This window comes from Strongyloides ratti, scaffold srae_chrx_scaffold0000002 (genome assembly GCF_001040885.1).
Source record: "Strongyloides ratti genome assembly S_ratti_ED321, scaffold srae_chrx_scaffold0000002".
Classification (NCBI taxonomy): Eukaryota; Metazoa; Nematoda; class Chromadorea; order Rhabditida; family Strongyloididae; genus Strongyloides; species Strongyloides ratti.
The window spans coordinates 3,062,537-3,206,715 of record NW_020171510.1 but is presented as its reverse complement, the minus strand read 5'-3'; the positions used below and the strand labels follow the sequence as shown (position 1 = coordinate 3,206,715).

Here is a 144,179-nt window from a genome sequence, read left to right as displayed (position 1 = left end):
AAATTAAAAATTAACATATTTTACACAAATAAATTATAATAATGAAAAAAATTAATTTTGTTATTATATTGTTTTAAAATTTATTTAATCTGTTTATTTTCTATAATGACAATTTATGTTTTTTTACCTTTATTAAAATAATTTTAACTTGATTTTTAAAAATGAATGCTTTATGAACCAAGTTACGTTTTTCATTTAATTATAATTTTAAATGTTTTTTATTAATTGATCTGATTTTTTTTACTAATAAAATTATCTTTTTATGTCAAATTAATAATTTAATATTTCAGTTTATGTGTTTGATTGCGTCGCATTTCTTTTACAAATGACTATTAAAAAGTAAAATTTTATTTACAACTTTTTACAGCAATCTTTTTTTTCTAAATGTTTTATTAATTAATTTTTTCACCATACTTATCATTATAGAAAAAGAAAAATATTTAGACCACTTAATAAAAAATTTTTTTTTGTCTTTATGTAAAACATTTTTAATGCTTTTAAATTCTAAAGTTTATGTTTTCTTTGTTTAATTCAAAAATCAAAAGTTATAATTCTAATATCTTTTTAGATAAAACAAATTTTATTTTTTTGTTAAAATCATTTAAATACATAAAAGCTAGTATTATTTTTTCATAAAAATTTTTTTTATAATAATACATTTAATTAATTAATTTTTTAATATGCATTATAATATATTAAATATTTTAAATACACTTGTTTTTAAGTCATTATATACTTTGCCAATATTTTAAACTAAATATTAAAATTTATTTATTCTTTAATCTAAAAAATACTTTTGATCATATTATCAACATGAAAAGTTTACAATGATATTTTTTAATAGCTTTAATTTTAAACAAATTAATCGAAGCTAAATTTGTATTCAAATTAGTTGAAGCTAAAAATAGAAAAGTTAAAACATCTAGTGAATTATTACTAGTACACAAATTTGATAGATTTCAAAAATTAAAATATGATAAGATTTTTGTATATACAAAAAAAATAAAATGTTTGATTACTTTATTCTAATATGATTTAAGCTTAAAACTTTTTTAACATTAATTTTTTTGATTATCTTTAATAATATTATTTTTTTTTATTAATACCAAACAATGCTTTTTTTTTAAATTACTTAAAAGCATTTTTTTAACTTTGAAGTAAAATTTTTTTACAAATTAAAAGACTATTAAACAATTATATAATTTTTAAATATCATAAATAGTTTTTTTCAATTTTATTTTAAGACCAAAAGTCTTTTTATTTTGAAACATTTTCGAAAGAGTAAAAAATAATGTTTTTTTTTTAATCACGATTATGTTGAAAAACTATATATACAATTACAAAATATTTTAGAAAAAATAGCAAAATTTTTATATGTTATAATATTTGAATATTTCAAATTTTATTTTTAAAATTATTTTTTATATAAATAAGGGTTTTCAACAAAATTAAATGGTTTGCTTTCCGTAGCATTAGACAGATTCTCTAATTAGAGAAATAATATTCCGACATTTTATAAACGATGAAAAAATGTATAAATGATATTTCTCAATAGATTTTTCTAAATTTTTTTTTTTAAAAAGATTTTTAAAAAATAATAATCAATTAAAACAATTTAAATATCATATATAATTTTAAAATTATTTTATAAAATAATTAACGTCATAATTTTTTTTCTTAGTCATTTTTTATTCTTGATTTAGTTTTACCTCAATATCACTATTTTATAGTAAATATTATTTTTACACTTTCACTCTAATGTTTATAAAAAAAACATATTTTTTGACAAATTTTATTTTACTTTTTGTTATCAGTGTTCTTTAATTTTTAAAAAACTTTTAAAATTTAAAAAATCGAAAAACAGTTAGTGCATAGTTCAAATTTTTTAACGTCTTTTGAAGTAAAAAAGATATCATAATTAAATTTTAAAAAAAATGTACATGAAATGGTTACAAATTATAAAAAAAAAAAGATTAATTTAATTTTTCTTATTATATATTTTATAATATTTTACTGACAATAATTTTAAAAAATCTTTTATTATTTAAAACAATGTACATATTAAGTTCATAAAAAATGTTACTATCATCAAACTTAGCCAAATTTTTTATTGAATTTACTTAACTATCTTTTTAAAAAAATTTTATATAAAAATTAAACAAAACTACTTAAAAAGGAAAAAAAACATAAAAAGACAACTATTTTTTAGATGTATTTAAAATTTTTTAATTTTAGACTTAATAAAAAAAAATTTGTATAAAATGTTTCTATATCACTTACAGATTATAACCAAAAATAGTTTTAATTAAGTAAATTAATATGTATAAAATTTTCAACTTTTTTTTATTTTTTATATTTATTTAATACATACAAAATAAAGTTCTATCATTTTGAAATTATATATTATACACTAAAATTAAACTGTGTTTAAAATATATGAAAAAAGTTCAATATAAAGTGCCATATTTATACAAAGTTTAACTAAATTTTTAAAATTTTAATGTATTATCAATAAAAAAGATATTATAAATACATAAGAACAACATTTTTTATTTTTTTATAATATTATTATTCAATTAAACAGTATTTTAAATATTTAATGATTTAACTTTATACTAATATAATACGTGAACCATAAAAGTATAGAAAATAAAAAATCAAATGTATTCAATATTAATTCAACAAAAATTATATTTCTTAATGCATATTTTTAATTACATTTTTATATTAACTAAATAAATATTTTTGTTTAATTATTTCATAAATTGAAAAAATTTTTCATATAAAAAATGAAATTAACAATAAAATTATCAATAAAATTAAAATGAAATTTCATCCAATTACTGTTATTACGATTATTACTTTATTCTTATTTTGTTCCTTAAATGGATTTCAATTAAAAGGAGTAAAAAAATTTGAAAATCATAATAATGTAAATTTTAATAAACTTTCAAACATTTTAAAATTAATTTTTATAGGATAATTTAATAAGATTAAAGAGAGAAAAGAAGAAAAAATCAAAGAATGGAAGCAAAAAAGATTCAAAAAAAACTACAAATGATACAAAAAAAAAGAGTAAATTTTTGAATCAGATTTTATAATACTTTTGTTCTTGTTTCAGGAACTACAAAAACAACAACTTTAACACCAGAAACTACAACAACATCATCAAGTGACGAAATAACAACTACAACACCATCAAGTGAGGAAATAACAACTTCAGTACCAATAATTGAAGAAGAAACAAATACAACATCAACAAATGAAGGAATAACAACTACAGTATCAATAATTAAAGAAGAAACGACTACGACATCAATAAGTGAAGAAATAACAACTACAGTACCAACAACTGAAGAACCAACAAAAACAGCTGAAGAAACAACATATGAAATACCAACTAATTCTTCAACAGGTAATTTTTATTATAGTTTACAAAAATTTATGTGATTACTATTTAGATTCTATAGCTGATGCAAGATCCAATGCAATTTTGGAATTATGCCGTTGTTTGCTTTCATTTATAGAAAAATTATTAGCAATGGTAAAAAGTTTATCAGCATCTTTATCGGAATTAGAAGAACAATCAACTACATTACTTCCATCAGAAAATAGTACATTAATATTTTAAAGGCATAGCTAAAAGTTTTTAAAAATATATTAGTGAAATATTGTTACAATAAATCTATTTAAAGTACTAACAGTTTTTTTTTTCATTTTATTTGGAATAAAAAAATAAAAATTTGTTAAAAAAAAATAAATCATTTTTTTTTTCTTAATAAAAATTATATTTTAAATTTAAATAGAAAAACACATTTCTGCATAGAAATAAAAATTCCATCTTCAAATTTAAAAGAATTTTTTCCTTCTAAAAAAGAATTTAAGTTTGAATTAAAATTTGTATATTTTGACTATTAAAATGTCAAAACTTAATTTTTAAGGCAATAAAAAAAGTAAATAATATAAGAATAATGTAGTTTGCTTATTATTATATAATACTTAAATATTTATATAGACAAATAAAAAGTTTACAGTTAGCATGCTTATTGTCATATTTTTTTTTAAATTATTAATTACTATAGTAAAATTCTAACATGAATTTATGCCCAAAAATTTTATCATTAATTTTTTATATCATTTTCTAAGTACTTTGGTATATAGATAATTATGTTTTTATATTGTTACACTAAATTTTAATCTTTAATTTCTAAATCTATTGTTAGATTTCTCTTCTAATAATATGTGACAAATTTAAGCGTTTTATTCGCTTTAGTAACTCTTCTAGAAAATTCATGTAATCGATTTCACCAGTATTTAATGAGTTGAAATCTCTGAGATAAATCATCTTATATAACTTTATTTAAGGTTATGTTTTATTATTAATTAATTGTATCGTTCTTATAGTTATTATTATTCTTTTTCTAATGCTACTACGATATTGTCTAATTTGTTTTAATTTAGGATTAAAATTGTATTATTAGTGTAAAACTCAACTCTATAGAGGCATCTTTATTTGATTCTTGGTAAAATTTATATTAATTGAAGAGTAAGTATAATTATTAATTTTTATTTTAATAAAAATATTTCTAATCTTCAGGTAGCGTACGACTTATTATTATTATAAGGGTGTTGAATAATTTAAATTAAAGAAATAAGATTTTTATATAAAATTCTTGTAGATATTTTAAAAGGAGAATTGTGATAAGTTGGTAGGATCTTTATCAGCCGCCACCTCCAGCAAAAACTTGTAATTAATTAAACTTTCTAAAAAGGAGTTTAATTATTTAATTTTCGATCAATTAAATACGTTATATTTTTATTTCGAAATGAATATTATTAAATAAATTTTAAAAATACAGTTTTTAAAAGTTTTTAGCACGTTGTTAAATTAATTTTAAAATTTTCTTTATTTAAAAATATGCTATTAACATTTATTTATAAAGTATTTATTTTAAAATGTTTAAATCAGATAAAATTTTTAAAAATAATTTTTAGTAAAAAATATTTTAGTAGCGCTCATACTTGATTATTTGTGAAGGTTAAGTCCGAGTCCCAAAACAATAAAACTTAGCTTTATATAAATTTTATTTTATTATAAATATAAAAATTACACAAAATAAAATAGAAACGTTTATATCTCTCTAGAATCTAGTTACAATAAAAGAATATAAATTATATAAAACTTACTATTTTCAACTGAAGTAGAATTTATCTTAGAACACAATATTCCTTTATTTGGGATAGACACAATAATAATAAACTCCTAAAATATATAAATTTAGAAACATAAATAATAGATTCATAATTTTTGAAAGATGAAACAAATAATAAATTTATTAAACTTTTTAGGCACTTTTCTAATTATTATAAAGATAAAGAACAAAGTATCTTAATTTAAAGAGAACATATATCTTAAACTTTTTAAATATTTAAATGGTAATAATATAACTGGGTTATATTACTATTTGTTTTTTTTTAAAATGACTTTTTCAATCACCACACACATTATTGTCAAACTTAAAGAGTTTTAAAAATTTTTCTTAGTTTTATTAAAGAAATTAAATCTTTTTAGACACTTTACTATTTTTTGTTTATATCATTTATTACAAAAGTTTTTCTATTACTTTCGTTATCAATCTTTATAAAATTTAAAATATTAATTTTGCGTTTTCTTTTAAATTTTTTTATAAAAAATTTCATACTTAAGATATATTAATAAAACTTTTATATAATACTTTTAAATATTTTTCTCATAACTCTGTGAAATTTGATTTTAATTACTTTTACTTTTCAAAATCATTATTTAAATTTTATACAATTAATTTTTATTTGCTTACCATTTCAATTTTCTTATGTTTATTATCTTTTTTCACAAAAATTAATGCTTTGAAATTTAGTATATATAATTCTATTTATTTCAAGTTTTGAAAACAAATTTTTAAAAATCTTTTTTATTATCATGAATTTTAAACGATGAAACAACATTTAAAAAACCATCAATATAAAAATTTTTATTTCTTAATAAAAACAACTTTTAATTTCAAAGTATAACATTTTTTAATATCAGAATGTTTATATATGATAAAAACTTAAAATTAAAGTAATATGATAAAATTTTATGTTTTAAAAAATGATTTACATTTTAATTTAGATTAAAAATAAAAGATTGACTTCTTTGTTTAATTTAAAAATTTTATTAATTGAAAAACTTTTATTTCAATTTTTTTTTAATAAAATTTTAAAATATATTTCTAACATCATAAATCTAAAATAATTTGCTATTAATAATTTTTAATGTATGAATATATATAGTAGTTCAAATATCACATACAAAAAAAATTCAATGCTATACTGCCTATTCTTAAACATAAAAATATTAAATTTGCAAAAATTATTATTTATTGATAACTTTAGAACAATTAAGAAGTAAAAAAATAAACTTTTTTATTGAACGTAATATTTTAAAGCGTTGTAGCTTTTAATTATACTAATTAAATCATAGTAACATTTTGACTAGTGTTAAAAAAAAAAGTAAAAAATTAAAAATTTCTATAAAAGTTATAACTGTATAGTTATTTATTAAAAATCCCATTATTTATTAATGTTTAAAATGGGTTTTGAATTATAAGAAAATTAATTATTTTCTTTTAAATTTGCGATCGTTTCCTTAAAAATCGCTTATAAGGTAAGTAATTTTTTCAATTTCACCATTTATTCTTTGGTATTCCCACATCATATCATAATGAGTGATATTATTTTTGACAAGTCTACAAAATAATTTGATACCATTTTCAAGTTGAATACATGTAAAACTATCCTTAATTTTAGAAGATTCTAATTCTTTTTTTAATTTATAAAGATCTTTTATGATCACAAATGTATCTTCATAGTGCAATTTATAATCAATATTTGCAATATTTCCAAATCTATAAACATAGGTATGTAATAAATTTGAATTGGATTTTAAAAGTGATAAGAAAATATTGTTTCTCCAATCATTGCTTTTAATTATAATATTGAGTAAATTATTATTAATATTTTTCTTATAAAATTCTGAATCACTATACTTTTTTACTAGTTCTTTGAAAGCAATAATAACATTTTTTCGGGCAATTTTTAATGATTTTATATCATTTCGTTTTCTTTCTAAAATATAAAAAAAGTATCCAACTTTTCTAATATCTATATTATAAACTTTTTTCAACATTTCAAGGATTATATTTACTCCACGATTCCTTATATCAGAATATTTAGATCTTAATGATTTAAATACTATATCAAAATAATTGTTAGGTATAAAGCAGTTATCACCATCAATTTTTTCTAGTATAACAATTGGTAATAAATATAAAGAATTTGTAGGTGAAAATATTTTAAGTACCATTTGTAAATTCTGATCATGGGTTAAAAATTCAATTCGTTGATTTATGCATGATCCATAAGTTGTAAGTATTAGTGAAACATGATAAATATTAGACATTTTATTGTTGATATCTCTAATTTCAATTTCATCGTCATTTAATCTCCAATAGTAAAATCCATCAATTTTAATCATACACAAATGTTGAATAATTTTTATAATATATATTAAATATATTGTTGGTGCTATTTCATTATTATGAGTTTTTAAATGTTTACATATTTTTTCATTGATTGAATAACAGTTTGGTCTATCATCTGAATATAAATGTCCATATTTTGATAGTAAAATTTTATTCAATATTTCATCAAGAAATTTAAAACAACCACGATTTGATTTTATAATTTCTACTACAAATTTTGCTTTATCTTCATAAAATATTTGCAAAAAATTAAAATATGCTTTGCAACCTATATTTGGATTATAATCTAAATAGTTTAATATTATTTTGTTAAAACAATTTTTAACATGATATTTATATGATTTTGAAAAATTTGTACAATCATTTACATTATCTGAGCATATTTTAGCAATCATTCCAATAACATAACTACTTATTAAACATCCAGGTTCATGAATTTTTTCTAAATTAAATAATTCAACAAATGAATCCATTTTTTTTGAAAAATATTTAATAACTTCCTTTTTTTTATCTTTTGTTTTTGTAAGAATTTTAAAAATAGTTAAAAATTTGTTTTGAAAAGACCATAAATGAATTTCTTGAACATAATCGTAGAAAAATATTCTTGGTATCATTATTACTTTATATAACAATTCACATACTTCAATTGTTGTACTACTTGAAATCATTCGATTTAATTCACAATATGCCATATTATATATTAATAATATGCATTCATATAATTCATCATATATTTTTTTCATATGTTTACGTGGTAAATGAATTTTATAATTTGAATTATTACCAAATGTTACCAATAATTTTATAGTATCTTCCAAATCTATCCAATATTTAATAAATTTGTTTATAGCATCAATATTTTGTTTATTTTTTATTCTCATTGATGTTAAAGAATGAAATATTTGTAATAATGGTTTATCAAATGATTCACAATTAGTCATTTTATCTTCTATAACACTAAAGAATAAATTGTTTTTTTCATTAATTATATAAAAATCATTTATAGTATCATCAACTTCAAATGATTCTTTACACATATTCATTATTTGTTTTAATCCATACGATAAATTATAAAAATTTTTTCCATAAATTTTTTCATAATTATTTCTATTATATTCATATAATTTTCTTTCATTAATATATTTACCATTTTTTAATATTATTTGAATTTCCTCAATAATATTAAATAATAATGAAGATATTGGATTATATAAATTTTTAATATCATCAACTTTAATGGTAAAATTTGATTGTCGATGTACAAAATTTTCATATTTATTTCCTAGTTTGAAACAAATACTTCTTATTCCTTCAAGATCATTTCTTGAAATATCATTAATGTAAATATAACGCTTTATATTTTTAACACATTCTATTAATATATATCCAATAATATTAGCTCTAATACTTTCATTTGATTTTCTAGACTCTTTAATAAAATTATTAAATTTTGGTTCATCTAATGAAAAGTCTGAAAGAAATGCATTACTATAACTTCTATTATAATATTTTAAGAATATAGAAAAAAGTTCTACAAAATGATTACTTAAAAAACATTGTGAAAGTAAATATACTGATCCATAGAAACCACATTCTTCATTTGAATAGGTTAATTCTTTTAACATTTCATAAAAATTTTGAACATCTTTTGAATAAATTGAAAAATAATTTAAATTTTCTAATTTAAAATGACTACTTATAAATTCTTCCATAACTGATACGTTAAAAAGCATTGATTTACTATCATTTAAATTATATAAAAAAATATTTAAAACATTAATTTCATTTATATATTCTACTATATTTTTAACATTTTTCTCAAAATACATTAACATTTCAGCAATTGTTTTGTTAGTTAATTTATTAAATGATTCAATATTTTTTTCTAAAAAATAATTTCTACAGCTTTTCATATTTATTTCTCTACAAAGTGGCATTGTCATTTCACTCCAATCAAATTCATTCAAAATAATATCATCTAATTCCATTTTTGTTTCTTTTAAATATACATCTAATCCATTAACATTAGGTAAGATAATATTTACCTTATTTGGATATAACATTTTTTCTAAACATGTTGCAATAATATGAGCACACATACTTCTTTTTTCACGATTACATGTACAAATTGATTTAAGAATACGACATTTGTCAATTTCTATACATGTTTTATATTTATTATTAATCAAACCATTTCTTAAACGATTAAGTTGATGCATATTTATATCAATAACATTACTCATTAACATATTACCACATTGTAAAATTTGAGTAATTTCATTTTGCCTACAATGGTCAACTGCTTTATTAAAAGTTTGTAATGATACTCCATTTAATATCCATAATTTATGAATATTACTGTAAATAAGTGGAAGATTATATTTCACTAAGTTTTCATTAATATCAACTAAAACATATAATATATCATTATAATAAATATAATTATATTATTACCAATCTCTTTATTATTAAATGATTCCTCCATTATATTATACATCTCATTAACAGTATAATGTTTAATTGCGACAGAAAAAGCACTATCAAAAAGTGAAGGAATCTCAATATTTGTTTTTGACTTTCTTTTATTGTCTTGTTTAATATGAGAAATATATGAAAAACTTTTAAAATCTTTCCATTTAATTTTTTCTAAAATAATTCTATCCATATTTTTATCTTTAAATTTTATTTTTATAATAAAGATAAAATTTGAAAATAAAAAATTTATAGTTTTAAAAATTTGATTATATTTAATAGTATAAAAATTAACCCTAAAATTAAATATTATATAAAATATTTAAGAAATGAAAAGAAAAGAAAAAAAAATAAAAATAAAAATTATTAAATTTTGTAAACAAAGAAAGGTGTAAAAATATTATTATTACAAGAAAATAATTTTCTTTAACAACATTTTATTTGTTATAGCACTTTAATAATAAAATATTTATCATAAAAGAAAAAATTAATATAGAAGCATACAATTATCTTTATTATACTTTGTTCTTTGAAATTTAATTTTTCAAAATAATAATCCCATAAGGATGACAATTATTAATTATAACTTTTTCAATAGAAAGACCTCGATAAGTCTTTACATATATAAAAAGAAAAATTAACTAAGTTTTAAATAGTGATATAATATGTTTATTAATAAAATAGCAAATTATGTAAAATTGTTAATTTTTAATAATATATTTTTAAAATAAAAATTTTTTCCTGTATTATAAAATTAATCATAATTAACAAATAATCAATGATTATTTAATATAAAAATTTATTAAAAAAAAATTATTAAAAAAAATACAACTATTTCTTTAAAAATGATAAATTTTTTTAAACATCAGTACTTAATTTAAATAAATTATATTTTATATTTTTAAAATAGAATTTTAAAGATTATAAAACTATTGTTTCAATATTTTCTCAATTTATTTTGTGAGAAAAGAATTTTAAATTACAAATTTTTCTCAATAAAATTATATACAAAAATAAATATTAAAAATTTATAACATCAATTGTGAAATTTAAATTTATACAAAATAATATGCTTTTAAAAAAAAGTTATATAATTATATTTCACTACAACTTACATAGTAATTTTATAAAATATATTTTAAGAAAATTTTGGGAATAAAAAAGAATAAAAAGTATTTTGGATGCTCGTTTACCAATATCTTATTTATAAAATAAAAATATATTATCATACATGTACTTATATAATATATCTTATCTGATATTTTACAATACAAATACTAGTTACAATTACTTATTTTATTACTCAAAATATTCACACAAAGTTAAGTTAACATATTATAGATATAATTTATACTTTTATAATTCATTAAAATTATTTATTAATTTACAAAGACTATAAAAAATGTTTGGTAAAAATAATAATGATATTGTATATTACAAATATTAAAAAAATAAACATTTTTATTAAAGAAAAGCAATTCAATTAATATATCATTAATGATATAAAAATATTTTAAAAGTATAAAAATTTACTAATAAAATGAATAGAATAATATATTAAAAGAAATTAAAATAATTATGAACTAATTAATTTGTAAATATTCAAATGGGGACAAATTAAAAAAAAAGTATCATGATAGATTAATATTATTTAAAATAAATCACAAAAATGTTTTATTTTTAATCACAGAAAAAAAATGACTTAAAAATATTATTTATTTTTATAAAATTCTTAATTTCATATATATAATTTATTTATAAATATAATAACAAATAAATTATTTTTTATTATATAAATTTATTTTCCAATTGAATAATTTTGTCATAACTAAACTTTATAGAAACATAAAAAGAAAATTAATAATATAATTAATCATTTGATTGATGAAATATAATTAGTCGATATTTTAAATGACTGATGTAGTAATCTTTTTTAAGTATAATATATTAATATTTATAAATAAGTAATTTAAAAGTTAAATTTAAAATAAATAAATATGATTTTAAAGTACTTTTAATATTAAGATAATAAACTATTTTATATTTGTTGTTAACATTATTATATTTATTTGGCAAACTTAAATAAAGAATAAAAAAATTTACCATTCTTTTCAATAAAATAACTATTATATAAAGTAAAATTTATAAATCTACTTTATATATTTAATATTAAAATATATAATAATAAAAAAATTGGATACATTAAATAACAACATAAATGAATATAATTATTACAATAATCATAAAGATATAATATCATTTTGTTAACATATAATAACAGTTACCTTTTTTAATACTAACTTTTTAATCATAGTTATAATCTATTGTAAATTAATATGTTATCTAATAATCATAAACATATGTTTTATAAAATTGAGGTTATTAAAAAAAATGTCTATTTTATATGACTATTCATTATATATTTTACAATATCTTTTTTTCTAACTAAAATTGTTTAAGAAAATTATCTAGCTTAATGTTAGAATGATTTAATTATTTTATAAAATTACTTCAAAAAATTATAAATAAAATAATTTTATTTATAAATCAAATAATATGTAATAAATTTGGATAATTATCAAATATTTTTTTTTCTTTATATTATTAAACTATTTTAAGAATGAAATTTTTTTTGATATTACGTAAAATTAAAATATTTATTACTTTATTAAAAAAAAAGAATAAAAAACTTAAAAATAATTTGAATTTTCTATACCATTATATATATATTATATATGATAAAAAGAAATAAAATATTGCAGGATATGAAAGTTGATGACTTGGCGAATAATAATTAATTTAAAATAACTTTTATATAAAATTTTAAAAAGTATTATTTGTCTATTATCACTTATATAAGTAAAAATTCTACTATATAATTTTGATATACAATTCAAATGATTGTTTAAAGTATAACATTAAGATACTTATATATGTATTATTCGTTTTCTTTTAAATTTATTACTCTAATAAAATAGAATTTTATATATAAAACTGTTGATATCATGAAGATAAATAAATTTAAAAAAAATGTTTTTTTTAAAGTTAGTATAAATGTAACAAATTATTAGAGAGAAAAAAAAATAATAATATGGTTAAGCTTTTTTTTTAAATTAATCTAAAAGTTATTAGTAAAATATAAAAAGTGTGGTTTAATATATTTTTAAAAAAGTAAAGCTTTTAAATAAAATGTATTAAAATTTTTAATAATTTAATGTACAAAAATTTATATAACATATGCTATATGGTTACATTAAATATTTTTATGTCAAAATTAAAAATATTCTTTAAAATTTAAAATTTATATGATGGAATTTTTCTAAAAAGAATATATAAAATAATATTATTGTTATACAAAAATTTTTTTTGTAAAAATTATCACAGTTAATAAGTATATATTATTATAATTAATTTTAACAATTAGTTAAAAAAATTCAAAGAATAATAATGATACTTTGAATAATTTACTACAATAACATTTTTATTTAGTTAAATGTAAGAAAAAAGTAATATATATGATATTATATTTTTGTATTAGAAATATTATCAATTAAAAATTTTATCTAACTTTTTAAACTACTAAATAAAATATATTCATTCTTTGATAACATAATATGATAATTAAAAATGTTATTAAAATAAGTTAAGGTAATGAAAAAGTAAATAATTCAATTTATTTTTTTCTGGCAAAATATATTTACATTAATAATTTACAATTTTTGACTTTTAAAAATTTAAATTAAAAATGTTGACTAATTATTTCTGTAAGATTATTATAAACTTTTAATAATGATTATTAAATAATCATTCGATTATTAATAATGCAAAGTTTTCTTATTAATATATGAAAATGTATATAAATAATTTATTAAAAAATGGTTGTCAAATTTTTAGTTAAAAATTATTTGCTTAAATTTAATATAAAAATTAATTAATAAATTTTAATATTTTATTTAATTAAAAATACATATTTTCTTTTGAAAAATTAAATATAAAAAAAAACTTAAAAAAAAAAAAAGTTATTAATCATTATGTTTTTTTGAAGATTTTATATTAAAGTAAAGTAAAATATGGTCAATATTTAATAATAATATTAACTTTTTAAAAAAAATAACAAACATTACTAAAAACAAGTATCATAACTAAAAAAAAAATATTAAAGTTAATAATATTTCAGTTTTACATAATCAAAAAGAAAAACATAATGTAACTTTTGAAAATTTTAAAAATGTCATTAATACTTTATTGTTTTCTTTCAAAAAGCACTTATAGAAATTATAATTAATTACATACTTGTTTATATAAGTAATTTTAATATCTATAAATTTGAAGTATAATATATATATATAAGATAAAACTAACATTTTCTATACATTATCTTTATTTATAATAGGAAGTGCATTATAGAATATTAATATATTTTTAATAGTGTAAAATGATAATTTTTATATTTACAACAATTTTTTTTACTGTATAATTAAAAAATTATTGTCTCAACATTAAAAACATTTTTATAAATTATTAAAATTAATTGTTTTCTATAAAAATAAATGATCAGTTATGATAGATCAAAAATTTTAAAAACTTTATTAGCTTTTTCTCATATTAAATATTATTTTTACATTAAAATATGATTTTTTTAATTGTTTCCTATTTTACAATATAATAAATTTTTAAAAATCTAATCATGATAACTAATAAAAATGACATATTAACATATTTTTTTGGATATATAATAAGCAGTTTTTTTATTTAGATTATATTTTAACTTCTAAATTTTGAAAAATGAAACTTTCTACCATTTTTATTACAACAATTGTCTTGTCATTAGACTTTGTTTTTGGATATCACCCATGTACAGATTTTGAATGCAACAAATGGTGCATTGGAAGAAACTATAACCGTGGAGTATGTGTACGTGATTACGTTCAAGGAAGATGTGAATGTATCAAATTTTAAGTAAAATTATTATTTATTTTTCTATAAAAAATTAAATTTTTTAATCTATAAAATAAATTTTTCTTAACTTAAATATATCTTATTTTTAAAATAATATATATCTACTAAAGATTATTGTTCAATTTAAAAAATGAATATTATTAATTAATAATCAAGCTTATTTTTTTAATAATTAGTAAAAAAAAAAAGTATTTCAAGCAAGTGTATAGACTTATCTAAACCCAAAAAAAATTTATATATTTAAAGTTTCATAAAACTTTGAAACATTAACTTGCTTACATTGACTATAATGATTTTTAGTCTTTTTTTTAATTTGATAATAGAAAGAGTTCAAGTTGTCTTTTTGCTTTGGTAAATCTTTAATAAATATCTTATGAAATGTTCTTAGCCATGCCTTATTGACATTATTAATGTTAAAAGTTAATAAATAAGATTCACCAATTTGAAATTCCTTCATTGACATTTGATTTATAATATTCTTATGTAAAGCCTGTAACTTATGACAAAAAAATGTAACTCCTAACAACTTCTCAAAATTGTTGATTATATATGGTTGGTGGATAATTAATTTTTTTTTTTTGATAAAAATTTCTTGAATAATCTACCACAAAGTTTACATAATACTTTCTTTTTTAAAAAAAACTCTATATCATTAATAATTATTTTTTGTTTGGAATTTACGTTCAATCTTCTTTTTTTAAGTTTTTCTTTTAGGGAATTAATGCTAGATAATTTTCATTTCATTTTCTTTATATCTTTACGAATAATATAATTAGGATTATGGGACATTATAAAACAAAGTAAAGAATTTATTTTTATTTAGATATCAATTTTTTATTCATCGTAATTTAAAGTAAATGAAAAATGGAAGTTTTCATTTTTATATCTACATTAAAATTATTACTTTTTAAACACTTTTTGATTTATAAACGATTAAATTATAAAAGTTATTTCCTAAGTATAAATAATATAATCAGATAAGTTTTATTAAATCTGGTATCATTTTGATAAATTAATCCAGTTTGAAAAACAAACAACTAAATAATTAACTAAGTTATAATTAAAGTTTATTTAAAAAATCTTTACAAAATGACAGTTTAAAACAAAAAGTATAATATAATCATAGATAAAAAGTTTTATATTACAAAAAACCAATATTAAAGAAATTATAATTTATAAAAATTTCGCATCTAAAAGTAATATCTTATATTTCAAGTTACAATTAGATAATAAAAATTATAGTAATTTTATTAAATAATATCATTGATAAAAAGTTTCATTTTAAAATATTTTATTTTAAACTACTAATTCACTACATTGTTTAATATCATAATAATTACTTTGACCATTTTATTACTTAAAATAATTATATTTAATTAACAATTATATAGGTTATAAATGGTCTAAATTTAAATTTATTTAAAAAATATGTAATTTTATTGGTTAGTTAAAAAAATTTTGTAGTTTGATGGAAAAGTTGTAAAATTAAGACTTTATTATTAAGGTTAGTTAACATTTAAAATAATTTAAAAGAAGAAGTATTATTTTTTGGTAGATAAGAATAATATATTTTATTAAAGAGTAATATTTAGAAAAAATTAAAATGTTTATAAAAAAAATATTTTATAAAAATTACTTGCATTCAGCTCTTAAACATTGTTTACAATATGTTGTAGTACTATAAATCAACATTAAAAAACTTTAATATATCAATAAATAGAGTACATATTTAAGTGTCAAAATAAAAATTTTAATTTTTTTTTAAATTTTCTTTATCTTATATAGATAAATTCAAATTTAGTATAAAAATTAAAATAAAAATCAACAAATATACATTAATAACTCAAATACTTTTATTTTATCATTTTCTAAAATTTTTAATTAAAAAATAAATTATTTTAGATATATTTTATAAAAAAAACTGTTTAATATATTTATAGATTTGTTTTAAAAAAAAACAATACATAATAATATTAAAACAAATTACAGATATATATTCTTATTATAATGTACTACATAATAAACAGAACACCAATGTTATAAAGTATATAAATTTGTTAAAATTTTTATTTTTCATTTGCGGGTTGTTAACTTCTATTCGTTTATATAAAATATACATACTAGAGTATTATAGTTATCTATCTTTTAATGGTAAGTTTTTATTTGTAACACTAAAACTTTTTATAATATTTGACATATTTTTTTTTAAATGACTTTAATTTAATATGTTAAATTACTAAAAGAGTAAAATTTCATTTAAAATCAAATTTTTTTATCAATTAAATTATTATTTTGCTTGATAATATTTAGTTATAAATAGATTAATATACAAATATAATACAAGATATACATTTTAATCCATTTGTTCAATAAGAATAGAGCAAAAAATTAATGTAAAAATAATTGTTCTTAAAGTAACTTTATACAATTTATTTCATTTAAAAATAGTATTTTTATATAAAAGAAAAAAATTCAATTTACTGGTGGCAAAAATTAATTAATACACAAAAAAATTTAAAATTAAATTTACATTTGTTATTCATCATTATTTTTGCTTAATGTTCTTTTAGATTAAAATTAAAAAAAGTTACGTTGTTTGTTGTAAAGAATTCCAAAATAAAATAAATAGTAAAAGGAAATATTATTATAATCAAAAAATGGGTAAACTATTATACATATAAATTTTTAATCCAATTAATATAACTAAGATTATTATTTTATAATACCAATATTGTTATCAATATTTATTAGTTTTTAAATTAGTTTTATGATTCACTAATATCAGTTAACAAAATTTTTTATTATTTTAGGTTAAAATTAAAATTTTAACTTTAATTTGGATTTACACAATTAAAAATCAGATATATTGTTTTATTTCTTTACTCTTTTAGCATATTTTTTAATTCTATTTTTTAAATTTTTTTTATAAGAAATTATTAAAAGTATTTTAATATACTTTGCAATTTAAAAATATATTTTTCTTCGTTTTATGGATTTTACAAGTTAAAAGTAGAAGTACTAATACATGTGTTTCTCTTATAAATTAATGTTTTATGAAAATTATATATAATCATATTGCTGACACCACAACAGAATGTTATAAAATTTATTAATAAATTTTTATAAATAAAAAATATTTATAAAATAATTTATATCTATAACAAGTGTTTTTTTTTATTTAATAAGTATCATTAATTCATTTTAAAATAACTTTTACTGTTCAAAAGTAGAAAAAAAAATTTTTTTAACTATAATTAATAAATAAGTTTAATAATATTAATAATATTAAAGTACAATATTAAGATCAAACAATTTATTGTATCAATAAATGTTTTTATAATTGAATAATAATAGTACAAAGATGCTTTAATGTTATTATAAATTTTGTGTTCCATATAATAAAATTTTTAAATAAAAAAACAAAACATTTTTTTACACTTATCACACAATATTTTAAAATTGGATTTGTTATAGGATAAAATAAAAATAAAAGATAAGTATATAATGAAATTACAAAGTTAAATTATAATAACTTTTAAAATTAAAAAAACGTCTACTTAGCAAAATGATTTTATGAAAAAAATATAATAATCTTCTTTTTGAATTATTTTTAAACGGTAATATTATCTTTTTTAATGGATACAATACATTTTGTTAAATTATAATTATTTTATAAAATTGCTTACTGCTTATAATTCAAAATATTTACATGTTTTCACCGTCACTAAGAGATGATTCTACAATTCCAGTTATTGAATCAATACAAAGTGATCTAATATTTTCACAAGTTGCTGGAGCATTCATATTGAAAAAATCAAAATTATTGTTATCTTTACGATATGATTTAATTGCTTCTTTGATAGCGAAAAAAACACTTGAACCTAAAAATAATGGTGGTTCACCAACGGCCTACAAAAATTTTATAAAATATAGAAAAAAAAACTTACTTTTGATGAAAATATTCCCTTCTTGTTAGAAGATCCTTTAAGTAATTTTACATTAAACTCTTTTGGTATATCATTAGACGTTGGTATTCTATATGTACTACAATTTTTAGACATTCTAATTCCATTATCATTAAATTTTACTTCTTCCATTGTAAAATAACCATAACCTTGTATAAATCCACCTTCAATTTGTCCAATATCAATTGCTGGATTTATTGAATCACCAATATCCATAACAATATCACTTCTTAATATTTTATGAGCACCAGTTAAACAATCAAGTTCAATCTCACTACATGCTGCACCATAAACACAATAACTATATGAATTTGCTATATTTTTATTGGTAAAATCAATGTCTTCTGTTTCAATAATACTATATCCAGTTGCACTAAGTGGAATCCTACTTTCATATGCTTTCTTTATCCAATCTTCCCATTTACCATTTTTATTATTTTCTTTTATTGGCTCTAATAACTTCATAATTTTTTCACAAGCATTTTTTACAGCACCACCATTTAAATCAATTCCTAAACTAGCAACAGTTGGTGTAGTATTAGGAACATTATCTGTTCTAGTTTCACGTATTGTAATTTTATCAATTGGTACCTCTAAACATCTTGAAACAATTTGAATAATTTTAGTATGTAATCCTTGTCCCATTTCCATACCACCATGACTAACAAGTATTGATCCATCACTATATATATTAATAAGAGAAGCTGCTTGACTAATTGTTTTTAAACCAAAACCAACTGGAAACATTGTTGGAACAATATAAATTCCTTTTTTTATAAATTTATTTAATTTATTAAAATTTTTTACATTTTGTAATCTTTCATTATAATTAGACATATCAAGACATTCTTTCCAACAACGTAAACCATTGCATTTTTCTAATTTCATTCCATAATTAGTTTTATTACCCTCAACATAAAAATTATTTTCTCTTAATTCATTTATATCAATCTTATGAACTTCAGCTAAATTCTCAAGAATTATTTCTCCACAAAACATTCCTTGTGGTGCACCAAAACCTCTAAATGCTCCATTACTTGATATATTAGTTTTACATAAATATCCATAAATATCTGTATTATCCCATTTATATATTGATGATATTGTTAACATTGTTCTGATAACTAATAAATTACTATATTCAAGATAACAACCAGCATTTGTAAAACATTTTACATCCATACTTTTTAATTTTTTATCTTTTGAAATAGCAGCTTTATAAATAAATTTAAATGAATGTCTATTTCCAGACATTATCATATCATCACATCTTTCTAGAACTAATTTTACTGGTCTCTTTAATTTATTTGCTGCTATTGAAGCAATTACAGCTAATAAGTATGACGGACTTTCTTTTCCACCAAATCCACCTCCAATTCTTTTAACTTTAACAGAAATTTTATTTCTTGGTATATTTAATACATTAGAAACTTCTTGTTGAACATTAGATGGACCTTGTGTTGATGAAATAATATCTAATTCATCATCCTCACCAGGAATAACAATAACTTGATTTGTTTCTAAATACATGTGTTCTTGTGAACCAACTGATACACTACCTTTAACTGTTAAATAATCATTGTTATTATAATTAAAATCAATTATTTTATCATTTTCAAGGTATGAACTATGAAATGTTAAATTATCTGAATTATGAAAACTTTCATATTTTATTGCATCATCTATTGTTATAATTGGTTTTTTTGGTTTTATATCAATTTCAACTTTTGATGCAGCTTTTCTGGCAATATCATGACTTTCACCAATTATTGCACCAATTACTTGTCCATGAGAATATATCTCATCCTCAGCAAATATCAATTCATCACCAAATCCAATACGTGTATTAGAAGGTATATCATTTTTATCAATATAACAAATGACACCTTTTTCTTTTAAAGCTTTACTTGGATCAACAAAATTTATCTTACCACAACTTACTTGAGATAAGACAAGAGCTATATGAAGACAATTTGAAATTGAATAATCATCAACATATTTTGCCTCACCAGTTGTATGTTTTTTACCACTTACATGTGGTATCGTTAAACCAACACTATCACTAGTTTTTTGACTATCTGGAGGAGAATAATATATTTGAGATGGGCTAAAATTTCTTAATTCTTTTTGCATATTAGTATCTGAAGTTGTCACATAAGTATTTTTAACTTCCATAAAAAATTTGTTAAATAAAGATACAATCAATGTTAATTTAAATTTTTTTGTTCTTGGAACATCATTAAGATAAACATTCATTTCTTTTACCAATGATCTAGAAGCATTATATAAACAATTATCATCAAAACATTTATCTTTAATCATCATCATTGTCTTACAAGCCATTACTATTTTTAGACCAACATTACCAAAACATATTTTAACATTTTTTATTATAAAATTTTCAATCACCAATGAGAATGCACAATTTATAATTGCATAATCATTATCTTTTCTTTGTGACATTTTGTAAGCTTGAAAATGTAAATTTTTTTCTGAAAATGGTATCCAAACACCTTTAATTATTGCTTTATTTTGAATAAAAAGTTTTTTGTACTGTTCAAAAAATGTTTCATCAATTTTTATAATTCTTATTTCATTGTTAAACATAATTTCTATTTTTGCTTCTGCAGCCAACAAGATAATATTTAAATCAGAAGATGGTGAACAGATAGCAATATTTCCTCCAATTGTTGCTGAATTTCTAATATGTTTTCCACCGATATTATGTATCATTTCTGAGATACTTTTTATTATTTTTGTTTTTTCAGAAGGTATCTCATTAATCCATTTTTTTAATGTTTCATCTATATCAGTTAATGTTAAATTTGACCCAATATAAAATGCTTCTTCTTTTTCATCAATATATGCTTTCATAAATGTATCAATCTGTTTAATATTAACTATTATAGGTAATTCAATAAATTGAAATCGTTTTTTTATGACTGTATCAGTACACCCACAAACAATTTGACAATTTGGAAATTTTTTTATTATCTCTTTTAACTGATTAATTGTTGTTGGTTGAAACCAAATAGAATTATCATTTTTCATTATAAAACTTTTTATATGATAGTTGTTAACATTTAAATCTGGTGGAAATATAGGTTCTTGATGATCGTTATACGGTAAAGAATTATTAAAATCAAAAAGTGTACATAAATCTTTTCTTTCAATAATTATTTCATTTTCATTCTTGTTATTTTTACAACAGTTTTCACCAAGTGGGCAATTTGTATTCGTATTATTATAATAATCAGTAGAAAAAGAATAAAATGTTTCAAGAATAGGTCTATATCCTGTACATCGACAAAGATTACCTTGAATAGTATCATTGATATCTTCAATTTTTGGATTTGGATTATTTCTTAATAATGTATACATTGCCATAATAAATCCTGGAGTACAAAATCCACATTGACTACCATGTGCTTGATAAAGACGTTCTTGAACTGCATGTAAACGTTTTTTACCAATATCTGTTATTCCTTCAATAGTTGTTATAGCTTTTCCAAAAAGTGAACAAATAAAAGTTGTACAAGCATTAATAGAATAATGTTTTATATTATTAGTTATAGGATGTATTTCAGATACCATTACTGTACAACTTCCACATTTACCTTCATTACAACCAATTTTTGTTCCTGTCAATTTTACTATAATTAAAATTTATATATATATTAAATTATTCTTACAATCATTTCTCAGAAAATCAGCTAGTGTCTTAGTAATATTAACATTAGTTAATTCTATTTTTTTTGAATTAACAAAAAATATTAAAGTATTGTATTCCATGTATATGTAAATATTAAATATTTGTATGATTTTTTTAAAAATAAGATAAATATATTATAAATTTTAGTTGATTAGATAGTTTTATAATTATCTTATCAATATAAACATATACAATTAGAATGTTATATACGTGTTTTTCTTATCTAGAGAAATACCTAAATAAACTATATTAAAAAAAATTTTTTTATTGTTATTTATAAAAATGTAACAAATTTAAAAATATTTTTACAAGTATAATAATATCACTCTTTAAAACTATTATCAATATTAGTAAAAACAAATATTGCTGTAATATATTGTTAATTTTATTGTATTACTTCATCATTATCAACAATTTATCTATACAAATTTTAAAAAATAATATGTGTTTTTTTATAATTTCACGAAACTGTAAAAAAAGTAGAAATGTTAATACACCATTTAATAATAAAAAATATATTAAAATATCTACTATTACTTAAAATAAAATCAAAAAGAATAAATTAATGCTAAAAAAATTAGTTGAATAATAATAAGATAATTGTTATTTGTATATCAACAATTTTTATCAATATATATTACATCTGATAATAGTAAATTATTTTTTAATTTTATTTACAAAAAATAGAAGTTGAAATAATATAGTTTTAAAATACAAGTTTAATCACTTTTTTAAAATTTTTCATTTTCATTTCAAAGGAGTAATATAACGCAACACAAAAAAGAAGCCGATGACTTCAATGACTTTAATTAGAGAAAAAACATAGAAATTAATCATTTTATTTAATTTAATGCCTAGTATTGACTACACTAATTTTAACTATAATTAATTATACAATATTTTAGGATTATATAAAAAAATTCAGGTTGAGAGTACACACAAAAAGCAGAAAACAATTGTATAATAGTAACAATAAGATTTAAAAATAAATTGTCTATTAATAATAATCGTAATTTCACATACTTGGCAAAAAATTTATTCATTAATCAAAGTTTAATTTATAATCCATAACTTTATTATTGTAATATTTTATTTACATTAAAGAATTGATTTAGAGTTTGTCAAAGCATTTTAAAATCTTCAATTTTTTTCCACCTAAAATAATACTTCATTATAGATTACTCTATAATACCTGTTTCTTAAATTCTAATTTTAATTATTTATATGATATTATAAATAAAATTTTTTAAAATATTAATTTTGATTATAATTATCTTTATTATTAAAAACTTAACAAATATATTGAAATAAAATTAAATATTCACTTTTAAATACTATTCATAATATGAATTTTTTTAATTTATTATTATCAAATTTAATTGTTACCAAAAAAAATTTGAATGTGGCCTATCATACGATAATTCATGAACTTTTTAGAAGTTTTATAAATATTTTATTTGCTAATATTTGTTTTAAAATGATAATTTTTATTTTACTTAATATTACCGTTTGTAGAACCTTTTTTCTTTAGTTGTTTTTCTTTAATATCTTATGATAATAACTAAAAAAATTTAATACTTAACAAAGTCATGTTTACTTTAAATGATGTAGACAATAAATTTACAAAACATCATAAAACAAAAACATTGATAAGAAAATAATTGGCTAAACTTTTAATTATCATATTATTTATTTTCTATAAACAGATTTTTCTAAAAAGATAAGATAATACTTTTTATTATTATCAAGGTAAAAAAATAACAAATGTATTCGATAAAAAAAAAATATTTATATTTAAAAATATATTTTTATTAACAATATCTTTTTATCTTTTTCATTTTACTGATGTATTAATTATCTTTTTTATGTAATTGCAGATTTACGTGCTTATTTATTTAAAACTAACAAAATGTTTTTTTCTAAAAAAATAAATTAATTTTAATTATGTCTAATAAGTATTTAAATTTTTTAATAATTTTTTATGAACTCACTTTGCACAATAATTATACTTAAAATTTTAATCAAATATAAAAAATAAAATTTATTGTCAGTACTAAAACATTTGCTTTTTTTTAGCTATCGTTGGTACTTCTTTTATAAAATTAAAAACATTTGAATCATATTAATTTGAATTGATAAGAACATCTCTTAATAATCTTTTTATAATTACTTTTTCAACATAGTGATACAATTATATATAGTAAATAGCACTTAAACGTTCTTTTCTTGATATTCCTACCTTCTTTTCAATATCATTAATTTTAATTCAAATAATTTTAATACAATTAAAAATTTCTTCAACAACTGTAAACGGTTTTTTTTTTTTGAACATTTTTAAGAGACAAAAAGTGATTAAATTGCAACTTTTTTGTTTTAGGAATAATTTAATAAACACATGACTGTAATTAATTTGGTAATAATAATTGCTCCAGATTCATATAAAAGATGGCTAAAAAAATGATTTTTAAAATTAAATTTATTATTTTTTTTAATAATTTAATTTTTTCAATAAATGAAATTTTTATTATGAAGATTAATATCACTTTTAAGCGTGCTATCTTGATATTTTTTAAGTGTTCTTTTTAAAAGATTTGTAACAGAATAGATTTTGAACATTTCAATTTCATTTTGATAATCAATTTGTAATTTAGATTTTTATGAAAATGATTTTTGAGAAAATGTTTTTATATAACATTAATATGTAAAAAATTATTAATTATTAAATTAGTTGTTCTTTTATTATCTATTCCTCTTACTCCAGCTTCTACTCTAAATTGATTAAATTTTTCACTATTATAAAATCATAATTCTTCACCATCAAATTTTTTAAACCAATAAATTTAACTGCAGCAATTAAGCAATTTAATCCAAAAGCAAGAATTTTGGTTGTATTGATACTTTTATATGTTTACTTTTAATAGAAGTTTTAATGAAATCTTTTAAAGCTTTCAATAATTCGCTATAGTGAACTATTATTCTTTTTAAAAATTTAGTTTAAATGCTTAAAATTTCTTGTTGCATGCTTTTACTAATTATATTTCTTTATAAATAAATAAATTATTCTTTTCATTTCTTGTATTTTTGTTTTATTCAACAAGTTTTTCTTGAAAACTTTTTTGAGAATGTTTAATAACTTATACGTCCATGAAAGTCGAAAAACACATGATAAAAGTTAGCTAAATATTTGTTTTTTAAATATTTAATTAAAATAAAATTTTTTACATTTATATTATCTAACATTAGATTTACTTTTTTTTAGATTGTGTCATTTGAGTTTTGTTAAGATAAAAACTGTCTTTTAAACGTGAATAAAGATAATAATCAAGAGGTACAAGAGGTATTTTAATTTCTATAAAATGACATGCTTATTTTTTAGACTTAATATTCGTGAAGCAAACTAATTTGAATTTTAAATAATACAAGTAATAAGCAAAAGGTTTGTTTGATGTAAACAATAAATAATAGCTTTTTTTTAATTATGATCTATTTTAAAATTTCTAATATAGTATATTTTATCAAATACTAAATAGTTTACATTTTTATTTTTTTCTCTTTTTCAAAACAATTTTTGTTGAAACTTAGGTAACCATAACAATTATTAGATTATCTGGATCTATTACATGATCATCATTTATCAATCCAATTGTTAATAAAAAAAAAAAGAATAATGATAAACATTTTCTTCTAAACTAACATTTGATAAAATTTTGCAAAACTCTATATATTTTTATTAAACATGTTTTTTTATTGTTTCTGTATAAAAACTTTTTTTTCCGCTATATCTAATTTAATTTAAAAAAAAATTGACAGTGCTTTTAATGATTCGGTGGGAGCAACAATTTTTTACATTTTTTTTATTATTAAAACATAATAAACAATATCTTCAAAAATTATCAATTTAATAAATATCCATTTTGTATTTTGGGATATCTTTAAAATAATTTCAATATTCCTTATTTTATTGCTTTAAAAAAATATTTGTTGCTTGATTTTGCAATTTTTATTATAATATAACTATAATTAGTAAAATTATCTAAAATATTAGGTTTTCCTACATGAAATACAGTTTATTTAATACCCAGCTTGTTAGTTAAATTTTTAAACGATTTATTGACAGTTATAAAAAGTTAAATATATTGTTTGATTCTTCAAAATCTGCTTTACAAAATGAGATATAATAAGTGATAAAGATGACAAAAAATAATTTATTTTCATTAATTTTTATTATGCCCTCTAAAACGAATTTTCGTATTATTTTTCTCTGAGTTCAAAAGAGAGATCAAAGCAACAAAAACGACCCGAAATATCAACAAAGCTTTCGCGTAGAATCTGGTGAATCTAACGACAGTACAACGTTGGTTAAAAAATTTCAGGAAGGAAAATGAAAATCTGGAGAATGAAGACCGATAAAGACCAACTCTAACTGTTTGTAATGACGAGCTGAAGAACGTTATTGAAGCTGATTATTGTCAAACAGTTAGAAAAGTGTCTAAAAAGTTGGGAGTATCTAAATCTAGCGTTTTTCGTCATTTGGAGCAGATTGGAAAGACAAAAAAACTAGATCAATAGATAACCCATAAACTGACCGAAAATCAAAAAATGCTCCGTCTTGAAACTTGTTCTTCTCTTCTTTTGAGGAAGAAGAATGACCCGTTTTTGGGTAGGATCGTGATCCGTGATAAAAAATGGATTTTCTATGACAACAGAAAACGTGTTGGTCAGTGGTAAATAAGAATGAAGATCCAAAACAGTTTCCAAAATCAAAGTTAACGGCAAAGAAATTATTGGTTACTGTTTAGTAGTCTTCTGAGAGACTTCTTCATTACGAATTTATGAAACCTGGTGAATCTATCAATTCTGAAGTTTACGGTAAATTATTGGATAAAGTTCATCAAAAAGTGTCCCAAAAAGGGCTATCTTTAGTCAATAAAAAAGGGCCAATTCTTCTTCATGACAACGCGCGCCCACATGTTTCAAGAATCACGCTTCAGAAGCTGAATGAATTAAAATTTGAAACTCTCCCTCATCCTCCTTATTCTCCTAATCTTTCTCCAACAGACTTTTATTTTTTCAAGCAATTGGACCAATTTCTGAAGAAGAAAGTCTTCAAAAACGAGGAAGCTATAAAATCTGCTTTTGAAGACTTTATTGGCTCCAGGGACGACAGTTTTTATTCAAATGGAAAAAGTAAATTACCATTGCGTTGGAAAAATTGTATAGATTCTAATGGTAGTTATTTTAAATAAAAATCTTTATTTATCTTCGAGTTATTCGCGTTTTAAAATTTTTTAGTATAAGTGGCTCATTTCATATGGGACAACCTATTATTTATTTATCACCAAATTTAAAACGTTTAAAATTTTAATAAAAAAACTGCATATTATGTGGGACAAGTTAATATATTTTTACAAGGATAAATAATAATTTTTTAAGTTATCTTAATTGGTTTTAAAAAGATCTATAATTATTTTTAACATTAAATATTATTTAAGAAATTATATCTGCATATAATAACAAATATTAATAAAAATATTTTTATTACAAAAATTTTTATTCTTTTAGTTATTTCATTATTATTCATTATAGATTAATGAAAAAAGTTTATTCTTAACAATTTTAATAATTTATTCATGCACATAACCTAACTTTTTTAAGTAAAATTGATGTGATAAATTTTATCACTTTGATTTAAATTTTTATAATAATAATAAAATTTAATTATATATTTATTAGATAATCATAATATACATAAAATAAAAAGTATAAAAAATGAATATTTTTGGAAACAAGTAAAATGATTCAATATCAATCACGGAATTATTAATTATTAATCATCATACATTTACAATATAAAAATATTTTTTTATCTTTATCGTAATTGATATAATTTTTTAAATTCATTATATTTATTTTCTAAAAACTATTGTTCTATTATTCGATTATTTTTTATTAATATAATATAAAAATAAATGTATTAATTAAAAACATTTTTATAAACATTAATTATTCAATTTTTTTTAGTTTGTAACCTTTTTATAAAATTGTCCTTCAATTAGAAAGCAATTTTTTTTAATTATAAAAAGGGGAAGAAAACTTTTTTTCAATCTACTTTTTTCATATAATTTTCGGAAACTTAAATTTATATATACAAATGTTATTTTTTAATTTAAAAATATACATTTTATTCAATTATTATTATTAACTATAACAAAATTAAACATATTTTTATTTTTAAATATTTAATTAATTTTACATTAAAAAAAATAATTTGTTACTATAAAAAAAACATTTAAATTTTTCGAAAAAAAAGTATTAATAATTATTTTTATCCGTTTTAATAAGCAAAAAATAATTGTACTTAAAAATGTATGCTTAAATTTTTACATTATTAAAATAAACTTTATTAAAATTATTATTATAATATAAATAATTTATAATATAATAAAAAAAGTTGTACTTAATAAATTTTTTTAAACAAGCTATTTAACACCATGATTATTTAAATTTAAAATCTTTTTATTATCTTATTTATATAAATAAAAATTAATAAACATTGGTTTTGGTTAATTATTCTTATTAGATGTTTTTATTAATTTAAGAAATTAATACAGACATTTTTTTTATATAATTTATTTTAATTATACAAAGATACTATTGTAACAAGGAATTGAAAGAAAGAATTATAAAATTTTTATTAATTGTTAATTTTGCAAAGACATATTTTAAAATTTGTTGGTAATGTTCGAAAAGTTTTTAATATACTTAAATTGAAGTAAAGTAAAAAAATATTAGATAGTCAATATTAAAATATTATATAAAAAAATATTTTTTAAGACAACTTTAAAGTTGATCGTAATTTTTATTTACTTTATAAAATATTCTACAGAAACAAAAAAAAAAAAATAAAAAAAATAGTAATAATATTTAACCAAGTTACCTTATTATTCTTAATAACAATATTATTACTTTAAAAGTTGTTTTCCTGTTAAATTTTTAGAGCAATTATGTTGAAATTTTAAATACAAATCATAAGTTATTTTTAATTACTAAAATAAGTATACTTATTATTTTATCTAAACTATTTTTATTCAAGTTATTTAAATTTATTTGTTTTGTAATGTTTTAATAAAACAAATTAATTATATTAGTTATGTATTTTGTTTTAGCAATAATATATAAATTTTTTTCTTTTTATATTATAAATTGATAAATTATTTTGCACTTAAATAAATCTTAGTAGTACTAAATGTTTTCTGAAAATTTGGTAAATAACAGTTAAACTAAAAAAGAGAAATTTTTATATTTTTTGAAAAATATATATAATTGTAAACAAAACAAACTTAACACTATTATATTAAATAAATTATGCAATATGATATATTTATTTATTATATATGCTATTATTTCTATTTAAAAAAAAATATTTAATAAATCATTTCGATAAAATATTATATCATTAATCAAAAAAAAAGCTAATCATCACCATTAAATATTCTTAACAGTCTTGTTATTTTAACAAAAATTACAAAAGCATTGGCCCATAAAATGATGTAATGATGAATAGATTTATCAAAGTTAATATATGTTTTGATTAAAAGAAAACTCTAAAACTATATATTTTAAAAATTATTTAAAAAAAACTTACTGCTAATCCAAGAGTGATTGATAACAATAATAATTCGTTGGTAAATGCAACTTTCATAATTTATATAATAAATAAATGTTATATGTACTAATAATGTTATAAGTTTCACTTCAAGCTAAAAATATTAATAAAAAAATATGAAACGATTTGTTTGATATTATATTTTTATTTTTAAAAACTATGTTATTCTCTTTATAAAAGAACTTTCTTTTAATTATAATTACTTTTATTTGTGATAATTTATATATATTTTTTATAACATCATTCTAATTTATTGATGAATATTTCTAAAATATTATATTTATTGATAAATGTTTTTAAACATTTATGCCTTTTGAAAAGTGTACTTTTTTTTAAAATCATTTTAATTATTACTAACTACAAGCTACAAACATTTATTTAAAAATTAAAAGATGTTTACAATTTTATGTTTTATAATGTCAACTTTTTAAAAAAAAATAACTTTAAAAGTTTTAAATATATTTGACATTTAATATTCATTCTTTTTTTTTTATAAAAACAACACAATGTTAATAAAATTTTAAAAGATAAGTCATTTATTGGGACTTACAAAACATCATGTAACATAGAAATGAATAAGTGTATAATGAAAAAAATAGATCGAGAAAAAAAAAAGTTTAAAAAAGAGTTCAATAAATTGTATGCAATTTAAAAAAAAAGCATTTAATTAATTATTTATTGTTGAATAGACAATTGCGGGAGTGGAGCTTCAACTGTCAAAACACCATCCGTGGAAAGGGTACTTGTAATAAGTTCAGGATTAGTTCCACGAGGAAGCATAAATTCCTAAAAAAAAATTTTATGAAATTTATTTAATATTGATATATAAACATACTTGATTATATTCTCTAAAGACAGTTCGTGTTGGTGTTTTTTCTTCATGTTTTGCATGAACAAGAAGGCGACTATCAACAGTTTTTACGGTTACCTCTTCTGGTTTATATTGAGCAACATCAAATCTATAAACAAAGAATAATTAGTATTGAATAAAATAAAATTTTTAATTTTAATTACCTTAATCTTAATGTTTTTCCATCACTTTCATCCTTGATAAGTGGACTTTTTAAATTATCAAGGTATGGATCATAAGTTGGTCTTATTGACATCATATCAGATGGATGATGTTTTATTAAATCTCCAGTTGGTTGTCCTAAATAAAATATATACATTAAGTATATTGAATCTTACCGTAAAAACGATCAGAAGGTGAAGAAAAGTTACGATCAAAAGTTGAGTTATGACTTTCAATTCTATTGTTATAGCTGTTAGTGGTAGAATGAGTTCCTCCTAGTGGAGAAGTTTTATTTGGTGTATAAACTAAAAATAATAAATTAAAGTGTAAAAAAATAAAGAAAAAAAAAATTTTTCTAAACTTTTATAGTTTATATTTTTAAATAAACATTTTTATTTCTAGAACAGAAAATATATGTGTCATGTGTGTTATTAAAGTGGAAAAATTTAAAAAGTGTTATATCGACTGACTATTTTATTGTTGAAACTTCTTTTTATAGTAAAAACTAATTATAAAATATAAGTAGTTAAATTATTTTAAAAAATAAAACATATTAAATATAATTAAATAAAAATATATAAAAAAATTTTTTTTATTAATAATAACTTACCTTCAAATTCACGACGAAGTCGTTGCATTTCATCTTCAACACGGCGCATTTCGTTTTCAAAACGTTCTCTCATACTTTCAAATTCATTATCAATAACAGAATAGTTAGATGGTTTAACGTCAATTTTACGTTCTTGATTTGACATTATTTTAACTTATATTTATTCTTTTGTTCAGCCTCTTTTACCTATAATTTCTTAAAATTTCATTTAATCAAGATAAAATAAAAGTTTATTATATATAAAATGTCCCATTTATGAAAGTCTTTTTTAATAGATCTTTATAAAGATATTAACATATTATTGTATAATAAAATAGGTAAATATCGTCATTTACAGTTAACGGTATAATAAAATTATATATAATGTTATGAAAACAAAACGATTTTTGTAATACATTAAAAATATAGGGTAAATGGTAGTTTAATCATATAACAATATATATACATCTTTTGTAATCGGTTATATTTCAATTCTATATTAAAATAAATCTACAAGAAAAATTTATTGTTATTTATGTCGTGAGTAATTGTATGAATAATTATTAAAAATATATAATATTATGGAATATACAGTGTTTTTAATAAATTAAATATTTATATATAATAAAGAATTAAAAAAGACGATTATCATAATAAAATTATTTAACTGGTACACGTAATATATATGTATATATATATATATATATATAATATTTCTAAAACTATATCATGTATCATTAGAAATAGGAATAGCTTTTTGTTATAAATAAATAAAATTGTCAACACTACACAAAATTTATTTCATCTTTAGCATTTATATTCTAATATAAGTTAGATATCTTAAATAATCAGATTTTAAAATATTATGAAAGCTTAAATAAACAGTTAAAACTCCATGTATTATTTACTCTTAACTTCAACTGTTATATATTATAAATTTATGAGGTACAAAAGTAAAAGAATTCTTTAAATTATTATTTTATTAATATTGTACAAACATTATTAATGTGAGTATCTTTCATATTATAGGTAAAAGAAAAATTTTAATTCTTAAATGAATAAACTTTGATTGATAAAAGTATTATCAATAGTAGTATTTGGTAATTTAGAAACAATAGTTTTTGATAAATAGAAAATGAATATTTTTTGTTAAATAAAAAGTATTTGAATGTATATTTTATCTTAGTAAATGAGTCATAGAAATATATTTTAAAAAAGATAAGAAAAATTTATATATTTTTTTTTCAAAAGAAATATCTTAAAAATATAGTAAATTTTTATGAACATTTACTTTAAAACAAAAATTAGTACTTTTAGTATTTTTATTAATAAAACATTAATATAACTTTATACATAAAGTTATAAATTATTTTTTTTTGTTTGGTAAAAAAAAATACTATTCAACTATATAGCTATATAATAAAAAATAAAATTATTTTACTTACATAAATAAAAAATCACCTAAATATAAAACATATATATATATATATATATTTTTAAAATATAAATAACACTTGAAATGAAATCTTAGGATAAATTTATTTAATTTATAATATGATTCATTAGAGATATTTTTTTTTATAACATATGATTATATTTATGTCAGTATTTGAAAAATATGTATATTAAAAAAAGTAAATACTTTCCAAAAATTCTCCACTGTCATTGTTGTATATTAAATATTAATATAAAGTATTTAAGTAAATTTATCCTTTGTTTGCTAACTTAAAAATATAAAAAAGAACTAAACAATTATTTTACAATAGTTAATATAGAGTATTTTTTAAAAAATCAAAGACAAATTATTAAAAATATGAGCAATGAACTAAATCAAAAAAAAAAAACTTTTTGTTTAATATTTTAAAAAATAACTATAATATAATATTTTTATGTTTCACTTTAAAATATTATAAAAATAAAAATTATAAAAAGAGAAAAAAAATAGGTAAATAATCTAACAGTTTCAATGTTTTTTTTCATTTATTAATACACCCACATTAATTAATTTGTGGAATTTATTACACTAAATCATTTGATCAATATAACATTTTAAATTTGTGTACACAAGATCTGGCGTAAATATGTAAGATAAGTACGATACTTGACTTTTTATTAATAACATAAAAAATATTCATATATATATATATATATTTCTTTAATTTTATATAATTTTAAAAATAATTTTACATAATATATTTAAAAATATTATATAAAAAGTTATACATAATAAAATATTTATAGATGTTTAATCTTAAATATAATATTCAGTAAGGTAAAATTATCATTTTTAGTATTTATATTAATGACTATAAATTTTTAAATAAATTTGTATATTATAAATACAATTTAAACATAAAACTACACCATATAACAATATTTATTTAAAGGTTTTATATTATATATATGCATATATAACAATACAAGGTACTTGTATAAGTATTAAAAAAATATTTTTTCTATAACAAAATTGCAAATGCATATATATATATATATTTTAAAATATAAAAAAAAACATCTACTTTTAGTTAGTTAGAACACACAAATAAAATAAATAAATATTTCTCATATTTAATATAACAATGTTAAAAAAATTAATATCAAAATCTAATTAAATTTTATGTATAATAAAACAATTTTTTAATTGATATAATGACAACATTTCCAATTACGTGCAATAAATATTAAAAAGGTAAAATTTTTATTGTCTTTTAACTTTAATGTTTAGTTTCTTTTTTTATCTATTCCGAACAAACAAAATCATGTAATTCTATTATTAACAATGACAATGAATGATTAAAAATACCATTTTCAAATGATCTAACATTAATATTATTGTGTAGGTGGATGAATAAAATTATAAAATTTTAAAATACCTCTTTTTTAAATCTCATTATTTTTGATATTTTTATGCAAAAAATAAAATAATATCTTTAATTTTATTTTGTCATAAAAGAATTTGTTTAATAGAGATTTTTAAATTTAAATATATATTATTAATATGATTTGTTATACTGATTGATTAATAAAAGATTATTATTCCTTGATTTTTTTTAATAATAAAACTTTTATATAAATAAAAATTTTTTGATTATTATTTTGTTGGTGTTATCTGATAAAGAAACAAAAATCAAGGAAAAATGAAATAATAATTTCTTTATAAAATTAGTTTTTTTTTTTTAATTTTAAAAATATATTTTTCCAAAATCTTTGGGAGATATAGTAGAATGATATTCATTGAGATCATTTTTGAATAAGTAGTGATTGTGATATATATTTTATGTAAATTAAATAAATATGTAAAGGTAACATCTTATAAATATTAAATATAAATCAATACAAAATAATGTTATAATTTAAAAAAAAAGATGAAATAAAAAAAAATACTAGTAAGAAAGTTTTATATAATTATAAAAAATTTATATCTAGGTCAAAATAAATTATGCAAAATAATTAAATCATCATTAAATTATTAATGATATATCTTTATTATTACTAAAACATTTAATTATTTTTTTTAACTTTTAAAAAAAAAATAACTTTTTAGTATAAATTAAGATATTTGAGTGTTAAAAGTTAGAAATTGTATAAAATTTTATTATAAAAATTAATAAAACTCTAGTAATTATTTAGTTTAAAAAGTAGTAAATGTTATAATTATGTGAGAAGTAAAGTTGTATTTTTATCAGTAGTAGCTAGTCATTGCAATTATAAAAAAGTTTATTGAAAAGAGAAACATCATTGATAGTATATTTATTCGAGATTATTTAAATTTTTCTCATACTTTATAAAATAATAGAAAAACTTGATGTTAAAGAGAAATGAAAAATGACAATATAGTGATTATTTAAAAAGTAATCTATCATACAATTATAAATGCTTTTGGATAAATCATTCAAAGAACAAATATAATAGTGTTTTAAGTAAAATTTCTTTTATTTATAAATTTTAAATGTCATAATTTAAAAATATTATGGTTATGAAATTTACGCAACAAAAATTTTTGTATTTATTTTGATAATATTTTACAAGAAAATATTTTAAAATTTTACATGTTATCATAGTATTATAGTTATACTTAAATTATTCTTAAAATTTAATGTATAAACAAGTTAATAGATAAAATATATTTTATATCAATGAAATATAATTTTTTTTTTATTTTATTATTTTTATTGATTTAAAAATATCAAAGCTATTTAAAATTAAATAATAAGATAAATTTAATTAAAATATAATTATTGAAATATAGTAGAATATAAGTTTATTAAAATTAAAAATTAAGGTATAATTTTCAAAAGTTTAAATATTATTTACAATTAAAACTAATAAAAAATATAATTCTAATTATCTTTTATAAATTAAATATTTAATTAAATATGTTTATTCATTAAAATTTTTTTTATCAATATAACAAATAATATGTCACTACACATATTTAATGATGTAATTTTTATAAAGACAAATAAGTTATATAATAAAAAGAAATATTTTTTATATTAAAATTGATAATAATATTATATAAAATTATTCAGATATTATAATTACTTTTATATAAAGCAAAATTTTTTGAAATATTAAAAACTTTTTACAAAATATTTATAATAATGGTAAAATATTTAAATCAAAAATTTTAATATAATAAAAATTTTTAAAAGCATTATATAATAATTAAATATGATTATTTGATTTTAAACATACTTTGTAAAATTAATGACTCTTAAATTTTGTCAAATTGTTTAATGTTATGTGAAAAAGCAATGTTTAGTAAAGTATGTTTAGTGGTTATTATATTTAACATTGTTTAATTTTATTTTATAATTTAATTTACTTATAAAATGGATAAATTATATACTCTTAAATATTAAAATGAAAAAAGATAATAAAGAAATTTTTAACCAATATGATAAGTATTATGTATATATTAACATTAAATTTTTATTATTTTAAAATTTAAATCAATTTCCCACTTTGTATATAATTATTGTTAAAAATATTTTTTTCTAATATAAGTGTTTTTTCTCTGTATATTATATATTAACGAAAAATTCTTTATTCTTTTGATAATAAAAACTATTATTAAGATATAACTACCATAGCAACTAAATATGAATATAAAAGTAAAAGAAAATTTTTATCTATTTATATTAGTTAAATTTTAAAATTGTAACTATTTATTTCTATATTTATACCAAAAATAAAAAAAAATTTTTTTTTTAATTAAAAAATGAGTGAATCAAATGAAATTGAAAAAAACCTTCAAAATTATGATGACGAAGATATAAAAAGTATTGATGAGGAAGAAAATGAGGAAGATAGTGAACCAATGATTAGTGAAGATGAATTAGAACTTTCTCCCAGAAGAAGAATTAGTTCTTCAAAAAAAAATATTAATGAATTAGTTTTGAATAATACAAATATTCAACAAGTTTTAAAACTTCCACATATATTTTCAAATAATCAAGAAATATATTTTTTAAATTGTGAGAAAAATACAAATAAATGTAAACAACTAATTGAGGTATAGTTTTTTTTTTCCTTTAATTATATAATTATTTTAAATAGCAATCTTTAAATGACTCAAAATATTATAATGAATATGCTGTTCAAATGTCTGGATATTTAAATTTTTGTAATTTAGAAATTTCAAAAGCAATATCATGTTATGAAATTGCTCATAAACTAAATAGACAAAACTCAAAATATATTTTAGATTTAGGTCGGATAAATTATTTGTTTGGAAATCATTCCCAAGCTTTAGTTTATTTTACAAATGCTATTAAAATGTTTCCAAACAATTGGAAAGCATATTGTTGGAAAGCTTTGACTATATATTATCAAAATAAAAAAACTTATGAAGCATGTAATAAAGCAATAGAAGTATTACTAACTTATTCATCAGCATCTAAAAATCCTGAAATACTTACTTTAATTGCATTTTTTTGTAGAAAAAAAGGTGATCTATTTTCATCATCTGAAGCATTAAAAAAAGCTAGTGATATGGATAATTCAAATATAGAATTGTTAAAACAATTAGGTTATGATTATCTTGATATTCAATCAGAAGAATTAGCTTTTGAATCTTTTGGAAAAGCATTAACATATAATAATTCACATATTCCTAGTATTGTAGGTGCAGCTTACATTATACAAAGTAATGGGGATTATGATGTTGCTTTAACAAAATACAGGTTATTTTTTTTACAATAATATTATTTATATATAAATATTATTTTTTAGGCATGCTATAAATATTTGTAATTACAGTGGAGCTATATGGAATAATATTGGAATGTGCTACTATGGTAAAGGAAAATATATTACAGCTATATCATGTCTTAAGAAAGCAGATTACTTAATTCCTCAAAATTGGGAAATATTATTTAATATTGGTTTAGCTTACAATGGATTAACACAGTATGCTTCTGCCTATCAATACATATCTTCCGCTCTTAATTTACAACCAAGAAATGCCTTTATTCTTGAAGCTCTTGGAGGTTTGTATATCTAATAAACTTTAATAAATTGATATTTAGTTGTTTTAAATCATTTAGGAGATATTGAAAATGCTAGAAAAGCATTTAAAAAAGCAATATCAATTGACAAGTCTAAAACTGCAGGTTTCTATTTAAATTTTGCCATTTTTGAATATAAAAATGGTGAAATTGAAGAAAGTAAAAATCTTATAAATAAATATTTTAATCTCATTGAAATTGGTACAAAAGTAGACATTGTAAGTATTAAAAAAAATAAATAAAAGAAAGATTTTAATTTATTTTTAGGAATCATCATATAATGCAAAACGTCTTCAAAAAGTATTAGAAAAATTAAATTAATATTTAAAGTAAAAGTTTTTCAAATAAAAATTTATAAATAAATAAATTATGGCAACAAAACTTGGCAAAAAAATTAAATAATGTACTTTTATTTGTGGTTAAAATTTTATCTTTTTAAGAAATTTCTAAATGATCAAAATATGACGTCAGAAATATATTTAATTAATAAAAATCTTTTAAATAAGATAAAATAAGGAAATAAAATGAACTATATACATATAAATAATGTAAATTTTAACAAAATAAAAAATAAATTTCAAAATATTGACTTAATGTTCTATGTTTTGATAAAGTATAAATATGACATTCACTCACAACTACAATATTAGTAAATTGTATTGCTATCTAAAAATATATTACATGTTATTAAACAGTATGCTATTCCTTTTTTTTTATCTGTGAAGGTTAAAAAACATCTATTATTTTATAATTTTAATTAATATTTTTTCCTTAATATATATTTTCATAATAATATTTCATACCATTTACTAATGAGTGTTTATTTTAAAAAAAATTGTATTAATTTACTATAAGTTACTATCATTTAAAATAAATAGATAAAATTAAAATAATATTAATATATTTTGTTTTCATTTATTTATAAAAAAATTATATTTAATTACAAAAACATAAATCATCCAAAACTTAATAACTATAAATAATTAGTATTTTACAGTGAATAACTTTAAATTTAAATAAAAATGACATATTTCATCTAGCTGTTTATAAAAAAATATTTGTAAGTGAAACATTTTAAAATGAAATAAAAAAATATTAAAATACTAATTTAAATAATAAAATTTTATGAATAATAATTGTATTGCTTCCATTTACATAACTAAAAATGTACATATAAATGTTTCTCAAAATAGTTATGAAATTTGATTTAAAATATGTTTTCTATATAAATAAAAAAATATTAATAAGAAATTTCTCATTATATTTCGATTAAAAATATGATTCATTTTTTAGATTTAAAGTTAAAAAAATCAACTTTACAATATAATACATATAAAATATGTGTATATTTCTGGACCTTTATCTTTTATTTATAATATTCAAAAATTTTTTTTATTTGTAAAAAAAATGAATACATTAAATATAATTATCAATAAATATTTCAATAAAAAAAAATAAAAAAAAGTATTATAATTATTTTATTGATAAAATAGCTAAAAAATTGTGGCAAGAAATATTATAATAAATATACCTTGAACAATTTGAAAACATAGTCGTTTAAAAAAGTCAAAAACAAGATAATTGTTATCATTTTAAATTCTAAAAAAAGATACATAATAATTTTATTACATTTAATTTCAAAATATTATTATTAATCTCAATATTAGTTTTATATACTTAAAAAAATTGACTGAACAAAAAACATAGTATTTTTTTAAATGAGAGAATAAATTAAATATACCGTCAAAATTATCATTTACAATATTCAAAATGAAATTCGTTTTATTTTATAATATTATTATTCCTGTTTAATTTTATGACGAGTCCATCTTATTAACGTTTCAGATGATCTGAATAAGAAAATTAATTTTGCAAAAATATCTTGTTCTAAAATAAAATCTTTTGCTTCCCGTACCATATATATATCTAAACACATTCTTAACAACAAATCAGCATTTGGAATTTCATTAATACTAACATCCAAAGGTGAATTAGTTATGGCACCACGAATAATTCTATGTAACATTAATACAAAAGCAATATACATTGCAATAATACTATAAAATAATATAAATTAATAAATAATTAATAAAAAAAAAATCTTACCCTCCAGAAACATATTTATTAATATAAGATGGATAGACTCTATTAACAAATAAAACAAATTCTAAGTATGTTCTATTAGTAGATCCATCAAGAATATATGGTTGGAATGGTGAAATAATATGATCTAAATATTTAGGAAGTACTAATTGTAGAGACCATGCTGTTCCTGTAATAAAATCTCCATTTCTAGATAGTGAAATATTCATAAAAGTATTATTAAAACGTCCACGTTCTAAAACAAGTTTTTGTAATTCTTTTGTTGCTGATAACTCTCCTTCATTAGGTACTGTGAAAAATTCTGGTACAGCAGGACCAATTGTAATAGGATTGTTATAATCAGTAGTTGAGCTTAGTGAATTAGTCAAATCGATACGCATTTCAGATTCAGGAAGTAAAGGAATTTTATATGCAGTTGTATGTCTAATTGGTTCTTGTGTTGAAGAACGTTTTCTTGTTAATTCAATACTTATTTTCATATTCATTGTACCATTACCTCCAAGTTCCTTTTGTAACGCATATAATGAACTATTTGAAATCATCCATCTATCTTCAGCTTCAGGTTTAAAACGTAATTTATATATATCTAATGGTAAAAATTCTTCAACATATGATAAAGCACTTTTTTGTAGTGAACTACTATCTTCATTTACATATGGAAGAGTTCCAATTTTAGTTAATAACTCATCATATTGTTCATTTGTAAAAACTTGAATATCCATACCTTGTGATTCCATAGTATATAATGATGGATAACCTTCAATAGAAACAGTCATTTTAACATTTTCAGGTGGTAATGTTAATCCAATTTTATTCATTAAAGCAAATGCTAATAACGGACACCAAACAATTAATATCAATGCAAATATCATTGGTAATCCCATAAGATATTTTATTAATGTACCTTTAGGAACACCTCTGGGTGCTGGATATTTATTTTCAAACGTTCTTGCACATTTTAAATTAAATATAATAGCATAATAATTTTCCATATTAAAATAATCAAATAATGGCATTGATGTATCAGTCCATGTCCAATCAATTGCTGTTCTTATTTCATATAAGAATGGTACTGCTTGAAATATTTTGAAAAATACCATATTATGTAAATTATAATTATGTGTTATATAATTACCCATACACATTTTAGGATAAGCATTTCTAATTTGCCATGCTGATATAATAAAATATATTCCCTTAACAATGTATAATAATTTACCAGCTACATTCATACTTGGTGAAATAGATGTTATTTTAGGTAAAACAAAGAATAACCAAATATGAATAAATAATATTGATACTATTTGATAAATAAATTTACAATATATAGCTTTTCTAAGGTATAATGCACGATCAATGACTATCATAACTGTTATTGATAACATCATAAGTACAAATGTTAATGGTACTCTATTTGATGAGATATCACTAATAATATCACCAGATCCACCATCTCCAAAATATCTATATCCAAATACAACAATAAAAAATGCAATAAAATCACATGTAAACATCCATGTATATAAATCATTAATACATCTAAATTTAGGATTAAATAAATTTCTATAAAATTTCTTAAAACAATTAGTTTCAACAGAATCTAATATTTTTACTTCAGTATCTTCACCATTACTTCCTTGAGTTAAAGAAGATTCTGTTATATTTGGTAATGTTTTAAATGTTTCATTACTATTAGCTTCTTTCCAAAATCCTAATCTTCTTAAATTATATCTATGAAAGAAAAGACATATAAGTAGTATAACATCCCATACAGCATATTCATTTCGTTTATATAAACCACAATATTTTAAAAATGTACCAAATGTTAAATTTGTATCATAACTAAATGCTTTTGATTCTTCATTTTTTAAATCACCAAATTGTACAATAAATTTAGTTATAATAACAAATTGTGTATATAATATCATTGCAATCCAAAATTTTTTTGATGGACGTGGACTAGCAAGTGTTCCCCAAAATAATACCATTAATGGAAGTGGCATTGTAATCCAACCACAATTAGCATGTGCTACTATTGCCATAAAAAAACATAAAAGATCAGTATGAGCACTTATACAATTTCCTAATGCTGTAATAAAACGAATGTAAGGATTTCTTTTACTCCAATGAATATGAGCTTCTTTCTCCATTGTTGTAATATCATTTTCATTACTTACACAATGCATTTGTTGATTATCAATTTCATCACGAAGTTCACTAAGATTTCTAGATGAATCATACAAAAAGTCACTTAAATTATCACGTAATTTTGATTTTTCTTTTCTTAATACATAACCAACATATCTATATTCTCTAGTATAATTATTTAATTCAGCAGCACAAAATACAATTGCACTTTCAAATAATTTTATTATAAATTGACATATCGTCACTATTTGACTTTTCTTTTTTTGCTTATCCTTTATATTTTTATTACTATCATTATCTTTATCTTCATCATCATATTGAACAGCAGCTGCAATCCTTTTATAATCATCTGAAATATCTTGTACTGCATCAATTGCTCTCATTGCTTTACTCATATCTAAATCCTTGTCAACAGCAACATGCATTATTTGTGCAGGTGTAATACCAGGATCTGTACATCCTGGATCTACTTCTGGGACATTAATTTTTGGTGATTCTAATATTTCTGTCATAGGATCATAATTAAACATATAATAATCACCAGCACGTTTAGCTAAAATGAAATAATAAATTAGTAACTTTATTATTAAATAATATTTAGCAAAAAGCAATGGTAAACATAAATAAGCTATAGCATTAAAAATAATAATACTACAAACCAGGATAGATAAATTGACTTCTGAGTGAATTTTGTCTATAAAAATCTTTAGGACGTTCATATTCTGGAAAGGGATCATCTCCATTATGGAAAAATGGATGTCCTATAAAATTTATAATTTTTACGAGACAGAGGATATTAACAAAAAAAATAATTACAGGATAGTATATAAAGAATTTTTTTTTTTAAGTATAACTTACCTTCACCATAAGCATTTGGTACAAATACACATGCATCTTCTTGATTTTGTCTTTCTTCATACTGTTTTCTAATAGCAGCTGTACGTTCTTTAATTTCATTTAATTTTTTCATTTCTTCACTTTTTTGTTCATTCATTTGCTTCTCAATTAGTTGATTTTTTAAAATAGCACCTCTATTAGCTAAAATAATTTCACTTCTAAAATCAATCATACAATATTGGAAAAAGTGTGAATGTAGAATTCTTTTTTGTAAAATGAGAAAAGCAAAACAAACTGTATCAAAACCAATTTTTGCTTCAGATACATTTATTAAACAAGAACTTAATGTTTCACCTTTTTCATCCATTGAATAGACACATACAATTGAAAATAATTGTCTCACAAGGCATAAATTTTTATCAGATTGCGGAATAACGACACATCCAATAAACTGTACAGCAACTTTACATATAATCGCAGCAACATTATAAAAAATTAAACCTTTCCATAATTTTAATGTATTATTGTAATTTTGCATATTATAAAGTTTGTTACCTTTCCATAACATTACAAAAGCAAATATAACATATCCAAGAGCAAATAATGATGTTCCTCCAAGTCCAGCTACAAACACCATTACTAAACTTATCCAATGAAAATATTGAAAAATAAAACATTTTAAATAATCAACATGTGTCTCTTGTTTAAACACAAAGTCTCTATATGGATTATTTTTATGTAAAATAAAATTATTGTTTTTATAAATTGATTCATTATCTCCTGCTGGATGTGATGGTCCTTCTTTTCTAAAAATTCTTAGTTGCCTAACAACAACAAATGCTAATAAAAAGTCAAATATAATAATTATGGGAACATTGTTTCTATCATAATATGCTAAATCAAAAAATCTGAATATATTTACAACTGAATCTTTAACTCCAATATAATTTATAAAATTCATCCATGGATATTCAAAACATAGACATTGTGGTAATCCTAACATCATAATATAATGTAATGGGAATATCATTACAGTAAGTGTTGTAAACATTGGCCATATAGCTTTAATTTGATGTCTATTTAACATTAAAAACATAAAAAGACAAATTAATAAGATTAATGATACAAAATCCATTCTTTGCCATGCTGATAAAGTAATAAAAATCATTGAAATTTCAAGACCAAATTTGTAAAATGTATAATCAATGATAAATTTAATTAAATTACTAAAATTCATATCAAATTCACTAGGTACAAAATCTTGAAAAATAATATTATTATTTTCTGATGAAATTCCCAAATTTGATCTTCTTATTTGTTGACGATATTTAACAACATATATTAATGCTATCGCTATTAAAGCAATAATAATACCAACTATTTGATTGTTAAATACTTCATTTTTTAATCCTAACCATAATTCAAATGATTTCTTATTTTTTATATCAAATGAGCATGTTATATTATTTAAATGTGCAAAAGGATTACCAATTGGACCAGAATCATTAAAAAATATATTATAAAATACTATAAGTGTTTCAGCAATTCCTAAGAAAATTGATAAATTAATTGAGACACAAAATCCATAAAAACGTATCCAAAGAGCAAGTGTTACTCCAAGTATTATGATAAGATTTATAGCATTAATTTCATTTGATGCATAACATACAAGTATAAATAAAACTAATTTTGTTAAATGTACTTCACCTATTCTCCATAATATTTCTATATAATTAGAAAAATTCTTCCTTACTTTTTGTATAAATGTTTCACTACCAATAACAACAGTTGATGGATACATTTCTCCAGGCCTATTACCATCAGTTGAAACTACTGATTCAGTACTCCTTAATCTTGTCATTTTAGTCCATGGATCATGGAATAATTTTAATTGCAACATTGTTACTAGTACAAAAACTATAGGACAAAAAAGAGTATCAAAAAGTGATTGTTTTTTAAATTCTTTGTTAATGACAAATAATCCAATAACTCTACACCATTCGTTTGAAATTCCAAGATTATTTGTTATGAAATCTTGTACAATTTTAAATTCGTATGAATAAATTAAAAGTATAACAATTGAAGAATAAAATATGCAAAGAGTCCAAAATGCGTAAAGAGATGCTCTAAATGTTCGCAAAGATAACTAAAATTAGAAATAAAAAAAGCATAAGTTTTTTTTAAATATAAATAATTACCTGTAGAAGGACAATAAACAAACAAAAAAGTACAAAAAATCCTTGTCTCAAAAGATTTGGGGGTTTTTCAACACCAGTTAACAATAAAGTTAAAATAACAACAATAATCCAATATCTAGTAACTATATCAGATATTCCATTTACAGCACGAGCAACAGTCGAAGTATTCTAAAAAAAATTAATTTATTTTATTATAATTATATAATAATTTTTAATATCTTACCAATTCATCTACAATCGTAGCAGCAAGGGAAGTACCGTTAGCTCCTCTTACAAAATTTCTTGTATATCGTTCTTGTCCTTGATGATTATTAGAGTTTTGATTAATTGAATCAATTTCCGAATATTTACCTTTTTGACGTAATAAAACAAATAATGGAAGTGATAAGGCACCCTAAAATTATTTTAAATTAGAGCATTTTACGTAACTAATCATAAAATACCTTTGAAATTTTAACACCTTATTATAATATTATTTTTAAAAAAAGTAATTAAAACTATTGATAAGTAAATTAAATTTGTATATATTTGTTATAATTAAAAAAAAAAAAAAAAGTACAAATAGGAGGATTTTAAATAAATATATTATGAAAGATACATTAAAAAAGTTTGTAAATAAAAGTATAATATACACAGTAGTGTATGATTTAATAATGAATTGTATTACTATTGAAAACTGACAATATATTAAACGATTATTTTTGAAGCACAAATTTTTAACAAAAGGATGTGACTAATATTTAGTAGAAACTTGACTTCACTATTATATATTTTTTTTTTAAATCAAAATATAAATAGAGAGTATGAAAATGTTAAAGCCTTTATTTTGTAATAGTAATATAATAAAAATTGAAAATGCTAAATATACAAAATATGAATGTTTAACAATTTCATCAAGTTTCAATTATCAACAATTTGTTACTTTAAATCAATCACAACCTAATCTGGGAGTGTCATACATCATTACTACTTATTAAAAGTATATCCCACTAAATAAAATATTATTTAATGTTTTAAATATTTTTATAACTTATAATAAAATTAAAAATTAATACATGTTATATTTATCAATTGCTATCTATTCTATTTTATAATAAATATTTTTTTTATTAAAACTTTTCTATATATACATTTATTTTTACAGCATTGTTTGACTACTAAACATTGTCAAATAAATTAAAACTTACTTTAGTTAGAAGAGTAGTAAATACCTGAATAGCAGGTAAATTAATATCAAAACCCAAAACTAGTAGTGAAGAAATGGTTGTCTGATCATAAATCCACCCAAAGAGTGTCTCCAAATGCATGTAAAAAACGTATTGTGCATTTAAAACTACACATACATAAAATACTACATAAGGAATTAGCTTTAGAAAATGTTTTTGAGTATTCGAAATTCCCCAAAAAATACAAACAATTACTAAAAGGGACAATCCAATAAGAGAATGATAACATAAAGCCCAAGTAAGTAAACATAATAATGGTATAACATAAAAATGTTCAGCACAAAATGTAAGAACATTTATGATATCCTCATTATTTATTAACCAAGTATTTTTTTCATTAGATCCAGAAAATATTGTTGATAATTTCTCTCTTATGTATACTTTTGATGACATCTTTGGAATTCCTGTTCCACATCGTACTTCTTGAACATCTTCTCTTGGTGACGATTCATTAAGAAGCTAAAAAAATCATTAAATTAATATTGATAAAAAATTGTAAAAAAAGTGGTTGTTCAAAATAAGGAAAAGATGGGTTAAATAACAGCTAATTACCGTTGGATTTCTATCGTTATTGAGGTCATCCACAATAGAGGTAGATTGGTACATCTTCAAAAAAAAATAAATAAGACAGTAAGAACATAAAAATATTTAGCTATATTTTTTTTTTAATTTCAAATCTAAAAAAAATTCTGTTTTTAACTTACCTCAGTATGAATTGATGAACTTTGATCATCATCATCAAAACTATTTCTCCTATTAAATCTATCTACACCACTTTTTGTCCAATGATATTGAAGGGCAAAAATTAAATAGAAAATTAAAATTGAAAAATATTCCATATGATATGTTGAATGTGTAGATGGAATAAGATTATAGTTATTTTGGCAAAATTGTTGTAATACAGGTACAAATCCAATAACAGCCCATTGTTCAACTTTTAATGTGTTTATAAAAACATCATAAACTGTCTGGATCTGATATAAATATAACAAAACAAAATGTATAGCTACATAAAACAAAAGTGCCTGTTTCATTTTATTCATTCTACTGCGCCCAACTCTGCAATAAGATGCCCATAAAATAACCGTTGTAAAAAAATAAATCAAATATGGTGTATTCATAAATGATGGATGAATACAGGCAACAAATCCTGAAACAAGTGTAATAAAAACATCTGCCATAGTTTGTAATGATCCAGTAAAGGTTTTTTTATGCATATCTTCATCGGATACTGGTATTGTTGTTCTCACTGGTGCCATTTGATAGCTTGACTCCTCCACCATAATACCCAATTCTTCTTCTTCATTATTTGGTTTTTTGGTCCATAAAATTAAAACAGTAGCTAATGATGCACCAAAAGCAACAAGTTCAGGAAGGAATGATCTTACTAGCTCAAAATTATATTTAACAAAATACGGCATAAATCCAAATTGAGCCAAAATATATGTCCAATGATTTTCATTACAGTTTATTACTTTTGCATCATTCACAAATATTAAAACAAAAAGCCATGCAAATTGAAGAATCAAAGTAACTGTCGTCCAAAGGAAAGTTAGTGTTATAAACAACGTCGTTCCACATGGGTTTCTGCCACATTTTGAGATTTTTACAAATGGAGATTTTAATGCAAAAAGTACATAAATTAAGGATACAAAACAGGGTCTTATTAATGCTGCAAAACACAACGATATAGGTAATATTCCTCTGAGAAAGAGATATTTCACAAATGGAGATACCATTGTTAACAATTTATTTATAAATCATACGTTTAATTTCTAAAATAAAAAAATTAGAAAAAAAAATTTTGAAAAGTTATACTTTAGACTAATAATAGTAAAGTATAATAAAAAGCACACGTTAAAACAAAATATGATTAAGAAAAAAATATAAATAAGATAATATCTAACAAAATACGATAAAATTAATATTTATTAGAAAAACGTTTGGAATATTTACATTCAATATTAAAAATTAGAATAATAAAAATAGTATATATAAATTTATTTAACATATTTTGTTTTATTAAAATTTTATAAAATAAAAATAATATCTAATAAAAATAAAGAGCACTAACTAAATCAATTAGTTATCAAAAAATCAAGTTTAAAATGATATTTAAAGACCATAGAATTGAATTGGCAATTACAGAAATTTATTTAAAAAAACAGTTTTAAATGATCAATTTTGTTTATAAAACTATTAAAAAAATATCTAAACAGGGAATGTTATTAATCTCAAATTTAATATATTATATTTTCAAAAGTATATTCCTCTATTTCATAACACTATATCAAAAATAATTTATAATTTATTTATATATAACTATATAAATATTAATACATTTAATCTCTACTTTTAAAATAAACTTCATATATACAATCTTTTATCTTAGGAACTAACATTTTTGTGATAAAAAGTTTATCACAGTAAAATACAGAAATAAAGTTAAGTGAGACACGATATAAAATAATACCATATTTTTAATCATAATGATGAATAATCATATTTCGTCGTTATAATTACAAACAACCAAACAATTTATTTAAACCACAAGATATATTTTAAAAAATATTCTTTTCAAAACAAATTACTAGTAGAACATTAAAATTTCTTATAAAATACATTATACTAAAAAAATCAACAAAAATTATAAGTCTTTAATTTATATAATCACTTTAACAGTCTATATCAGAAAAAAAAAAACCTATCAAAACTTTTAAACATCAATAATTGCTTATATAAAATTGCAAATAAAAGAAATTACATAATATATAAAAAGAATGATATTTACGGCTTAAATAAACACTTCTACATATTATGATTCATTAAATGATAAAAATTGTTAAAAGATCTCTTTTAAAAATATATATTTTTAACCATCTGTGTGAAAAGGGGATGATGAATAAAATAAATCGTATATTAATAACATTTTATCTAACAAATTAATAATTACCTACTATGAATAATAGTAAAAATGTATTATGACAATGCTAAAACTAAATGATTACATTAATAATAAAAATTTTGAATTATTAAAAAAACATATAAAAAAAAATATATAATATTATAAAATTACTAGAATAATAGAAAATATTCTTCAAAAAATTACTGATAATGTCTGGTTAAAAATTTGCTTAATACATTTACAACATGAATATATATAAAGACAAAAACTATTACCTATATATAACTATACATACTATACTATAAGAAGACCTACATTTTTTTAAATAAACAAATAATGTTTTTCTCTTAAATCTAACTTACTATCTAATCTAACGAATATTAACAGAAAAATAAACAAAAATCAGTGATAGAAAAAATAATAATAATAAAAAAATTTGATAAATCATATTATGGAAAATCATAGAAAAAAAAAGTAATATAAAAAAATATCTTGACTTTTTTAAATTGGAATTATGTTTATATCCTTAAATATAATTATAAAACAAAGTGTTTTTTGAAGGGAAGATTCTTTAAAAAAGAAATAAGAAAATTTTTTTATTACATAATAAAAAAAAAACAATCATTTTTATTAGATATTAACTATTACACTACAAAAGATGCATAATCACGTTTTAATAAAGGCGTATTTTCATTGACGTCTTCAATTTTTGATAATGCTTCCATAATATCAATAGTTTGCGAATGACCAACACAATAATTATGAAATTCAAGTTTATCTGTTTTTATAAATAATGATCTTGAAAGTGGAGAACGTTGACCATCTTTAAAACAAGCATTAGCACAAAACATATAAAACCAATCATATTTTAATTCAGGAAAAACAACTTTTCTACCATGTACTTCAACTTTTTGCCAATCAGAAAGTCTTGCTGATGGATTATCTGTCCAATATACCATATAATGTTTAACATTATTTGATTTTTTATATGGTGGTTCCCATGTTAATTCAACAGAATTTGGTGCAATTTTTGTTGCTAATATATGTTGTGGTGATAGTTGTGGTTCTGTATATTGTACCAAATAAACTGGTTTACTTTCCCCATATCTTGAAACAGCAGTTATTCTAAATTCATACAAAGAACAGGATTCTATACTCATTATTTCAGCGCTATTACCTTCAATTCCTTTTAATTCTCTTACTTTTGATTCTTCTTTTTGTCGGGAATATTTTAATCTGTATCTAACATTATAATGTACCTTTTCATCTGCCGAAAAAGCTGGTGCCCACGCTAATCGCACACTGTATGCTGATGTACTTATAACTTGACATTCTCTTGGTGAATCTGGTGGTTGTCTTGCAAACATAAATTTACCATCTGGTAATACATGTGAAGGACGTTTCTTTTGTACCTTTTTTTTAGATTTTTTTCTTGATAATTCAGAATAATCTCTATGTGCAAATATCATACCACGTGCTAATTGAGCTAATAAACTTGCCATTGCGGCTCTCCTTCGTCTAGCTTTTGCTTCACGTATCAAATAAAATGGATTATTTGTTTGAAGTTTCCTTCCTATGTAATGAATTTCTTTAAGATACATTCTTCCAACAACATCCATACACATTGTTGTTAACATAATACCACCCATAACTATAATTAATACAATGTATAAATTCTCACGTTTTGGACGATAATCACCAAAACCAACTGTCATTATACTAATAAAAGTAAAATATAATGATTCTGAATATGTCCATGATGCTTCATTAATTTTTACAATATATGCGCCAAATAAACCATATATAAAGACAAACATAAAAACAACAATTGGTGGAAAACGTATTAATCTAACTCGATCTAATATTTCTTGTTCATCTTCTGATTCACCAAATAATTCTTTTATCTCATCTTCACCACCTCTTTCTTTATTTCTATTTTTGAATCTCATCCACATTTTCCATAATTCATAATGACATACAAATATTGTTTCTGATATAAATTTAGCAACATTTGCTACTGTAACTAGTGTTAAGGGAATACCTAAAAATAAAAATTATGTTAATCTATTTCATACTTATTACATTTAAAAGATAGAAGATAACATAAGTATTATTCCCATAGCTTACCAATTAAACAATAAATAACTACAAATAATCTTCCCATAAATGTACTTGGTGCTACAAATCCATATCCAATAGATGTTAACATTGTTGCTGTAAAAAATAATGAATTTTTAAAATCCCATGTTGGAGAATCTTCATCAAAACCATGTCTTGATGTACGATAAGCTGAAAAAATCGCATCAACAAGTTGATCAAATTGATATTTATTATTTTTTACAATATTATCAACAACAATTTTATTAATTATATTTGATTCTTCTAATAAAATAAATTTTTTTTGAAAGTATTTTGTAGCATTGATATGATCATCGATATTTTCTGATAATTTATTTATATAATCATCTTCTAATTTTCCTATTAATGCTAAATTATTCTCTTTTTGACTATCAAAATGAGGTCCTTCACAAAATTGAAATATAAATGCTCCAAAAATCATATATAAGGCACACGCTAGTATTAAAACTAAATGAGGTGATAAAAATCGTTTTAAAACCATAATTCTGAAAAATTGTTTCCATCCACGATATCTAAAAAAATTTATAAATATATAAGAATATTTTATATTAAAAAAAAAGTTTAACAACCCCATTTTGATAATAATAATTTATAGTTATTTTTTAATTATTAATATAATATTTATAGAAAAATTATAGAAAAAAAAGAAGAAATAGTAGAAGGAAAAATATTTTTTATAAAATATCATATAAATGTAAACTTACTTTAAATTAAAAAGTTTTTCCTAACACTTATTTGATAAGAATTTCTTCTCCAAAAACAAACAAAATGTAATTTGGCACCAAAACTGTTAATAGACATCAGGATTAAGAGATGCTCCTATCATATAACAACTGTATCTTCCAACAAAAATGTACAATTTTAATTTAAAAATTTTATGCATATATGATATTTTTATTAAAATAAAATAGTCTTTTTTCTAAGGAAGAAGATAAAATTTTTAAAAATATTTAAAGAACCAAAAATAACTTGATGGTTTTCAAATTTGTGGTATTAACTTTATTTTATATAAAAATTTTCTTTATTTTTACAATGGCAGAGAAAATTGTAAGATTTGTTCTCAAGAGAGGAATTCAATTGTATCAAAAGTGAAGATTTATTAAAGAAATGTGGTTTTGGGAATTATATATGATAATAACTTAAAATTTTATGAGGAAGAATAGATATTATATATTTTTAGATAAAAAGTTTATTTATTTTATGTACTTTTTTTTTCTTTTCCATTTTTAATAGTTAGACTATTTTAATATTTTTCATAGAAGATTATATCCGATTCAATCATTTACTCAATCCATTATATGACAGTCTTATTAATTTTTTTTATTCAAACATTGTTTATCATTTTCAAAAGGAAAAAAAAAAATTTAATAAATAAAATTCTTTTCAATTTTTATGTGAAATTTGAGCATATTTACCTACAAATAATATCAAATAAAATAATTTAAAATTTATTTATGTACAATTTTATTATATTAAAAAAAAAAAATTTTTTTTTTCTTTTTTTAAAAAATATATTTGCTTAATTTTTGTATTTCTATATTGACACATTCATATAGATGATCTGACAAAAGATAATAATTTAATCTTATACCACAATAAATGTACATATACTTTTAAATATGATGATAAATATTTATGCATTTAAAATTATAATGAAGATTAATGTAATTATTTAACTACAAAATATATATATATGAATAAACATGAAAATTTGACAAATAATTATTATATTTTATTTTATATATAATACAAAAAAAATTTATTCATTTATTTCTTATAAATATTAATGATTTTTAAATGTTGAAAATGTTTTATATAATTTATTTATGTGTATCAAAAATTTTTTAAAATAAATATTATATAAACATTTGTCTTTATAAATACTTATCTTTCATATTAAAAATATATTTAAAAAAAAAAAAAAAAAAAGTAAAAAAAAAAAAAAAATTTATTTAATAAAATATTCTATAACATTTTAATATCTTAAAAATCAGCGTCATTACCTGACAGTATTAAAGCAATCAAAATGTCTCTAATAGCTGCGATAATGACGGTGACTAATAAGAATATTATATAAATGTTTGATAGTTGTTATACTTGAATAATATTTCTATCATTAATGATATCAATCAGCTAACTTTTATACATTTATATATTTGAAAATTAAAGAAATAAAAGTATTAATATGATAAAGAACAAACTTACCAGTAATATATAACAGTTGTTGAGGGAAGGAATGTAAGATATGAAGCGACATTTCTAAAATCATTGTCTAAAAGTGTTAATGTATACCATTATTTAAATAAAATGACTGAGGAGGAATTACTTTTAGTGATGAGATACATAGACAAATGAAATATTTGATATTTATCAAGCTAGAGATTGATAATATGTTATTGATGCATCTATCTATCTATCTTTCCTGACCTCATCTATATATATATATATATATATTTATATTTATATATATAAGATGAAAAATAATATAAACGTAAATGATAGAGAGAGAGAAGAAATTTGTACTTTTCTTAACGATTGCTTTACAAGTGTGTCTATGTCAATTGGTGATCGCAATAAAAATGAAAGAGTAGGCGTATCTATATTTTTATCAGGATCAATATATATATATATATATATGAATGAATGAAAATATAATATATTAACAAAATGCGAGACGTGATAGTAAAAGTTGGTAAAATAGATGTGATTACATTTAAATAACTACCTATATACTATTAATCAACATTTTATAAACATTAATTTTAATGAAATGTATACATCTTGATAAGCTGATATATAAATTTATATTAATAAAGAGAAAAGAATAATCTTAAAATTAATATAAAGTATTTACCGACCTTGAAGATAATTTTTAAAATATAAATTAAATATAATGACAACATTTTTATTAAATAGTCATTTTATATTTAAATATATACATATATATATAAGAAAAATTTAAAGATAAAACAAAATGTTTAAATTTTTGATATAATATTTTTAAATATTTATTAATAAAAATTTGCGCGTAATAAAAGAAAGAAGTATTATCGAATGAATGATTTTATAAAAATTTTTTAATATATATATATATAATGATAGAAAAAGAGTTAAATAGTATAAATTAAAGTATATAGAAATAATGTAAAAAGAAGAAATGACTTATGGTATTAATATTATAAATTAAATTTTATAAAATGAATCTTGTACAAAAAATTTTAGTTTATATAGGTTTATAAGAATGGTAAGAAGATTTTGTAAATTGGGAGGAGATCACATTAATCTTCACTTTAGAAATAAACTTACCTCTCATTAGCATGTACAATGTAATATAAGTATTATTTGTTCGGTTAAGCTTTATAAATATATAAAGGTACACGTTTACAAAAGACATTTTATATTTTGATATATATATATATAAATATATATATCTATATATAAATAAATGTTTAAAATTGTCATTTTATTATTAAAACCTTTAAATAGTTATAAGATAAATGATCTTAAATGGTATATATATATATATATATACTTATCATTAATGTATATTATAAATTTATGCATATTTAAAATGTTTTATAAATGATAAATATATAAACATTTTAGTAAGTAAAAACAAAAAGTAGTGATAAGATGATTCTATTTTATTCGTATAAAGAATATAAGTTAGTCTTATTATTTATTATAATTTGGTCAACCTATTATTAAATGTAAAAGATGCTTTATTAATAAGAAAAATAAAGATAAGTTACTTTTATAATTCTTTACTCATTATTACCACTACTTTATACAAAATGTCCGACCTTTAATGTGTATTAGTAGTACTAGTAGTAGTAGTAATAGTAGTAGTAATAATAATAATAGTTGAAGAATTTAATGAATATAAAAGTTAAGTAGTATTGGTAGTGGTCAACTTAATATAAAGAATATTCTTTATACTATTTACTTTTAATATAAAAAGTTAAATAGATATAAATTGTTAGAATTATATTATCATTTATTAAATAAAATTGTCTGGTTTTTCATTTAATAATTATATATATATATATATATATATATATACAGTTAAAGAATTTATAATACATCTTATCGTAGTAATGATTATTATATTATAAAGTATTACTAATGAATAAACATATTTAAATTAAGTTGACTTTAGCGTAAAAATGTAAAGTACAACTCAATTGTCTTTTTTTGAAAATGATGAGTATCATATATATATAAATTAACTATTATATATATTAAGATAAAGAACAAAATTTTTATTAAATTTATGTTAATTCATTGAAAATTTATAAATGAATATAATACAAAGAAATATTTAAACATTTAATAAAAAGTAAGAAATATTGTCAAATAAATAGTAATTTGTGATTTTAAAATAAAGGATACTGATCATCATCAAGTACGATAAACATTAAAATAATTCTTTTATAAATATAATATTTATTATAATTTAAGAAAAGATTTTCTTATTTTATATGATAAAACCAGTTTTTTTCCATCTGTTAATTTGTCTAATTATTTATTGAAAACAAAATTTTACTTCTATCTTCAATACATCATATACAATTATAATTATTCAATTGATAGGGCATTTGATGTTATAAATAAAATTAAATAAAAAAAAAGAAATATTTTATTTTATTCTTTTGTAAACAAGGAAATTTATGAATAACATGATTTTTATAAAACTATAGAAAGAAAAAATATTATGATAAGATTTAATAGACATAATATGTAATTATTTTATTTAAATAGAAAAAAAAATTAATAATAAAATCATAAAATAACTGTACAATTAAAATTTATATATTAAAAACAATATGAATAAATTTGGGGGAATTAAATTATAACAATATTTATTGTATTCATACATCATTATAGGAAAACAGGAATTATTATTGTATATATATATATATTATTTTTGATTTCAATTATTATTGTAAATTAAAATGATATGTTTTCAAAAAAGAAAAATTATTTTCAATAATTTATTTTTTATATTATTGAATTAATCTGACTATTTGATTTTCTTTTATCTTCATTTTTTGATGTATCAATATCAATTAATGCATAATTTAAACGAATATTTCCAAATGTTGAAGTTTTTTTTTGCGAAAAATTATCATGTTTCATTACTGTATCATTATTAGATGTATTGTAATGTCTTTTATTATTTGGTAAAGGCATTACGACTTCTTTTATTTTATCTAAGTCATGTCTAGTTGTATTATTTGAAGAATTACTAATAGACGATTGATACATATATGGTAATATAATGGGTAAATGACTATGTTCAGTAGGAGTATTATAACTATAAAAATGAATAAATAAATAAAAAAAAATATATTTAGAGGGAAAATTTTAAATTATATTCATTGTTTAAATACTTACCGAAATGTACTATTGTCTATTTTCTCACAGTACAATGAATTGCCATTACAAACATTGTCAATATTTGAAAAAAGATAGTCATTATTTTCTAACATACTGACATTAACATAAGAATGATATTTCTTTTTGTTGTCTGGTAAAAAATTGCCCTCATAAAAATTTTTTCTTTCATATGTTGCATTTGACAATTGATTTGGGGGGGATATAATATGCTCATTAACAATGTCATCTTGTAAAATTTGATTTTCAAGTAAAGAGATTGAATTAAAATTTTTCATTGATAATGACATTTTATTCTTTGGTGGTATAAAAAATGATCCTTTTGGATGGAATAGTGATGATCTTAAGTTATGTGATGCACTTGTAGCTATACTTCTTGGGCGATCTTTACAATAATTTGTATATGGTAATCTATTAAATAAATATTCATTTTTACACGAATCATAACAAAAATTTTCTCCATAATTAGGATGAGGATAAAGATAATCATTTTTTGCTGTTCCCTCACTACAAAATCTTTGAACAGGTTGTATTCCACGTAATGATTGTGTATTTGACATTGAGTATGTTGATGATTTTTGTAAATTTCCCACAATAGATGAGGCACGAGAATTCCTTTGTGATTCATAATTTTGTTGTATTTTTTGTTGAGTTAATTGAAAAATTATTTCTGATTGTGATGATTGAAATGTAAATAATCCTTCACCACTTGAACATCTTCTACCACATTCAAAAAAAAATATATTAGCACATGTATAACCATATCTTCTTAAATAATTTAAAGGCCATACTTGAATATTATCTTTATTACGAATAAATAATATTTCATTAGGACCTATTCTTAATGTTCCTATAATTAAAAAAATAAAATTATATTATAAAATAAAAAATAAACTAACCAGGAATAAATTTTTTATTTTGTTTAACAAAAACTTTAAATTCACTATATCTTCCATTTAAAGAACTATTTTCGTTCTTACTTATTTGTTCTAAAAATTTGCGATTATCAGCACTTACACAATTTCCCATGACTTTGAATAGATAAATGTAAAAAATTCGTTTAAAAAATTAGAAATATTTGATTACTTTAACATTTATTCTCAAAATATATTATTTAACGTGATATTAAAATATCATAAGATATCAATAAATTTTATTTTTACCTTAAATCTTTTTTATAAATAACAAAAAAAAAAAAGACATTTGAATATTAATTATATTAAGAAAAATTTTGAAAAAAAAACTATTGACATGCTAAATATATATATTCATATATATATATATATATATAAATTTTATCATTTTAAAATATTTTTTCTTAAAATTTTGTTAAAATATTGATAATAATAAAAATATATCTGATTGAAGAAAGATTATAAGTGTTGATGGAGAAGATAAATATGTTAATACATAAAGATCTAATTGTGTTTTGTTAAAAACAGATACATAGCCAAAGCTTTAATTTATTATATATCATTAATCAGTAAATTGTCATTACAATGTCTTATCAAAGTACCAAACATTATATGTAAAAGCCAAAATCTTTTAATTAAAAAAATTATCAAATTATAGATATAAAAATGCCCTCAGCAGTAGTAATTATTTTTATAAAACTCAATGGGGATTTATAATTTATAATACACTATTATTCGATAATATGATATTTTATTACTATTATAAAGTTATAACTTTTAAGTATAAATAATAATTTTATATCATCAATATTTTTAAATTAAAATAATTTAAAGTAATATATTTTAAGTAATTCTTTAATAATAGAAAAAAAAATTTCTAAGAAAAGCATTTGAAAAACAATTTTTTTTTTTAAATTTATTTTTATAACATTATCAATGTATTAACTAAAAAAAAAGAAAATTTGTTTGTTAATTTTAAAAGTATTTTATCAATCACTTAGATAAAATTTTTTTTTTGTTATAAAATTCCATCCATTCCTGAACCTTCTACTACATCCATGTCTATTGGAGTTTTTGGGTGTTGTGGAGCACGATTAATATGTCTTGCATATTTTGCACAGAAGTTAACAAAATGATGATTTGATCTAACAATAGGCAAATAAATTGGTCTAAAACAAAATTCATATGGAGATTTTGGTGGTGGTGCATGAATTCCAAAATGTCCAAAATTAAAGTTTCCTGGAAAATGATGAAAATCAATGTGATCATAAAGATCATCATGAAGTGGTTCTTCAATATGATCATGATGAAAATTTGGTTGATATGGATGAGTTTGAACATAAGAATTGTAAAAATTCAAATTATGTGATTGTATTGTTGGATCATTATCATATGGTGAGACATATTCACCAACATTTTGTTGTGTTCCATCATTCATATATCCATAGCTAGATGAAATAGCTAAAGTTGCCACAGAGAGTAATGAGAAAAGCATTCTTTAAAATAATGTCATTTTCAACAAAATTTTCGATATTTTAAGTCATTCCAACTGTGTAATATTTTGAATCCATTTTATTTATTTTTAAACTTTACATCTTAAATGTATGGTTTAAAATTAAAATAAAATATTTCTATTTATTTTTTTATTATGGCTTTGAAAAATATTTTTATTGTAAAGATTAAATAATGTTTACATTTATCAAAAATTAAAAAAATATGATTATTTAATGGCAAATTTTATAAGATAAAATATTTTTTTATTTTTTTAACATTAAATATTAATGTATTAAAAATGATTTAATATATCAATCATCAATATTAAATATAATTTACTTTAAAATTCTCATAACGACTTTGGTACTATAAACATTTGGAGGTGTATATACAATCCTGCCAACACATTGTGTTCGTGGCAAGCATTATAAACATATTTGTCATCTCATAAAGCAATTATATTTATCTATTTTTTTTTTATATGTCAAAATATTGTAATTTTAAAAAGATTATCTTTATTGCAATATTTTAGATATGCTTCAATTAAAAATTATACAAGTATTTATTTTTACAATTGCAATTCTTATAAATTTAAATGGAGTTATAGGAGATGAGCATTCTAATACCTATTACAGTGATGAAGAAATTGTATTGTGGATGAATAATGTTGGTCCATACAATAATCATCAAGAAACATATACATATTTCTCATTGCCATTTTGTAAAGGTGATAAAAAAAATATTGAACATTATCATGAATCATTAAGTGAAGCATTATTAGGTGTTGAACTTGAATTTTCTGGTTTAGATATGAAATTTCGAAGAAATTTACCAAAAACAATATTTTGTGAAAAAAAATTATCAGAAAATGATTTTCTAACATTTTTATATGCTGTAGAACATAATTATTGGTATCAAATGTATTTAGATGATTTACCTATGTGGAATCCTGTTGGTGAATTAGTAATTGATTCTATTGGATCAAAAGATCATTATCTTTATACACATAAAAAATTTGAAATTGGTTTTAATGGTAATAGAATAGTTGATGTTAATGTAACACAAAGTGGTAAAGTTTTATTAAAACCACATATGAATATACAATTTTCTTATGAAGTCTATTGGTTAAATAGTGATATAACATTTGATAAACGTTTTGAAAAATATTTAGATCCTGGTTTCTTCCAACATAGAATTCATTGGTTTTCAGTATTTAATAGTTTTATGATGGTAATATTTTTAGTTGGACTTGTTGGAATGATTCTTATGAGAACATTAAGAAAAGATTATACAAGATATCATAATGTTGATGAATTTAGTGATGATAAAGATTTTGGTGATGATTATGGATGGAAACAAGTTCGTGGTGATGTTTTTAGAAGTCCATCAATGCCAACATTATTTTCATCATTATTAGGTAGTGGTTGTCATATTGCAGCAGTTTCTTTTATTATTGTATGTCATTCTCTTTATGAAGAAATGTACACAGAACGTGGATCATTTATGAGTGCAATAATATTCTATTATACAATTTTATCCCCAATCAATGGATATGTTGGCGCAAGTTATTATCATAAATTTGGTGGAAAAAAATGGATAAGACAAATAATTATTGGGACAGGTTTATTTCCTGTATCAGTTTCATTTGTATCATTATCCATTAATTTTGTCGCAATTTATTATCATGCATCTAGAGCAATTCCATTTACATCTATGTTAACAGTTATTGTAATATGTTTATTTGTCATTTTACCTCTTAGTTTTATTGGTGCTTGTATTGGAAGACATTTTAACAAAGATGTATCATATCCATGTAGAATTAATGTTGTTCCAAGACCTATACCTGATAAAAAATGGTATTTTGAACCGTTGAGTTTAATTATTGCAAGTGGTGTATTACCATTTGGTTCAATCTTTATTGAAATGTACTTTATATTTACATCATTTTGGGCATATAAAATCTACTATGTATACGGTTTTATGCTTTTGGTAATAATTATTCTTGCAATTGTCACAACGTGTTCGACAATTGTAAGTATTTACTGCCTTCTTAATGCCGAAGATTATAGATGGTAGGTTTCATATTATATATATTTACATAACTTATTTTTTTTTTTCTATAAAATATAGGACTTGGACAAGTTTTTTTGCCGGTGCATCTGTAAGTGGATATGTTTATCTTTACGCAGTATACTATTTCTTTGAAAAAACAAAAATGTATGGCTTTTTCCAGACAACATTTTATTTTGGATACATGGGATTATTTTCATTAGCAATAGGTTTAATGTGTGGTACAATTGGATATATTGGAGCATCTAAATTTATTCATAAAATTTATTCCGCAATTAAATTAGATTAAGCTAAAATAATGACAAATATTTTATAATTAAAAATATTGTTATTTCAACGGGAAAATATCAACAACATTAACAATACATACATAAAAAAAACTGTTTCGATATATTTACATTTTCTAATAACAAAAGTATACAGAAAAAAAATTAAAAGAAAAATTTGCAATTATTAGTTAATAAATCTATAAATAAATATACAAAAAGAAATATTTTCTTTTCCTTAAAGTGCTCTCATTATTTGTTAATTATATATATTTTATTTAACTAAAAAAATTTTATTTCAAAGATTATTTTATTTCCAAGAAAAAAAAAAACAATTACTTTTACATAACTAGTATTAAATTAAATTTGCCAAATATAATTTATAAAAAAAAAGTATTATTTCTGGGTGATAAATAAAATAATTATCACAAATAAAATTTGTTGAAAAAAAATTATTTGATAAAACATGTAGATATGATTAAGGAATATTCATAAGATGTAATATTTGTAAACATAACAATTTTTCTTAAAACAAAATTAATAGAAATAATTTTGATAAAATTTAAAAATCAACATATAATTTATCCATAATATTTTGCTTTGACGGCTTCAATTGCCTGACACCATTCTTCAGCTTTTTTCTCAGGGTCAAATAAATAATATGTTCTATTAGGCTAAAAAATAAATATATATATATATATATCAAATGTAAAAACAGATTGTTACATATAAAATGCAGTTTTATAATTAAATTTTTTTAATAGAGTATTACTTAATAAAAAATTAATATTTGTTTTTATAAAATAATCCAAATTTTATTAAAAAAGGGATTTGTTAAAAAAAAGTCTATAGAATAATATTAAAAAAAAGAGTTTTATATTTAACTCATGATCATTTTCTTAAACGTGATTTCTAAAATATGTAGGAAAAATTGTTGTAAAAAACATGATTTTTAAAAATTGTGTGTAATATCATACATTATTAGTAGTTTTATCAGGTTTATTGATTATTTGAGCACAATTTTTTTAAAAACTATCAAAAGGTTTCTATAACTTGTTTTTAAATTAGTTATGATACTATATTTTTTTAGTAAAAATATTGTTAAAAATGTATTCTATTGTTGCATAGAATCCAATTTTTATTAAAGTTTATACTTATTTTAAAAAATGAATAATTTTTTAACTTCAAAAGTTGGGAGAAACAGACTTCAAAATGATAAATGTTTTGTTTTCATTTAATTTTTGTGCTAATTACTTATCTAAATTTATTGTCTTCCTATTTTGTTCCAAATAATTAGAAACACTAAATTTTAAACTTATTAATCTTAAAAATCTTTCTAATTATTTTTCAAAGACTGGCTTCAAAATCGTATTTTAAGAAGTCGCTACTAAGAACTAAAATTCTCTTCTACTTTGCGCATTTCTAAAACTTTCATGTCTCACCCAAAATCTTTTTAATTATTTTTTTACAGTAAAAGCACTGTCAAAATTCATCCTAAACTATTATTAAAAATGTTTGCTTTTTTTGCTGATTTTTTTTGATAAAAAATGTTGGGAAATCACTTTTAGAAGAGCATTACAAAAAATTAAAATAAATACATTTTTTTAAGTTTTACTAAAGTCATTTAGAAAAGTTCTCGGCCTCACTTAAATAAACTAAATATTTCGACCTTGTACTATCATTTTTTTTAATATATTAGCTTTTACAATTAAACCTTTTTTCAATAAGATTCTAATGCCTCAATGCAGTCTTAAAAACGATCTTTTTCAAAGCTTTCAAAAAACTCGGTTACTGTCTTTTGAAATTATTTGTTTGACAAAAATCGCTTTACCATGGATAATTGCTTTTAACATAAAAAATAGAAAATATTCTAAAGAAGCTAAATCTAACGAATGAAGCAATAATTTGTTTTTTAAGTGCAAAATTTTTGCTATTAAAGTAAAACATGCTAATGGCATTTTTGATAAAAATCAGTAAATGTGACAGCCACATTTTAATTGGCTTTTTTATGCCTTATTCTAATTTTAGTATTTTTTTTATACATTTATTTTTAAAATCTTCTCAACTATTTTTTAAACTACTAATCTGCTATTACCTGGTACAAAATCATAGAATTTTTTTCAATAATCCTAAATATATTTATTTTTAAAACGATTAATTAGTGGATCAATTTTTTTATGCTTTTTTTGACTATATTTGAATTCAATTATTTATTTGTAGTGGCAAAAAAAAGAACAACTTCTGATTAATTTTTTATATTGTCAAAAGTATCCTTAACTGTTAAAACTTTTTTCTACAAAGAATTTATTTTTGCAATTTGTTTAAGTTTGCCACTGGTAAAGAAAAATTTAAATTGATTTTTTTTATCAATAACTGATAAAAGAAGTAACGCATCAGTTTGAAATTGTTTTTTTCTGTAGTAAAAAATTTGCGCTTTAAAAAAGGATATTTTGCAGTTATCTTTTATTATCAAAAATACCATAGACCAAAAATTTTATAATGACTCTAATATATGTCATTATGTAAATGATATTTTAATAATCTATCTAAATTCTTAACTTATTTAAAATATAAATAATTATTAAATAAAACTAGATAAATGAATCGCTATTTATAAAACTGCATTTTCATAGGGAAAAACCTAATATGATATTTTAATAACTTACTGTATGAACAAAAAATGTTTTAAAATTCTTTGCCTCTGTTTGAATATCTTTTGACCAGGGAATTTCTCCTTTAAATTCCATTGTTTGTGGATCAACATAATATAGATGTGGTCCTTCAGTTAACAAAAACATACGTCTTCTTACAAATAAACCTTTTTTTTTATCAATTATTCCTGATTTTAAAATAAGATTATCTTCAACAAATCGATGATATTTATGTTCTAAACGTTGTTTTTTCATCATCATGTTATATTCCTCTTCACATCTAGCAAATAATGTTTTTTTGCTAATTTTTAATTTATCAACGACATCTTCAACAATATAATCATATTTCTCAGTACATTGTAAGGTTGCATCATTTTTTTCATTTTGCCAATCTTGTAAAAAGTCATTAAAACCCATTAATCTTGCCATTTGTGCGTCATTTAATCCAGGAGAGATATCAGTATTATTACAATAAACATCTGAATAAAAAGCAGGTTCACCAGCACTTGCTGGTAGGTATGGTTTTAATTCAGGTGGTCTTAATTTAGTTAAATTTTCCCAATCAATACCATCAAAAAAAGGATGGTTTTGTATGGCTTCTATTCCTCCTGTTTCCTGAGAACCTAAACGTTCTGATGGTTTTAAAACAAGTAATTTTTTAACAATATCTTGTGACGTACTAGGAAAACCTTGAGGAAAATCATATGAAAGAGTTTTAATTAATTTTAATGTGTTATACTCGTTAACAGCTTTAAATGGTGCATTACCAGAAACCATTTGATATATTATTGCACCTAATGCCCAATAATCAGTTTCTGGTCCAAAACAACTTCCATTTATAACTTCAGGACTAATATATTGTGCTGTACCAACAAAAGATGAACGATCTGTTATTATTGGTTCTGGTTCTAATTTAACATTGTTATTTCCATTAATCATATCTTGATCACCAAGCATTCTAGCGGAACCAAAATCAGCTAATAATACATGCCAATTATTTGAAAGTAATATATTTTCAGGTTTTAAATCTCTATGAATAACATTATTTGTATGTAAAAACTTTAATCCTAATAAAATTTCAGCAGAATAAAATTGTGTTGTTTTTTGATCCAAACATCCTAATTTTTGTAAATATTTAAATAATTCACCATTTTTGGCATAATCCATGGCAAAATATACATTTTTACTATCTTGAAATGTACTATAAAGTGTTGTAATAAATGGGTAATCATTAGCCTTAAATGTCAACATAATCATAATATCTTTTTCTCTCATAATATTTTTAGCCTAAAGAATAATATTAATAAAACATTTAAATGTATATTCATTATATTAATACCTTTTTTTCCCTTATAATTGTTTCTTTTTTTACGACTTTAATGGCATATTCATTTCCTGTGTCAACTTCTTTTCCTAAATAAACTGTTGAAAATGATCCTTGGCCTAATATTTTGATAAAATAAAAGTCATTTGGATTCCTTTCTGTCATAGGATGTTTTTTTCGTTTTGAATTGCCGCTGTCTGATATGTTTGTAGTTAAGCCTTCCATCTGTAAAATAAATATATGAATATAAATAAATAATGATAAATAAAAAAAAAATTTTAAGTACAGACATTCAAATTAAATTGATAATTTTTATTCAACTTTTTAAAATTTAGTGATAACAAATAATACATTACAATGGTTAAGATCTTAACAAAACTGTTTATATATATATTAAACTTTTTATAACTATATTATATAAAATAATTTAAAATATTAAAACAAAATATAAATAATTTTGTAGTTTGTTTTAAAATTTTACACAAAGTATTATACGTATATATACTTTTTTTTTTTGTAAAGTTAAAAAAATTTTAAAGAAATCACTAATTTGTAATAGATTGATAAAATAAATTTTAAATTATGATTATAAAAATAAGCCAATAATATAAAAAAAAAAGTTTTTTAATATTTATAATATAAAAAGTTTAAAAAAGAAAATATTTTTGATAAAAAATTTTTAAAACAATAAAATAAAGACAAAAAGAGTAAAGAAATATAAATGAATACAGTTTAAATTTTTCCAATCTAGTATTATATTGATGGATAAAAAGTACCCTTTCTAAAATAGATGATATACTTTTTTTTGTTAGACAAAAGTTAAAAAATTTTTATATAAAGATTAGAAATATTTTAAATTTTAATTTCAACATTAAATTATTATTAATATGAGAAAAGATATATGTATATTAAAACAAAATTTTGAATAGAGAATAAGCAACAAAATGTAAACGTTATTTTAGGTAAGACAAAACATGTATGTACATACGTGTATGTGGCATTTGCTCTAATAAATAATTTTTTTATATAAACAGGAAATGTTCTCATACACATTAAAGTAATATGTGCTTTATAAAATAAGAAACAATAAATCTTGAGCAAATAAAATTTTTGTTTGTTATTATCCCGGGACGAAAACTGGTCCATTAGTGGGGGAATGAAGATTTGCCTCTTATTTTGACATTTAACAATTACAGCACTATTTGCAGTATAAAATTATCTTTATTATGACATTTAAAGATAAAATAATGATAGTATAAATTTTATTAATATCACAACATTTAAAAGTAGTTTAATGATAATAGTAAGATGGGTAGTACAATTGATAGTAAACGAATTTTCAATTTTATTAGATAAAAAGCGTAAACAAGATAATAATAAATCAAAGTTCTTCTGGTATATGACTTTTAGTTTCATCATCACCCACATCTGTCTCTTTTCTTTGTGAATCATTTGCGTTATCGGAAGTTTCTTGATTTGCAATTTCATCATTTAGTATTGTTTTATTTTCAGAATCATTTTCATTTTCAGCTTCTTTTTTATTTTTTTCCTCCTCAGCTAATTTTTTAGCAGCTTCTTCAACTATTTTTTTTTCTGCAGCTTCTTTTTCTGCCTGTGCTTTTAATTTTTCAGCAATTATATTTTTCATTTTATTTTCCAAAACTTTCCACTTGCGCTTTAATTCTTTTGCCTTCTCAATTATCTCAATATTTGTAACAGGAGCATCTTTATTTAATGGTATATCAACTAGTGCATTACTTGTTACTGTCCACCAATTTAATGTATCATCGTATGCATCCTGTAATGTTTTAATGTCATCTTCACTTAGTATATCTGTTAAATTTTTTCCTATCTCAATAAATTTCGTTGTCTCATTTAAAATTTTTTCTATTGATTTAATTTTTTTAGGTCTTTCATAATGTTCCTTTTGGCGAAATTTAATGGGGTTTAACGAATAATCAATTATTTTAGATTTGTCTATAAAATCAGAGCTTGTTGTGTCTGATGTTACTTCATCTTCTAACCAAAGATAAACTTCTTCAACTGTTTCACGAATTTTTGATAATTCATCATCTGTTGCATATTTTGTAAACTCTGAATTTTCAAGTAAATCTTTTGTTGTATAAACTGTTGACTCCAAACTATTATGTGCAGCATCACGTTCAGCTTTTTCATATTCTTTCTTTTCATAATCTTTTAAAATAGCTTTTGAAGCTTTAATATCTTCATCACTCATTTTTTCAATTTTATATTTCTCTGATAATTTTTCAACAACATCATTTTTCTCTTCAATTTCAAATTTTTTTACTTGAAAACCTTTTGCTAAATAAGCACCATAATAAAGTGCACCAAGTGATGCAGATTCATCTGTATTTAAAAATCTTCCTATTTCTTTACCATTCAAATATTTTGTTAAAATTTCTAAAATTTTAGGAACTCTTGTGCCACCACCAAAAAGTACAAATTTATCAATTTCCTCCAATTTTAATCCTGCCATTTCAAGTGCTTTATCAATTGGTTTTGTCCATTTATCATCTAAATCTGAAATATGATACAAAAACTCTTCCCTTGCAATTTCTGCTTTAAAATCTTTATCTTCAAATACATTCTCAACTTGAGCTTTATGTTTGGTATTGGCTGATAATACCTGTTTTACTCGTTCAGCTTCTTTAAGCATTTTTGCCATTGATCTTGGACTTTCAGTAATATTTGAGCTTGTTAGAAAATATCTATTGAATTGATTAACTAAATAATCACGTAAACGAAATGTTAATTTTAATCCACCAAGATTACGATCATAACCAAATCCAAGAGTTTTAACAACAGGATATGATTGTTTTGAAGTTTCATTAATAAATTTTTGATATTCAATAATAACAGCTGAAGTTTTTGATGCACCAACATCATAAATAAGCATATTATGTTTTGTTTCATTTATTTCATTCATTCTAAATACACCATAATTTAAACCAATTGCACTTGCTTCATTAATAATTTTTAAAAGTTTTATTCCAGCAATTTCTGCTGCTACTTCAATTGCTTCTCTTTCATATTGTGTATAATATGATGGAACAGTTATTATAGCATTATTAACTTTTTGTCCAGCATATATATTTGTTATTTCATTAGCATTCCATAAAATCATACCTAAAAGTGTTTCAACATTATATTTTCCGCTATCAGTTTCTACAACAACTGTATTACGTTTCTTATCAGCAAGTAATTTAATGTATGGGAAACGTTTTTTATAAATTTTTATTGCTGTATCATTATATTGTTTTCCAATTAAATCCATAATATAACCATATGTATTTATTGGATATTTGACATTCTACAAAATAATTAAAATAATTAAATAATAATAAATTAAATACCAAGTTTGCAGCAGCATCAGAAAAGTACCTTTCACCTTTTCGTATACCAATCATATTAACAGTCTTTCTACGAAACTCTCTATTAAGAACAGTTTCCATAGGAACACCTGGTTTTACAATTCCAATTTTTAAGTACTGATCCCCAAGATCAATGGACATAACAGCATATACTGCTTCTTAAATATTTTTTAATTTCCATTTAATATAACTTTAAAACTTACCTATTATTGGGGCAATAGATAAAATGAAACATATAAAACCCGTTAAAAAATATGTTATTTTCATTATCGTTATACCCTACAACTGTATGAATAAATTATTTTTTTTTTGATTATGAAAAAAAATTGAAATAATTAATTAATTATTAAAAAAAATTTCGACATATTCATGTATTATATATTAATTTGTATAACAAAAAAAAAAAAATAATTATCAATTTTTACATAATTTATTAATAAAATTTTTATCTTTTCTCAAAGTGGTTTATTTTTAATACACGTAATTTTTAAATACTATTTGATAAGGTTTTTAATTTTTAATAATCGTTATAAGACATTTTTGTGGTAGTAAGCTTATTTATTTTTAAATGTTGAGGCGGTACAATAATAATAATAATAATATATTATAGTGGTATACCTGATGATAGGACCTATTGATTATGGCCTATATTTACATAGATAGTAATATTTATAACCTGTAAAATGTAAAGTTTTATTTCTTTTAAATATACATCATATGATACAATATATTTTATATATATAAACTATCTGTATTTATTTTTATTATACTTATTAATTAATTTTTTTTTAGATAAAATAATTAATGAAATATCAGGATAATAGAAGGTATCGTGAAAATAATTCAAAATATATAGGAGAACGTTATAATTCAGAGTATGATGACACCTATCATATGAAAAGGCTTGATAATGGTAGATATATATCTAGAGATAATGGAGAATTTTCAATAAAGTAAGTGAGAATAAAAAATTAAAAAATTTATAAAAAAAATATTATAGATATAATAGTGATTTAACATATAGTCGTGGGGGATGTTATACTTTAGCTAAATATGCAATGTTTACAGTAAATATTATTTTTGGAATTGTTGGTTTTGCTTGTCTTGCACTTGGAGCCTGGCTACGGACAGATAGTCGTTTTAGAGAATTTTTAAGTGAACGATATCGTCAAGCTGTTGCTGAAGCATTTTGGCAAGCACCAACATTATATGCTTTTTCATATATTCTTATCGTTTTTGGGGCTGTAAGTATAGTGACGTCAATGATTGGATGTTGCGGTACTACTGGACGGTCAAATCTTTTTTTAATTACTTATTCTATTGTAATATTCATTCTTCTTATCTTTACAATATCATGTAGTTTTTATATAATTTATAAAAAAGATGGTATTGACGTCGAATTGTCTGATGCATTAAATTATATGGTACAACATTATTATCAAGGACCTGGAATTGTACAAGAAAGTTTAGACAGATTACAAACAACATTTAGATGTTGTGGTAATGCTGGTTGTGGTGATTTTTTAGCTTTACGTTTAGATTATCCTAGAAGTTGTGATATAAGATGTGATGGTTGTCACCATAGAATTTGGATTGCTTTAAGTATTGGTGCTAGTGTAGCTATAGTTTTATTTGGTGCTGTTATAATCTCACAGGTAATTTTTATCTTTAAAATTAGTTTTTAAAAAAATAAAAACTTTTTTAGTTTCTAGCAATATTTATTTCTTTATCACTTGTTTTTTCTGATAGAGATGAGGATAATTATGAAAATAAAAGAGAAAGATATGATCCAGCATATAGAAATGAAGGATTTATTAATTCACCTCATCAACAATCTTATAATTCAAATCAAAGGAATATTCCCAAAAATGAATATAATCCAGGAAAAAGAGTATATAGTTCTCGATTTTTTACAGGATAACTCTACTTATTTTAGATAAAATTACTAATGCAAATTAAATATAATATATTTATTCAGTATTTATATATGATTAATAAAAAAATTTTTTTTTTATATCTATTTTAATACAATATAATAATAAAACATTATATATTATTATATCAGCAAAAGAAAATCATATAATTGCATAAAACTTTTATTTATAAAAAGCCATAAATGTAGCATAAATTTTGTCAACAATAAAGCATTATTTATTTTTTTAAAACATTATTCATTCCTTTTTTATCTTCTTTTATTAATGTTTTATTTTTTGGTATATTTTTTAAAGGAATTTTATTATTAACTTTTGGTAGTTCTTTTAATAAATTTTTTGATGGTACTTTACTTTCTGATTGTTTTCTTTGAACATTATTTTGTTGCTTGACAGATGTAAATGAACCAACAGATAATCTTTTTGTAAGAGTAGGTTTATTATTATTTATTCCTGGTATTGAATTTGTATTATTATCTTTTCCACCACCAGTTTGTCTTTCACGATCCCAAAATCCTTTTAATTGTCTTCTTATAACTTTACCACATAAACTACGTGGAATTTCAGATATAAAAAATACACCACCTCTTAATTCTTTAAATGTAGCAATTTGACTAGCAACATGTTGTCTTACTTCAGCTGTTGACAATAATGGATAAGCAGGATTTTTTACGACAAAAGCAGCTGGACATTCACCAGATACATGATCAGGTCTTCCAACAACAGCACAATCATCAATTGCAGGATGTTCTCTTATTATACTTTCAATTTCAGAAGGACATAACTAAAATAATTATAATTAATAAAAAAAAAAAATAAATAACATACTATAGTATTTTTACATTTGATTATATCTTTAATTCTATCAACAATATAAATATAACCATCTTCATCAAACCATGCTAAATCTCCAGTTTTATAAAATCCACCAGAATCTATTAATTCATTAGTTGCTTTTAAATTTTTATAATATGATGGAAATATTTGTGGTCCAGCAACTAAAAGATGACCTTGTTGTCTTGGATAACACATAGTTTTTGTCTCTAAATTAACAATTTTTATTAACATACCAGGAAGTGGTACACCAACACTTTCAATTTTATCATTATTTATATATGACCATGTACATAAACCTCCTAACTCTGTCATTCCATATGCTTGTCTCATATCATTTACCTTTGTTATTGACTTTACTTTTCTGGCCATTTGTATATCTAATGGTGCTCCAGAAATATTAATTGTTTTTACTGAGGAAAAATCAATAGTTTCTAAACTGGTATCAGTTGCTAAGTTATATAAGATATATGGTGTAAGATGAATAATAGTAATTTTATGTTTATCAATAGCATTGTAAAAAGTTTGCAATGTAAATTTTGGTATACAGACTAATGTTGAGCCACAATATAAAGCATAATAAGCAGATAAGATACCAAATAAATGATGTATATTTAATGGAAGTAGAAAGTTGTCTTTTTGTGTTGGATAATTAAATAATGGATTGCATAATTGAAGTAAATTTATAATTAATGATTGATGGTGATATATAATTGGTTTTGGCATTCCAACAGATCCAGATGAAAATACCATTAAAAAAGGTGTTGGTAGTGATATTTTATTATTTAAAGATATATTATTTATTGACTCTTTTATAATTTCTTCATCTTTTGATACATTTGAATCTATTTGTAATTCTATTGTATTTGAACTTATACTTCTTTGTGATTGTTTAAGAAGAGGTTTTTTAGTTATTTCAATATTATGATTATAAAGTATTTCATCCATTGTTGTAGTAATTTTTATTCTTCCCATTCCTCTTAATAATGCTTTTTTACGAACATCTTCAACTTTTGAAAGAAGTGATGTTTCACAGATGGCATGTGTTGATTCAGATACATCAATATAAGACCATATATCATCAACAGAAGCATGACCATTTATTGCAACTACTGTAGCACCAATCATTGAACAAGCTAAATGAATAAAAATTACTTCAACTGTTGTGGTTGTTATTAATGCAACTCTTGATAATGTTCCAACACCAATTTCTTTAAGACGACGAATGCACTTTTCAGTCCAATCTTTTATTTCTGAATATCTCCATTGTTTACCACTTTCATGGTCAATCTGATTATAATTTAATTTAAAATAGGTTATAAAAATAATGTTTAACGTACCATTGCAAGCGACCCACTATATTTATTAATAGATGAAAAAAAGAAATCATGAAAGGTATTAAATGGAATATTATCCCATGATATTTGAAAAGGATTTTGTATCTCCATTTTTATTAAAAATAAGAAAAAATTTTTTAATGAATGATAAAAATATCAACTAAAAATTTTTACCACATTTACTTTTGTATTTATTATTAAGATACATTTGATATTTATAAATTTTAGCAATATCAATTCAGGATGCATGGTTATATTATCTCTTTAAATTAGCTTTTATAACTAGTTAGATTAAATAAAAAATGCATGATTATTTTGTCTTTTAAGGTCACGAATTTCGTGAAAAATTGAAAATATAAAATACTTTTTTTTTTTGATAAATTTTAATATATTTATGAAAAGGTTTTTAAATGACAAAAAGATATCTCTTTAATTTTATATACTAATTTAAAAAGTTTAAATGATAAGAAATAATATGGCTTTCAATATTAAATTTTTGAGATACATTTTCATGAATAAAATTTTGCCTTTTTATTCACTATTGTTGTAATTATTGCAAATTTATTTCTTATTAATACAAATTTGCGTTAATTTAAAAAAAAAAAAGAATTTTAATTTTAGCAACAAAAAGTTTATACAGCAAAGTCATCAGGGACAGTAGGTATTGGCGAGTAAGCATTACGTAAAAATAATGCTAAAATTATAAGATTTAATGACTGGAAGACAAAAAGAAAAAAATAATCAAAACGACTAAATAATTTGTTCCATTCTTTTTCAATCTAAAAAAAAATATATTAGTATATGATTAATATTAATAAAAAAAAAATACCAATGAATGCATTTGTTGTTTTTCTAATTTTTTTCTAAATCGTATTTGTGCAAGTGAGATATGACGTATTTGATTAAAAATTGCAATTAAATCAGAATATTTTGGTAAAACAATTTTTGTTTCTTCATCATTATGATCTGTCTCCCAATAGTCTACCGGTCTACGTTTAGGCATCATCCAAAGAACACGATAAGCAAAAGTTGATGGAAGTTCTTGTGTTTGAATAAAATGTCTACTTAATGCTAATAATGCCATTGATACTGCCACAGCAACAGCACATAATATTATAACAGCTATTATATAATATCCAAGAAGTGGTATTGAATTTGATTTAGGCATTGCACCAGCAACAATATCTAATAATACAGTCATTGCAAGTAAACTTCCCAAGCCTAATGATACCTAAAAAAAATAAAAGTTTAAAGATGATTATTATGTTTTTAATATTTGCCTTTTCATTTCTTGGACCATCATTAGTGCCGGGTGAGAAAATTCCCAATATACTTAATGCTGAAATTAAAAATGTAGGAGCAACAATAACAGTGAGATAATAAATTGGTCTCCTTTTTAATGATATTATATATAATATTTCTGGTCTTTCTTCACCATCTTCAGTAAAAGCCAAATTTCTTACTGTTACACCAAGAAGTAACCATTCTGCATTTCCCTTAAAAATATAATTTATAATTAAAAATTTATTTTTACTTAAAAAAAAATATAATAAACTTACTGAAAAATAAGTGTCTGGTGGAGGATCAGTAACATTTATTTTTAATTCACTTGTTGTCATTAATGGTGATGCTAAAGCAATAGCACAAAATTGTGTATCAAAAGGAAATAGTTCAATAGACAAACGACAAATACAAGTTACAAATTGAGGAATGTTCAGCTTAACATGACCCGTATGTTGAACTCTAACGTCGTATTTGTTATCTCCTAACATATCTTTTGTATCCATACTATTATAAATAAATAGTTTTGGTACCCAAAGATATGATTGAGGAATGACAATTTGCTTTATATTTCCATATTCACTAGGATCCCATGTTAATTTAGGATCCTGCCATTTTTGATAATGACTTATAACAAAACTAGCAACTTGTTGATTTTCTCTAATTTCAGTTAATATTCCTAATACAATTGTCATATCAATTTTTACTGGAATTCCATCATCAGCATATGGTCGTATACGTTTATCATAATCACTTAAAAGTTGATTAAGAAGTTCTGAGGTTTCTGATTGAAGGTACGAAATAACATTATTTATTATTAAAAATATCCAAAATATTGTTATAAATTTCATATTTGTAATTTGAGTAATTATATTTGTTTTTTTTTAATATAATAAATTGTTTTTCATTTCTACAATGAGTTACCTAAAAAAAAATTATATTAAATAAAAACTTTTTTATTATCAAAAAATATATAGAAAAATAAAATAAAGTTATTGATAAATTTGTCTACTATTAATAATCTTTCTAGCAAATATATTAAAGTTATTCTTTTATTGTTTAAATTTACTTTCTTAAAATAACAAAAACTATGAATCAAAGTATAAAAAATGTTCCTATATAGGTGCATAAGTAATGTGATAATGGAAATTTACTTCAATATTTATAGTATAAAAATTAATAATATGAGAAAAAGATTTATAATATATGAGGTATAAAATGAACATAATCTTTAAATTCCTTTTTTTTTTATTTAATATAAAAAATTATTTTTTTTTTAAAAACATTTAAATTTTTTTTATGTTTAGGTAATGTTAAATAAATTTATGGATGCATATATAAACAATTTGCATAAAATTTAGTTAATAAACAATGGATAAATTTTAAAGAAATATTTATAATTTCTTTTTCTATGTAGTGTATGTTTTTTATGGTCTTACAAAAGTCAAAAATTAAATCTCAGTATAGTTGTTTGAATAATATAATGCTTAACCAAAATAAAATAAAACTTTTCTCGAAAGAAATATAAACAAACTTTTATATAAAAAGTTTTAATAATATTTCATATTTTATAAACTTAAAATATTGTTCAAATTAAAATTAATCACTTACAATAATATTTTATATATATTTTACTAAAATATAATATTTTTTACTTAGGTATTATGTCAAAAAAAAAAATTTTTTTAATTATTTGTTTCATATAAAAAAAATATATGATATAAAAACCATATTTTTACTTTGTATAATTGATAAACATTTTACAAGTGTAATTTATGAGAATATTTTGGTAAATATTTGAAAAATTTTTATTATTGCATATTTAAACAAATGTCTAAAAGATGTAAGTTTTAAAATTTAATAGTATTATTTTAACAAATAAAACATCAAGTATGGCGCCATCACTATATTTAATAGGATAATCAAAATATTATTTTTAACATAAAAAAAAAAGTTAATCAAATTTAAAACAACAAATATTTTTTTTTTTTTAAAATTGTCATAATTATAATGACCAGAATAATATTGTGTTATATTGATAAATTTTAAAAAAATATAATAAAAAAAACAAGTGTAGTCAATTATACTACTCCATAAATTTTAACAAATTTTGAATTCAGATAAAAATAAAGGAAAAAACAAATCACTAAATTAAACATGTAATTTTTTTTTCATCTAAACATTGTTTTTTAATATTTATTTTTATTAAAAATATTTTAATTATAAAAGAATATGTAATTTAATATATTATTTCTTTTATACAAACTTAGTTCATATTTTAAAAAAAAAAATACTATAGTTTTAAAAATATTGATATCTTTTTTTTCATAGATATATTTACAGATATCAATTTATAAATATCATATTTTTGATTTTATAAAACAAGATGTATTTTTAAATGAATATATGTAAATTTTCACAATCTTTAAGTATCACTTTTATATAACTTTCTTCAGATGTAAAAAAAAAATTTTTTAGTGAAAAGAATAATTAAAATGTCTTTAAGATATCATTTTACACAATCTTAGGATAACAAAATACATGTTCAATAGCACAAATTAAAGAAAATGTAAATTGTTAATCACAAAAAGAATAGATTATAAAATTTATTCAAAAATTTTGTTTTTGAAACAAAATTTTTTTTTACAATTTTTTTCTTATACATTATATATTAAAAAGAAAAAAAAATTAAAAATGAAAAAAAAAATTTAAATTAAATAGAATCATAAAAAAAGTGTCAATTTTGAATAAATAATACATTTTAACTATGACTAGAAATTGTATATATTTATTTGATAATTATTTTAATATATTTATTTGTTAAGATTGAAATTATAAATATATATTTATAGAATACAAAAATATTATGTAATTAAATTATTTATTTTTCATTAAATTATTTAATTATATCACAACACTTAAATTTTGGGACATATATAAATAGGTGAAAAAAAATCATTAAAATATTTCTTTTTCATATTAATTGTTCTGGTTGTAATGGAGCTGAGTTCCAGGAAAATTTTAAAAAAAAACTTAATGTTAGTATATTTAATAATTCAAAAAATATTAGACAGCAGTAATCAACTCTAACAAAAATTTTATTCCATTCATGTTCTATCTTAAAGTTATAAAATAGATATAATAAATAATATTGTTATCTAAACTTACGGCTTTTTTAGCTTCTTTCTTTTTCATTTGAAAGATTAAATTTTGATGGTATCGTATTATACTAGACAATTCATTGTATATAGCTTCAATACCAGGAGTTTCAAATCTTAAATAAATGTTTAGTTAAAAATAATTACATCCCTAAATAAAAACTTACTCAGTAAATATTTTATTTCTTTTTACCCTGTCAGTAGTAGTAAACATAAACGAACTGCTAATCTTAGAATAATGTCTTCGACTTTCAATTGTTCTTGGTTTAACACCCATTAATCGGTATGCAAAATCTGTTGGCATCTTATTATTGTCAATATATCTTTTATTTATTGTTAAAAATGACATAGATACTGCTACAGCTGTAGCACATATTATTATAACTGATAAAATATAATATCCTAATAATGGAATTGAATTTGATTTAGGCATTGCACCTGCTACAATTCCTAATAAAACAGTCATTGCTAAAAGACAACCTAATCCTAATGAAACTTTTTCATTTCTTTGACCATCATTTGAACCTGGTGAAAAAATTCCAAGTATTGATAAAAATGATATTAAAAAATTAGGTGCAACAATAACTGTTAAATAAAACATTGGTCTTCTTTTTAATTGAAATATATATTGTACTTCAACTCTCCATTCATCTTCTTCTGGAAATTCAATTCTTTTAACAGTTACATTTTTAAGTTCCCATTCAGCATTACCAGTAAAATAAGATAATGTTGGAGGTTCTAATACTGTTACATTCATTTCATCAACAGTTAGTAACGGAGATGCTAAAGCTATAGCACAATATTGTGTATCAAACGGAAATGTTTCTATATGAAGTTGGTCTTCTTTTTAATTGAAATATATATTGTACTTCAACTCTCCATTCATCTTCTTCTGGAAATTCAATTCTTTTAACAGTTACATTTTTAAGTTCCCATTCAGCATTACCAGTAAAATAAGATAATGTTGGAGGTTCTAATACTGTTACATTCATTTCATCAACAGTTAGTAACGGAGATGCTAAAGCTATAGCACAATATTGTGTATCAAACGGAAATGTTTCTATATGAAGTCTGCATATACAATTTATATATTGAGGAATATTTATTTTTACATCTCCAGTATAAGATATTCTAGCATCAAAACGACTATCATCAAGCATCATTTTAGTATCTTTACTATTGTATACAAACATTTTTGGCACCCAAATATTTTTATGGGGTATAATTACTTGAGTTTGATTATTAAATTTTTTTGGATTCCATTGTAATTGTGGATCATTCCATTTTTGTACATGTGAAATAACAAAAGCAGCCACTTGTTGATTTTCATTCTATATTTAAAAAAAAAAAGCGTCATAATGAATAGATACAAAGAAAGAATAACTTACTAATTCTGTTAAAATTCCTAAGACAATTGTCATGTTTACCATAACAGGACAATTGTAATCAGCATAAGGCCTAATTCTATTGTCATATTCATTAAGAATATGTTCAATTAAGTGTGATCCAGATATAATATTAATGTAAAAAAATAAATAATACCATAAAATATACTTCTCTAGACATTTTATCATTTCAAAAAAAAAATATAGAATTAAATTATTTTTTTAAACTTTTATAAATAATATTTAACCTATAAATATACTTTTAAAATAATTTTATATACGAAATTCTTTAACATCAAACAAAATAAAATTTACCAATATTAAATTTGTTTTTTTTTTTTAAATTTTATACAAACTTTTTTAAATTACTTTTACATTTGAAAAGTATTCTTAATTATTATTTTAAAATTTTAAACAAATTGGATAAATAAAAAAGTGAAAGTATACTTAAAAAAAAATTTATATAATAAAATTTTTTTTTGTTTTAAAATAATCAAAAAAAAAAAAATAAATTATGTTTGTATATAAATATTTTTTTAAGTTTATAAATGGATAATTTAAAAAAAGTGTAAAAAATAATAATATTAAAAAATATAAACATCTCTATTAATGTTTATGTATTTACAAAAAAAAATAACAATTTTTCTTTTTAGTTAGTTATATAACGTAATCATATAAATTATAATACATTATATTAAAATAATCAAAGACTTAGTATTAGTTTAAAAAAAAAAAAAGGAAACTAATAAATGTCAAAGAATTTAAAATAAATATACAAAGACAAAAAAAAAACAACTTGAATTAAAATATAATTTTAATTGTTTGAGTGTTTAAAAATTAATTACTTCTAAGATAATAAGAAAAAATTTGTCTATGAAGATATAATACATGTAATTAAAAAAATGATAATGGTAAAACAATTAATAAATATGAAAAATATTTTTTTAAATTGCTTATTATGCAATATAATACTTATTAATAATACAATAGGGAATTTGGTGATAGAAATAATTTTTAAAAAAATAATATACTTTTGAATTATAAATATAGTATTTTTCTTTTTTAAGTAAAAGAATTATTAAAATAACATTTCATATCATTTTTTAACCTCTTTTTTTTTAAATTTATTTTAATGTCTTCAAATAATTCTTAAAAGCATTTTATACAACTTTATTTATTTTTAGCAACAGTTATATGGTTGATAAAATTTTTATAATGAATTTTTTATATAACAAATTAAAATAGCTTATTATTTTTTAAAGATTTTTTTGATTCAAAACAATATTTTTTGTGCAATTAAAATTACCATTTATATATAAAACCATTATATTAGTATTCAAATTTAACCTTTTTATGTTTAAAAATATTGGATTATCACATATGATTACACTTTTACAATTGAGTAATATTTTAAGACATAAAAATTTTCTTTATAACAATACAACATAATAATTTCAATTCATAAATTTAAGCATCCCTTAATTTTATAAATTATATTTAATAAGAAAACAGAAATTTATTATAAAAAGTATCTTTAATAATCAATCAAATCTGTTAACAGCTGTGTAGGAGTATATTGTGACAAATAATAACGTGAGAATATACATAAGAACAAAATGACAAAAATTTATTAATACTAAAAAGAATTATAACTTTTCAAAGAAAATTATAATAATTAACATTTATGATAATCATTAAAAATTTTAATAAAAGGTTTTTTTTTATTATTATATCAATCTTTTTAATAAATAGTGATTGACAATTATTTTTTTAAGTTATAATATTCTTTCATAATAGGTTAATTTAAAAATATGATATTAAATAAAAATTACAAATATTTTATCGTCAAATAAAAATGATAAAAAAATAATGTACATTTTTTTTGTTTTGCTTGTTTACGATAATATTTGCAAATATCTTTATATTAAAAAAAAAATTTTTTATTATTACATAAATATTAAAATGATATGATCAAGTTTAAACAGTAAAAGTACTTTAAATTATATTTACTTAAAAAAACTATCATATTTAATTAAAACAAAGTGAATGAAAACTTGTATGTAGTACAACTTTTGATAAGATATGAATAATTGTTTAAATGTCTATCATAATATTTGATAAAATATTTTCACCGATGTCTACTGATTAAATGAGATACCCTTTTTATAATAGTAATATAAAAATACCGTCTTTAAAAACTTGTAAAACAATCAAACTATAATACATCTGATTTATATCTGATAAAAATAATAATCTTTTTTTAAAATCAACATTTCTTTAAATTATTAATTATATTTGTCAAATGTTCTTTAAACTTATTACACCTTTTTATAATTATCATTTGAAATGTTATATGTATATATATTCTGTAAAAGTTTACTATTTTATGAGATTTTTAACATACTTAATTAATATTCAAAGGATATAACACATTTTAGTTTTATTTTTTATTATTTTATTAGCAAAAAAATGATTTTTTTTAAATGATATAATATTTTTTTTTATGATTCATTAAAGTTTATTTATTTCTTTATAAAGTAAAAAAAATAAAAATATAATAAAAGTAAAACCTGATTAAATAAAAAAAGCTATTTATTTTTTAGTACTATTATTGTAGTATAAAGCATTTAAATCATATCCAAATTGTTTTTTAGTTTATTTTTTTTTTTTATAAACAAACAATAAAGTTTTTTAAATAAGTAATTTTTAGTATTAAAATTTAAAATATTATATGTAGGATTGTTTTTTTTTATATTGCTTAATAGTATAATTATTGTTTATTAAAAATAAAATTTGAAACATATATTACAGTATTTTTTTCATGACATTATTTTAGATTTTTTTTTTATCAAAAATGCTAAATTGGTTATGGTATAATAATTTAAAATTATTATTTTTTGTGGTATGTTTATTTATTAATATTTTTCAAAGTAAAATTTTTTTTTAAAAAAAAATTTAGCTATTTTTTATTTCAATATTTATATTTTCATTACAAAATGATAATTTTGATGAACCAATTGCTATTATAGGAGGTGGTTTTGCTGGTATTTCAGCATTCAATACATTAAAAAAACATGGTTATAAAAATGTTAAAATTTTTGAAGGATCAAATAGAATTGGTGGAAGAGTATATCCATTTAAATATAAAGATGGTTATCTTCAATTAGGAGCACAATTTATAAATGGAAAAAAAAATCCAATATATAAAATAGCTAAAAAATTAAATATTATTAATGGTGTTGAGAATGATGATGGTTTTATTTATATGGGTGATTATAAATTAGGAAAATGTAAATTAAGTAATAACATTATAGAAACATTTTCAAAATTTAGTCATACTTTAGAAAGATATTATGAAAAATTAAGTAGTAATAATAGTATGAATAAAAAAACTGTTGGTGATATGTTTAGTAATGATTATAAATTATTTCTTTTAAAAGAAACAAAAATAAGTGACAAAATAGAAAAGAAAAAATATTATGATGCATTGGCAAAATTGTATAAAAGTTATTTTGAAACTGAATGGTCATCACCTATAGAAAAACTTTCATTAGTTAATCTTGATTTATGGGATGATAAAGAAGATGAATTAAAATCATACACATTAAATAATGTTGGTTTTAAAGCTATATTAGATTATTTATCAGAAAATATAACTGATAACGATATTAGTTATAATTCACGTATCATAAATATAGATTATAGTAATTATAAAAAAATATTATTAACTCTTAGTAATGGTAAAATTATAACAAACTTTTCAAAAATAATTGTAACTATTCCATTGGGGCATTTAAAAAAAAATGCATATTCTTTATTTACACCAACATTAAATAAAAAAAGAATGAGAGCTATTAATTCACTTGGCTTTGGTAATATGCAAAAAATTTTTTTCCAATATGACAAACCATTTTGGAATGAGAATACTAAATGGATACATACGCTATCTATTGATGGTTGTACTAATACAAATATATTTTCAAAAATTTTTCAATCATTTCAACCATTAGAATGGATGAATAACAATATTTTGGTAGGATGGATTAGTGGTAAAGGTCCAAATTTAATAAAAAATATACCTGATGATATATTAATTGAAATTGTTACAAATCATTTTCAAGATGCATTTAATAATTATTCAATACCAAAACCAACAAAAATATTGCAAAAATCATGGGTTTCAGATGAATTATATTTAGGTTCTTATACATATCATACACCTGAATCTACCTTATTAAATGAAGATCCAATTAAAACAATATCAAGACCAATTTATAAAAATAATATACCTATAATAATGTTTGCTGGTGAAGGAACACATCCTTCAATATACCAAACAGTTATTGGTGCCTACTTAAGTGGTCAACGTGAAGCAAATAGAATTTTTAAATATAGCCATGTATAATTAATTTATTTCAAAAAAAAATTTTTTTTTTCTATTTGAAATAAAAGATTTCTATTATAATTTATAAACCATTTTATTATTCATTATTTTATTTTTAGTTGGCAGGCGTATTTATAAAACGACAGAAAAAAAAAAAACTATTTAAAAATTTACAAATTAACTCATCTTTTAACATATTTTTTTTTAAATATTTTTCCAACTTTATAAATTATTTTATTTTCATACAATTTAATGATTTAAATTTTTTTTTAATATATTGGTACTAAAAAAAAATTTTTTTTTTTTCAAAAAAATGTTATGAATAAAAATAATTTAAATTATGTTTTCTCATTATCACATGGTAAATAAAAAAAATAATAATAAAATATAGTTTTATATATTTTATTAATACTAACTAGTATAATATATTTAAGATGATATTTCATTTTATATTATAAATGGAATTATATTAATATATTATGTTTAAAAATATATATTTAACTTTCAAGATATAATCCTCTATTACCCTATTAAATTTCATACCTTTTTATTTTAAATAATTATTATAAATCATTAATACATTATATTATAATCTTCACAATTAAATTTTTATAAAAAATATATTGTTATTTAAAATGATACATATTTGTTATAAATAATATGCTTATTTATTTTTTGCACATGCTTTCAATAAGTAGTTTAAAATCGTATGGCTACGTATAAATTTAAAAAATATGGTAAAAAAATAGACTCAACAAAAGATTTAACATTTTTTTTTTTAAATTAATATTTTTTTTTATATATCTCTATTTTTAACTAATACCTGAATTTTAAAACAATCTAATGACTAAAAAACATCATTAAAATCTAATAATTATACCCAAATTTATAAATATTTAAATCTAAAAAATATTTCTTAGAAATGTAATGCAAATTGTTGTACTTTGTTTTTTTTTATTATTATAAATAGATATTTATATTGAAATCATTGTTTAATTTTTTATTATAATATTCTAAAAATAATTAGAAATAAGAAAATTGATGATTATCATATATTTTTTAATTTAAAAGTACATTATGATAAAATTAAATAATTTTTATAAATAAAAATTTTTACTAAATATTGATAGTTCTTTATATTAATACTCATAATTTTGCCTGCTCTAACATAATTAATGATAAATTAAAATCTTAAATGTTCACAAATCATATCTGTTGAACATGTATATAATTAAAAAAATAGTATATATTTGAGAATTTTATAAGAATTTTTTATACTTATATACATCACAGTATACCTTGATAAAATAATTACAAATTAATTAATAAACAAACTATTTGTTTTTGAATAGTTATAATTTTTCTTACATATAATAAATTTAAAAATAAATTTTATCTTTTGTATTTCTTCTAAATCTTAGTCATCCAATGATAGTAAAATATAAAAATATAAATTTTAAAAAATATTCTAATATTTTTTTTTTACTCAAACTTTCATCTGCCCATTATATCATCACTTTATTATTAAACAATTTTTTTTTCTAACAATTTCTATAAACATTCTGATTATTACTTTTATAAACTTAAAAATTAAACATTTTATTCTTTCTTTAGTATAATAATTTTTTAAAATATGTTTTTAGTTTTTTTTCTTATACACAAAAAGTTTTATTTTTTTTTAACCAAAAAAAAAAATGTGTTATTGGAAAATTACTAACTTTTAAAAACATTAAAACTTTTCAAAATTGACATTATTAACTTATGTTTCAAGTATATTTGGACTAATCACAATTATTATAACATATATTATTACTAATATCCCATAAGGTCCTTCTGGCAGATTTTATTTCCAACTGCACCCACTTACATACAGTTGTCATAAAAAGCAAAACAATTCTAGAGTGATTAAAAATGAATATGTACATATATTTCTGAGACTGTGCAAATTTATGTAAAAGTAATTAGTCTTACGACAATTGTTATACCATTCAAGTTTAACTTAATTATTATAAAAATTTTATAAATTATCAAATTTTTTGATAATATAATTTATTTTACATATATTTATATATTATACTATAAAAATGTTTATTTTTTTTATTATTTCATCTTCATTTATAATGAATTTATCTTTTCTTAATAGATTAAATTTGTGAATCTTAATATCATTTAAAAATAAAAAAAAAAGATACAAATTATTACATATTATTATTATTAAACAAATTAATCAAAAGTACAATAATATTGATAAAATTGTTGTCATAGTACTATCATTTTTTTTTAATTAACATATTCAAAAATGTCTTTTAATATATATCTCTTTGTATTCTCTTACAATAAATTGTTATTTAGGCAAATGTTAATTATATATATTTTTTAACTATCATCTCTATATAATTTTCATTAAAATATTATTAACTATAAAGAAATATTAGTTGTCATTTTAAAGTATAAAAAAGACAATATATTTAAAATAATTTAAATGTGTAATGTTTTTTAATAAATTAGAATATAATTTATTATCTTTTCAACAATATTTTTTGTTTTTGGTTAATTTTAATTATATTAATAATTAAATATTTTAAATATATTTATTTTTTTTTAAAATATTTATATATTTTTTAAATATGTTGTAATACTTATTGATAATGTCTTTTCTTCTTGAAATTTGAAACCATTATTTTTAACAAAAACTATTGCAAATATCAACTTTCCTTATCATAATAACACAAATCAATTTTTTGAAGTAATTTAAATTACACCATACTAATATTTTAAATGTAGTTATAAATATTCATTCTTTTTCCTATACATTAAAATTTCCATTTAAACAAAGTTGCTACTTCCTAATCATTCATCAATTCTTAAAACCTCATTATATCACCTCATAAAACACTTTTCTTCCCATAACTAGCATATCATATACTTTTCCCAATAGAGATGTTTCTTTGACAGCATTACAACTAATAAATTTACTTTCTTATAAAGATCTTTCTAATTTTCTAATATACAACATTTCATTATCCATTAAAATGTAATATTAAAAATTATACCTTTAATTTATAAAGTCATTCTAAATGGTTTCATAAACTAATTAATCTTTCACTCTTATATTACATTCAAACATGATGAAACATATATCATATATTGGTTTATTTTATTTTTTAATTTTAAATATAAAAATATCACATTCAGGAAACATAATTCTGTATCTGACAACTATTTTTATAATTTTCCTATGTCATATCTATCTATTATTATATTTTTTTTTTACAAATTATTACCTATTGGAATTATTTTCACATTCATTACTCTTTCCAATTGCGTGTGAAAAAAAAATATTATTATCAAATCATATTTATATCAACTTTTTGACATATCTTATTATTTACTTTTGATTACTAAAATATATAATTTTTTATTAAATGAAAAAAAAATCTTATATTTTCACATTTTTTCTATACATATAATAATAATAAGTTATTTTTAAATTTTTGTATTTTAAATCTTTCATAAATTAATTCATAGTTATTTTATAATAATATATATTTACGATAATAATTAATCATTAATATGTTTCTCTGATTATTGTTTTACCTATCTGTCACAGTATTTTACAACATCAACTATTTATTAACAGGAATATATTATAATGATAAATTAAAGATAATCTTTGATGAAATTTTTCAACATCCGTAACAACATATACACTTAAAGAATATTTTTATAAAAAAAATTTTAAATATACAAGTTCAATTGGACTTTAAAAAATTGTATTATATTTCTATTTAAATTTTCTATGAATAGTCCAAAAAAAAAATGTTTTTTTAAAATAATAACTATCATGATATCTCTTAACATATAATCAAAAACTCTTTGAAATGTAATATAATTATTTTTCTATATACTGTCTTATTATCATCCTTCTTAAAATGTCTATATTTTTTTTTTATTTCTTTTTAACATTTATAAACTTTTATATATTAGTAATTTTTAAGACTACATCAATGTATTTCTGTAATTTATAACACTATTTTATATTTAAAGCTTATAAAAGATGTACTATATTAAATGATACATGTTTAATAAAAACAATTTATTACCCCATGTCAAATGTTTCATTAAAAGGATAATGGTATTCTTTTAATGATAAACATTTATGGAGAAAATGTTTAATTTTCTTTTTACAAAATATTAACTTATTTATAATTTATCATTTATTGAAATATTTTTATATTATTATTATTATTTTTTTTTTCCTCTTTGATTTATTAAACGATAATATTTTTTTTATTAGTAATATTATTTTAAATATGATTAATTATTATTTATAGTATTTATTATTATCAATAAATTATTAATATTTTGAAGTACTTTTCATTATTATTATAACATTAAATATCATAATATTTATAATATTTAATTATATAATAAAAAGAACGTATATTAAGTAACTTCCTAATGGGATGCTGTTATATTTTTTTCTTTTATTTCCTTTCTATATCTATGTTTTATCATCAAAACAACGTCACGGTATGTTAAATATTTAATAAAAATTTTTAATGTTACCTCCTTTTTTTTTAATATATTATAGATACTGTAAAATGTTTTAGTTGTATGTCAAGATATTATGGAGCAACATGGCAATTTGCTGGTTATTCACGTATGTATCAAGAACCTCGTGCATTTACAGACCATTGTCAAGATCCATATAAAAGAGGTGCTGAGATACCTCCTATAACATGTGAAACAAATGAAAATTGTCTCACGATTGTTGAGAACCTTCGAATTGGTAAGTTTTAATGAAATATAAAATATTTTTAAATAATATATCTTTCACATATTTATGATACATTATTACTGAAACAAAAATGATTAAGTGATAATGTAAATGCAATTTTATAATTATTATTATTATTATTAGTATTTCTATTAGTATGATATCTTATTTTAAAAATAAGAAAGAAAAACGATATTTTAGTAATATTAGAATGATATATTTAGTTGGTATTGATATTAAATTTATTAATACTAATGTACAAGTAATAAATCACTTTTAATTAATAATATAAATGATAGATAAAATTACAATAAAAAGATATTTATTAATGAGGTAATATATTATCTTTGACAATTAATATGATGTTTAAATATTAGGTTTATTAAAATAATAATTATTGTTGTAATGAAATATGATATTTTACAAATATTATATTATAGGTACAGGAGCCAGAGGATTTATACGAGGATGTTTTTCTTCTATATTTCTTTATGGATTTAATAGATCTACTCCAGCATTCAATTTAAAAAATATTAATTTCTGTCGCACTTTTAACATGTCTCAATTAATAAGCACAGGAGGTAATGCATTTGATTCACAAATGCAGTAAGTTTTAATATCATGTCATATTTTATTTTATTTGATAATTTTTTATTTTTAGTGTATGTTCGTGCAGAGGTAACATGTGTAATGCTGCTACAGTTTCATCGTCATCATCATTAACCTGTAGAATACAATATCTTTTCATTTTTATAATTTTTAATGTACTAATTCTTTTTTGTATTATTTTATAATAATTTTTAATAGAACTATGATATATATGTTATTATATACTATATATTCAATTTAGATTTTTTTTTAAATATCTTTAAATATATCTATAAATGATATATAATACAATAAGACTTATAATTATATGTAAAAAATTTCACATTATTTTTTTGATATATTTTATAGTAAATAAAAAAATATAAAATTAATGAGATATAATCAAAAAAAAAATTTTTTTTTTTAAATATAACTAATCTTGTTTAAATAATTTATATTTTATGTCTATTTGTAATTTAATATGTTTATAATACATAAAATATTATTAATAATAATTTACAAAATGAAAAGTACATGAATGAAATATTATCTGTTATACTTAAAAATTATCACTTAATTGGCACTTCAAAAATTGGACAATTTGTTTGTACTTTATTTTTCTACAATGAAACAATTATACATATGTCAAAAATTATAATTTGAAGTAAAATAAAAATATTTTTTTTTTGGAAAGATATCAAATATAAATTTCTCTGTAATTGGTACTTTTTTTCTAGATAAATATATAGAATTAAATGATAAAATAGTTTTCTTTTAAAAATATCATAATATTTTAAAATATTAGAAACATTAAATTTAGAAAAGTACACATTGTAAACATCTTGAAATATTGAAACTTTTTATTATTTTTCTTTTAATTTTCAAGACATTTTAAAAGTTTAATAATGTTTAGGAAATAATTTTTGAAATAAAAAAAATAAAATTTAACGAAAAATGTTTAACGATTGTTTTGTTATAAAATAGAAAAAAGGTACAATCATATAAAACAATATTTTAAAATTTTAATAATCACAAAAATGTTAGCAGAAATTAAATTTTAAAAATAAATTTTAATTAATTAATTTAATTAAATTTTTTTATTTATACATAGTATAGTTACGTAAAAAATAACACCATTAACAAATAAGATTAAAGAAAATTGATGATGAAAACAAATTATTAGAAGACAAAATTTTTAATATTTATAAAAAAAACAATAAAAAATTTATATGTTACGAGAACATGATAATAAAACTTTATAATCAATATTCAAATAAATCTGAATTCATGCCTATAGCAAATTGTGGACTGTTTTTGACATATTGTTTTTCATGGCCATTTGATATTGCCATTATTCTTTTATTTGTGATAAGCCTAAAATGTTCCTTTTTAATTAATAAATGAAAACGATATTTCATTGCAATACAATAATATAAAAATATTGCTGTAAAAATTAATATAACTATTAATATGATTATAATAAATATATAATCTCTCCATAGCTTTTTATTATTATTTTTTCCATAAGTTAATTTATCAATAAATCCTTTTTTTAGGTGAGGTTCCCAATTTTCAGAACATTTTATTATATTACGTACAGAATACTCATTATATATATTTTCTAAGTTTGAAAATTTTGAAAATAATGTTTCAAAAAACATTTTATACTCATTTAAATTTTTAACAATATCTTCATCAGCAATATGAAAACAAACAGATGACTTGTAATTTTTTTCATTTCTAATTCTATTTTCTAAATATATTTTTGTTTTGTATTTATTTAATTTACTTAATTCCATCAAAATATTTTGTAATGCTTCATTAAAATCTTCTAGACGAAAACCAATTTTTGAAGCAGATGTATCAAAAACAAATTTCATCTTGTTTTTTATGTCAATAAAATGGATGTTTTTTCTAAATAAAGTTGTTTTGTTGAGATTCATATCATCTGATAAAGTAAATAATACTTTATAAATACCTTCGGGATATGTTATTATTTTGGGATCAACAATAATATCTCCTGACATTTCATTAATTCTAAAAATACGTTTATTTTTGTTGATATGAAGAATTTTGGCATTTGGTTCATAATTAGCAGGTGTTAAAGAAAATGATTGTATTGAAAAATGTTGATGTTTATGTAAATGATAATTCAATTTATCTTCATTATAATTAATTGGTAATTTGTCAAATTTAGTTGAAATATATTCTATTGTATCATTAAAAAGATAATTATTTGATATAACATTTTCAATTTTATTTTTTTCATCATCTTCAACTAACTTAATTCTTACCTTTATTTGATCTTTACGATTTTTATCAAAAGTTATCAAACTATTTTTAATTGTAAAATTATATTGTGATGCAAAAATACATAATTCAAAATTTTTTGGTAATATTTTTGATTGTTTATTATTTTTTATCTTATATTTAGTTCTTCTAATTTCACCTGTTAACATATCAAGTTGAAGTTTATTTGAATTTTTACCACAATGTTTTATAATATGATAATAAATTTTATTAAATGGTTCAAAATCTTTATCAATGGCTTGAACTTTTCCCAAAATAATGGATGATTTATTGAATGTAAATAATTTATTTGTATAATCTTCCACAAAATATGGCAAATTATTATTTTCATTTTCAAGTTCAATAAAAACAAGTATTCTATCCATTTCCTCATTATTTTCATTATTTTTTACCTCAATAATAAGAGAATATTTTGATATTTTTTCATAATTTAATTCATAATTTAAAATTATTTTTCCATTGTTGTTTATTAAGAATGTCATGTCACTTTTGTTATTAACATTAAAAATGTCATATTTAATATTTGTTAAATCTAATGTATTACCCTTATACAATATTTCAACAGAATATATTTCTTTCTGAATTCCTAATGTTTCTGAAACTTTTATTACTTCACCATCTTTAGGACTAGTAATTTGAAGGTATTTTTTATCATCTAAAATTATTGTATCTGGATCAATTGTATTTATTGTAACACTAGCACTATCTTTAAAATTTTTATTTAATTTACTTAATACAATTATTCTCATTTCATACGGCATATCAATTGATATATTTTTTAATGATTTTCCTGTATATATTTTTCCATCATTTTTATCAATTTTAAAATAATCATCTGGTTGATCTTCAATATAAAAGTTAATATTTGTTCTATTAAGATAGTTACTATTTTTATTTATATAAAGTGTACCAACATATACATCTTTTGGCCAATTTTGAACAACTTTAAAATGATAATTTTTCTTTTCAATATAAGGTAATTGATTATTGTTACTTGTAAATTTAATTGTAAAAGCTTCTTTTCCAACATTATTTTCATTATCTTTAGCAATTAAAATTAATTTTAATGTCTTTGAATCATCATAGTCAAATATAGCATTTGAAACTGTATTAAGTGAATAAGTGTCGTCAAAATTCTTTTCAATGGTAAATTTAAAAGAATCGTCACCAATAATTTCTAATGAATGATCTAATTCACCATCTATGTCAATTATTGAAAAATTAAATATATTGTTATTTTCGGAAGTGCTTTTATCTATTTCATAAACTAAAGGATATTTGGCATTTAAAATTTTAATTATAGGTGAATTGTCTGGAATATTAATTACTTTGACATTTAGAATAATATGTAATGACACTGATTCATTTTGACTACATAATATTGGTACTTCAAGTTGTGGATTTTCTAAAGTATCATAATCAATTTGTTGAATTAATAAAATATCACCATTTGTAGTATCAACATGAAAATATTTATCATATCCATTTTCAATGAAACATTCATCAGGACCTTTTCCAGTTAATGGATTAAAAGAATATATATTTTCTATAACTTTTCCAACTGTTGTATTTTCTGGTAACTCAACATTTAAAAATAAGGCATCAGATAATTTCACGTTAGAAATTCTAAGTTGAGAATATTTTTTTATTTCATTTTGACGTTCACTTTCATTTACATAAACATGAATACCAACAAGTGCTTTTTCTAATGGAAAATCTTTTAAATACACTTTAAAATATAAACTTTTTAGTGAAGAAATATATTTTAAAGACACTTTAGCTTTGTTGTCATGAATAAAAATATAGTTTTTATTAATATTAATTTGTTTAACTTCTTCATTCCATCCAATTATTGAATCCTCATCAATAATTATTTTTGTATTTAAATTATCTGGAAGAAGATTTATATCAACAGTATCATTTTTTTGATTACTTCCAATAAATAATGAATAATATTTTTTTAAAAATGTTGGTTTAACATCAAGTCCATCAGTAACTTTTATTGTCAATGTTGTTGTTGCTACAATTTTATTACTTTCTTTATCAATTGCTCCAATAACAATATCATAATTACCATTATAAAATGTATTATTATTTGAAATAATTTTAACATCACCACCATATCTTTCAACAATTGCCCATCCAACATTTCCTTTTAATACATAAAAATCAACACTATCAATTGAGACACCTTCTAATTCTAAATGAATAATTTTTTCATCTTTTATGATATTTTTTGCAGAAATTTCAATATTATAAGTATCCTTTCGAAAATGTGCTTTATGAGTATTATCAATAACTTTAACAGGAACATTTTTAATAATACTCCTTTTTGATGGATATTTACCTCTAACAATAATTGATAATTCACTTCTACCTGAAGGTGGTATTGAAAGAAAAATTATTTGATATAATCCATCATCTTGTGCTTTTTGTATAGCAAAATGTTTAGAAATATCTCCTTTCAATAAAATTTCGTTACTCTCCATACCATCCTCATCGGTAATAGAAAATAAAAATTGATTCAACATTTTATCATTAGATATTTTTATATCTTTATTATACAATACTATTTTAGGATCCTTTTCATCTTCATTTATTACTTTAATATTTAATAATATAGGATTATTCTGTTTAACAAAAAGTAATAGTAATATTTCTTTATCTTCTTCATAATCTATACAATTTTGTTGTTTATTTTGACATATTAAAATTAACTTATTATCGATGATCTTAAATAAATAATCTTTTGTTTCATTAAACATAACAACAGATATATCCTCATTCTTAATATTATTTAAAATCATTAATTTACTTATTATAATTGTTCCATTTATACTATTTTCTAAAACACTTAAATTATATGCAAATTCTAATGTAGAATTTTTTATTTCTTCTATATTTTGTAACATAAATAAATTATTATTATTGTTATTTTGTAAATTAAAATCGTTCTTATTTGAAATTTTTTTTTCTACTTTATATATTTTTTCTCCATTAACAACATTTTCTTTATAATTATTTCTCTCATAATTTACATGACTACTATTTATATTGTTAAACAAAACAAACTTTTTACCTAATGAAATGTTATCTCCTGATTTATTAGTAACATTTTCTATTTTATTTCTTTTGTCTACATTAGTATAATTAAATTGTAATACTTTGTTAAGTACCACTTCATCATTATCCTTGAAATAGCTATTATCTTTTCTATCTATACTTTTTCTAGAAATTTCTTTATCATTTATATTTAAATTTTTAAATGGTATTAATATATCATCCATATGTTCTTTAGAATTTATTTCTTTTAAAATTTCAATACTTGTATATTTCTTTTCAATAGTTGGTAATGTTGTATTGTCATTATGTTTTGATTTATTTTTTATAAATGTTGATTGAAATATAATTTCACCAATTATTTCTGCTTCTCCTATCATATTTGATTGTTTAGCCTTAATAATACCTGTTATTGTTGTATTTTTATCATAACTTTCCTTTATTGTTAAATTATTTTTTGTAATAATATCAAAATTATATAATCCATCTTGTACATACTTAATATTTTCTATATCAAATATATCTTCATTACTTTGATTTTCAATCCAAATTTTTGGCATAGTTTTTTTATCATTTTGTAATGTAATTTTTCCTCGTGAAACAACACTTTTTTTTGTTGGTCCAGAAAAAAGCATAACATAATATTTTGATTGATCGAATTTTATAACATTATCTAAAATTTTATCTTCTAAAAATATTGAATCTTTATTTTTTTCTTCGTCATTTATTATAGTATCATTAAAAATATGATGTATTATCTTGATTACATTTTTTCCTTTTCTATATTCTTTAACAGTACCATTTAAATAGTGTAAAAATATTTTAACATTTATATAAGTAATATTTTCATTTTTTTTAAAATCTTTATTTGCTATAATTTTAAGAGTATCACCATCATTATCTTTATTCTTTTCTGTTTTACAAGTAATCATTTTTATTGGGAAACATTCAAATGTTATTTTATTTTGATTAAATGAATTTACCTTACTTTCAGTAATAATATCATTTTTTAATATAATTTGAGATATACCTATTTCTTCCATAAATATATCTGGTTCAAAAGTTATTATGTCGTTTTCAATATTCATTACTCCAGAAATATCTTCAATTTCATCATTATTATTTGATACATTAACATTATACATAAATGTTTTAATAGGTTCTTCTTTTAGCCGTACTTGGCATATTATTTGAATAATAAGTAGTCCTTTAATCAAAGTAAAAATGGTAAATACTTTTTTTAGGTGAAATAACATCGTTAAATGTAATTCAAATAACTTTATTAATAAAAATAAATTATATAAAAAAAAAAAAATAATTTATTTTGATAAATAATTTTCATCTTAATTTATCAAAATACCCAATTTGTTGCCCTAAATATCAAATTAGATCACAATTGTATATTTTAATTTTTTCCATTTAACCATAAAAAACATTCACTTTGATAACAATCAAATAATTTAATAAAACTTATATATATTACTTTATTTTGATCAATTAATAAATTTTCTTCAAATGATAAAAATAAATCTCTCTATACTACCCATTTTTTAAATAATATTCATACATAATTTTAAAATATAATGAAAAAAAAAATGTTTTTAAAAAAAAAAAACATTAGATATTTAATTGTTAAACAAAAACAGAGAAAAGAATGCATTTTATTGCACATTTTGTGTCATAATTTCAATTGATTGTTATAAAGATAGTGGTACAAAGATACAAGAAGAAACTTTCACATTATTAAACGCGCCTTTTTATTTCGTTATAGGAGTAATAAATAGAAAATTTTATACTATTAAAGTTTGTCACACTAATTATATATCCTCATCAATTTTTATAATACCTATAAAAATAAAACATTTATGACATTTTTTTAATTATATTTTTATAGATATTATATAATTTTAACAATTCTATACTTACATATTACTAGTTTCTTTTCTTTTTTTTTGAATTTTTAAATTCAATCATTTACTTAACATCAACAGTATTTAGTAAATTCTATCTCAACTTATTTTTATTCTTCATAAAAATGGTTAATAAAGTAAGTTTATTTTATAAATTTAGTAAATATATTATTTATTTTTTTTTTACAGATTTATTATTATCTTGATGATAATACTCCTTATGTATCAGAATTTGATAAACCACTGGATGAGATTACATTAGGTGATTTCAAAAGACATTTTAAACGTAAAGGCTACCGTTATTTTTATAAAAAAGAAGACGATGATATTCAAAAGTAGGTATATAATATAATTATTATAATATTTATATATAGACCAGTTAAAGTTGAATTATTTGATGATACAACTATATTATGCCCTTCTGGTAAAGGTCCAATTGAATTATTTCTTATACCATGTACAGAAAATGAACCTATGCCAATTCAGGATATGAGTCATGCAACATTAACAAGAAAAAATGTTCATAGATTTTCTGGTTATGGTAGTGATTACTGGAAAAAGTCATATAAACCACATCCAGATATACAAGGGACATACTTATCATCAATAACTGATATTGATAATTCTGGTGGTCAAAGAGTATCTATGGTTACAACAGATTATGATACTTCAATTGTATATAATAAATTAGGTAGAAAACTTCCTGTTGATCAATATACAACTGATAGTGAATTTACTTTTCAATCTGAGGATGATGATAATTATAGAAAAAAAAGACAACATAAGGGTGAATATCGTGAAAGAAAACCAAGGCAAAATAAAAGAAAAATAAAAACTGAATCAGTTGTTTCACCAACATTAAATAGTAGTTTAACATCTCATTCAACTCCATGTATTGATACTGTATATCTTAATTTAGCTGATCATTCATTTCTTGGAATGAAAGTTGTTGGAAATGATGGTGGTATATTTGTAAGTGACATTGATAGAGGTGGTGCAGCAGATTTTTGTGAAAATTTAGAAATTGGTGACCAAATTATACAAATTGATAATAAATCATTTGAAGATTTAACTGAAGAAGAAGCTGTAAATTTATTAAAATATTGTGTTAAAAAAAAGAAAAATATTAAAATGTATATATCAAAGAGAAAAAAAAGTTTTGGAAATGATACAACTAACTTTTTTGGTCTTGATTCAACAACATTACCAATTGATATATCATGTTGGGTAGAAACAGCTATCCAACGACAAATGAGAGGTATGGATAGAACATATATTGAAAAAGATATTGAAGATTATAATCAAACTTTTCAACAAGAAAATATTCCACCATCAATAAATGATTTTTCATGTATAAATACATCAATAAATGATGAAAATTCAACATCACAATTAACATGTTTTATGGATCCATCAATAATTATTCATCGAATGATAATGCCAAATAATGGTATTGAAATTAAAGATAGAGTTTGGTTAAAAATAACTGTTCCATCATGTATTATTGGTAAAGATCTAGTTTGTTGGTTAAAAAAAAATGTTCGTGGATTAGAAAATAAAAAAAAATCATATTCATATGCTGCTTGGTTATTGCATCAAGGACATATTAGACATATGATAGGCCAAAGAAAATTCACAGAACAAAGTTATTACATTTTTAATGAGTACTATGCAAAACGTATAGACATAAATGAAATGATTAAAAGTAAGAATGAGTCTAATACGGACATAACATATTGTCGGACATCATCTAGTAATACACAAGGGAAAAATGAAAATGACTTTAAAAATTGTCATAGTCGCAATAACTTTTCTTCTGCCATCACAAATACAAGTGACTCAAAAGAAAAAACTATTAATTCATCAAATTCAGAAACAAAAAAATTAGGAAAATGCTCAACTGAAATACCAGTCGTATGTTTTAAAAATTAATTTTTGTTAGATATTTTAACATTATAGAATAATGATTATGCTTCAATGCTCGATATGGATGAGACAGATAATACTTTTCATGACAATTTGTATCAAGTTGTCCCAGATTATAAAACAAATGTAGATCATATTGATAAACAGCAACACCTAGTTTCATCCTCATATGAAGGAACAAAATTTAAAGTTTAATAGCAACAAATGGAAAATAAGTCAATAAAATAACATTAATTTTGTTCTTTATTTTATTTTTTTTTTCTTAAAAAAAATTAATTTTAATAAAATATAACCTTATACCAATTGAAAGAAATACTTTTTGGAAGTTTTTTTTTTGTTTTGTTTTGTTTCTATCATCTTATATAATTGTCTTTTAATAAATAGTATATATGCAATTTTTCTTTTTACCCTACTATAACATTATATTTAAGCTTACTAAATATAGCAGTATACATACTGGGTAGAATTTATATTCATGATATTGATGTGTCTGTTTGTACATATTCTCAAAATTATTAGCATAATATTCTTTTAATTTTATTTTTCTTTGCATTCTGTTAATTTAAAATATAAATATTTTTTTTATATTGCATTTTTTTAATTTTTTTTTTCTATTATTAAACAATTGTTTTTTGATTTATAAAATATTTTATAAAGAAAAATACTTATATTATGGAACTTGTTGAAATAATTGAAAAACCACGAGTAAGTAATGTATTTTTAAAAGAAGGCCCAAGAAGACCACAAATAGGATCTGTTGCATTAATAGGACATCATTTTATTTTTATTCCTAGTGAATGTCGTAAGAAAGAAAAAAAATATATTTTACCAGAAGATGATGAATTATGGTTACTTCATCGTGCTATTGATAAAGTTGAGATAAAAAAATTTAAATATCGTAAAAATAATGGTCCTATAGAGATCGGTGGTTATTTATATTTAAAATGTAAAAATTTTCTTATTGTTGTTTTTCAATTTTTTAACTATGATGATTGTGCATCTATTGGAAGAAATATTGAAACATTATCTAACATTACAGGATTTACATTAGATTATCCATTTTATTATCAATGCCCTTTTAAACCACTTGATAATGGTTGGACATCATTTTCTGTTGATGAACAATATGCAAAATTAATACTTCAAAATGGACAAAGATGGCGAATTAGTTCTGTTAATGAAAATTATACAGTTTGCCCAACATATCCTGAAAAAATTATAGTTCCAGTTGGTAATGGTGATGATTATATTAAAATTTCAGCAACATTTCGTGCTGAATGTCGATTTCCAATATTAGCATATTATCATCCATCAACAAATGCTTCTATTATTAGATGTGGTCAACCATTAGTTGGACCAACAAATAGACGATGTAAAGAGGATGAGGTTATTGTTAATTCATTTCTTGCACCAAACCAAAAAGGTATTATATATGATACAAGACCTAAAACGATAACATTTTTTGCACAAGGTCTCGGGGGAGGAACAGAATCAAAATCTAATTATCCACGATGGAGATATGTGAATGGAAAATTACCAAAAATAAAAGAAATTCATGATGCATTAACAAAAACTATTAATTGTAAGTTTATTTATCTTTTTTTTTTATTTACTATTTATATATAATCAATTTTAGTATGTAATAATACTAACATAGGAATAGATAAATGGTTTAAACAACTTCGTTCAGCAAGATGGTTAGAGATTGTATTAGAAAGTCTTACAGCTGCGGCAACTGTTGCTCAAATAGTAGACTGTGAATGCATGCCTGTTATGGTACATGGTGGTGATGGTTTAGATACAACACTTTTAGTTACCTCAGTCGCAATATTATTATTAGATACTGATTCTAGAACAATAAGAGGATTTGAAGCATTAATAGAACATGAATGGATTATGGCTGGGCATCCATTTTCAATACGATGTGCTCATTCAGCATATAATACTGGAAATATTACAGGAAAATATGAATCACCTGTATTTTTGTTATTCTTAGATTGTGTATGGCAAATAATGAGACAATATCCTGCATCATTTGAATTTAATGAAGATTTTTTACTTGTTATATTTGAACATGCTTATGCCTCTGAATTTGGTTCCTTTTTAGGTAATTGTGAAAGAGAAAAAAAAATAAATAGAGTTAAAGAATTAACAACTTCATTATGGAGTTATATTAATCATCCTGATATATTAGTAAATTATGTTTCTCCATCTTATGAACCTAATACTGAAACATTATGGCCTTCTGTTGCACCACAAGTAATTGTTTTTTGGGACCGTTTATTTAAAAGATGGCGACTTGATTGGAAACAAATTGATCAAATACAACAAATAGTTAAAAAAGTTAAAAACACAAAATTAGCATTAAATTGTGAAAAAAATGATAATTTAAATAATGCATAATGTTTACTCAAAAAAAAAAAATTACATATTAAATATATTAGAATATATTTGTTTTTTCTTCTTGTAATGAATATAAGCAAATGAAAAACATTTTTAATTATGTCTGCTTAAATTATTTTTTTATTTCTTTTACAAGTAAAAATTAAATTTTTTTTACACACAAAAATTTATTTTAAGGAATAAAAAATTGATCATGATGACAATATTAACTTTATTTTTTTTTAAAAAACAAACTAATTAATCATAGTAAACATTTTAAGATTTCAATGTAAATCGGCAACCATTAATGTTCGGGGAATGATATCATCAGGTAAGAATTTGAAGATTATCTGCTAAAATAAATTAAATTAAAATATTTTGCATATATAATTAGTTAAAAATTTTACCTTTTAAAAATACTAAAAAAATATAACCAAAAATTGTTACACTTTAACTTTTGACAATAAAGAGTAATGAAATTTTTTTTTTTAAATATTTAATTTCTTATAAAAAAAAATATTACATTTATTACTAATTTAATTGGTTTCTACATAATTCATATCTAGAATAAGAATTCTAAAAATAAATTTTAAATTAAAAAAAAAAGTTAATAATAAACTTGCACTCATTAAAGTAAGTATTTTATTTATATCATTAGTATACTGGAGCATGCATTTTCCACTAATGTATGTTTCAAGTTCATTATTAACATTATTATTTTCTTTTTTTATTTCTATATCTTCATGATTTTTACTTGATCTTTTTCCCCATCCATCAGAAAACGTCATCTGCCCATATGAAGATGAAATAATGACTGTTAAAAGTAAAATATATAGGTATAATAAATTGAATGTACCAATAGATTTCATTTTTAGTCTTTAAAAAAATATTTTTTAATTTAATATTATAAAAATAGATAAATAATATGTAAAAAAAATAGATAAGCTATAGGTGAAACAATAACAAAACTATTTTTTATCACAATATATAAAGGTAAAATATATAAAAAAAAATAAAATAAAAAGACAAATTTATATGTTCTTTGATATTTAAAGTTTTATAATCCACAATGTTGACATCCTTTTTATACTAACTTGAAAGGGGCCTGCCTTTTTGATTATTGCATATCATTTATTAATAAATTTAAAGATGGAAACAAAAACTTTAACTATGCAAGTTATTGAAAATTTTATGTTAATTTTTAAAATATAATTATTTTTATGATAAAATGACGAAATTTTTTGGATAAGTTACCATTTACATAATTTAATTTTTGTTTTATCTTAATAAAACATAGAAAATTAATATTCTAGGTGTATATTTAAAAATTTAGGATTCCTTAATTAACATTAAATAAGGAAATATTTTTGTTTTTATATTACAAAATACAAATTGTTGAATATAAATTAGTATTACTTTTATTAAGTTTAAAGTAAAATAATTTGACAAACAAAAATAAGAATGTTGGAAATTTAAATATTATTAAGAGAAACTTCGTTTATGAAAAATATTTTGTAAAAAAAAAATGTTAGAATAATTTAAAAGAAATAATTATAAGAAAAATTAATGTTTATAAATTGTAGTAAAATAAATAAAATTTATTTATATAACATAAAAAAATACATCATAGGTGAATTTATTATTAAAAAATATTAGTTAAAAAAAAAAGTTTTAAAAAAAAAGACAATAAATTAAAATATAATTCATAAGATTTATTTATAATATTATGTATAAATATATAAATATTTCGTATATCAAAATAATTTAAAATTTAAATAAAAAGCTATGACATTAAATATATCATGGTCAAAAAATAGCTATTAATAACATTATATTTATCATTATATAACTAATAATTCATCAATTGTCATGGTTAAAAATATGAATTAGGAATATTTCATTGTAAACCGTGATTTATATGATGTTCCTGGTAGAATGACCAAATATCTAAGTTTTCAATTTTTTCAAATGGTTTTAATACATCATGAAATGTTTTATCAAAAACAATATTATGGAATTTTGATGAATCATTTATTATACTTTCTATATACTTCCAAATAGACCTATCATATATTTCATTTTCTAAATTATGTTCAGGTATCTTCTCTTCAATAGATATTCTTTCAAATTCTGAATCTAATAAAAAGTTTGGAAAGTATCCTGACATAGAATGATAAGCCAAAAAACTAAAATAATAGTCATTCATTTCAAATGCTGTTGGAAATTGAATTAATAATTGATGGAGAACATCTAAGAATAATAAAAACATTGGTGCAACACCACTTTGTCTTGATGAAGCACTATGATTTAAACGATATGAAAATCTATGACCTAGTGATAACCATTCTTTTTCAATAAGTAATCTAAAACCTTCAAATGTTCTATAAAATGGATCTAATAGTACTTGAACGATAGATGATATTTGTGATGTTGCATCACTACCATCTTCTATACATAAAGCAATAGATATATTACATTCATTTATCAATTCAGAGATGCTTGATGATATATTAATTAAATTTGATATATGATTCAACCATTCAGAATCATTAATTTTTGATAAATAATTTAAATGTAAATTATAAAGTGTATCAGATAAATTTGTTGTACTAGAAATTGTATTTGTGCATTGAATATTACTACTCCCATTTTGACTTTGTGTCATAATCTTTAAAAATTTTTTAAAAGATAACTTGACGTCATGAGTAGTTGGGTAATTAATTGAAAAGAATTCAAAATTTTTATGTAATTTAAAAACTTTAGATTGCTGACGTTCACCTAATATAAAAAATGAATGTTTAAATGGAACCAATGTACAAGTGTTATCTCCATTAAAATATTGCATTTTATTTAAATGACTAGGTGAAGATGTTTGTGAATTTTTAATAGTTTGACCATTTATAATTGATGGAACTTTATCATTTAATAAATTTTTACTACTTGTTTTTTTTCCTGTTGACATTTTAATAAAATTTGTTGCATGTTTTGTAAAATTTGCGTAACCCATAATACCTTTTGAATGTTTAACAGTTTTAACAGATGTATTTAATTGATTTGAAGATGATATCAATTCATTTGAAGTATTTGAAAGATAAGAAGGTAATGTTGCATTTGATGTATCTGATTGACCACAATATGACATTTTCATAAGTGTATGAAAATAATCAAATAAAGCATCTATACTCGAAGTATTGGAAGTAGATGTTAAAGTTGAAAAAGATTGTCCTGAATGCCTTGATTCTATATCATCGTCATTTCCTTCAATTATCACATGACCATTTGTATCAATAGCACGATTTTTTGAATTTAAAACATTACTAAAAAAATTAGAACTTTTTGCTATTTTAGAAACAACATTAAAAGATGTAATATTTGAACCTCTAGCTAAAAATACACCTTTTTGATTTTTCCATGTAATAACAGGAAATCTATTTGATTTAAAATTTTTAGCAACTTTTGATATTGTATATCCTGAAAAATTAGAAGGAATACAAAAAAATGCAGGATAACTTTTAGTTATTTCATAATTAGAATTAAAAAAACTAATTTCAAAACTTCGAGAAATGTTATTTGAAAAAAGTCTTTCATAATCTTTAATATAATGATATAATATTCCATAATCTGCCATATCAAAATAACTTTTAAATTGTTCTCTTATTGTAGAATTAAATTCACCATTTTCATTATAACTATCATTAAATACACTAGTTGATGGAAGATTTCCTCTACCAATAAAAAAATTTTTTTCTGTTAAACTAGTTGATGATGATCGTTCACTATGAAGTGTACTTTGTATACTTGGTTTACGTTTTTCTAAACCAGCAATTTTTCTAGTTCCTTTAACAATATTTTTTCGTAAATGTTTAAAATTATTTAATTTTGTTTTACTATTAGTATTTTTATTTTCTTGTATAATATATTGAATAACTGATTGATAAGCAAATAATGATTTAATTGTTTCAATATTCCATCTAATATTATTTAATTTTTGAAGAAATCTATCAACAATTTCTTTTCCTTCACTTTCCTGAAAAGCTATTCTAATAATATTAAAAGAATTTGATGTTATAACTATTCCTGTATGAAGTTTATTTGCTATTTTTGGTGGAATATTAGAATTGATTGCTTCATTATAAATACTTTCTTCTGTCAATATTTTTTCACTTGAAATTGACATTATTGGAATACAACATTCAACAACTTCACCATATCTAAGCGGATTACAACTATAACCTTTAAAAATAATACGATAATTAGTTAAAAATAGACCACCATCTGCAGGTAATGCGATTAAGTTATCGTCAAAAGTATTATTTTTAAAGTCAAAAGATGATGAAAAAAATCGATGATCATTAAATAAGTATATTCTAAGTCCATCACTTAATTTTACCTCATTCTTTAATAATGTAGGTTCAAAACTTTTCATTTCTAATGATGTAGTTATTCTTTTACTTTCATTATAAACTTGTTCTAAATTTTCAATATGTAATGCAACAAATGATGGAATATCTTGCTCAAGTTTATCTATATTTGATTGTGGTAAGTTAACCATAGAACAAATTCTATCAATCATACATGTAATCCATTTTATTATATGACTTTCATTAGTATCTTTATTTTGATAAATACTTTCAGTACTTGAATAAGTACTTATTGTACTTTCAATTCCTTCACTATTATCATTATCATTATGAATTATTTTTTCATTTTTACACAATTTTTCTTGTTGCGATATATTTAATGGAACTATCATGTATGTCATTAAATTTATATAATGTTTTGCCTGCCCGTAAATTATTGCCTCCTCCTCATTTTTTAATTTTTCAATTTCTATATCTGTAAGCTTTAAATTACGTTTAATTCTACTTGCCATTACATCCATTGCTGTAGGTTTTTCAAAAAGATTCCATGTATCTAAACAGTTATGTAATGAAAACGGACATGCAAATTCAGTTTCATCATATTTTAAATTATCAGGAGGATTAACAGTTGTTTCCATTTCTTTAGATATATAAAATCTTCTTAATTGTTGATGAACATCATGAAAAAATGCAATTTCCCAAAATTTTTGATTCTTCCAAACATCATGGTTTTGTAAACAAGTGTAGGCAAATTGATGAATACCTGATGATAATTTTCTACAATAAATATTTCCTAAATATAAAATGGCATAAGCAATACCATGTTCATCATCATTTCCTTCATATTTTAAGGCTACATTTAAAAGTTTCATTATTAAATCAAATTGTTGTGATGTCATTGTAGCTTTATTAATAGGTTGTAAATTTATCCATAATAATTGACATAATGATACTCTTGTAGAAATACTTCGTAAAGATAATTCAACTGTACACATTAATTTTCTAGCTTCAGATAATTTATCATCAAATATATATTGTAAACATATTTTTAATACTTCTAATTTTCTCGAATTTGCATCTTTAGTTTCATCAAAAATTTTTAATTCACACTTTTGAGGTACTAATTCTTTATGACTATAGTCACTATGATATAATTCGCGTTTTTTTTGATGTTCTAAATTTTTTGATATTTCTTTATTTAAAATATCATCGTTTATTTCAATAGTGTCATAAACTTCTTTTTTAAAATAAGGACAAGTTACTAATGATGCATATGAAGAAGATAATTCTTCAAAACCATGTGTTGATAATTTAAGATAGATACAATTTAATTCTTTCAGTAATATTTCATTATTTATAATTTCATTTTTTGATGGTGCTTGAATTTCAGTTAAAAGTATGTCAAATAAATCTATTACTCTATAAGGAATTCCTCTTTCATTAATAAATCTTTGAAACATCGGTGATACTACTAAATCATGCATAAATTTAGAATCATCTAATTGTCTTATTCCAAGAAATGCTGTTTTATGAAAAGTAACTAATGGTGTATCATAAAATCTTGATAATTGTAAACAGCTTCTATAACCATATAATATATCAAGAAAAAATTTTAAAAAACAAGCACGTATTTTAATTTCTAATCCTTTTGGTCCTATTAATTGTGGTACAGCTTCTTGAAGGGCATCATCTGCATACTGTAATGTTGGTGACCATGTAAATTCTAACATTAGTTTTAATTTAGTATAATATGGTTCAGGAATTTGTTTATTTGATGTTGTCATATCCGTAATAATTTGACCATCATCTAAATTAACTAGACAATAATCTTGAATATCAATTACATGTTCAATTAAAGATGAATGTAATCCAACAATGTATGGTGTTGGACTTTCAAGTACTGTTAATGCAACTTTTGGTAAAACAGGTATATATGGATAACTATAGTTAAATGGATATAACAATGTTTTTAATGCAAAACATGCATCACTTAATCTGTTCAAAGACTTAGAATGAAATATAATACGTTTTTCATTTAATACATTAATAAAAACTTCTAAAACATTGTGAATTGTACCTAAATTTGATATAAATGTATATATACGTTTTCCAGTATCAGGCCATGATAAAGATTTTGGAACACGAAAAGATAAATCAATTCCACCTAATGATAATTTTAAATTTGATTGTTTCCCAAAATGAACAATATTATCTGATAATAATGCTGCAATTGTTTGTTCTATATTAATTGAATTTTCACATAATCCTTTATATATATGATTTAAAAAATTCTAAAAAAAAAAAATAATATTAAGTAAAATAAATTTCATTAATCTTACTCTAAAAAAATCAAAATTAGGTATTCTTGATAATACGACATAAATTTTTGGCTTTAATAACAATGTACTTTGTTTTGATAAATTTATATTTAATATTTGTGACAATTTATTATCTTTTAGTTTTTCTTGTGTTACAAGACAACATGCATATTGACTATTTCCCATTACATCAGTCAAAGTACAGACAAAAAAAGTTGGTTTAGTCTTTTCAATTGTATAATTTCGAGAAAATGGGAGAGAAAACTATAAATTATTTAAAATTAAATTATCTATTTGCGTATTAACACATACATTTTCTAAGCCGCTTGGATATTGAACATCAGGCCAATCAAAATCTGGAAACCTTCTTTCAATACCTCTAAAATTATCTTCTGTGGAGTAATCTATAATAAATATATATATATATTTAATAATAATATTATATATAATAAAATATTAAGCAAACCTAGCAATAGTTCATCATAACTTATTATTACAAAGTAATCAGCTAAACGGCAAGTATCTTTCATGACAAATAATTGTTATACAATCTATTGACCAATAAAACATAAAATAATAAAAAATAAATTAAATATATATAAAATTATGTTAATACGAATATTTGTCATGTAATAAAATTTTATAAAAAATCTATTTTCATCAAACAAAAAACGCCAAAATCTTAAAGTGATATAATAAAACATAATTGGTAAAATGCCTATATTATATATATATTTAACACAACCTAAATAATTATTTTAAAATATGAATCATTATTTAATTAATATATTACATTGGTATAATACTAATCGAATATATTTAATATCAATAAAAAAGAATATACTAATTTGTTTGATAAAAAATGAAGTGATAATCTATAATAATGTTTAATAAATATAAAATGAATAAACTAACAAAATATTAAGAATGTTATATAAAATATATTTTAACGTTTGATAATATGTTTATATAAGTAAAGAAAAAGAAAAAATTTATTTGAATGTAAAAATAAAACAAAAAAAGATTAATATCTCAATTTTAAATTGCGTTCTTAAAAAAATTAGATAAACATTGAATTATAATAGATATTATTTATGAACCAAATTGTTCACAATTTTCATCAATTTTTTTGTATTCATAATTTCCACGTCCATCCATTTGAAGGTAATAATCATGATATTTCCATAATGATTTTCTATGTGAAACAGTAAATAATGTTATATTCATTTCACGACACCTATTATACATTTCACCTTCAACATCAACTGATACTGCAGATGTACATTCATCTAATATAGCAAATTGTGGTTTATGATAAAATAAACGAGCCATTGCTATACGTTGTTTTTCTCCACCACTAAGAACATCCATCCAATCTTGAATTGATTCTAAACCATTTTCTCTTTGTAAAATATAATCAAGTTTAACATATTCTAAATATTTAACTAAATCATGATCTGTTATTCTTTTTTTACGCATTTCCTTTTGTGTATCAGGATAAATTATTTGATCTCTTAATGTTCCTATTGTCATATATGGTCTTTGTGGTACATAAAATAATTTTCCTGATTCTGGTTTTGTTAATTTACCACCAAATAACGGCCAAAGTTCTCCTAATGTTCTAAATAATGAACTTTTACCACAACCATTTGGTCCACAAATTAAAACATTTATTCCTGATTTTACAGTCATATTTAGTGATTTTATTAAAACATCACCATTTGGAGTAACAAGTGGAACATTTTCAAATTTAATTATATTATCTTGAAAAACTAATTTACCACTACCAGCTTTTGAGAGAGGCATTGTCATATCAGTATTATCTTGTCCTGAAGTAACCATTGTTCTTTCATATTTTCCACTTTGAAGTTCTTTTATAACATTAAGAAGTGTATCAACACGTGATGTAAATCCAGCAAGTCTTGTTAATTCTCTTCCAGCTAATGCAAGTCTTCCTAATGCTTCAGCTAATTTAAACATCATTCTACCACTATTATAATAATCTTGTATCAATTCATCTTTTGTCTTATTCATCATTGTTTTATTATTTTTATCAAAAAATGGAACACTAACTGTATACCAACCAACTGTTGTTGCACTATACTTAGCAATAATATTATCTAAGAAACCAATTGAAAATTTAAAAATAATAAGTGATCTTAAATGTTTAACCATTTTATTAAATGAATTTAAAATTGATGTTTTTTCTTTTTCATTTCCTTTATAAAATGCAATTTCTTCACTATTTGTAATTAATCTAGAATTAACATATCTAAAATCTCCTTCTAATTGTTGTTCAACAACAGTTAATGTACCAAGAGGTCTTCTAAGATAAGTAAGAAATATTCCAGAAATAAGTAAATATGATCCAAGAATAGCTGGTGCTTGAAAACCAAGAGTAGTTCCTAAACGTGAAACATATAATGCTACATCTACAAGTGGTTTTGATAAATTGGAATATAAATCAACTATTCCTTCACAAAATTTATCAACATCTTGTGTTAATAATTGATCTGCATTAGATATTCTATTATCTAAATTAGACATTTTATAATAAGTAAAATCTTTAAGATATTGATCATAAAGATAATATGAAAAATTTTCACGAAAACGTAATTTAAGTTCACTTAAACCAAATTTGAGAAGATTATTAACAACAGATACTAATGGCATACACATTAAATAATGTATTGTATTTTTAATCATATCTTTTTTTTTTCTTTCAATAATACATGCTTCTATTTTTGTTGATGTTGTTATCATCCATACATCAGCATATGTTCTACTAAGAAGTGAAAAAGCAATCAAAAGCATATAAAATATTTCTCCTGAAAATAATTTTGGAATAAGAATTTTTCTTAATTTCCATAATTTTTTAAAAAATGTACTATTAACATATGCTTTTTCCTTTTTTTTGTCATCATTTTTATTATTAAAACTATTATTTTTTATTTTAGATGATGATCTTAAAAAAAATGATTATTTTATATTATTTTTATTTTATTAAAATATACCTTATACCATGCATAGCTTTATAAAGTGCTATAATAGCAAGTACAGAACTACATCCAATAATAGCAGGAATAGATTCTTTTTTTAAAAATCTCAGTTTACTCAATACTGTTGGCATTTTTCTGTAAATAAAATATAAAATTTAATAAAAATTTTAAATAGAAATTGTAGTATGGTAAATTAAACGAAAAATTAACGTAACCCAAATTAACAATTTTATTATAAAATATTTGAAACATAAATAATTAAACACAACACAACTATTAATACACTACATACTTATTTTATTTTATTCAATTAACTTTTTCTATTTTCAAAATACACTTCTTTCTATGTTATAATTCCATGTATATATATATACATTTACCTTTGATAATAATTATAATAATACTATCAAATATATACAGATAGAAATGATAAGAATTTTCATCTTTATTTCTTAACTACAGACTACATTGTTTATATATCATTACAAAAAAAAGGTTATCAACATTTTGTCGTTTACTCGAAATTTGTAAATGATAAACCAAATGAAGTGATAAATTATTATTTTAATTTTTTTCAATATAGTACATTTTAATGCTTCAAGATATGTAATATATTAATGTTTTTATTATTTTAAATATTTTAATTTTAAATGCATGATTTTTGAAGAAATTCGTAGTTTGATTAAACTTAGAAAATAAATAACAAGGAATTAATTTATTTAATTGAATTATTTAAATAATAAAAAAAAATATATTTATTAAAAGATTCATAATAATATATTATATATTTTATTCAGCGATACAGTATTTTTTTCCATATAGTTAAAATAATAATATTTGACAATCTAAATTAATAAAGTTATAATTTTATCAGTTAAATAAAAAATTTGGCTAGTTAGATAATACAAATAATAAACTAATATTTAACTAAGTTCACATTTTTTTCAATTATATTTTTTTAATAAATATAGAATTAAAATTTTTATACTCTTTAATTTTAAGTTTATTATCTAAACAATAAATTATTTAAATTTTAGTTGATTTAAACTAATTACAAAAGAAGTCAAAAATTAATGTAAATACAACTTATGTTATTTTTTATATTGTTTTTTGTTATTGTAGTTTGTTTAATTACTTTTTTTTTAGGTAATTCAAAAAAAAATAATAATTAAAAGCATCAAAATTATCTTATATATAATGTTACGAAAAGTTACAAAAAGTAAAGAATATTAAAAACTATGTTGATTTTATGTTTTAGTTGATTGAAAACTGGATAAAAGATCATTTGAATAATATGACGAAAGTTTGATATTGAAAAGTTTTTTTTTAAACAAACAAATATCCATTATCTTCATAGATGAAATTTGGATCAAAAATGTTTTTCCAATTTATATTCTAAACTTTTCTTGAAATAAAATAGATCTTGATAAAGAAAAGTGTAGTCATTTTTTCAAAAAGTTACTATCATCTGAATTGTTGGTTATTAGAAGACAATCAATAAGATCCTATACTAACACATATTATTAAAACCGTTTATTAATATTAAAAAATAAGGTGTAATCTAAATAATAAGAGAGACATATATTAATTATGTAATAATGTATATCCATCAAGTACTTTTCTATACTTATAAACTATTTGAACATTATACTTAAATCTTTAAATAAAGTATATTTTTTTAAATTGCTTGGAAAATTAATTTGCAGTCATTGTTTACTCAAAAAATTTTCTTTGTAGTTTTGTTTTCATATAAATAGTGTAAAACAAATAATATTAACATTTGTTGCAATATAATAATATAAAGTGATTTTAAATTGAAATTCGATTTGAAGCTAACATACTTCGAAAAAAATGTTCGTAATGTTAACTTTATGTAAAAATTAATTTTAATGTTATATATGATACTTTTAAGTTAGTTATATGATTAACAAAAGTTTTAAATTATTTAAGCTTTAAAACTTTTTTATAAAAGAATCCATAAAAAAAAGAGATACAATTGTTATCTTTACACATTGAACTTTATGCCATTTTTATAAATTTTATTGTTTTTGAGACATTTTAAAAAAAGTTAACATTTATTATCATTTTCATAAATTTTATTACATTTAATATATAATAACCTTTTACTAGAAATATTTTTCAATGCGATAAAAACTGACAGAATGCATTTTTTGATGATTTGTCAAAAAAATATTATTAACAAAAACAGGTACTTTGTTTTTGAAATAATTTAAAAAGATACACTTTTTATTACTTTAACATTCATTAATTTTATACTAATTTCTCAGACTTCTGATGGAAAAAAAGTATTAGTACACATTTTTTTTGCACATTTAAATGAAAAAAATAATTGCGTTTGCCGAAACTGAAAAGTATCAAAATTTTCATAAACATTGAAGTAAAAGTATAAGAAAACAATAAGTGCTAAAATGGCATTATATTAATAAAACTTATACAATTAGATTTAATGGAAGAAAAAAATAATGTTAAAAAAGTAGATTTAAAAAAGTCATTAGTAAGTCAAATTTAATATTAATATTTTGTATATATATTAAATTAAATGATAAACAAAATAAGAATATATTACAAAAATTTATAAAAATTCTACAAACATAAAAAAACTGTTAATAGTTGTTTGCTATGAATATTAAGATTCATCTCCCTATATACAACTTATTGTATTTATTTTTCTATAAATTACATCTATTAATTCAACATTAATTTCTTATGATATATAACAGATATATAAAGTAAATAAATTTAAAGTAAAAAAAATTAAAAAACGTTTACTTATATAAACCTTATTAAATAAAAACTTGATATATCATACAAACATTATAATTATGAAATACAAAACTATTAATTCAATTGATAAAATGAGTTGAAAATGATAATATTAAGGAATAGTATACATTAAAATCTATGAGTTCATAAAGTAACAACGTTATTATATATATTTTTACTAACATGATTAAAAAAGTTTATAAATCTAACAAAAAATAAAATCAAATACAAATTACTATAAAAAAAAATATTACAATTAATTAGCCTTAATTAACGTTATGATTTACATCTTCTAGATATCATTATTAATTTTCTTATCCATAATATAAACTATTTCTCTACATATAAAATCAAAAAATTGCAAATATTTTTTGATTTTTTCAATAGATTAAAGATATCAATGAATCATGCTTTCAATGACATACTACTGTAAAAATCTTTATAATCTACAGAATGTTTTATTATTTTATCTTACACTTTAACTTGGTAAACAAATTAAAACTAAAATACTGTGATAAAGAGAATATAATTCAATGAATAAACATAATAAGTGCTTTTATTATAGCAAGATGTCCAATTTTACAAAATAACATTTTCAAGCATAAAAAATATTATTTTTGTAAGCATATTAAAAGTATACTTAAAAAATAACAAATTATGATTTAAAATTTCCTCTGGGCTTTATTTTTTTTGATAACCACTTTTAATGATAAAATAAAGTGTTTCATATTAGTGTTGAACTAACTAAAATTTAACAATTTTCATACATTTTAACAAGATTATTTTTTTATATTTCAAAATAAAATAATTAAAAAGGAAAACCAATTAAAACTTTTTAATATACAAAAGGTTATAGATAACTCCAAAAAAGTTTTAATATTTTCTTTAAATGTCATTTGCAGTATAAATAAAAACATTTTAAGTGGTATTTAAATAAAAATTTACAATTAAAAAAAAATTTATATTTGTAATTTAAAAAGAACATTTTTAAAATTATGAAAAAAAAATTTTTCATAAACTCCAGTCTCACAAGTTCTTTGTCCTTTTTCTTAAAAGCACACTTAATGACTTTGTATCAAATTTTTTCCATTATCTCATTTCTTCAGTTTGCTAGCAATTGTACTAATAGTTGCAATAAATAAAATAAATTTACCAGAATCAATTTCACTTTCAAAGTTCATTCATAATGTGTTTTAAATAAAAAAAATAATAAAACTTATGTAAGAACGTGCATTCTTTGAGTGAATACAAGCAAATGTAAAATCTTTAATGATAATAGTACTTAATTTACTTCCTTTTTTTCACAATAAATTGAAGTAGTAGTCATTTTTTTAACTTTATTGACATGACCAAAAACAATCAAAATATAACTAAATAATGGCTGTTACAAAATAAAAAATAAAAGTTAGAATCAAATAAGAAGAATTACCTACCATTTTGGACACCATTTCTAATCTATTCATTTACCAACATTAGCCATAACGACGTCACTTTGTTCATAATCTTCAGTTTGGTTATCATTAGTAGAATGAGTAATAACTATAATTGATAAAAAAAATAAAACATTAACAAGTGAAATATTAAAATAACATTTTTTCTAATATAAAGAAAAAAATTACCTAGTTTTATTTTTATAATTATAATTATAAAGATAAGAATTGGTAAAATAAGATTCACTTGAAACCCCAATAGTTATTAAATAATTTATTTAAATTTAAGTCTAACAAAATAACTTTGGCCAAACTATATAAATAGCGATTATTAAAAATTATTAATTTACTTACTATTTTGTTTTTCTAGACTTTTCTAAAGTCCTATCTTATTGAGTAACTTCTCAATTATCCTAACCCCTATAAATACAATAAATTAATTCGCTTATCACTAATAGTTTGGTATAATACAATATAATAAAAATGAAATAAATTAAATAATAAAAATGATTATTTTCTTATCTTTTTATATTTAGTTAAAGTCATCGTTTTCTGTTTGATTGCTTTTATGCAATGAAAACTCTTAAATCACTGCTACCTAGACAAATATTTTAAAAAAGTTTTTAAAAGTTAATATAATTAAAAAATTAATATTGTTATTGGATTGCTTTATATAAAATGAATATTTTTATTTACGTACCACTTTTAGTAGGATTTATGAAATAACTAGTAGTAATAAAATAATGACAAGCATTCTATTGTATTTGTCTGAATTTCTCCTATAAAAAATAAAAAAAATAATTAAGAAAGACACAAAACATTAATAAAGACTGTAAAAAGAATCTTCTTAGTCCTGAAACTACAAAAAGAGGGCTTAAGAAAGTCAAAGAGAAAAATGAGTGCTTTGAGAATAAAGAATGTAAGAAAACAGAATCAATAGTTGATCACGAAGAGCTGAAGCACGTGATTGAAACCAATCTACTTCAAAAAACTAGATAAATTGCTAAAATATTAGAAATTAATAAATCTAGCATTTCTCGTTACTTGTAGCAAATTTAAAAAGCAAAAAAAGTATTCAATAAATGCAAATGAATGGGACAAACATTAAAAAATTTACTGGCTTGAAATTGATACTTTTTTCTTTTTGGAAAACTAAAATAACAATTTTTTTAATAATGTCATGTAATGTAGAATCTTTATTACAAAAGAAAACAAACTGATCAATAGTTTAATGAGAATGAAACACCAAAATAATTTCCAAAACTTTAATTAGCACGAAAGGTTTTTATGATAACTTTTTTCATTTTGAATTCTTAAAATTTGGTTAAACAATAAATTTTAAATTTTACAGCTTACCAATGAAAACGTTTACCAGAAATTTTCTTAAAAAAGAATAATTTTTTTTAAAACAATGTGCATTAACATATTTCATGAATAATTATATAAAAAGTGGAAGAATTAAAATATGGAGCTTTTTTTAACTCTCTTTATTTTCCTGAAATCGTTCCAACAAACTCTTTTATTTTCAAGCATTTGGAATAATTCATGAAAAAGAAAATTTTGAAAATATAGATACTGTAAAATCTATTTTTAAAAAAATTTTATCGGGTACAAAGATCATAATTTTTATTGAAATAAAAAAAATAAATTAGTATCACATAGAAACATTGCATTGAATCTAACAAATGTTATTTTCAATAAAAATATTTATTTTTCTTTATGTTGCATGTGCTTAAAAATTTATAATGACAATGACTCACTTCATACGTGGCAATCTAATATCTACCGGATTAAAAAATAATTTTAGATATGTTATAAATTTTAAAAATTGTTTCTACTAAAAAAATCAAATTCACAAATAAAATTATTGTAAACAATAAAATATTCTTTTAAAAAAAGTAACTTAACTATGATACTCAAATCTTTACTTTATATTTGATTGTAAGTTTTTCTAAAACAGAATTTGATAATCATAAGTTGGTAAAAAAAATTGACCAAAATAAACAAAAGTATAAAAAAACCAAAATTTTTTATTAGATTGTTGCTATAAAAAATAAATTAAAAATTTATAAAACACATTTTCCTTATTATCTTAAGAACCACTGGTCAAAATTCTGTGAAATTACAGTCATTCGATATAGAATCAAAATAATTTAAATATCTATTTATTTTTTTTTTTTTGAAAAAAATTAATATTCAAATGTTAATTCTTCCAATTTCTTTATGTGAAAAGTGAATTGTTTAGATCTTTTAACCTATATATAAAATTTGTAAAGCTATGTTCTGATACCTTTATAATTTGAAAAAATATTATTATACTTTTTTCTTATTATAATAAACTTTATCATGAAATCAATTGTGCTTTGTTAGAATTTTTTAAAGAAAATAACACAAAAACTATATATCACTAATTCTTGTATTATATTTATAATTTCAAGTTCATGAATAAGTATGTGGTATTTATTCATTTGCTAATTTTGTTCTTTATGATTGATAATAAATTGAGTATTTTTTGGTTATATATTGACATTTTAATGTGTAATTCTTCACATTTTGCTAATATCACTTTTTTCTTTATCATTTTTGATATGCAATTTGTTAACTATTTGTTATATATTAAGTAAAAAAATTTTTTTTTAATTTAACAAAGTTTTTAAATACCTGTCATAGATATAAAAACATTTTAATTCTTTTTTTTTCCTTAAAACAAAAGCTTAACAAATTGTTGCTCAAAGAATTTGATAACTTAATAATCAAAAGAAGAAGCATTTCTTATAACGGATTTATTTGATTGTTAATATTACAAAAGTTTTATCACATTTTTTATATACCAAATTTCAGTAAATAAGTTAATAAATGTTTTAAATAATGTTTAAAAAAATAAATTAAGTCAATTTAAAATAATTTTTTAATATTATATTTATGTTTGACTTATAGTTATAAAATGGTTTACTCAAAATTGTCATAAATGAAAAGTAAAGTTAAGTAAAATGATTTATTATGAACTAATGAATCAAGAATTTTACAATAATTTCAATTTTTTCCCAAACAGATAAACCTTAAATATATATTTTTTTAAATAAAAAGTACATTTAAAAAATTTCTTTTTTAAAAAAAATTTAAAAACTTTTAGTTCAAAATTATTATAGTTTTTTAAAAAGGAGTAATAAATATACCTTTATTTTCGCAATTTAGTAATTTTGTTTGATAAATTTTATTTATTATTATTATTTTTTTTTTATGCAGTTAATTAGTATATACGGTAATAGCTAATTTATAAAGAATTTTAGAATTTAAATAAACTTAACATTGTGTTATTAATTTTATGCAAATAAACAGCTAACAAACAACATTATTTGTAAAATACAATGTTAATTACAACTTTATCTTATATCTCGATAAAATCTTTTGACATAATATCTTAAGTAAATCAATTAATTGACATTAAGATTTACTTGATAATTAAATTTATCTTAAACATTAATACTTTTTTAGAAAATTTTAGATATCTTTTCTATAAATATAAAGTATTTTAATACATTTTTTATTTGATAATTCAGATTATTTTTAAATTTAAGATAATTAAAAAATCTTGAACATGTTGGAAATAGTATAAATACATTTTTTAATTAGATAAAAAGTGTTTTTGATCAAACTAACATTTGATATAAATTTTTTATTTTGCAATACTTGGTTAATAAAAATTATGAATAAAAATGTTTAAAGTTATATCAACAAATTTTTCTATTAAAGGTAGAAAGAAAAATACATAAAAAAACTGAACATTTATTTGAACATTTAGTTTTAGATGTATTGTTTTTTATATAATTAGTTTTGTTTCTTATTTAAAATGCGGAAAATTATTTTAAAAAGAAGACGGGGCTTTTTAGCAACAGAGTAAAGAATAAAACAAATAAAGAATTTAAAGCAAATAAAAATGATTTATCTACACTATATGTAAACTTTTTAATATAAAAACATTCTGTCAAATTTTTTTAATATAATGCTCTTTTTATTATAATTTATCATTATCACTATTTTTAAATATATAATAATTTAAAATGGAATAATGTTTCATTTTATTTTAAATAAAACTTTTTTAATTATACTTTTAATCATACTTATAATTATGTTACAATAAAATATATAAGCATTTCAAGAAGGAGTTTTTAAATTTATGTTACTACTATTATATTATACTTTTCCTCCATATAATAATAACCTATATATAATAAAAAAGGCGTAATAAAGATTTAATAAATGTAAAAATTTTAAATCATAAAAAAGTTTTGATGTTTTTTATAATGACATAAGAATGGATTAATTTCTCTTAATGCATTTTGTATTTATTACATTGGAATACTGATTAATGCACAATTTTTAAAAAAGATATTAAATAATATTAATATATAATTATGATGTTTATTTATAACAAATATTTGGGAAAATTATTAGAAAAAATTAATCATTTAAAAATTTAACAAAATATTATAAATAATCATTGTTGGCCCTAAAGAGGGCCGTTGGGATAAATTGTATTCAATATTTAATTAAATTAAGCTCTCTCTCCACGAATTCTTCTTGCCAATTGAACATCTTTTGGCATAATTGTGACACGTTTGGCATGAATGGCACAAAGATTTGTGTCTTCAAAAAGTGCAACGAGATATGCTTCAGCGGCTTCTTGAAGTGCTCCAATAGCTGCAGATTGAAAACGTAAATCAGTTTTAAAATCTTGAGCAATTTCACGAACTAAACGTTGGAATGGTAATTTACGAATTAAAAGTTCAGTAGATTTTTGATATTTTCTGATTTCACGAAGAGCGACAGTTCCTGGACGATATCTATGTGGTTTTTTAACACCTCCAGTTGATGGTGCTGATTTACGTGCAGCTTTTGTAGCTAATTGTTTTCTTGGAGCTTTACCTCCTGTAGATTTACGAGCAGTTTGCTTAGTACGAGCCATAATATTAGAATTAAAAGTAAAGTTACTCAAAAGAGTGGTAAAGAATGCAAAAATATATTACTTATATACCTTGTTTGACAAGCAGTCACGCCCAAATATTTCATTTTTCCCGCTATTCTTTAACTAGTGATGACCTTTTGTTATAATCACCGCCTTACATACACAATATTTAAAAATATCTTTAATATTTAAAAAAATAATTAATTCAAAAATATTTATTTTTTTCTTAAAATTAATTTTACTTTTTTGCCAATAAGTGGCAAAATAAAACTTTTATAATTGAAAAAGATATATCATAAATATCTTATTAAAACGATATTAAAACTTTTTCATAACTTATATCAAGATACATAAATTTTAGGGTTAATTATAACCTACCGCATATTTTATTTTCCAAGTTGTGCTACTCATAAATCTTTTACAGTTTATATAATTACAATGTCATTTTATCTATAGTGATTATACAAAATACAAGTATTACGATCATCAACATGTCATAGAAACTGTCATAAAGTTTAAAAAAAAAATTTTTTTTTTTACCAGTTATTGCATTTTAATACCTTAATTATTATAAGATAATTAATTATTTTATAAAAACAACTTTCTATCACTAACTTTATAAGATGATAAAAACAATTATATTACAAGTATTTATCATTATTTTACGACAAAACCATTAATAATATTTTTGAAATAATTAAAAATTTGTTATTTAAATATAATTTATTTTTAAACTTTATTTTTGTGTTATTTCTTTATTAAAATTATTTGTAAGAATTTATTGTGTTTATAAAGTAGTAAATTACATATTTTATTTTAAAGAGTAAAGAAGACTATTTGTATTTAACTTTAACAAACTAAAAAATTTGATAAATCTTATACATGTTTATAAAATTTAAAAATAATTATAATAAAACTTTGTATGAAAAATAATTTATTGATGTCACTAAAATTAGCGAAACATTATAATACGAATAATAGATTATTTTACAAATATATTTTAAAAAATTACAAAATAAAAAATATTAATAGTTTAATATGATCTGTTTTGTTATCTCATATTAAAGTAGTGGTGCAATTTTTATAAAATTAAAAAATTTTATAATATGATAATTAATGATTGTGATTAGAAAGTAATTATAGATTAATTTTTTATTAATTCACATATTTTCATGAAATAAAAAGTTGACTATTTTTTAATTTGTGATCATAAAAATTTTATCTTTAGATTATTATTACTGATATATAAAGTTATTTAATGATAAAATGTTGTAAATATATATTTTAAAGTGAACATCTATTTTTCTAAAGTACAAGTATTTCTATCTCTCATTTTTGCTTTTAATAATAAAGAAAAAGTTTTTATCAATATAGTTATTTATTGTTTTATCAAAAATCATTTTTAAAATAATAGTATCTAAAAGTTTAATTAATTTTTCTCACTATTTATGTCTATATGCAAATAATTAGCTTGAAAAAGTTTACAATTTAAAAAAATACTATTATTTTAAGAATAAATTTAAATGAGCACAATTTTAAATTAAAAGATAAATTGACTCAATTTATATTTAAAAATACATCTTTTTTAATTTAATAATTAACTTATAAATTTGATTTTAAGAACAATTTAGCCATTTAACTTAGAATGTCAGAATAAATTAAAATCATATTTATGAATAAAAAAAAATAAAGTAAAAAAAGATATTATGACATATATTTCACATTTTATTATCTGTATTAAAAAACAAACATAGATCAAATTACCTAGAAGATTTCTTTCATAAGTGGAAACACTTGTTTAAATTAATAAAAATTAATGTTGATATTAATTTACACAGTGATATATAATAAAAATTAGATGTAGAAAATTGACAGGAATATGCTATATATATGAATTTAGAACATATTATAATTAATTAAAAATAATATGTTATTAGATTTAACATCATTTAAAATATAATATTCTTTTATTTAAAAAATACTAATACAATTAAAAAATTTTATTTTTTTCTTTTCGTAGAAATCTTTTTAAGTGAAATAAAATTGGCATTGAACAATCAATGGATGTTTGCAGATTAAAATATAAAAATATAGGTGACTTTTGTTTTAATAATTTCTTTTTTTTCTAGTAAGAAAATCAATCAGTAAATATACTTTAAAAAATTTCTTTTTATAAAAAATTAAAAAATTCTTACGAATGCCATAGATTATAAAATACTTGGGTAATTATTTGGCAAACTTAAACTAGTTAATTCTTGGTAAAGATCGTATTTTCATACTAAAATCACCACCACAACTATATATCCTTCTATTTTCATCAACATAAATTTTTTGAATGCCTTGTACAGTTGAATTTCCAACTTGTCTTAAAGAGAAACCACTTTTATTATGGTGTTCTCCTGTAAATAAGAATAAAGGAGGATCTCGAAGATCAAAATTGGTTGCGAAATTAAAAACTTTCATGTCACCTTCTGAACTACCAACAATTAGAAGATCTTCACTTTTGTCAAATGTCATATATTTTACTGTTGAATTATCAAATATTTTTACTGTTGTTCTTGGATTTTCAGAACCACGAATATCATAAATATTAACTTCTCCATATTTTCCGGCACTTAATATAGTATTTTGTGATACATACTTTACACAAACTGCTCCATCTGGATGTCCTTTTAAAAATCTACTCATTTTACCTCTTTTTTGTAATGTGTCCCATAATATAACACTTTCATTATCACCACCATGTCCAGCAGTAACAAGTGTTGAAGAAGAATGACCCATGTAACAAACATCAGCAGCAGACTTAGAATATGCTCTTGAATTGAAAAATGTTCTTGTCATAGATGGTCCCTCGTTTGTCAATTGCCACATACACAATAAACCATCACCGTCAACTGCAGCAAACTTTTCACCATTAACTGCAAATGCAATATTTGTAACTTTAGCATAACAACCAGGTTCTCTAACTTTAGAAATTGGACATGGAATATTCCATTTACGTAAATATATTGAACCATCTGATGCACCAGTAATATAAATATCCTTAGATGGATGAGATTCTATTCTCCTTACACCATTTATCTGAACACGTTGAATCTGTAATAAAATAATATAATTAATTTTAATTAAAAAAAATATATATTTAACATTAAACAAAACGAACAAAAAAAAAATAAAAACTACAACATTACTACTATCTATCAAAATATACCTTTCTCATTAAAATACGACTTCTATCAATTATAAAAGGTGTTATCTAAAGATTTTTTTTAAGGAAATTTTATTTATTAATTTTTTTTTAAAAACTTACGGTTGTAGCAGATGTAAATGGTTGATTATTTTTTGAATTCTCTACAAATATCTGATAATTATCATTAATTTTCATTGGATCCGATGTAATATTATTTAAAACAATATCAATTTCTGGTTGATTAAAAAGAATATTTGTTTTACCAAGATTTTCTTTTTCATCTTCTTCAAAAATTGAATGTATATCAAGTTCTTGTATTTCTCTTCCATTTGATATAGCAATTTGATTAGTATTTTTTCTATTTATAGCAAATGTTACTATTGGTTCTTGTTCTTTATGAATTATTTTAAATATTTTTGAGGTACCCCAATTTGAAGTTACACCATTTGGTCCTATTGAACCAATTGTATCTTTATGTTGTGATGATTCAGTATTATTTTGAATTTTTGAACCATAAATATATCTTACAAATAAATCAGTACAATCATTTGTACCAACTAAAAATTTCCATAGATTATTTGCTGCAAATGATAAATTATCAACTACTTCAAATGGTGTATTTTTTTCATTAAATAAACTACGATATTTTTCATTAAATGAAACAAATTTACTCTTGTCATATTCATCCATTGCCATATTTGGTAATAAATTACTTGGTGGTCCATCAACAAATGATCGCATTTTTAATTCAATATTATATTGCCACACATCAAGTAATTTTAATATATTATCTATATTTGATGAATGACGTGATATTTGTTCCATATCAATACCACAGAGATTAACAAATTCTTCAATTCTTTTCTTTTGAAGTTTAACAGAAGCAAGACGAAGTAATGTCCATGCATAACCATAGGGAGTTAAATGTGGAAAATCTGTTATTTCTTCTCCAAATTCATCATATTTTGCTTCTTCAATTTTTTCTTTATCTAAATTAACATCAGCAGTCAATGATTCACCATTCCTTATAATTGTTCTATCAAAAAGATACTGTAAAACATGTTTTTTTGGAGGAATCCATCCATATTTAGGTTCTTCAGAAAATGATTTTTGTGATTCAAAAGAAACTGAATTATTACCTTTAGTGGATGAATAAAATGGATTATATAAATTTCCTAAACGTCCAGGTGATGAAATTTTTTGTATAATTACATCACTATTAGTAGTAATATTTTTTTGATAAATATAAGGTCTTTCTGATCTTTTTCTATCTATCTCAGTACGTATACCTATAATTTCTGAATATGTACTAAATACACGCATATCATTAACTGTTAAAGGTTTATCTCCTGTAGTTGATATTTGTTCTTCACCATTCTTTAATTGGTTTTTATCACTATTAATAGATTCTTCTTCATTAACTTTATTTAATTCATCTGTATTATCAGTATTCATTAATATTTCAGATATTGATTTAAATACTTGTGATCCACCACCTCCAAAAACATTTCCAAAATCTTCAATTGTTAATTTTTTTCCTATTACTTTAAGTAGTAACTTTGCATCACATACAGCTAATGAATAACAAAAAACTGTCATATTTATAGCAATATATACTTCAGCTATAAGCATATTTAATGCTGGTGAATCATCATCTTTTTCAATATTTATTATATTTGATAAATTAGTAACTCCTGGCCATTTAGATGGTAATGTATTGACATCTCTATCAATTGAAGGAAATTTAATCTTAGAAAGACAATTAATTAATGTATAATTTAAATAATCATTATCTTTAACAATTTTTTGTACATCTAAATCAGATAAAACTTGAAAAAGACATGTTGATAATCCTTGTGCTATACTTAACATATTTATTGCATCACTTATACCTTCACCAATAATAGGTGGATTTACTAAACTTAATAATGTTGCCATAATATCATTATTTTGTTCTTCAATAAATGATATAGGAGTTTGTGCTGCCATTTTAGCAGGTGAACAAGAAGCTGATAATAATGGAAATTTATATTCATTATCATCTTTTGTTAATCTTAAGAAATAATCACCTTGTTGAACTTCTAATAGTAATAATAATAATTCAATTTGAACAGATGTTAATGATTGTTTATGTGAACTATATAATGCACAATAACTTGCAAAACTTCTTATTATATTTTGATGTGAAATAAGAAATTGTGTTCTTACTTTTGTTAATGTATCTGTTTGTTGTAAATTATTATTATAATTTGAAAAATTATTAATATTTGTTGATGTAATATTATATTGACATAATTTTTTTAATACATTTATGTCATTTTCAATTAATTTTAATACTTCAAATCTCATATTAGCACCACCTATAGAAACATTACATTTTACATTAGAAATTTCATCAATAAACATTTTTAAACAGCTTATAAAAGTCATTTTTTGTATAAATTGATCATTTCCACTCCAAAATGAGGTTTTGTTAGTTGATAAATTTTTGTTTAAATATTTCATTGAAAAAGTATCACTTAAACAACTAGAATCAGCAACAACACTTTCAATATTTTTTGGTAATGTTATAAGAATATTAAGTGCAAGAAAAGGGCAACCAGAAGTTAAATGTATATGTACAGTTCTAAAGTATAAACGTCTTTCACTAACAGTTATAACACGTTTATACCATTCAGACATTTCCCATGTATCAGCTTTTGTTCTTAATCCAGAAATATTAATTCGTTGAAGTGATACTAATGTATGATTTCTTAAATAAACAAAAAGATTATATATATCAGGTAAACTTCTTTCTGTTTCTTCACCACCACCAATAGCAGCCTCAAAATTAATATTTAATTTTGCTTCCATTAACAATGTATGAGCACTTAAAAAATATTCTTTTATTAAAAAGAAACCCATTGATCTAACAAATGGATCTTTAAGAGCATCTTTACTATATGCAATTGGATCTGAAAATTCACTGGCATCTCTTAATTTACCTTTAGAATGCCACATTTCAAGTTCATTTTCTGTAATTCCTAAAACATGTTTTAATATTAATTCTTTAATAATTGCATCTTGTTCATCTTTTTGTAAAATATATATACGTGCAACTACTAAAGCAAGTTGAATATCATTTAATCTTTCAACAATAACTTTTATTGCATTTCTTATATCATTTGTCAATAAAAAGATAGCTGCAGCATTTTCAAATTGACCTTTAGATATACAACTAAATGCATTACGTTGAGCAAAAGATCTTTCCTTATCAGTTTTACATTCAGTTGAAAAAAATGTTGCTTTAGAATGTTCATTTTTATTTCTAAATAAACCAGCTATTACATTTCTTTTTCTAAGTACTAAATAATATAATGATGCATCCATTGGATCATTATTTTTTTGAAAAGCTTGTTGAGCTAATTTTTCAAAACAAATTTTTAAATTAGCTGAATTTTTAACCCACCATCCTATACCATATGATTTTAAATCATTCCAATCATATTGTGATCCAAGACTTAATAAAACTTCATTTAAAAGTTCATTCTCAGATTCTGAATGAAATGCCCATGCCATTATAGCTGTAGATAATCCCTTTTTTTTAATAATTTCTTTATTTAATTTTGATTGACCATTCATTAAAAATGAATGTTGTTTAAAACCAATTGAAAATTTTACACCACATGTATCCATATTATTATAACTTCCTTTACTATTAATATAACATATAGTATCAGCAATTGCTAATAATTGAATTTGATCAGAACTTGATAATCCAGGTAAGTGTGAATGCATCAAAAAAGTGGTTAATTCTTCATTATCAGATTTTGTAAATTTAGGTTGTGATTCATTAATATTATACATATTTTTAATATTATTTGTCTCATTTTCAATAATTTCATTATCTTCTACTTTATTTTCTTTTTCCTTTTCTTCTTCTTCTTCATCTTCAATATCATCTTCATCGCTACTATCTAAAATATTGAAATCATCACTATGTATTGATTCTTGATAAACTCCTGTTGGTTCATCAAAAAGATCGTCATATTTTTTTTCACTATCAACAATTGATGATAATGGTTCATTAAATGAAACTTGATTTTCTAATGTTGGTTTAGATATATTTGTTGAATCTTCTACATTATCAATCATAGAACATTTAATATTTTGATTTTTTAATAATTCATGTAATGGAATAGGAGCAAATCCTTCAATTTCATCATAATCTAATGTCTCATCTTTTAATGCAACTGTTTCTTTATCTGAAATATCAACATTAAACATATCATCTTCATTAGAAAGTGATAATTTTCTATTGTCTTTTCTTCGAATTCTAACAGATGTTTTTCTTTTCAATTTTTTTAATGGTGGATTTTTATTTCTCCTTATTTCTTGAAGTACATTTACTAATATTGCTTCAACACATCCTAATTGTCCAGCATTTAACATATCAATTAATTGTTTTGGATGATATTGTGGTAACATAGGATTAACTAAACGTCCTGCTTCAAAAATACCAACATCATTAATTAATTTAAATATATTATTTGTATCATTATCCTTAATTTCTTCAACTAAATTTTTATTTTTTCCACTATTTATTATTTCATTTTCAAAATCTGCTTCATTAAAAATTTTAGATACTATTTTTTTCATACTACTTTGACCACTTTTATCAGTAAATGTTGCTTTATGTAATTGATCGAACATTGCTGATGATCTACTTAATGTCATTTCTTGTTTTTCTTTATCTAATAATTTATTAATATTATTTTTTAATTCTGGTTTCTCAACATTATTAAAATTCCATTGATGATAAACTAATAATTCACTTGGCATACCAACAACAAGAAATCCATCTCTAACCCAAGAAACTGCTGTTGGTTGAGGTTTTCTACAATTTACAGAATGTAATTCTAAATGTCTTATACAAATCCAATGTGTCTTTTGAAGTGACATTTTAAATTGAGTAGGATTGACTGATGGTTGCCTTACTAAGTGTCCTTTTCCCATTTCTGTTGGATCTTGCATTGTAATAACATTTTGTTGTGCTAAATCATATGACATATATGTATAAAATAATATTTCATTTCTAAATGATGTTGTTAAAATATAACCCCCATCTTCCATTGATACCCAATCTAATTTGACATTTTCATCATTATTTGATAAAAGAACAGCAGAACCAGTAGTTTGAAGTTTGCATTCTTTGTCATATGTTCTAAGTAAAAATGAATCCTCTAGGCGCCAATTTACACCACCAGTACTTTCACATTCATAAACACTTATATACATTTTATTAAAAGATGAATATCCAATTGCAAATCTTTCACCATTAGCAGCTTTAGAAGAAATAATTTTTCCATCAATATAAATAAATGAATCTTCACCACCAACCATTGATTCTTCAATACAATCAAATATATATGAATCATTTTTATCTTCAACAATTATTTTATAAAAATGTAATGTATTATCATTACAATTTCCAATTAATAAAAATGGTGGTTGACATGCAGGATATAAATTTGATGATGGTAAATGATCAGCCATAGGTTGTAAACTAATTAATTCTAATGTATCATCATTATTAATATTAAAATTTTTTTCATATACTAAATTTGAGGTAATATTAACAGAAAATGCTGTTGAATATGTATAAAAATCATTTGGTAAATTTTTTGCATCATCTGTTTTAATATTAATTGACCAAATTTTCCATATTTGTTTTAATGGATCAATTGGATTTTTAAGAACAAATAAAACATAAAATGTATTAGAATTTTTTGTTTTATATATTTCTTTATCATTATTTTTATATGCTAAAGAATGAGGAGTAAATACGTGAAGGAGTATAATATCATTAGGATCATGTTCAGAATCTTCAAGAATTTTTATTAAACCAATACAACCTGGTTTAGATGCAGATTGTGTAGATACTAAAATTTTTTCTAAATTATCTTCATTATCTATTCCTGTATTATTGATGTCAAAATAATTATTACTTTTATTATTATCATTAAAATGTTCTTCATTTTCTTCATCAGATGAGGAACATTTTTTATCATCACTAAAGTCATCTGTTATTATTGAATATTTTGTTTCATTTTCAGAAGTAATACTCAATTTTCTTTCTTTTTCCTTTTTACAATTATCATCAACAGGTTGTTGCATTTTAGATAAAATTTTTCTTGCATCTATAATACATTGAAATATTTCTAATTTTCCATCAACACTTGAAATAAAACATGAACTTGGTGAAAGAATTCCCATATTAGATGATGTTATAACATGTGGTATCCAAGCAGTTTTTTCAAAACAATTACTACATCTTGAATTAATTCTTGCTAATTCACTTATACCACCATTAATAGCTAACTGACCAACAGGACTTATCTTCCATAAAATTAATTCAGATTCACCATTTTCTTCTGAATTTTTTAATCCATCATTTGTATTTTTACTTGTTGTAATTGCAAGCGGTAAAGTAGGATGAGGTACAATTTCTGAAACATCATAACGATGACCACACATTCTTACAACATGTCGAACATGTGATATTGTTTTAAAATTTGAGTTTTCTTCAAGCGACATTTTCCATAAATTTAATGTTCCATTATCATGAGATGTTAATACAGAAAGTGAATTTAAGCCAAGAACTTTTTTTAAGGTTATTTCTTTAGTATCATTAAATTTTTTATTTGCTGCTTCAAGAATTTTATCATTTGTTATTGGTGTGGAACTTCTATCAGATAATGTTTCTGAATTATCATCAGAAATTGGGACTTTGTCCGTTTGTGTAATTGTTTTTTGCAATATTTCCATTAGAAGAGTATTATTATGATGCCTAAATGTATGAATTTCAGATTTTATTGTTGAAGCATCAGCAACAGGAAAAACATTAGGTGTTCTTGAAATTAATTTATTATCTATTTTATTTTCAGTTGAATCTAAATTTAATAAATTCCATGTTATTAATGAACCATCAACAGGATGAATTGCATATAATATATCACTTTCATTTTTCCATTCTGATAGTAATTTATTAAGTTTTAAATCTAAAGAATCTTTACATATAAAATTTTCTGATGATACACTAGGAGAATATAAATCTGTTTGAAATGGTGATGGTACACTTAATGACTTTTTACTATTTTCTTTTTCAGGAGTTGTTTCTTCAATATTTAAAAGATCTGTTTTTTTAATTTTACTTTCATCATTAAATATTGATTCATTAAGTTCTTTCAATGAATCCATTAATATTTTTTCAAATCCCATATTAAAAATAATTTCTTTATTATTCAACCAATGAATAGTAAGTGGCTTAGAAAGTTTTAATTTTTTATTACTTAGTGATCTACATATTGTTGAGTCATTTTCAACATCAAGTGATGTGGTAAGGTAAAATGTTACATTACTTGATTGTATTGTGTTACTCATCAAATCTTGTGTTGACCCACTATTTGAACATATATTAAAATGAAAATTTTTTCCACTCATTTTCTTCTTTTCTGAAACAAGTTTTCCAATTTTATTTAACATTTTTAATTTTAATCCTTTTATACCAAAATTTTTAAAAACACTTCTTTTTTTAATAATTTTATCAACACAACTAAATTCACCACTTTCTCCAGATATGTCTAAATAAAATAAATCATTAATTACATTTTCTTTCCATATACGAGAAACATTGTCTTTACAATATGTTATAATTGCATTTTGTATCCCTTTTCTTGGAACATCCTTTGAAACAGCTCTCCATTCAAATCCTGTAACAACATCAGGATGAGCTAATTGAGTAAAACTAAAGTTTCCTGAATAAAATGAATTTATATTATTATCTGATGGAACTTGATACCATATTTTAACAATAGTTTCATTTTTACCACATGTTGCAAAAAACATTGAATCACTACTAACTGAAATTGATCTTATAGGAGAAGATATTGTTTGTTTCCATAATAAATCATATTTTGTTGAATTGTCATGTTCATAATCAATAGTAAAATTAACATTTTGATTTTGTTTATTTGGTCTTGCTTGTAATATTTTTAATTCACTATCTGTAGCCAGTATAATTCTATTTCCTTCTAATGCCCATGAAATAGCTTTAACGGTATCTTTACTTTCAAATTTGCGAACAAGTTTCCATTCATCTTTCATATCTAACTCATTATCTCTAGAATCACCAATTTTTGGTTCAAATAAGGCAATTGTAGTACCATAAACGGAAATAATTTTTCCGCTTTCCTGACAACAATTAATTGCAGAAATTCGAGCTGATCTTTTATCTTCATCTAAAAATGTGTTTGATATTAATTGAATTCTATTTAAATCTTTATCTAATATTACTAAATCGCGACCAACACAGCTTGCCTATAAATAAAAAATAAATAAATAAAAAATTAAATTTAAAAAAAATGTTACTTACAATAAATGGAAGTCCATTTTTATATCCCACACTATATGGTGAATGTTTAATATTGATAGCACCTGTAATAACCTGATGTGGAACCATAGTTATTATAAGGAACTATGTACCTCCTAAAATATAAATTTTTATTAAGATTTATAATTTTAAATTTTATAATGATATGTATAGATATACAAAATTATTAACAAATAAATATAATTATATTTACTAGTAAAATATATATAAATGTATTATAACTACTATTATTATATAATAATACAAAAATTCCTAAAATTTATGTAAATCTCTTTGAATAATAATATTATTAATCACAAAACATTATAAATAAATCTATCATTCTTTTGATAAAAAATTTTTTTTAATATTTACAAGTATATTTTTAATTAACATGTTAATAAAACAAAATAAAATGAGAAGTATTTAAACATATGGAGATACATAGTAAAAGGTCATTGATAACTTTTTTTTTTTATAGATTACTAAAATTGATTTTAAATAAAAAAATATGTTATTACAATTAGTATTTATAATATAAATATATTATAATATAATTTTTATTTATTACAATAATTAGTAATGAATGTAGATGTTATTATTTAATATTTATTAATTATCTATATGACCATATTTTTACCCGTATATGTTGGAACGATGTCCATTAACATATTTCTTTGTAAGACTGTCTTTAACAATGTTTCATAAAAAGACTTAGTAATAAGTCTCACATGTGCCATTTAAATATATAAAATAAGAATTATGTATTTATATGTGTATTTAAAGTTATCGAGAAACAATATTTTCGATATCAAAACTTGGATTATATTGAAAAATTAAAATAAAATTAAATAAAGAATAATATGATATATATATATTTATATATATTTAGACATTTTTTTTTTTTTAAAAATTGGACATTTAATTAAAAATAATTTCTGTGATAAAAATTTATTTAATTTAAAAAAAATTATATATATAAAATTTTATAATTATATATATTTTATTTAATTTATTAAAACATGCAGTTGTTATATTTGTCTTTAATTATTTTTTTTTTTTTTTATAATAATATCATTCAAATACACTTGCTTTTTTTTCTTAAAATTTTTATCTATAATTGTTTTAAGAGTTTATTCCAATTTTATAATATTACTATAAGAAATAATATAAAATAACAATACATTCTTATTTCCCGATGGATAAAGATGCCAAAAGACAATCATTTGTCATTTAAAGTTTTGTAAGATAACAAAATAATATCTTAAAATGGTTAGTTAAAATGAATTTATATCTTTTGACTAACATTTATGTACTTACTTGTGGTATTATAAACGATTTAAGTTGTTTATAAAGAAAACGGTTTTACTTGATAAATGTAATATTTTAATTGTATAAAATTCGATAGAAACATATATTGAAACATGATTAGTTATTTGATAAAAACCAATTTAATTGGAAACAGTACTATTAACAAATTGTATATCTCTTATCATTTGTTTTACAATATTTAAAGATCCTATATATTATAAAATATTTGAAAAACAAAAAAAAAAAAACAATATGTTAAGGAAAATTTAGTACGACTTTGTCATTGACAAGTAATAAAAACTTTTTTTAATGTTCATATATTGTTTTATTCATTATCTACTGTTTTCAATTATATATTTTGTAAAAATGAATTATATAGTATTAATGATAAAAAAAAAAAGAAACATTTATTTTATCATTAACTATATAAAAAAATAAGTCCTAATTATTTTTTTCAATAAATTTGTTATTTTAAAGAATAAGCTAAAAATATATACATAAATGTCTACTAATAAAAATAATTTTGTTTTAACTAAATTATAATTAATTGTAATTTAATATACAAAAACTATATTAAATGAAATTTTACTTATAAAATAAATATACTTTAGAAATTTGGTATTTTCTTAAATTAAGTTTTCCCTCAAGTATATCTAAACCAGTCCCATATAAAGAGAGTTCTCAATATAGAAACCTTTTATTTGTATTTTTACCGCATCCAATTGTCAAATAGACATTAAAAGTTTCAAGACCATAGACATCTATATTTTAAATGTCACATAACATTTCAAGACTGCTTCAAAGTAAACAAAATTATTTTCCTTTGTTTAACTCACTTTAATTTTCGACTTTATTTAGTGGTTATACAGTGAATATATACATCATGAATAAAGAAAAGTCATACTTTATTTCTTGGTATTTTATGGCATAAATAGAAAAGTCTTTAAATATAACCACAGACACTATTAATACTAATGGTTTTTATTTTGATAAATATTATTCAACTATATTTTTTTTAACAAAAAAAAAATTAATTTTTGTTTTATAAAAATATAAATTGTGAATAAAAAAAATTTTCTTTTTTTTTTATTTAAAATCTATTATATAGTGTATAAAAATTGTATTTAAAAATATTTATATATTATTATATTTTTATTCTATAACTAAAATTACAAATTATATTTATATATATTTTTTTTTGTTTGTTAAATTACAATTTTAAAGATTACAAAAAAAGATAATTTTTTTAATATTTTATTTTAGTGACAAACTTTTATCTAATAAATTTAGAAAAAAAAAATATAAAATTATTTTATCTTGTTTAAAGAAATACTTTTAAAAAGCCGCAACTATTTAATGTTGTTACGAAAATAATGGCCTTATTATTGTCATACGAAAAAGCAAATTACAATATATCAGAATGAAAATTGATCACTTTGATGTGGTCCTAGAAAAAGAAGAAGATTCTCCATATATTGGAGGTGATTTTATTGTGGTATGTTAATAATTATTATTATTAATTATATATATATATTTTTTTAGGGTTCTATAAAAATAAATGTTATTAGTAAAATAGAAATATCAAAGCTTACTGTATCATTGCGTGGTATTATAAAAACTGGATGGAAAAATAAAAAAAGTAGTGCGGCTATTTTTGAAAGTGTTGTTGAAATATTAAATGAAACATTAGATTTAACAAGGTAATAATATATTTTTTATTTCAAAAAAAAAAATTTTTTTTATAGTCAAATTTTAAACCATTGTGATGATAAAAATTATTTACAATGTGGTCTTCATATAATATCCTTTCAATATAAGTTACCATTTGCTGTGCTTTCATCAATAGAACAAGAAAATTTAGGATGTATTAGATATAATATTCAAGCAATTCTTGAAATACCAGAAGATGGATATAGTGAAATAATTACTGAACGTCCAATTTTAATTTTTTCATATCTTAATTTAGATGCACCACACTTATTAAATAGTACAACAGTTTCTGATCAAGCTGAAATTACCAATTGTTGTAGTAAATGTAGAGGAAGAAAAAGAATTATTAATACAACAGTCACAATAGGACAATTAGGTATTTTTCCTGGGGATCAATGTGTAGTAAAAATTGAAGTAGATCAAGATCCAGTAAGTTCCTGTTGCAATCCATTAAAACGTCACAAAAACAAAGAAACAAAATGTATTTCAGTGTCATTTTGCCAACAAACAACATTTAGATCCAGAAATAGATTTGATCCTAAAATTGTTGATGAAAAATCAATTACACTTGCCTTAGCTTCACAGGTATTCCAATTTTTTTTTTTTTTTTAATATACATATTTATTTTTAAGAGTTTTCATCATGATTATGATAGTAATTCAACAATTGTTAAAGATATAGTTTTTCCTGTACCTGATTTAATTCCACCAACAACAATCAACGAAAACGAATTAATATCATGCTGTTATTTTTTTAAAATATTTAGTAAAAATTTTTATATTGTTGTTCCTGTAATAGTTGGTAGCACAAGAACTAATATATTAGAAAAAACAGATGATTTATTTGTATAAATATATTATTATATATTAATTATAAAATTTTTATAATAAGAAAAAAAAAAAACTTTTTAGGTATATAATGTTTTACAAATTATTTTTTAAAATTTATTATTTATTAATATGTACATTATTAATATAAATTAAAAAAAAAATTATATTATTGAGATCAATTGTTGATTTTTATTATTTTTAACAAAAATATTCTTTGTTTTGCGTTTGAAATTGATGTTGAGAAATTCCGGAACCTGGCATTAAATATTCTGCTGATTTTGATGGACTACCAGTACAATATGCTGATATTGTTTCATTTGTTTTATAAACACCATCTGGTTGACTTCTAACATAACAAACAATACAACAAAGTAATATACATAATACTAATCCAATTGATATTCCAATAATTGCTAAAAAAATATTATATATATATAAATTAAAATATTAGTATAACTTACGAGTTAAAATTAATAATTTTTTATGATTTTCTGTGACAACAGATACATATATGTCAGTTTTTTTACTATTATCAAATAATTCAACTTTTTTATATAATAATTTTTCTTGTGGACATACATCAAATTTAACATTTGATGAATAAGTTAAACGTGAACCTTTAGGATCTCTTAATGGAAATGAATTACCAATTTGTAATCTTGAGATACAACCTGTAAAATTATTATCAATAAATTGCCAAACATTTAAATTTGTAAAAAATGAAAAATTTCCTGTTAATTGTGCACTTATTCTATTTCCAATTTTTAATTCAAAATTTTTTTTAGTTGCACAAAATGTTATATCATTAATTGTTTGATCACTCATATTAACAGAATTATCAATAATTTGATGATGAAAGAAAAAACCATCATACATTGATATATTAAGATAACCTTTATCTGTTATAGAAAGATTAAATACAGATTCAGCAAATAATGCTTTAGCTCTTATTAATGAAACATTTGATGATGATGTTTGAATAGCTATTCTAAAACAATTTGATATTTGTGTTGGATGTTGCCATGGTATTGATAATTCTGATTTTAATGGAACAAATATACTTCTTTCTTCATCACATCTATCACCATCAAATGGTGATAATGTACAATTACATTTATAATTATCATACATTTCAATACATATACCACCATTTTTACAATAATGTGGTTTACAATACCCATCATGACCAGCTTTAATACCTTTAATATTATGATGTTTTCTTGCTAATAATCCTAAATTAATTTCTTTACCACATAAATAAAAATTTCTTAATTGTCCTGCATATCCAGAAAAACCTCTTTCTGTTCTTGAACCAATAATATAATTATATGTCCATGGTAATATATTATACATAGTTGCGACACTTTCTTCTTTATCAATAACTAATTTCATTGTTAATGCATCAGCTTCCCAATAAACTGTATGCCATTTATTATCATTAATTTTTAATCCACTTTGAATTTCTTGACTACGTCCACCATTAACAATTTGTGCCACTAAATATCCTTCTCTTACAAATAATTGAAACCATCTTTCAGAATTTTTACTTTCCCAAGTAAATATTGTCATTAATGAATGTGAAAATCTAACTTGTATATATAAATCAAAAATATGTCCATTAAATAATTGACTTCCAACCATTCTTTGATTTCTATCATTAAATGTAACAACATCAAAAACATTTTTTTGTGTACAAATTAATGAACCAATTGTTACATTAACACTACTTGCTCTATGTGTACCACCAATAAATAATTGCATTACAGGTAAAAGTTGTGGATGTGTATTATAACCATCATCAATACCATCTCTTCCTGTATCACAATTACACATTCTATTATAATTACATGTACCATTTATTGTACATTCACATACTCTTGAATATGGTGGTGCATTTGCCCATTGTAAACCTTGTTGACCATTTCTTGTTGCATACCATGATGATGGTCTTCTTTCATTACCATATGTCATTAATTTACTTCCTCCACGACATTGATAACTCATATATTGTTTACATAAACCAAAACTATCTATAAATCTTTCTAATGTATCTTCTGTTATACCATAATTAAGTGTTTTACGTACAGATCCTGGTTCTGTAGAACCTGTTACATACATACCATATGGCATATCATGATGAAGTATTGTATCAATATTATCTGATAACTCAGGATAACTTTTATTTGAATAAATACATTGAACTTGAAATGGTAATAATGGTCCACTACCATCAATATCAATTGTTATATTAGTATCATATTTTATTTTATTTTTAAAACCAGAAAATATTCCTTTACTTTTTTTATTTTGTAAATATATTCTTTGTATATAATCTTCACATGAATATGGTAACATTGATGTATGACAATATTTTCCTGAATAATAATTTGAACATGAACATTTAAATATATCAAGTTGTAATTGTTCACATTTACTATTATTTTCACATGGATTTGGTTGACATTTATTAATATATGTACATTTATTTTTAATAACATCACCAAATATAAGAGCATTTTTTAAGTCAACAGAAGCTGAACGAAAACATCCAATTGTTGAAATATTAAATGCTGTCATTGTTAAACCTAAATTTCTTACAAATGAACCTTCTAACCATAAAACAATTAAACCATTTAATTCAACATTTAATCTACCACCTCTCATTTTTAATGATAATGAATGCCATGAACCATCTAATATTGATATAGGTGATATATATTCTTGTCGTATACCATGTTTTTCTGCTAATAAAAATAAACTATTATTTTTTTCAATAGATAAATTTAATAATGTATCTTTATTACTATTAAGAATTTGTAATAAATTACCACTTTGTTTTATAATTCTAAATTCAAAATTAAATGGCATAAAAGAATATGGTACAAATATACTTGATTTTTCATTTAATATTGTTAAAATTTGAGGTTTTGGCATATAACATTTTGTATATTTATCTTTTGGTGCATATGATAATAAATCAATATTATTAAGATAAACTCTTCCTAAACAACCATGATAAGATGATTGAATATCATCACTATATTGATCACTTGGTCTTCCACCTATTTCAATTTCATAATTAAAATCTAATTTACGATATAAACCAGCAGGTGTTGTTTCATTTAATAAAATACCATCAACCAATAATTTAACAGAATCAAATTGATGAATCCATTTAAGTTCATGCCATTGACCATCATTTAATGCAATACCACCAGATATTGTTGTTTTTGATGATGAACCAAAATCAAATATTACCTCAATATGACCATTAATAATTTGTGCTATTAACATATCACCTTGATCAGCAACCGAAAAGAAAAATATACCATTTTCAAATGTTTTAAAATTAATAATTAATTCATTTTCATACATTGATACTAAACCCGCATTATATGAATCAACATTAAAATATTGATCATCTACATAAATTATTTTTGTATCTTAAATAAAAAAAAATTAATATAATTATTATTTATATTAATAATAATATAATTTTTACATACCATAATCACATGAATTTATTAATAATTGTGGTGTATGATATTTTATAATCATACTACCTTCAAATATTGGAACAATCTTAATTCTTTTAACAAGAACATTCATAGAATGCCATTCAATATTATTTGCTGTAAGTGAAGAATGTATAACAATTTTTTGACCATTTTGTTGAAGAAGTGGTGTTAAATCATCCTCATTATCAGTAAAAGATGTATAAAGATAGTATGTTCCCAATGGTGCTATTATTGCTACTTTTTGTAATACTTGAATATTTTCAAATATTTTATTAAGTTCCGAGTATTGTTTATCAGTACATTCAAGTGATGCTATAATACACATGAGAATTATATAAAATATATATATACATATGTTCATATATTATATAATGCTTCTATTTTTTTTTATCTTATTTTTACTTTAAATGAAAATAAATTTATTTATATTGTCAATGAATGTATAAAGAATATACATTGATATATTTATTTGTCGGTTTATTTAAAGATAAAGAAATATTAAGTTTTTTTTTTGGATCAATGATTTATTATAAAAAAAGAGAGATAAAAAGATTATACTATGTATTAATTAGAACATATTGTTCAATTTATCATATAAAGTTAGCATATGCTTAATTATAATAACAATAAAAATCGGCATTTTTATTTAATCTTATTTGTAATATTATATCTAATATGCCATTAATTATATAAGTGTTACATAAAATATAGCATTAAATTTTAAAAAAGTTTTACTATAAGAATAGGGCATTTTATATTTCTATTTGCATACTAATCTTTTTTCAATAAAACAAGGATTAATCTTTTAATAATAAAAAGATTATTTTAAAATATATAATAATATTATTTTGGTAAAAATAAAATATTACCATTATTTCAATGAATATTATAAGGTTTAAAATAATGATTATATTACCATGTTAAATAAAATATTAAATATTCATCATTAATATTAAAGTAGTAAAAAATTTAAATAAAAAAAACTTACATGATTTAATAGTTAATATATTAAATAGAAGGAATAAAATTTGAAATAATAAAATATTCATAGTTAAAAAACAAGTTGTTTTTTTTTTAAATATTTTTATAAAATCAAGGCACAAAAACTTTCTTCAAATAGATTAAAAATATGATATAGCATAATTAAATATGTTAAACAAATAGTTGTATATACAATTATATACTAATAATTGTTATATAAAACTTTTATCCTTTTAAAATTGAAAGTAAATTTTTGTTTTCTCTATAAATAAATATATATATATATATATATATATTATATAATGTAATAAAATATTATTATAGTGTCCTTTTTCTTATTAATAAAAAAAATTTGGATTATCTATATTTAATTATAAAAAATATACATAAAATAAAATTAAAAATAATTAGTTTACTATAAATGTAAATATTTATAATATTTTAAAAAATTATATTACGATTTTAATAGAATAATGAATTAAAAATAGGAAGAAAAAAAATTTTTTTATTTTCACATGAAATGTTATATTTTGGTACAAAAATAAATAAATAAATAATAATATATATAAAAAAATTTTAAATACTTTTTTTTTAATAAATAACTTTTGGCACTTATTATTAAGAATTTATCAAATATATACAATTTGAAAAGATTATTAAAATTTATATATTTCTTAAAGGAAAAAGATTAATATATTACTTATTATAAAAATGTTCCTTATAAATAAATATTAAATTATATTTTAAGTAAATTATTATAAAAATAGATAATTGTATTAATATAAATTATAATATAAAAATATATTTATTAAATAAGTGTTTCAAAGTTTATTATGTTATTTTAATATTATTTTTTTATAAAAAAATTACTCTTTTCTTTGGAATGTTGTATAATCTTAATATTTTAAATATAAATAAAAAAAATTTTTTTTTCTTTATAATATTAAAAATATATATAAAATAATAATAACAATAATAAATAATAATAATAAATATATAAATATAATAGATATAAAACATTTAAAAATAGATAAACAATCAGTAGAATATATTTATTTCTAATTGTAGTAAGAATGCTTTTTAAAGTCATCATTTAAATGATTTATATATAAACAATAGCAATTATATTATCATTCTTAAAATAGTTTTTCTATATATTAAAAGTTATTTGGGTATTTATAATAAAATAATGTTAAATACTTTTTATCTAACTTATTATAAATGATTTACTCATTTTATAGTAGAAAAATATAGTGTAACATTTATAAAAATTAAAATGAGTGCTTGTAAATTGTGACATTACTTATAGATTCTGTCATCATCAACTACAATGTGCAAATTGTCCTTAACTCCCCCCTATAATTTATATATCTAAACCATATTCATAATCAGATGAGTTTTAAAGTTCAGATGGTAGTGTTAAATTTGTAAATAGTATATCTATCTATATATAGTACTTAATATATTTTGTTAAAAGCAGATGTTTTAGTGATAGATAAAGTAACATCTTTAAATAAAAAAGAAACACCTTATGTAGTTTTTATATACAATAGAAATAAAGCTTAAAAATAAAATTGACTTATAAACATATGACACATGGATATATTTTTAATATATAATATTATTCCAACCTTATATTTATCACACCTTTTTTAAATTTAATTTTGTTTTTTTTATTTCCTTAAATAATATATATGTAAATTGTTACAATTTTAATACATTATAATAAATAATAAAAATTTTAAATAAATATATTAATATAATCAATTAAAAAATAATAAATTTTAAAATTTCTAATACTATATTATATATTTATAAAAATAAAAAAATTTTTTTTTACGTATTTAAAAAAAAATTAGCATTATTAGCTATATAATATATAAACCAATAAAAATATTATCAAATGAAATATTACATTTTTTTTATTATCACTTGTTTGTTATCTTTAAAAGAAAATTTTAAACGCAATATAAATTTATTTTATTTTAAATTATATATATCTTTTTGATAATATTTTTTAAAAAAAAAATAAAAAAGTAATATTGTTTAAGAAAATATAAATTATAATAAAATAGATTTTTTTTAAGAGAATAATTGTATTTGATAAATTTTATAAAAATAAGGATACAATTTCATTAATGTTACTAAAATTACATGCTTCTTAAAATTGATATAATCTTTATATATTCATTATCAAATAGTAGTAGAATACTTAGACGGATACATCATTGTAAAAAAAAGATATATTCAATAAAAGATAGTTTTCTAATATAAAAAAAAAAAGTAATGTATCAATTGATAAAGATATCTCAATTTTATAAGTCATAAATTTGTATTATATAGCCTTAAATTATTTTATTGAAATTAGTAATGTATTTGTAAATAATTTATGATAAAAATATAATTCATTAATTATTTTTATATATAATTTATTAAATAATTTAAAAAAACTTATATTTTAAATAAAACTATAAATATTTTAAAATTACTGGTTTTAGTATAAAAAAAATATTATATAAATAATAGTTTTACTCATGTATAAAAAGAAAAAAAAATTAAGTTAAATTACTTCCGACGAGTTTTCAAGAAAAATTATTTCAAATTGCTTTTAAACTTTAATTTAAAATTAAGTAAGGTATCTAAAATTTTAAATTTGAAGAACCAAAATATCTAATTAAAAAGAATTTTCTTTAAAGTTAAATTTATTTTAAAAAAAAAATAAAATTTCTTCTTATAGATATAAAATTTTGTAATTGGTAGTACATAAATAAAACAGAACATTTCAAATCTTGTTGTAATTTAAGAAAACATTAGACAACTTCTAATTATTTCATTATTCATCAAACATAACAATAAAGTATTAACTTCTTTTGTTTACTGGACATCTGGGATTATAGAAGATTTATCTATAATTACATACTTCAACTTCAAATGATGCTATACTATTTAAGTTTAATGTACAATAAATAAACTTTCAAAATAATCAAATGAAATGGAATATTTTGTCAAGCAATTACATATCTATAAATTTTGACTTTTTATGTTAAAAGAAAAAAAAATTTTTTTTTTTTAAATTTGATTTTCATAATTAAATCTTATGAATGTTTTCTTTTATATATAATATAAAATTGATATTCATATTGACTTTTTTTTCATGTTTAGTTAAATATGTATGCTTTAAATATAACTTTTATCTAAAAAAGCTATAGTAAATGAAAAAATTATTATATCAATGATCTTTAAATTATTTAAAATTTAAAATTTAATAAACCATATTTTTAATTAAATTTTATACCTATATTTTTATGTTAAAAAAATATAATAAAAAAAAAAATAATTTAAGGAATACATTAACTGAGATATTTTATCATAATTAAATTATTTTAAAATAAATTTATATATTCTAAAATATTTATTGATTATATTTTATTGTAAAAAATAATTTTTTAACTACATTATCTTATTTTTTTCTATTATAAATTATCATTTTAAATATAAATTTACAAAAATAAATAAATATAAGGTTTGACGTAATAGAAGTCTATTATAAAAAATAATTTTAATCCATTATTAATGAGAGATAAAAATAATTTTAATAATCTTTGAAAAAAACATATATTTCAAAAAGTAACAAAATTTATTTCTACTGAAATTTTAGATTTTACGAACATGTTTATTTTTTTTTCATTTATAAATATAATAAAATAAAAGTAAATTTTATATAAATTGAAAAAAAAAAAAGTTATAGTAATATTATAATAAGATAAATGTTATAAAATTTTAAATAAAAAGAAGGAAAAAATAGATTCATCAATTAAAATAAAAAAGTTTTTTTTTTATAATAAAGTCGTTTTATCTTCATTGAAAATAATTCAAGCAAATAAAACAAGCTTTGTTAAGCCTGAAATTGTTTTCCTCAGTTATTAGTGAACCGATTATTTATCAAATTTAAAAAGTAATTTTATGTACTCTTACGTAAACAAAAAATTGAGATGAAAAATTTTATCTAATGTTATTTGTAATTATTAATAAATTGAAATGTATATAAATGATACTTGTTATTTTTAATATTAATAATAATGATGAAGATTAATAAATTTTTTTAGAAATGTTAAAAGATTTTTTTTAACTTTTTAAAAGGTAAATAAATTGTATAGTTGTATGTTTTTCATGCACAATATTAAACAAAAATAACAAATAAAATACTGATTTATTTAAAGATATATTTTGTTAATAAAAAAATAACATTTATCACATAATTATAACTATATATAAAAAAAATTTTTGTTATATTTTTAATAAAAATATTTATTATAATAAATTAATAAATAAACTGTATATTTTATCTAAAAATAGATATTTATTTAAATATTTCTATTAAATTTACTTTTTATTAACAAGTTTTAACTTATCTATAAAATCTAATTCATTAAATAATAATAAAGTATCATTATTATTTTATTTTTTATTATTTCATTAATATCATTTATATTTAATAGGCATAATCAAAAAATTTGTAAAAATTTTTGCGCATCATTGCATGACTACAAAGTGATTAGATGTTATAAAATAGATATCAAATATTTTATGCT

At 20.4% G+C, this 144,179-nt stretch overlaps 30 protein-coding genes across 30 annotated transcripts; 10 read left to right on the top strand and 20 right to left on the bottom strand.

Moving 5' to 3' along the window:
• Positions 1–2,824: 2,824 nt before the first annotated feature.
• Positions 2,825–3,631, top strand: SRAE_X000168100 (Hypothetical protein; the record flags this gene model as incomplete). Its single annotated transcript, XM_024651707.1, has 4 exons — positions 2,825–2,932; positions 2,979–3,075; positions 3,122–3,415; positions 3,462–3,631. The coding sequence occupies 4 exons, from the start codon at positions 2,825–2,827 to the stop codon at positions 3,629–3,631; spliced, it is 669 nt and encodes a 222-aa protein (XP_024499149.1).
• Positions 3,632–6,667: 3,036 nt separating this feature from the next.
• SRAE_X000168000 (Zinc finger, SWIM-type domain-containing protein) lies at positions 6,668–10,227 on the bottom strand (the record flags this gene model as incomplete). Its single annotated transcript, XM_024651696.1, has 2 exons — positions 6,668–9,969; positions 10,017–10,227. The coding sequence occupies 2 exons, from the start codon at positions 10,225–10,227 to the stop codon at positions 6,668–6,670; spliced, it is 3,513 nt and encodes a 1,170-aa protein (XP_024499148.1).
• Positions 10,228–18,698: 8,471 nt separating this feature from the next.
• Positions 18,699–22,750, bottom strand: SRAE_X000167900 (Xanthine dehydrogenase; the record flags this gene model as incomplete). Its single annotated transcript, XM_024651684.1, has 3 exons — positions 18,699–18,902; positions 18,941–22,611; positions 22,651–22,750. 3 exons carry the CDS (start codon positions 22,748–22,750, stop codon positions 18,699–18,701), a joined length of 3,975 nt encoding a protein of 1,324 aa, XP_024499147.1.
• Positions 22,751–27,502: 4,752 nt separating this feature from the next.
• Positions 27,503–27,916, top strand: SRAE_X000167800 (Hypothetical protein; the record flags this gene model as incomplete). The annotated part of the gene is made up of 1 exon (XM_024651673.1): positions 27,503–27,916. The coding sequence occupies one exon, from the start codon at positions 27,503–27,505 to the stop codon at positions 27,914–27,916; it is 414 nt and encodes a 137-aa protein (XP_024499146.1).
• Positions 27,917–31,011: 3,095 nt separating this feature from the next.
• Positions 31,012–32,103, bottom strand: SRAE_X000167700 (Alpha crystallin/Heat shock protein family and Alpha crystallin/Hsp20 domain and HSP20-like chaperone domain-containing protein; the record flags this gene model as incomplete). The annotated part of the gene is made up of 5 exons (XM_024651662.1): positions 31,012–31,122; positions 31,172–31,295; positions 31,351–31,486; positions 31,525–31,653; positions 31,959–32,103. 5 exons carry the CDS (start codon positions 32,101–32,103, stop codon positions 31,012–31,014), a joined length of 645 nt encoding a protein of 214 aa, XP_024499145.1.
• A 5,058-nt stretch (positions 32,104–37,161) lies between these two features.
• On the top strand, positions 37,162–38,770 carry SRAE_X000167600 (Bardet-Biedl syndrome 4 protein; the record flags this gene model as incomplete). Its single annotated transcript, XM_024651651.1, has 5 exons — positions 37,162–37,455; positions 37,500–38,125; positions 38,175–38,431; positions 38,471–38,667; positions 38,717–38,770. The coding sequence occupies 5 exons, from the start codon at positions 37,162–37,164 to the stop codon at positions 38,768–38,770; spliced, it is 1,428 nt and encodes a 475-aa protein (XP_024499144.1).
• Positions 38,771–40,247: 1,477 nt separating this feature from the next.
• On the bottom strand, positions 40,248–48,700 carry SRAE_X000167500 (Piezo family-containing protein; the record flags this gene model as incomplete). Its single annotated transcript, XM_024651640.1, has 8 exons — positions 40,248–40,506; positions 40,556–43,253; positions 43,559–45,683; positions 45,736–45,903; positions 45,959–46,129; positions 46,923–47,420; positions 47,514–47,567; positions 47,666–48,700. The coding sequence occupies 8 exons, from the start codon at positions 48,698–48,700 to the stop codon at positions 40,248–40,250; spliced, it is 7,008 nt and encodes a 2,335-aa protein (XP_024499143.1).
• Positions 48,701–50,510: 1,810 nt separating this feature from the next.
• SRAE_X000167400 (Potassium channel subfamily K member 18) lies at positions 50,511–54,274 on the bottom strand (the record flags this gene model as incomplete). The annotated part of the gene is made up of 4 exons (XM_024651629.1): positions 50,511–51,907; positions 51,994–52,517; positions 52,710–52,729; positions 54,152–54,274. 4 exons carry the CDS (start codon positions 54,272–54,274, stop codon positions 50,511–50,513), a joined length of 2,064 nt encoding a protein of 687 aa, XP_024499142.1.
• Positions 54,275–57,006: 2,732 nt separating this feature from the next.
• On the bottom strand, positions 57,007–58,431 carry SRAE_X000167300 (Insulin receptor substrate-1, PTB domain and Pleckstrin homology-like domain-containing protein; the record flags this gene model as incomplete). Its single annotated transcript, XM_024651618.1, has 3 exons — positions 57,007–57,322; positions 57,403–58,252; positions 58,302–58,431. The coding sequence occupies 3 exons, from the start codon at positions 58,429–58,431 to the stop codon at positions 57,007–57,009; spliced, it is 1,296 nt and encodes a 431-aa protein (XP_024499141.1).
• A 903-nt stretch (positions 58,432–59,334) lies between these two features.
• SRAE_X000167200 (Hypothetical protein) lies at positions 59,335–59,811 on the bottom strand (the record flags this gene model as incomplete). Its single annotated transcript, XM_024651607.1, has 1 exon — positions 59,335–59,811. One exon carries the CDS (start codon positions 59,809–59,811, stop codon positions 59,335–59,337), a length of 477 nt encoding a protein of 158 aa, XP_024499140.1.
• A 533-nt stretch (positions 59,812–60,344) lies between these two features.
• SRAE_X000167100 (Nonaspanin (TM9SF) family-containing protein) lies at positions 60,345–62,169 on the top strand (the record flags this gene model as incomplete). The annotated part of the gene is made up of 3 exons (XM_024651596.1): positions 60,345–61,882; positions 61,941–61,971; positions 62,044–62,169. 3 exons carry the CDS (start codon positions 60,345–60,347, stop codon positions 62,167–62,169), a joined length of 1,695 nt encoding a protein of 564 aa, XP_024499139.1.
• A 558-nt stretch (positions 62,170–62,727) lies between these two features.
• On the bottom strand, positions 62,728–66,474 carry SRAE_X000167000 (3-phosphoinositide-dependent protein kinase 1; the record flags this gene model as incomplete). Its single annotated transcript, XM_024651585.1, has 4 exons — positions 62,728–62,820; positions 64,813–66,084; positions 66,137–66,346; positions 66,412–66,474. 4 exons carry the CDS (start codon positions 66,472–66,474, stop codon positions 62,728–62,730), a joined length of 1,638 nt encoding a protein of 545 aa, XP_024499138.1.
• A 1,028-nt stretch (positions 66,475–67,502) lies between these two features.
• SRAE_X000166900 (Hypoxia up-regulated protein 1) lies at positions 67,503–69,780 on the bottom strand (the record flags this gene model as incomplete). Its single annotated transcript, XM_024651573.1, has 3 exons — positions 67,503–69,452; positions 69,496–69,671; positions 69,717–69,780. 3 exons carry the CDS (start codon positions 69,778–69,780, stop codon positions 67,503–67,505), a joined length of 2,190 nt encoding a protein of 729 aa, XP_024499137.1.
• A 537-nt stretch (positions 69,781–70,317) lies between these two features.
• On the top strand, positions 70,318–71,434 carry SRAE_X000166800 (Tetraspanin family and Tetraspanin, EC2 domain and Tetraspanin/Peripherin family-containing protein; the record flags this gene model as incomplete). The annotated part of the gene is made up of 3 exons (XM_024651562.1): positions 70,318–70,466; positions 70,514–71,168; positions 71,219–71,434. 3 exons carry the CDS (start codon positions 70,318–70,320, stop codon positions 71,432–71,434), a joined length of 1,020 nt encoding a protein of 339 aa, XP_024499136.1.
• Positions 71,435–71,664: 230 nt separating this feature from the next.
• SRAE_X000166700 (Acyl-CoA synthetase family member 2,mitochondrial) lies at positions 71,665–73,726 on the bottom strand (the record flags this gene model as incomplete). The annotated part of the gene is made up of 3 exons (XM_024651551.1): positions 71,665–72,228; positions 72,273–73,568; positions 73,619–73,726. 3 exons carry the CDS (start codon positions 73,724–73,726, stop codon positions 71,665–71,667), a joined length of 1,968 nt encoding a protein of 655 aa, XP_024499135.1.
• A 521-nt stretch (positions 73,727–74,247) lies between these two features.
• Positions 74,248–75,747, bottom strand: SRAE_X000166600 (Neurotransmitter-gated ion-channel transmembrane domain and Neurotransmitter-gated ion-channel family and Neurotransmitter-gated ion-channel ligand-binding domain and Nicotinic acetylcholine-gated receptor, transmembrane domain-containing protein; the record flags this gene model as incomplete). The annotated part of the gene is made up of 4 exons (XM_024651540.1): positions 74,248–74,394; positions 74,445–74,846; positions 74,896–75,111; positions 75,175–75,747. 4 exons carry the CDS (start codon positions 75,745–75,747, stop codon positions 74,248–74,250), a joined length of 1,338 nt encoding a protein of 445 aa, XP_024499134.1.
• A 2,123-nt stretch (positions 75,748–77,870) lies between these two features.
• Positions 77,871–78,811, bottom strand: SRAE_X000166500 (Neurotransmitter-gated ion-channel transmembrane domain and Neurotransmitter-gated ion-channel ligand-binding domain and Nicotinic acetylcholine-gated receptor, transmembrane domain-containing protein; the record flags this gene model as incomplete). Its single annotated transcript, XM_024651529.1, has 3 exons — positions 77,871–78,014; positions 78,065–78,170; positions 78,222–78,811. The coding sequence occupies 3 exons, from the start codon at positions 78,809–78,811 to the stop codon at positions 77,871–77,873; spliced, it is 840 nt and encodes a 279-aa protein (XP_024499133.1).
• A 52-nt stretch (positions 78,812–78,863) lies between these two features.
• Positions 78,864–79,628, bottom strand: SRAE_X000166400 (Neurotransmitter-gated ion-channel family and Neurotransmitter-gated ion-channel ligand-binding domain-containing protein; the record flags this gene model as incomplete). The annotated part of the gene is made up of 2 exons (XM_024651518.1): positions 78,864–79,385; positions 79,443–79,628. 2 exons carry the CDS (start codon positions 79,626–79,628, stop codon positions 78,864–78,866), a joined length of 708 nt encoding a protein of 235 aa, XP_024499132.1.
• Positions 79,629–82,293: 2,665 nt separating this feature from the next.
• On the top strand, positions 82,294–83,844 carry SRAE_X000166300 (Amine oxidase domain-containing protein; the record flags this gene model as incomplete). The annotated part of the gene is made up of 2 exons (XM_024651507.1): positions 82,294–82,341; positions 82,399–83,844. The coding sequence occupies 2 exons, from the start codon at positions 82,294–82,296 to the stop codon at positions 83,842–83,844; spliced, it is 1,494 nt and encodes a 497-aa protein (XP_024499131.1).
• Positions 83,845–88,289: 4,445 nt separating this feature from the next.
• SRAE_X000166200 (Caenorhabditis elegans ly-6-related family-containing protein) lies at positions 88,290–89,397 on the top strand (the record flags this gene model as incomplete). Its single annotated transcript, XM_024651496.1, has 4 exons — positions 88,290–88,356; positions 88,418–88,615; positions 89,044–89,209; positions 89,265–89,397. 4 exons carry the CDS (start codon positions 88,290–88,292, stop codon positions 89,395–89,397), a joined length of 564 nt encoding a protein of 187 aa, XP_024499130.1.
• A 1,056-nt stretch (positions 89,398–90,453) lies between these two features.
• Positions 90,454–95,706, bottom strand: SRAE_X000166100 (Cadherin domain and Cadherin-like domain-containing protein; the record flags this gene model as incomplete). The annotated part of the gene is made up of 1 exon (XM_024651485.1): positions 90,454–95,706. The coding sequence occupies one exon, from the start codon at positions 95,704–95,706 to the stop codon at positions 90,454–90,456; it is 5,253 nt and encodes a 1,750-aa protein (XP_024499129.1).
• Positions 95,707–96,596: 890 nt separating this feature from the next.
• SRAE_X000166000 (Segment polarity protein dishevelled) lies at positions 96,597–98,592 on the top strand (the record flags this gene model as incomplete). Its single annotated transcript, XM_024651474.1, has 5 exons — positions 96,597–96,608; positions 96,661–96,806; positions 96,846–97,336; positions 97,391–98,385; positions 98,431–98,592. The coding sequence occupies 5 exons, from the start codon at positions 96,597–96,599 to the stop codon at positions 98,590–98,592; spliced, it is 1,806 nt and encodes a 601-aa protein (XP_024499128.1).
• Positions 98,593–99,069: 477 nt separating this feature from the next.
• On the top strand, positions 99,070–100,800 carry SRAE_X000165900 (Myotubularin-like phosphatase domain-containing protein; the record flags this gene model as incomplete). The annotated part of the gene is made up of 2 exons (XM_024651462.1): positions 99,070–99,979; positions 100,034–100,800. The coding sequence occupies 2 exons, from the start codon at positions 99,070–99,072 to the stop codon at positions 100,798–100,800; spliced, it is 1,677 nt and encodes a 558-aa protein (XP_024499127.1).
• Positions 100,801–101,106: 306 nt separating this feature from the next.
• SRAE_X000165800 (Hypothetical protein) lies at positions 101,107–101,567 on the bottom strand (the record flags this gene model as incomplete). The annotated part of the gene is made up of 4 exons (XM_024651451.1): positions 101,107–101,132; positions 101,187–101,227; positions 101,312–101,355; positions 101,403–101,567. The coding sequence occupies 4 exons, from the start codon at positions 101,565–101,567 to the stop codon at positions 101,107–101,109; spliced, it is 276 nt and encodes a 91-aa protein (XP_024499126.1).
• Positions 101,568–102,676: 1,109 nt separating this feature from the next.
• Positions 102,677–107,988, bottom strand: SRAE_X000165700 (Myotubularin-related protein 5; the record flags this gene model as incomplete). Its single annotated transcript, XM_024651440.1, has 4 exons — positions 102,677–107,431; positions 107,480–107,722; positions 107,771–107,862; positions 107,925–107,988. The coding sequence occupies 4 exons, from the start codon at positions 107,986–107,988 to the stop codon at positions 102,677–102,679; spliced, it is 5,154 nt and encodes a 1,717-aa protein (XP_024499125.1).
• Positions 107,989–108,550: 562 nt separating this feature from the next.
• SRAE_X000165600 (LD11581p) lies at positions 108,551–110,588 on the bottom strand (the record flags this gene model as incomplete). Its single annotated transcript, XM_024651429.1, has 2 exons — positions 108,551–110,423; positions 110,473–110,588. 2 exons carry the CDS (start codon positions 110,586–110,588, stop codon positions 108,551–108,553), a joined length of 1,989 nt encoding a protein of 662 aa, XP_024499124.1.
• Positions 110,589–119,226: 8,638 nt separating this feature from the next.
• SRAE_X000165500 (Histone H3) lies at positions 119,227–119,637 on the bottom strand (the record flags this gene model as incomplete). The annotated part of the gene is made up of 1 exon (XM_024651418.1): positions 119,227–119,637. One exon carries the CDS (start codon positions 119,635–119,637, stop codon positions 119,227–119,229), a length of 411 nt encoding a protein of 136 aa, XP_024499123.1.
• Positions 119,638–121,881: 2,244 nt separating this feature from the next.
• Positions 121,882–131,327, bottom strand: SRAE_X000165400 (DmX-like protein 1; the record flags this gene model as incomplete). Its single annotated transcript, XM_024651407.1, has 3 exons — positions 121,882–122,733; positions 122,948–131,185; positions 131,241–131,327. The coding sequence occupies 3 exons, from the start codon at positions 131,325–131,327 to the stop codon at positions 121,882–121,884; spliced, it is 9,177 nt and encodes a 3,058-aa protein (XP_024499122.1).
• Positions 131,328–133,968: 2,641 nt separating this feature from the next.
• On the top strand, positions 133,969–135,109 carry SRAE_X000165300 (Arrestin-like, N-terminal domain and Immunoglobulin E-set domain-containing protein; the record flags this gene model as incomplete). Its single annotated transcript, XM_024651396.1, has 4 exons — positions 133,969–134,043; positions 134,091–134,248; positions 134,294–134,843; positions 134,891–135,109. 4 exons carry the CDS (start codon positions 133,969–133,971, stop codon positions 135,107–135,109), a joined length of 1,002 nt encoding a protein of 333 aa, XP_024499121.1.
• A 177-nt stretch (positions 135,110–135,286) lies between these two features.
• On the bottom strand, positions 135,287–139,655 carry SRAE_X000165200 (Epidermal growth factor-like domain and Laminin G domain and Concanavalin A-like lectin/glucanases superfamily domain and Concanavalin A-like lectin/glucanase, subgroup domain-containing protein; the record flags this gene model as incomplete). The annotated part of the gene is made up of 4 exons (XM_024651385.1): positions 135,287–135,501; positions 135,550–138,531; positions 138,595–138,918; positions 139,595–139,655. 4 exons carry the CDS (start codon positions 139,653–139,655, stop codon positions 135,287–135,289), a joined length of 3,582 nt encoding a protein of 1,193 aa, XP_024499120.1.
• Positions 139,656–144,179: the final 4,524 nt, after the last annotated feature.